Genomic DNA, 144,179 nt, shown 5'->3' on the forward strand with positions numbered 1-144,179 from the left:
CTTATTTAAAACTTCCTCTGCCAACCCTATGGGACTGAGGTCACCAGGCTGCGAGATAGAAGCCCCCACCATATGCTACCCTACCCTATCCATGCTCATCTTATGACAAGTGCCCGTGGGCATGCATACTCCCATCCCAACCCCAATGATCATAACTTCCAGAAGTACCATGGAAGATCGGGCCTCACAAGTCACCCAACAAATGTATGCGTACGTACTCGTGTGTGGCACACCACCATCATGAAGATCAAAACACAAGGACATGATGAGAACACAATACAAAACAAAACACCCAATTGAAAGCAACTCAAGAGGATGAATTCTACGCGAATCCCAAAACCGATAAAACCATACAGCATAAAATCACTCAACTGGCCTCAATCCAAGAGTATGGATTCTACACGAATCCTAATGATGCAACAAGACCAAACATCATGAACTCACTCAACCAGCCTCAATCCGGGAGTATGGATTCTACATGAATCCTAGTGCTCATGAAAAAAAAAGCAAAGGTCTAAAAGAAACAATAACACCAGGTATAAAATCACTCAACTGAACACAACGTTGGGAGTACAGATGCAACAAGCATCCCAATGCAACATAAAAGTGCAATAGTGGTCTGACTGATATCCAAATGGATCATTAAGGTCCACGACCCACATTGTGCCAAGAAAATCTAAGAAAATAGGGTGGCACACAAAACAAGGTAAAAACTCCAAAATTTTGGAAAATTTCAAAATTAAAACCCATTTGACCTTTGGGCACAAAACCCCCAAAAATCCAAAAATAAATAGAATCGGACACCGTATGCAAAAATGGCCAGCATAATGGTGCAAAACTCCAAACCCTCATCCCGAAAAATAGGGAAATGTTCATACCCACCCAACCGGGTAGAACTAACATACAGAAATGGAGGGGAACACTAGTTCTCAAACTCCAAACAAACGATTGCCAAAAACAAAAACTGAAACAGAGCCGAAACAATAAAATAGGAAAGCCCTACCTCACAACCAAAAGGGCAAAATAGAAATCTGAACCAGAAAATAAAACACTCACAGAAGTGGCCGAAAATCGCGGCAATCCAGGGTTTCCCCAAGCTAGATCCAATGAGCTCAACCTCGCGGTGATCCCATGCCCGTAGCTCCCACAACGAACAAAACAATAAATCCTCATGAAAAGGATTTTGGGTTTTACTCTCCAACTTTCTAATTCAAAAGTGAGAAGTGAGGAATTAAATTCCTTTTTGGATACTTATTCACTTTTTGAGTGAATAATCGATTAGGGAAAATAACTAGCCAACCTAGTTAAACCCCAAATCAACCCAAACGAAAACAAGCTATTCCTATAAATAGGAATTCATCTATGGCAAAGCTACCAGAAATTAAAATAAATCAATTAAAAAGCTCGAAAACCCAAAAACACATAAAATTCCTTAACAACTTTCGCGACAATGCGAAACTATAAATGCACAGACACGTTCACTAGTCTAATCACATAATGCAAATGAGTTCAAATTTAATAATCATTGAAAGGTTTAAATTAAACATTTAATTAAGGATACGTTGACCATACTAGGATGACATTGGTAAAATATGAAAGGCTGAATCACTAACTCCATGTGCCACTGCTAGGGATATAAATCCTGCACACTAAACAACACAATCAAGTGCAATTGCATATAATAACATAGTCGAAGCAATAAATGCATTAAATCACCTAATTTAACCATTTATTAATTTATATTAAAAATAATCTATTTACATCACTCACGTTCGCATAAAGCATAACAATGCAGGAATGAAGTAAATAACCATAGCATTAAATCCACCACCTAACATAATCAGAGGTATGTCCAAATACTAGATAACCAAATATCATTAAAAAAAAACACTAACATCTCAAAATGGCATCGTCATGCAATATGATCAACGAAACAACATAGTAGTCTAAAATATATGATACTGAAATCAAGGTATAACATCTGACCCTCGGGTCATCTCAAATGTAAATCATCACAAAATAACACATAACTCTCAGATCAAAGTATCACAAGGTAAATGTCCACAACACAACCAAATAATCCAACATGAATAATCCATTTCTAATTACTTAAGCATTAAATAATGATTGTTTAAAGAATCAACAAAAGACACTTAAAACACATAAGCAAACACAGTCATAAACATGACTAATCACTGCTATAGGAACCTAGTCTAGTGTAACATAGTAAAAAGTACACTGTGCAATCTCTGCACACATCTCAAGGTTATCATGGAACAACCTCATGATACCACATCAATCTTGGTAACCATTGGAACAAACCTCAGTGAACTAAAAATCACATCATAATCTCATAGATCGGTCAAAAGCATAATCAAAACAACTGATACAGAAACATAAATCAAATCACCTCAATGGTGTAGACCACTCATGGTCACAATCATGACCCATCACAACAAAAGATCAACAAGGTTGCATCCATCAGGATGACTTACAAAAGTCAAATGGGAGAGGCACTACATGAGCATGGATACAATAGATGCCATTTAGATCATTGTGTTTATTTTAAGACGTTGGATGATGAAAGCTACATTATTTTATGTTTATATGTTGATGATAATGCTTGTAGTTGGGTCTAACATGGATCACATTAAGGGGTTAAAACAACAGTTAGCACATTCATTTTCTATGAAGGATTTGGGGGCAACAAAACAAATCCTTGGTATAAAAATTTGTAGAGATAGGAAGTACATAAAATTGACATTTTCTTAGATTGATTATATTGAGAAGGTGCTGCAATGTTTCTCTATGGCAACACACCTTTCCTGGTCATTTGAAATTAACTAAGGAAATATGTCCAAAGATATAAGATGAGGAGAATAAGATGTCCAAGGTACCTTATGCTTGAGCTTTAGGGAGTTTAATGTATACCATGGTATGTACTTGGGTAGATATTGCACATGCAGTGGGAATTGTTAGTAGGTATGTGAGTCATCCTGGAATTGAGCATTGGAATGTAGTCAAATGGACTCTCAGATATTTGAGAGGAACATCCAGTAAGTCTTTACATTTTGGGGATTCTACTACTAATTTACAGGGCTATGTTGACTCTAATTTGGTAGGGGATATTGATACCAGGCAGAGTACTATAGGTTATGTATTTACTATTGGTGGACAATCATGAGTTGGATTTCTCGATTGTAGAAGGTTAATTTGCTTTATCCACTACATAAGCAGAGTATGTTGCTACTACATAGGCAACCAAGGAGATGGTATGACTTCAATTCTTTATGAAAGGATTGGGACACCCATAAAGGGATAATTATTTGTTTACAAATAACTAAAGTGACATTTATCTTGCAAAGAATATGCTCCACATTCAAAGACAAATCACTTACAATTGTGATACCATTTAATCCAATTAGTTTTGGATGATGGACAATTAAAGCTAGAAAAGATACATACAGATGATAATCTGACATATATGTTTATAAAGGTAGTGACAAGGGAGAAGTTGAAATCCTCTTCATCTTCAGTTGGTCTTCTAGACTGAACAAAATAAAGAATAACTGAGTCTAGGGTGCTTTTACATTCTAGTGGGAGCTACATGTTTAGCAATTATATGATTAGTCTCCTAGAGGGAGGTTATTATTGTGGAGTCTGATTAGTCTCTAAGTGGGAGATTGTTGTGATGTGGAGCTTAATCAAACTCAGAGGTTAATTTTTCTCACTTTATTCGGTGTGGTTTCCCCCCAGATTATTACTACAAGGGTTTGGGGGTAGCGCCCCCCAATATGGGGTCAAGTGGTAGTGCCCCTTGTGGGGTTCTTGAGGGCATTGCCCCCAAAAGCTCAACTAGCTTTATTATTGTAAAAGGTGTCAGTTGTTATTTTTCTATTGGGTGACTTATTCTAGCCCTAATTTTGTAAGTGAAAAAAGGTTGTATAAAGCGGCTTAGGGTTAGGGATTTTATAATGTATGATGAGATTATAGCTTCTTGCGGTGGTATTGAGCTGTAAGGAACTAGCATTCAAGCAATCAAGCAAGTCCTCCATTGAAGATTGAGGATTCAAAAATTCAAGCAATTGAAGGAGTTTGTCTTCAAGTGTTAGGATTAATGCGATAGAAAATAGGAATATTAGACTTGCTGTTTGGTGGACATAGCCTAGGAAGTGGGTGAACCACATTAAATATCTATGTTTTGTGTTCTCTTCTGTGCAATTTATTATTTTTTGATATTGGTTATATTTGAATGTAATTGTTATTTTCTATCGCATTAATCCTAACACTTGAAGACAAACTCCTTCAATTGCTTGAATTTTTGAATCCTCAATCTTCAATGGAGGACTTGCTTGACTGCTTGAATGCTAGTGCATGTGAATGCTTGATAGTGGTATGAGATGAGATTGATGGATGAAGAATGGAGCAAACATACGGGTTTATAAAGGGCTCAAAATTAACTTCCTTCTTCAAGTTGAGTTACCTTGGATTCTACATCATGGATAAATACAGACTCGGGATGTGAGAAGGGGATCCAGGATAAGGCCCAAACAAGGACACACTATGTCTGTGATTGGCCTATCAGGGACACACTACGTCCTTGATAGGGGAGGGATACACTATGTCCCTGATAGGGAAACAACACACTATGTCCCTTCCAACTAGAGCCCAAAACACTAGGTACTCCTTTAGGGTCCCAAAATAGGTCTCGAATCCCAATAACTTAGGTATAGATTGTGAGATATGACAATTATAGTGTGAAAAATATATTCCAGGTGATTGGATGAAGGAAAGGGAAGACCTAGGTGATCATATCCTACCTTAAGCTTTACACCATGAAAATAGGAGCTTTAAAGAGGATCTATTAGGTCCTACACTAGTTTCACCTAAGAAAAATGAGAAGAAAATAGAAGAAAGGAGGAGAGATGCAAATGAATGATGACCTCAAATTGAATAGGTGCTAAACCACCATTAAATTGAAGTGCTTCCAATTTAAGACAATACATTATAGTAGTTTTTAGGATTCAAGATCTTTACTAGGTTAGCCATGTGTGGTAGATAAATAAGAACTTCTATAACTATTTTATTATGGTTAAGATTTTAATGGCACACACTGATAGCTTAGTTTATATTATTATTGTGCATTTCATGTATGAAGGTGTTAGCTCTAGATTACCTTTTTGTTGCTAACACCTAGTTTTTAGGTCCATGTTTTATGTATTAAGTAGTTAATGTTTTGCTAGTTTCTATGTTGTGTGTTGTTATTGTGTTGACAATGTTCTTTCTACTCTTAATCCCCTCTCAATGTTGTAACAAGGGGTGACCCCTCATTTTAAAAATACTTTTAACATTAAAAATAACACTTCAAATATTTCTTTTCGATAATCTCAATTTTAACCTTGCCCTCCTTCTATTAATTTAACCCTTTCCAATTTCCCATAGAAAACTATAATATGTAATGCAATAAATGCACTTTCCTAAACTAAACAAATCCACAAATATTTTTAACTCTCCCATTGTCTACCCCACCACTGCCCTTCTCAAAACAAACTTATTGATGATTTTTCGCATGTTGAAAATTACAAGCAAATACTAGTTCAATTGTAGAAAATTGAACTAGCTTTATTATTGTAAAAGGCATCGACTGTTATTTTTCTATTGGGTGACTTGTTCTAGCCCTAAATTTCTAAGCAACAAAAAGGTTGTATAAAATGGCTTAGGGTTAGGGATTTCATAATGTATGATGAGATTGTAGCTTCTTGTAGCAGCATTGAGTTGTAAGGGATTACAAATTGTAATCACTGGATAATAGGAATATCAGACTTGCAATTTGGTGGGCATAGCCTAGGGATTGGGTGAACCATGTTAAATCTCTATGTCTTGTGTTCTCTTCTGTGCGATTAATTATTTTTTGATATTGGCTATATTTGTGTGTAATTGTTATTTTCGGTTGCATTAATCTTAACACTTGAAGATAAACTCTCTCAATTGCTTGAATGCTTGAATCCTCAATCTTCAATGGAGGACTTGCTTGAATGCTTGGACTTGAATCTTGAAAAATTTAATGCTTGAATGCTAGTGCATGTGAATGCTTGACAGTGGGATGAGATGAGATTGATGGATGCAAAATGGAGCAAATTGATGGGTTTATAAAGGACTTGGAATTAACTTTCTCCTGTAAGAGTTACCTCAAATTCTGCACTATGGATAAAGACATACTTAGGATGTGAGAAGGGGATAAAAAAATAGGGCCCAGACAAGGACACACTATTTACATGATTGCCTATCAAAGACACTATGTCCTTGATAGGATAGGGACACATTATGTCCCTGATAGGACACCGACATACGACGTCCCTGCCAACTAGAGCCCAAAAACCTAGGGACTCCTCCAAGATCTTAAAATAGGTCCCGAATCACAAAAATTAGGTACAGATTACAAGATATGACAATTATAGTGTAGACAATAGATTCTAGGTGATTCGATGAAGGAAAGGGAAGACATAGGTGGTTAGATCCTACCTCAAGCTTTACGTCATGCAAATAAGAGCTTAAAAGAGGATGTATTAGGTCCTACACTTGTTTTGCCTGAGAGAAATGAGAAGAAAGGGGAAGAAAGGATGAGAGATGCAAATGAATGATGATCTCACATTAAATAGGTGCTAAAGCATCATTAAATTGAAGTGCTTCCAATCTAAGACAATAAACTATAGTAGTTTTTAGGATTCAAGATCTTTACTGGGTTAGCCATGTGTGGTAGATAAATAAGAACTTCTATAACTATTTTATTATGGTTAAGATTTTAATGGCACTCACAGATAACTTAGCTTATATTATTATTTTGCATTTTATGTCTAAAGGTGTTAGCTGTGGATTACTTTTTTGTTGCTAATACCTCTTTTGGGTCTATGTTTTATGTATTAAGTAGTTGTTGTTTTGCTAGTCTCTCTGTTGTGTGTTGTTATTGTGTTGACAGTGTTCTATCTACTCTGAATCACCTCTTAATGTTGTAACAAGGGACAACCCCTCAAATTTTTACTGCTTTTAATATAAAAAATAATACATCAAGTATTACTTTTCGATAATCTCAAATTTAACCTTGCCCTCCTTCTATTCTATTTAACCCTTTCTAATTTCCCTTAGAAAACCATAATATGTAATGCAATAACTATACTTGCCTAAACTAAACAAATCCACAAATATTTTAACTCTCCCATTGTCTACCCCACCACCGCCCTTGTCAAAACAAACTTATCGATGATTTATCGCATGTTGAAAATTATGAGCAAATATTAGTTCAACTATAGAAAATTTAAATTGAATACAATTTACAATCAACTTTACCATTAAAATCAATGTCTTTTGTGAATAGGTTTGTTGACACTCTTATCTTCTCACTCTTGTTGTATAACAAGACCAACCTCCTTATTTTACCAATTCCCTTATTATTAAAACATATTGCTTTCAAATAAATATGTACACACCCATTAATTGTTTCTTAAAAACTTTTTTTTAATTAGTCAAAAATGTCATATGAGATGGTCTCATAAGGACCTTATGAATATCTACTTTTATTCAATTCATATCAATCTTCCCAAAACATATATATATATATATATACAATTCTTATCCTGAGGATTTGTCTCACCTAGACAATTTGTTGAACCAAAACCATGTGCTGTAATTTCCTAGCGATTTCAGCTCTAAACATGTGGGCTTAGCAAATCTGCCCACTTCCACATGGTCACACATTGATTTCATAGGTGGGACCCTTTCACTTGTCCGACCCTTTGAACATTGGGAAATAGACAACATTCAAGAACGTGGCTTCTGTACACAACAAATATTACTCTCATAGCCTATGCCCATTATCTTTTTAAAGAAAAACAGTCCACATTAAAATTGTTGAAACCATCGCTGTCGGTACTCCAATTCCTATGACTCCGACATGTACCGAAACATTCACGAGATGTTAATGAATTATTTGTTTGCTTTCAAGAATAACTATATTAAAAAAATATATTTAATAATAATAGTTTGATCAGTAAAACAATAAATAATTTGTTTGCTTAGATATTGGTTTATGCTTGTTTTGGAAACGAATGTTAAATATTCTTGGTGAGAATGGTTTATAAGTTATAATGGTTTCTCGATTCTGATGGTAAAAGTTTTTAATCATCAATGTTTTGGATTACATTATGTGAATCGTCATCACGATGCATTTATCATCGATATTTTGGATTACATTATGTGAATTGTCATCACGATGCATTTGATGATTGATTTCCACCCACCAAAACAAATTTTAAAGGTGTATTCTTTTTAAATGTTTGTAAAGAAATTTTGATGGTCTCTAGGATTTTGCTAAAATTAATGATTGTGTTGATTTTAATGGCTAAAATTGGTGAAAGATTTTAAGTAAATTAAGAAATCTAGAATCACATTTTCAAAGTTGTCTTTGAATTCTAATTGATGTGAGATCTTTTATTATGGATCGATCAAAAAGCTTGTTGTTTTGTTAATCTTTATTGTTTCTAAAAGTCATGAATGTTGTCCATTTCTAAATTGTTTTCATATTTTGGATATTGGACCATATGTTGCATGATCTATGATAAAATGTCATTCCATCTCTACTATCCTTAATTACAAAACATGGTAGCGAGTTTTCTCTTCAAGAACTTGCTCAAGTATAGTGTATCTCTTATCTCACACATGATGCATTCTGATTCCTCAAATGTACAATTAGTAAAATTGTTATTCTTTAAATAATAATATCTTTAAATATGATTTTTAGTTGATCTCTTGTTGGGCTAATCATCATCATCACCTTTGGATTTAGGACATGGACTAAGCATCTTGTGTTGATTCGTTAATTGTGGGGTTCGTTTCGAGCATTAATAGGTCATTCTTTTGGCATAATGACAAACATGTTCTAACAATTGGTATCTAAGTTTTGTCATGGGTTCGAATCCCCTCAATTGACACTGGGGGGGATTGTTAGACTACTCACTAGTGTCCCCCTTTGAATTGAAGACATGGACTTACCACCTTCCCTTTATCCATGTAACTTTGGCATTTGTCTCAAGTAATAACAAATCAATCTTTTGGTGCAACAATAAATGTGTTCTTACATCTCTTTCATGCAGTAAGCACTCTTCTGTTCAATCTATTTTTTTCCCACAACAAGATGATGTTGTTTTGCAAAACAATCTTAAATACAATCATACAACTATCATGTTTACTATTATAACTATTTATCCCAACTTTTTACACAAATCTTCTTTAATTATAGTCCATCTCTCATCTAAAAAGACGAGATCAATCCTATCCTAATTATAAGACTAACATTTTCTTTTTGTTAAATAACCAGGGAAGACACCAATAGTATCTCGGGCTCCAATAACTTCACTTATTGTCATATTGATCCCCATATAACCTCCCACTTAAATAATCTCACATTTACCAACAATGGATAATTTATGTATTAGTAGTTTAATAAACGTAGATATACCACTACTAGAACATTTGTGCACCACTACTAGCTAATTTGTCCACAAGTGTTGGAGATTTTGAGTGAACAATTATTGATACAATAGGGGTCATGTATCGGTCGACAATTGAAAATAACTGGTTCTTAACCCTTTTGCACATAACAATTCACATAACAACTCCTTTATAGTGAGTGTGTCACTGAAACCAGACGCTGAAACCTTCTTAGCTTTTAAAGAGTTAAGTTGTATACAAAAACAACAAATAAATGTCAAAATCCAAAATATAAGCACACAAAATTAGATATAACCACTACAAATGCATTTCCCATGTTTCATCTTACTTTCAAATTGAATTGAATTTTCCTTATCCACAACACTATCAAATCTTAAATAGAGCCCTTCAACCATTCAATAGGGGAAAAATAAATAAATAAAAATCTTAAATAGGGTCATATAACCATTCACTAGAAAAATTAATAAATATCAAATTTTAAATACGGTCATACAACCATCAACTTTATATACCATTACAACTGCTCCTCTGAACTTTTTGCATGCTTCTGCTCACCATTTAAAGCTGCGCAAATGTAATATTTAATAATTTTTGGAGTACTTTATTATTTCAGTCTGCAAACTGTATTTACAGTTACGGTCTGAGAGTTATGGGACCATTCCATATGGGAAGCAGTCAACATCACAGGAAGAATGTGTTGGGGAATGTGCAATGTATTTCAATGAACTTATCTGCTCCATTTTGCCCATTATTTGTTCCCTTTTATTTATTCATTCTTCTTGCTCTGCCATGGATATTTCAGAGCTCAGCGATGGAGTGGCTCATTCGCTTTAGGTCACTTTGCACTGTAAATGATTAATTTTGTCTCGGCTTCTTTTATGTGATCTGGAAAGCTCTTGGACATTGGTGTTTCTGAACATGGATCCGGAAGCTGGAATTGATCGGCTTAAGGAAAATAAGGTTAGTTAAATTTTCCCTTTTACTTTCCATGCCCGTTTGATCAAGTTCATTTTTCCTCTTTTGCAAAGGATCTTGTATATATTTAGCCAGGCTTCTGCATTATACAGCATTAAAATAGTAGTACACTGTAAACAAGGGGAAACATCGTAGGGTTCGAGTAAAAGAACTCAAATTCATTATGATTTGCCGAATCATAATGAATTTTATGGAGTTCATTTTCTCTCTTTTGCAAAGGATCTCGTATATATTGTCAGGCTCTTACATTGTATACCTTGAGTATTTTACCACGCTGGAAAATTGTGAAAATATAGTAGGGTTCGACTGAAGGAACTGAAATTCATTATGATTTGCTAGCTCTCTGTGTGGTGCTCTGCAATTTTGAAATTGATCCTGATTTTAGAACAGTATGCTCGTAACTATTGTGGAATTTTTATCTTACAGTAGAATTTGGAACTTTCTTTATGTGGACCATTTTGGATGGCTGGTAGGATAGGGCTAGGTATAGCTATAATGGAGTGGGGTTATTATTGATTAAGAAGTTTTCCATGGGATAAGGAGCCCGTTTATTGTAAAACTTGCTTTCCCTCTTTTTAACTATTTACACTTCATCAAAACGCCTTTGTATTTCTCAGCGCAAAGAGCAAGAGGGCAGATTATGATATGAAGTTTGACTTGTGAGATTTCTATCTCACAGAGACTCCCTAATATTTGATTTCACCCATACAAATACATTCTGTATTCTTCCAATAAATATCTCTTTCCTTATTAATGCACAAAAAATCTTGGGGAAGCCCTTATGTTTCATTAGGCCCTACATACGTAAAGGCCTACATTACTATTGGTCTTTGAGGAGTAGGTCTCCTAGCATCTTACTTCTCTTTAAGATATTTCTTATATGAGGATCACAGAAGATTTGTTCACAGCAGTTTACCTGATACAGCTCTTCTCCATGACACTACAGGGAGGTGCTGGGAAAACAAAATTAGATCTCCTTAACAGTCACTTTGCTATAGTTAGTTTCTCCTCAGCAGGGTTGTAATTTCTTTGGAAAGTTTGACTTGATGGCCCAGAACAAACTACATTATTATAATTGTTTCTCAGTTTTGGATTTCTATATAAAAATCCTAGCCTACGCTAACAGGGAACATTTATTTACTAAAATTATGAAAATTATGACACCTATTCTGAGCAGTTGAGATTTTGTTTGGCTGTGATATCTGTTTTAAGTAGGAAGAAAATCTGTGGTCCCATAATCTATACCAAAACTTACATATAAAATTTTTATTTTTAATTTGTAAGTTGGCGAGGCCTAAAGCCCACAGTACCCTATGTTTGGATTTGAGAAAAACATTTACTAACTGGTAACTTATAATTCCTCTTCCCCCTCACTCATATTGAAATAATTTGTACATATAAAAACCAATAATCTCAATCCCCTGCTGGGGAATTTAGCCTACCTAATTGATTATTATCTCAAATTTAAAATACTTAACTTCTCAAAGCTAAACTATCCCTCTGATTAAAAGAGAAGTGGAACTCTTTACATATCCTCGGTAGGAAAGGAATGGAATCATTTGCAAGTGGATAAAGTCTATGAGTTTTGTCTTTGAATACAGGGGACATGGGTGAGATCATTTGCAAGAGGATGAAGTTTGTGATCTGTCTTTGACTTGTATGAATTAGGCCACACATACACTGGAAGTAAGTTTGACAAGATTGAAAACTGCATAAATGTTACAATGGCAACAACTCCAACTGAGCACCAGTTGCTAACTTGCTAGCAGGATCAAGTTTCCTTCAAATTTTTAAAGGCTATTAGGCATGGGCTTGAATTCGATTTTCTAAGTTCTTCTGTTGTCAAGTATTCTGTTAGTCTTTATGTCATACTTTTAAAGCTTTGAAAAGCTGTTGGAAGTGCAGAAGGATGATGCAAAATCATCTGGGTTTCAAAGAAACCCTTCATCACGTCTGTCCTGCAATGAGTTGATTTTATATATTTACAAACGTCGTGTCATCTCTTACATTCTAATAACATAGACAAAGAAAAAGATTACACTTCCATTATATTTGCTCTGTTCAAATGCCACATCACAAGTTCATGTCTGCAACTGCACAAATTTTGTCAGTTACAATACATGATTATCTGTTATAGCGTTTATTGTTTAAATTTGCAGGTTCAGCTGCAAACTGAATTTATTAGATATAAATAGGCAGGAAACTATTATTATTTGTAACGTATCAAGTATGAGTACATAAATGAACAGAGGGCACTCACACATTTGGTCAGTTAAAATCTTAAAAAGTTAATGCTAGTAGTTAGCAATTAATATTTTAACTAATCAAAATATTCTCTCCTAATTATGTCGAGAAACGTTGTGTCATGATTGTAATTTTTTAATATTTACTAAATTTATTTATTAACAATGATATTTAATAATAGTATAATACAGTTATAATCATTTAAATTTGATAATTATGTTAAGAATTTGATTTTTTTCAAATTATAATTATGTTTAATAAAGTTTTATATTTTAATATATTTGATTAATAATAAAATATTATGTTATGTTTTATTATAATTAAGATAAAATTATAATTAGGATTAGAAAAATAATTACATTACAATTATATTAAATTTTATTTATAAAAAGATGTTATATAATTATAAATTAGTTTATTCAATCTCTTAAATTTAACTTGTTCATCATTTAACTTTAATAAATATAAAGTTAAAATTTTAAAAAACTTTATATATAGATTATATATATGCTAATAAAAATAGTGAGAAAAATCATGAGTATCATGATTATATATATATGTTAGGAAAAATAGTAAGATAATTTTTATTAAATTTATTAATATTTAATAATTTTTTTATATTAAGGATGGTATTAATAATAGTACTATACAACTATAATCATATTAAATAAAGTTTTATATTATATTACTAATAAAATATTATGTTTATTTTTGTTATGATTAGGATAAAATTATGATTAAGATTAGAATTAAGTAACTATTAAGAAATAATTACATTATATTGAATTTTATTTAATAAAACAATATATACTAAAATTAAACTTTATATATACATTATAAGTATGCTAGTAAAAATAATAAGAGAAACAGTGGATACCATTATTAGGAATTAAATATTGTTTAAACTTTAAATTCAATAATTTTTTACATGATAAATTAATAATATTTAACAAAAAAATTTGCTAACAATGTCATTTAATAATAAAATGTTGCTTATAAGAAATATAAAGTAAAAACATATGTATTTTTAATTAAAAAGTATTAACCTAAATAAATAATATGATTTATTTTTATTGGTTTTGTAAGATAAATAGAATAAATTTGTAAATTTTTTTATAGATCTAAAAATGTGTTATCAATAATTTAATGTATCATGGTTAATTAATTTGAATCTTGTTTTGACCATAACATGTGAAATGTACATTAGAAAATTGAATCTTGTTTTGATCATAAGAGGTGAAATGCACCTTAGAATTGTTTATGATTGAATGCATTACAAGTTGAATGATGAAACATGAAATAGTCATTCTCATAATTTGTGTAAAATTGAGGTTACAAACTTGCGAGCTCGATTTTTGACAAATTAGGGTACTAGTACTTATAGCAAATTTATGATTGTAAGTAAAAGATGGGGCGTGGAGAAGCATTGTGGAAATTATTGAGGGTATGGAATTGTATTAAGGGTCCTTCATGCTTTGGTTAGTCCTCATGATTGTGTAATGGTGAGTAAAAGAGATAATGGGGTTGGATGATAAGTGTGGATGTAGCTTGAGGAGGCCATTTAGAACTTGCAATAATGCAAGAGATCAATAACTAGATATGTTGTTGTGGAGAGGGGCATTTGCCACCTTTGAGATTGATGAAATCTCAAGGGATGAATCAACCCAACACTACCTCACTTTAGTAGTGCTTTGGTGAGTAGGGTAATTAAAATATAATTAAGCTTAATTTGAATGCAAACTACTTGAAATAGAAACAACTTTACACTAATGAAAGATAAGAATATTTAGTCTATTGGAAACAAAAGGGCAATTGATCAAGACCAATTTGTGGGCTTTGGTAGCTCACTGTCTTGGAAGCTTGTGCAAGTGTAGGACTACAATGCAAATTTAGGACACAAATGTGGAGAGCGTGCACATCCTATGCGGATAAGGTACAGAGACTAAAACTGGAGAGTACAACATTAATAGCTACACTAACATAACTAAAAATGGAATGATTATAAACAACAACTAGCAATCTATAAGGTAAAAACAACTACTTTATAGTAAAGAGAGGAGGTAAGAGATCCAACAATTCGAAGGTAGAAGAATCCCAAGAAGAGCTACACTATTCTCACCCTTGAACTTGCACACACAAAGTGATAAGAAAACTTTTGGGTGGTTTATTCAAGAGGCATGTAAAAGTTAGACCCTCATTTTGGTGCTTTCACCACCTCGAATAGTTATATAGGTAGTTATGATAACGAATAAACCAATACACAATAAACGATGATGGATAAATCTAAAGAGAATTCTCAAGATATTAAGATATGAGAATCAAATAAGAGTAAATGGATGTGAGATAATTCCCCTTCGAACCTAAGAAGTTGAAGCTTGGTGGATTGAAGGCGAAAGAAAGCATGTGTGATGGAAGTGATGTAAAGTGACCAACGAGTTGCAAAGAGGTTGTGACAATTATTCGAGTAGTGTAGAAGTTGCAGAGGCAACTTGAGAAACCACACACGAGTGACTAAGAAGTGATTCAACTTAAGAGAGGGAAAATGAGGGAAAAGGGAGAGTAAACCAAGAAGTATTCTAACATTTTTGACATGTCAAGGGAGACATTACACTACTAGAAACAATAAGTGTTTGTCCCAATGGCCACCTTATGTCTGCAAACTTAGTAGAATGAATGCACGTTGCACAGACATCTACATGTTACACATGCATATTAAACCAAATAAGCCATGTGGTTAAGGTTCCAATCTAAAGGGGATGATAAGGCAAGCGTGATGAGATGAAATCTTAGGTGGAAGTTTTATTTCAGCTAAAGCAAAAGCATTACACAATGAAGATGCACACAAGGTGTAATTTATAATATTATAGTTACCCTTAATGTGTTGCAATCTGATGTGAGATCTGAAATGACCTAAATTGTCTAGCCACATAACTTGAGGCATTTTAGGACATCTCTTCTAGAATGGAAACATGTGTGCACATTACCCAATTTTAGAACTTTTGTAAAATCATAAACATGTGTCAAAAATTGTTCAAAGTAATACAAAAATGTGTTTAAATATGCACATTTGACTATTTCGAAAAGAAAAGATTCAACAAGTTTCATTTGAATTAAGTGCTTCTTTTGGTTATAGTTCATTTCATTGAAAGAGACATATGATAAGTATCCACTCCAACTATGCATTTTAATAGTTACTCAAGTGGCTTGGTTATTATATGGGCCCTAGAAACCTACAAGTACATTAGAGGATGCATAACAAACTAAATGTCATAATCTTAATTTGTGAGGTGGAATGTGATTGTGTTGGGTTTTTTTAATGTTGAAATTTTAAGTTATTTTGATTAACTTGAATTTCTCTATTTTTCTTGATCTTAAATTCATTTTTAAGAATTTATATTTATTTGTTTTCTTCTTTCTCAGTGCTTGTGTTGTGTTTGCCAACTTCAAACAAAATTGTATTTTTTCTATTAAAATGTCAAAGTAAAGTCTTACATTGACTTAAATGATAGTTGGTCTATTCAAGATTGCTTCTTTGAAGATAATTAAAATAATACATGAATGAAAATTTATTTTAAAACACTAAATGACAAACAAAGATCTTTTCGATGACACATTAACTAGATCGGGAATATTTTATTAGTTCTTGTCATAAGACAAGGTAGTCTTGGTTCAACATTTATTAAATAAGAATTAAATATTGTATTGTGCAACTAATCATGTTGTTTGATTTTCTTATAAGTTAATATTTCATTTAACAACACATGTAAAATTTTAACATAAAATAAAAGAAATTAAAGCACATATAGGTTTTTATTGGCTATAGAGTGGGTTTCTTATTCACACCTTAATGTATTCTAAGAGACATTTAATGCCATTAGTAAACCATTACTTTAAAGGGTCCCACAACCACTAGTTTCATTTGGGTTAATAAAAGTGTGTAGATTATGCATTAGATTATGACTTGTGTTTTCTTTAATTAACATTTCCCATTTCCAAGAAAATGGAGCTCCCATACAAGGCACACTTTGTGGTGTAATATCCAATCAACACTGTTATTACCCTTATTTCCTTCATTCTAGATCAATACAAGAACCTACTGTGCATAGTCATCTAGAATTGGGAGCATTCATAACGCGAGGTAAAAAAAATCCTTTTTAATCTTGTTTCATTTAGAATAAGACCCACACTAAGCTTCATCAACTACTCTAATTTTCATTCTACAGGTAATACAGTCTCATCTTAGTGTTTCTACTCTATAGCATAGTTGGTAGGCTCCCTACATTTTGTTTTGGTAATGTGTTTAAAGGGCTTTTCTACCATTACCAAGTTAATTCAAAGTTGTAAGGCAATTAATAACTAGTATAGGCATAATTTGGTTTGAAATTACGACATAGACATCCTCACTTAATTGCTCTCCACGTCATGTAATCAACACACTGATATTCCATCTCTATATCCAAAAAATTCCTACAATGAGCTAACTTGACATCTTCCCATTGGTTTCGATCAAATAGGGATGATTGCTGATGACAATATAACTAATTGTCTTCTATAATGAGCTTTACCCTTTGAGTCCTTAGAGCAATTTTTTTGTATTTGAGCCATCCAACATGTCACTCATGGAATCAACTATATTCTTCAACACTTATCATATAAATGGAGCTCTATTTGCAATTGATATTGTATATATAATTTACTAGACATCGTAAATGTATAAGCCACTTTTTACATCACATAACCAATAAACCAATGCCATGTAGATAGGATCCTCAAACTTTTATAATAATTTCTTTAATAAACTCTATAAAATAAATGAGTAAACAAACATGTTTGTAATGGGAAAATAACCACTTAAATAATCTTAGGGAAATTAGTTAGATTATATTAATAATTACATTTAACCTAGGTTAATGAGCTACAAGAAGAAAATGGTTGAATGTTGAAAAACTATATACATAATTTTTTTTTAAAAATTGGGTCTTAAGAGTGGGAGGGTAAAGATGGAAACAACTAGAATTGATTCACTACATAGTGAATACATGGATGACTTCCTTACACAAACTAATTAAGTTTTACCCTATTTTACTAATATGTGTGTAACCCTATATACATAAAACTTAACATTATAGTCTACACAGTACAACCAAACTTAGAATGTTTGCACATGCTTTCCAAATCAGATTTTTCAATATATTACGCTAGGATTAATCTAATGTTTAAGTTCAAGGTGTTTTTCTATTATTTTCAAGAGCAAATATTCAAATTATCATAGGAATTTGTTTGAAACAATAAAAATGAATTTTGCTATGCAAACACGAAAGAGTTGAAATAGATTTTTTTGTATATCTCTAAAAAAGAGAAAAAAAAAAGGAAAAAAAGAAAAAAGAAAATCTTAAAACAAAATAGTCAATAAAATAGAACGTGGAGCTAAGTGCTAAAGTTATTTGGTTAAGACATGAGTCCAACATGCAAACATTTATGCAATGTGTTGTCTTTTGTATGATTGTCGCAAGTTTGTACATCAAGAAGACTATATTCTCCTTGACTTTTATGCCCAGATAGACACAAAATAAAAAGAGATAATATAAGAAGCTCTATGTATGATGACAATAAAGTGAAATAAATATATTATAAACATTTAAATAAATAAAAAATGAAAAGAGGAGACTAAGAGAGTGCAAAACCTTATTTCAAGAAATGCTCTAAGAAAACCTTGTAATTTGAGAATAGAGGAAGTCTTAGGTTGTTAAGATAAGATCAAAGTATATTTTATCTAGTTTTTGAAATAACTTAATTTTTTTTTTCCATATGCTTAAGAGCGATAAGGCTCATGCTTTGGGTGACTTTCAAAATTTCAACAACTTTTTCACATTTGGGGAGTGACTTCATTATAGTGGGGATGAGTCCACATCAAGGGTTGATGGTTGAGCGACTTGAAAGGTTGTACATTTGTGGAGGAAACAAAAATTTCAAATTTCAAAATTGAGTTTGTATTTTGTGTTTCAAATAATTACATTTTCTTTTTGCTTTTTCCCCTTTGTTTTCACGCTGCCACCCAAAAAATTTAATCATTATAGAGGAAGCACTATTCATCTTCCAAATTTGTAATTTGTAATCTTTTGAAAGACACAATTTTTTGGTAAGGGCCCGTTTGGTTGCAAGCGTAGGAATTGAGAATTAGAATAGAAAATTTGAATGAGAATGGAAACTGAAGAATAGGAATGGAAAAATGCAATCCAATCTTGTTTATCCCTTGTTTGGTTATGCAAGCTTAAATTGGAATAGGGTTAACTTGCAATCGGCGCCGTTTGAAAATATTTTGAAGATGCAATCGACACCATTGGAAAATCGCTGAAATATTTGAAAATATTGAAAACAAAGTTCCCACGCTCACCCCAGGTCAAAGCGGATTTGAAAATTTAATCAAATTTGAGAAAGCGAAAATGAATGCAAGAATAACAATTCCAATTACAGGTATTTTTTGGAATGGACAAAAGCTCATTTTGGAGCTAAAATGAGAATACGTATTCCTATTCCCTATTCCTATTCCACGCACCAAACAAAGAATACAAATCATATTCTAATTTCCTATTCCTATTCCGGTTGTATTCCAGCAACCAAACGGGCCCTAATGGAACATTAGGCATAGAAGCAAAAGGGTGGGTCCCAACATAGAACCCCAGTAACCCCAAGTACTATGCCTTAGCAATGAAGTACCATATAACAAGTAGGAGGAAACCCTATGGGAAATATCTCTCCCCTAAACAAGTAAAATTTTGTTCTCTAGTGTATAAGAAGCACAAAACCCCATGTGACGAAAAAAAAAGCTTTCCATAGAGAGGAGAAGAAGTGAAAGCATGCAAGCCCACTTCTATGTAGAACATCACGATGCAGTGATGGTAGATGCTTGATGATGAATGCTAGAGATGATCCAAGCCCATTAAACCTAATTCCTATCTTTAGCAAGAAATAAAACCATGGAAGTACGCAAGTTATCTTCCCATTCTTGCAACGAATGTGAGGAAATACAACTTAATATGTATGATGCCTCCTTGAAATGCTAGATACAAGGATTCTTAAGCCAATGCCTAATTGTGATAAATGTTGATATGACGATTTAAGTATGAAAAAATATAATTGGACTTAATTTGGTGCTACCATGATAGAAGAAAATGTAGGCAAAGAAATAACATTAGGGTTTAAATGTGCCCTCAAATCATTAGAGTAATAATCATAAGCTTCAAGAAGCTATCATGAAAGAAGAGATCAATACTCTCAATGCTATCCTAAAGGTCTACCATGTGGGAATTCGCAAGCAAAGATGCCATGTCAGTGTAGAAATATGTCTTGATGAGCTATGTCTAGAAGACTGATGTGAATTTGATGCATTGAATCACTGAATTCCAATGACGAATTGATAGGAAATGAATGAGTGTGTTGAATTGTAGATGCAATAGTTTATTGATGAGATTAAGTATCCTCAACTATAGATAAAATAGTATGAGAAAGAGGTGAAATATACTCAAAAATAGATGAATGAGATGTGTCCACCCAAGTTATGGTAACAAGAGTCTCAACATTAGCTAAGGGAACATGACAATTCAATAAAGATTCAATGTCTGCATAGTTGATGATCCAAGTAGTAAAAGGGAACTCTATGTGTTCTATCTAATGAAAAATACTTTATAAAATAATACCCATTAGTCCATAGATTTCAACGGTTTTGTTAAGCCATTTAAAAATATGTCCTTATTTTTCAAGCTTGAATGAGTCCAAGGAGATAAGGGGGTAGACCACATGCACAAAATTAGTTATTTATAACTTAACTTTCCAAATTTAGTTGAAAATGCATTAGAAAATGTTGATTAGAGATGCTTTTTGAGAAAAATAGTGTCACCAAGTGTACTTAAAAATTGATGGCAAACACATGCCATAGGTAAATTCAAGGCAAACAAATCAAACATATTTCAAATTTTGAAGTTTGATATGCTTCCCAAAATGAAATAAAAAATGAGTTGATTCTAAAGCCTAGGAAATATGCCAAAAGCCAGGCAAACTTCAAATTTGATTTACCATTGAAACCTGAAAGAAATTTGGTGAGCATGGATGCCAAAATAGAGGGCTTTGAATCAAAATGAGTTACTTTCCATTTGGATTTAGATTTCAAAACACTTGTAGTTGAAGACTTTGATTTTTTTCTTGCTTATGCTATTTCTACTGGTTGAGTTTGAGGTATTTCCCTTCCAGATCCCACTTCACAGTTGGTAAATGGCCATTTTGCTAATGATTCTTTCCTCACATTCATTGAGGATAGAAAAAATACTCATAATGCACTCCAATGATTGTATACTTTTTGTTGGGCTTTTGGTTCTTCCATCCAAACACAAGACCCTTTGTTATTGTCAATCATTCCAATGGATTCTTTAGTATAACTAGAAGTGGATTCAACATGGCCGAATTTTCCATTTTTTGCGAATACCATTTGCCTTTCATGGTTCCGTGCTAGAGCTTTGGAATGCAATACTATCAAAGATTGAGACCAAATTGGCTTATTGGTTAACCAAGCCACTTTCAATTGCTGGGAAGTTTCAAATTTGCTCTAAAGTGCTTGCTGTAACACATGTTCATTATTCTTCTTGTTGGGCACCATCCAAATCCTCATACAACAAGTTTGAGAAATTTCTATGTGATTTTCTATGGGCCCCATACGGAAATTCATGGTTTTCACATAGTTGCTTAGGATTATTGTTGCTTCCCCAAGGACTTTGCCTCCCCAAAGACTTTATCGATCTTGGTCTCATTTATACCTAAAAACAAAGTCAAGCGTGTTGTGTCAAATGGGTTGTTCGTTACATTTCAAGAAATTAAACTTGGAGAACTCTTCTTCGATGCATCTCCTATGGGTTTTCCTTGCACCACCCAACTTAGAAAGGGATTGGTTTTCAAACCCTATTGTTCATGCTAGAACTAGTGCAAATTAGGGATAATTTGTTGTAAAAGCATTGGAGAGCTCAACATGATAACAACAAACCATGGCTTTGTTGGGATGGAGTTGGATTTTGAGGTGGACTATCTTTTAGTTAGCACAATCTCTAGTGGTTGTCTTTAATCTAGATTCAATGCACTTGCTCATCTCTCAAGTATTCACAAGAAATTTTGCACATGCCACAATTGATACCACTGTCTCTGCTTTTGCTAAAGCTTGCATATGTAATAATGTGATGTTATAGATACAAGTACAAACTGACAAGGTGACTCTTGAGGTGGCCCACTTGTAGGAGCTTTTGCAACATTAGGGTAACAAACCTTGTACTGTTGTGAAGGTTCCACTAGATCCTTCTATTTTCGGTGGTCACTCTACTCATGGTTGTTTTTGTGGTTGTAGTTCCTCTGGTGAGCATTCACAAACACCCCATTCTTAGGCTCTCTGATGTCATTCACTTGATCACAAGATTTACCCACATAGATAGTCTTTCTCCCCTTTTCATTGTGGGTCCTCGTTTGGGTGGCCTCTTGTTGGTGGCATTTCTCCTACTCCTTTAGGTTGGCCCAACTTGAGGCTAAATAAGCCTTCCTCTTCTAAATGCTTTACCAAATTAGCCTTGGCAATCTCTCTGCATCAGGAGGAAAAAGAGGTTGAGGGAGACAATGCAGACATAAGGACACTTCTTGAACCTAGGCCAAATCCCATAGAAGGCTAGGGAAAGAAGGATGATCCAATCCCTCCACCTCCTGTTAATGCTTTGGCTACATAGAGTGCTTTGTCTTTTTGCTATGCCTATTTGTTTATTTGGTTGTTTCTAGGTTTGGGCATTGCCCTTAAGTTTATTTGGTTTTAGTACACTAGGCAAGGCTTGCTTGACTCTCGAGTAGTGAGTTAAATTTCTCCCATACTTGTTCTTTTGTTAGTCCTCTATACCAATGCTAATAATTTAATATGAATGGTTAGGCTATTATATTAAATACACTTGCCGATGAGAAAATTGTTGTTCAAATTCAAAGGCAAGAAACATATTTGTTGTGTTATACTCCACTTGATCAATTACACTAATTTAGAGCAAGTAATGTGCATTTTGTTTGAAAGATGTGAGACAAGCATTGGTGCAATATGTCATTTCTTCCATATGCGACATGAACATAGTATGCAATAGTATTAATTCATCATTGACCTATTTTGTTGAAGATATTTATATTCTATTTTAATAAGTATCATGACAAGATTTGTTTTAAAGTTTAGCTTATAAAAATACAATGTCACTAAACCACATAAACAAGTTTAACATTTATATTTGAAAGTTATAACACAATATTTTGTCTTTTTAATTTAAACAAATATTATAACACTTTTAACTTAGAGCTAAGAACTTAAGGAGGTCATAGATAGGGGATGAATAAAACATTCAATCATAGCAACCCATTAGAATATGAATCTTGATAGAAAGAATAACACCAAAACTTAACCATCACACCATACCAATATAAATGAATAAACAAATATAATATTAAAAAAAAAAAAAACATATTACTAAAAATATAAATTAATTAATAATATTTAAATATTAAAAAATACAATAAAATAATATGACCATACTTTAGTAAAATAAATATAAATAAACTATAAAAAAAAACAAAGTGAAAACAATCCTTACTACAAGTTCTAACCATTGATAGAAAAATTGGGTATCTAAGTAAATGCCAAACCATCTAAATCAAACAAAAGAAAATTATATAAAAAAATATTATTCTATTTCAATTCTTAAAATATAGAGTGAAATGAAATGAAGGGCAATTTTAATTCTTGAAAAATAGACTGCATTGTGTGTGATTAAAATGTGAGCATACTTCTATGAGTCATTATATCCAAGATTGCTCAAGAATGAAGTCTTGAATGAGGGCTCATAGCTCTCTATTCATGGAGTGCAAGGGTTTGTGATGGAGGCCCTTTGTTTTGACCTAGTTTGTGCCCATGCAAGTACACCATAAAATGAGAGATTCAAAGCTCTAATATGCATGCAAATGGAGATGAAAGCTAATTTATATGATAATAATGCAAAACAATGCAAGATTTAATCTATCAATGCAAAATCTAATCTATGAAAGCAAATATAACTCTGGGCTAATATGAAAATGCAAGGATGGATCATAATGATGGAAGCCATGGATGCATGAGAGAAGAAGACAAGAAGATAGAAGTTCTCCACAAAAAACTTTAGTATTCAAACTCCTTCAAACATCGCTCTCCAAATCTGCAACATAACAATAGCATAGAGTGTGTGTATGTAAAATGAGGAGAGGAGTCTCTCTTATAAAGAAGATTGGATGATCAAGATTAAGAGGCAAAAAAGATTTAATTAAGGGTGGAGAAAGAATGATCCCTCTGAAATAAAAATCCAACAATGAGAAATTAGGAAAAGAATTAAATAGAATCCCACTTAGAAATATGTGCATTTAAGTGTAGAGGAATTTTTAATTTTAATTTATTTTATTTCCTCTTTAAGTGGAGATTTATTTAATTAAAAGGGAGCAAGTTCTTTTAATTAAATAGGAAATATTTAATTAAATTAAAATAAAGACTTTTCTCTTAATTAATTAAATGTGGATGAATCATTTAATTAAAATAGAGGATCTATTTTAATTAAATGGGGATATCTTATTTAATTAAAAGAGAGTTTTTCTTTTAATTAAATAGAAAATATTTAATTAAATTAAAAGAGGAGTTTTTCTCTTTATTAATTAAATGTGGATGAATTGTTTAATTAAAAGCGAGGTTTTCTTCTAATTAAATGAGGACTTATCTTATTTAATTAAAAGATAGATTTCTTTTAATTAAATAAGGCTTAAGATCAAATAATCAACCTTAGCAAATATTGAAATAATCGAATTTGATCAAGGAAATTGATTTAATAAAATATTGTAAACCATTGATTTGGGAAATTGATAAATTGATAAATTGAATAATGGAGGCCCATAGTCTAGGTGACCATTTTAAGGTGCATATGTTTGCCCCTCTTTGACTAATGTGTGGTCGACTCAGGAACACATTTAGTCAAAGAAAGAAATTGAAGTGTGAATCTATGAAAGCATGTAAAAACACTCAAGCCAAAACACATGAGATGTTCATTTTAGTTTCAAATCCAACTGTTATAAAGATTTAACAAAATATCTGATAATCTTTACAACACCTCTTTTATTTGTTGTACCTTTTGCTTACACTTGAACACTTGCTCGCAATGAACAAAGCAACAAGCAAACACAAGATATGCAATATATATCCAATTTATGGAAAATTACGGTTAGATTTGAAAATATGATTTTTAAGAGTGATATTAATCAACATATAACTTAAATGAAACTTCACGTCATGTATTGATCTATTGTGAAAATTAAATACAAACTTTTCATTAAATGCCTTTTTTTAATATTGATTTTTGACTTAGTCATCAAGATTGGACCTATATGATATGAATTCAGATCCAAAACCCTAAATGCAGAAAAGAGACCCCTGTCATAAATCAAAGAGCTTTCCAAAAATGTCAAAATTTTGAAAATATCTTTTCATTTGTGCCCTAAGGAGCCATTTTGTCAAAATAAACTATTTTTTGCAAATCGAATTATTGAGCCTTAATATGATCTTTAAAATCAAAACACAAAGGACCAACCCTATTTAGAATTTAGAGACCTTTCAGAAAATGTAATTTTTTTTCGAAAAATGTGCTAATTTGCGCCCTAAAATGATTTTTCATGAAAAATAAAAAAAATTACCAAAAAAAAAAACTTCGGAAAAATCAAAAAATTTCATTGAAGCTTCTTTGATGTGTTGCCAATCTGCAAAAAAAATTCAGACTAAAACACCAAGCCGTTTGGGAGATATGATCAAATTTTTAAGATCTAGGGTTTTTCGTCTCCAAACAAATTTGTACAAGGGGGTTAGCTCTAAAAATGTCCAAAACCAGCAAGTAAAGGTGGGTTGCCCCACGATGGACACCAAAAATGTGTGATTAAAATGTGAGCATATTTCTATGAGTCATTATATCCAAGATTGCTAAAGAATAAGGTCTTGAATGACAGCTCATAGCTCTCTATTCATTGAGTGCAAGGGTTTGTGATGGAGGCCCTCAGTTTTGACCTAGTTTGTGCCCATGCAAGTACACCGTAAAATGAGATATTCAAAGATCTAATATGCATGCAAATGGAGATAAAAGTTAATCTATATGATAACAATGCAAAACAATGCAAGATCTAATCTATCAATGCAAGATTTAATCTATAAAATCAAATATGGATTTAAGCTAATATGAAAATGCAAGGATGGATCATGATGATGGAAGCCATAGATGCATGAGAGAAGAAGATAAGAAGATAAAAGTTTTCCACAAAAAGCTTTAGTATTCAAACTCTTTCAAAAATCGCTCTCCAAACCTGCAACATGACAATAGCATAGAGTGTGTGTATGTAAAATGAGGAGAGGGCTCTCCCTTATAAAGAAGATTGGACAATCAAAGATTAAGAGGCAAAAAGATTTAATCAAGGGTGGAGAAAGAATGATCCGTGTGAAATAAAAATCCACCAATAAGAAAAAATGAAAATAATTAAATAGAATCCCACTTAAAAATATGTGCATTTAAGTGTAGAGGAATTTTTAATTTTAATTTATTTTATTTCCTCTTTAAGTGGGGATTTATTTAATTAAAAGAACTAACTTAATTAAATAAGAAATATTCAATTAAATTAAAACAAGGTTTTTTTCTTAATTAATTAAATGTGAATGAATTAATTTAATTAAAAGAGGTTTTCTTTTAATTAAATGAGAACTTATCTTATTTTAATTAGAAGATAGATTTTTTTAAAAATAAAATACGAAATATTTAATTAAATTAAAAAAGGGGTTTTTTCTTAATTAATTAAATGTGGATGAATTATTTAATTAAAAAGAGGTTTTCTTTTAATTAAATGGGGACTTATCTTATTTAATTAAAAAAAAAGATTTTCTTTCAATTAAATAAGGCTTAGGATAAAATGATCAACATTAAAAAATATTGAAATAATCAAATTTGATCAAATAAATTGATTTGAATTGATTTAATAAAATATTGAAAATCAACATTAGAAAATATTGAAATAATCAAATTTGATCAAATATATTGATTTGAATTGATTTAATAAAATATTGCAAACCATTAATTCAAAAAATTGATAAATTGAATAATAAAAGCTATAATATATAATCACTTTTTAGTACATACACATTGACCCTTTGATAAATTGAATAATGGAGGCTATAATAGATAACATTTTTAGGTGAATACACATTGACCCTTTTACAATGTATTTTATGGTAGGTCCTCCTTTGCTCTCTTTTTTCCCGTATTTATTCAGGGATCAAACATTAATAACAGCACATTCCCAATCAAATGTAATGAAGCTGAAGATAGCGTGGCCAAGGTGCTTGTTCCGTAAGTTTGATGAAGACTAATGGACCCAGATGATTCAAAAACCAATTAAAGAAATTAAGAATTTTCACAAATTTGCCGGCCACCTCCTAAAATTTCTCATTTGACATAAATTTATGGTCGGCGGTCATGATTATAATTAAGGATAAGGCGTTAATCCTTAAAATAATCTTGACGATATGCTCATGTTAGTTGAGACGTCGTGTGCACAGCGAAAAATAAAATAAACCTCTGGTCAAGAAAGGGAAATCCATTGATTGAATGTCATTTCATACAACTATTTACGGGAAGTCAATTTCTTTGGACGTTTGTTTGTGGAGGCAGACTGCTTTAAACAGAATGGACGCTTACCCACTCGAAAAGAATCTTTGATACCCATCCATCGCGGGTAGAGTATAACGTGGCATTTGTGGTGGGAGTCCATCCAATGGCAGAGTAGGTAAATGGTGAAATCGGGGCAGAGAATGTTGTCTACCCCCTTAACATCACTTCACGTTCATAGGAAATTAATGCACAGCTTTTGTAACTACCTTGTGGGCAAATGAGAATTTTTAGAGTACGAAACGCCGCCTTATGGAAGTCCCACTCCGCTGCCTTGTAATCACCGTTTTCTGTTGGGGAACGAGCCCGTTTGGGAATCAGTTTGATTTTGAGAACTTCTCTGGTGTTGTTTCTATGGCTGCTCTGGGTATCTTCCTACAGTGCGAATGTGTCACAGTGGTTGATAATTGAGCTTCTAGTGGCTGGCAACATGGATCCTGAAGCAGGAATTGATAAGTTGAAGAACACTGAGGTCAGTCGGAGTTCTGCTTTCTGTTATTGGTATTTTTGAATCTAGGCATCCACATTGTGTCTGCAGTTGACTGAAAACTATGGTTAGGGAGTCGGATTTAATTAGGAATAGACCCATGAAAGCGATTCAGTAATGGTAGTTTTTTTATTTAGTTGTTGCAACGCTTGTAGCAGTTTTTTCTTACCTCCCAGACGAGCTCTATGTATCGATGATGAGACACTATATAGAAGACGGGGTGAATTACATCATCGCTCAGTTCCGGGTAATAACAAATACAATAACATGGTTTTTTTATTGTTTATTTATTTTATTTGTTTTTGGGGGGGGAGGGGGGGCGGGGGCGATATGATTGGTATTAGTGTGAAGGATACCAAGTATGCTTCAATTCAGTTTCCTTTCAAAACAAAGTTGTACCTATCAGACCCTGATACGCGTTTAAAGCAGTTTGTTATTGACTAGTATACTTTCTGTTGCGATTTCATTTAAAAATTACGATTAGCATGATTGTATGAGTCGATTTAGTTGACTGAATTCGGTATGGGTTCCCTGTCGATTTTTGCTTGAGAGACAGTATGGTTGTATGATTTTATATTTAGCTTTTTGGCTTCTGGAAATACAATGCTATAGTTGTATTCTCCTTTCTGCCGAGCACCAACCTGGAAAATGCATCCATGAGTTAAAAATCTAGGCAATACATTTAGAGATCTTTTCTTTCTGGTAAAAATTTAACCAACGCGCGTCTGCTCATTCTGTATTCACAAATCTTGATCATGTTTCATTTAATCTTTGAGACTATCGAGCAAAACTTAACTTCCATAGCTATGTCTGTGTGGAGATAAACAGAGTTTGTTGTATTGTTCAAGGTTTCTGTCTAGACTTTCTTATGTCTATTGATTGTCGGTAGTTACTGGCAAGAGGAGATCTCTGTTGTCTTGCATCTCAGGTGCAGGTTGCACATTTTGATGGCTGTCAAGCGGTTAATCGTATTGTGCTCTGTTGAAGCTGGAAACTATTGTACTGAAGTATTCAAGTATAAAATTTAAAAGAAATTCAATGCTACCCTCAACATAATCGCCATTCATGGTCCTCCTGTACTCGCACAGTCCGATAGTTGTGACTTAGAGTACCCTGTTTACAGATATCCCAACCTGAGAATTCGTTATTCTTGCATGCATTGGATACCTGTGCTACTACTCCCCTAGGTGTAAAGATGCTCGGTTTTAGGCTTTCAACTTCGAATATCCTGTTTACAGATATCCCAACCTGAGAACTCGTTATTCTTGCATGCATTGGATACCTGTGCTACTATAAGTATTTATCTACTTCCCTAGGTGTAAAGATGCTTGGTTTTAGGCTTTCAACTGATATGCTAGAATACTGGGAAGGACAAAACTTCTCCCACCGGCCCGGATGCCTGACCCTTAAGTTTTAATAAGGAGATCATCTCATATCCTGGATGGGTTCGGAGCTTCATACCGCCCTTAACTTCGCTGGGAGCATATTAATACGGTTTTGACAAGGAAAAATGTTCAAAATTGCATAAACAGGGGTCAGAGTTAAATGAGTTGCAGGTTCTTTTAATTTGTTTTTCCCATAAATTTTGATTGTGTAATTTCGTATTAACTTTTCTATATCCATTGCTAATAACTGAACTCTTTTTACCATCATAAAGCTGTATCCCATATACACTCGTCCCTTCTCTCAATTCTGACAAACTTTGTCCTTTTTGGGTCCACCTTGAATTCTTTTTGGGTAGCTCTGTGTCTTGGAGAATTTTGACAGCCACAGCTGGTAGGATAAGATAGTTTTACTTATTGAACTTTGCTTTCTTACAATCTTGTTCACTTCATTGTGGCTGCTTCTTGTATTTAATCTTTGGTTAATACAAAATTCTGGATGCCACCCTGCAACGACAGTAAATATTCCAATACAGATGGCGAGACTAGTGCGAACTTTGAAGTCCTAAGTTCTTCCTTCTCTGCCACCTAAATATACACACAACTTGCATACAATCATCTGTATTTGGTTTGTATTTGTATTTTTGTTGGCAATTATATCTGTATATTCTTTTTTAGTAATAAGGATGTATGGTTTGAACTAGTTTAGTGGTGGAGAATTTGTATTCTTAAAAGAAAGGTCATAGTTCAATTTTTAACAGGGAGAGAATGTATGTCTCGTTAGTAGTCTAGTTAGGTGCCTCCCAAATAGGTATTGATCACTGTTAGTATATGTCAACCTAAAAAACTATGACTTATATTGTGGACTGTAAAAGGCACTTAACTTATGAATGAAGTTAAGAAGCCAATATTCTTTACAAATTTCTCTTTGCAAAAAATTAATCAGTTGAAAAATTAGATTAAAAAGTTGTTATAATTTTTTTGATTACCTTAACAAATATTATATATTATTAAATATAAATATTTAAAAAATTAGATAAGAAAAATTGTTATAATTTTTTATTTTATTTTAACAATATTATATATGTTATTAAATATAAATATTTTAACATATAAATGACTTGTCAAATTTAAGGAAAAATAGAATTTTTGTTATTGTAAAATGTCTCTATATTTACCCCAATAAATCATATTATATCAAATGTAAAAACTAGAATAATATTCATATTCTGATTGTCACTTAGAAAATCATAACAATAAGTAGGACAATCAAATGTAGAGAAAATGATGTCTGCGGAGAAATCTAGAACATGTAACTTCACATTAAAAACAGAAACTTGAACAGATGGCAGAGTAATTTGAATAGGCCAAGCAACGAAGAATGGTAAACGGAGTGTGGTGCACAGCGAAGAGAGCTAATTGCTGTTCATAACATCGTCCACACGCATGCGGAGGTATCTGGATGAAAAAGCCCTGACATCTCTTTTTAAGCTTTGAATTTTTTGTCTCATTGAATGCTCGGATATCACGGTCATCACCATATTCTTGTGTACTATTTGAGACGCCAAAAGGAGAGCTTTTGAAGTTTAACCTCGAATGACGCGGTTGATCTTTTCCACAAAGACCGATGATAGCGGCATTAATTGTGGGAAGCCCAAAAAAAAAAAAAAATCCAAAAGCTGTGCATAATGATCTATTCACAAAGGTCAAAAAAAAAATGGGTCTTTGGTCTACTGGTGAAGTTGAATGGCTCACAAAGAGCCTACCAGGAATCAAGTGTTGCTGAGTGCAAGGTCCGAAGACATCATAAGGGATGAGGCTGGGATTGTGCTCTAGGCAAATTTGGCAGCGTGGATGCTTTTTTGTCCTTGGCTCTTAGTGGAAGAGTTTTTAGGACGTGCACGCATGGACCTGTATCAGATATGTAAAACTTGTTTATGAATGATCTCCATAAAAAAAATTCAACCGTCTTCTGATATCAATTCGGTTCATTCCATGCTATCTCCATCACAAACAATTTTACAATGAAAGTCATCTATATTTGTCGTTTGGATTATAACAGCATCCTCGCAATACATATTACATATGCTAATCCAAAAAATTGACGCTTCACCCACAATGAAACTCGAGAAATTGACGCATACTCAAAATTAAATTAAAATACCGCTTAGAAATTGCCGCTTGCTCAAAAAAATACAAACCCTAGAAACTGACGTTTACCCCAAAATAATTAAAAACCCTAGGAATTGACGCTCCTCAAACATAAAACTCTATACTATTAATATAAACATTTGTGCGGTCTGCGTGTGCTACACAGCTGCTCACACGCAATCCAATTGAATAGTCCGCCATATCAAAGAGCCAAAACAGCGAACGGAATCCAATGCAAATGCTGTCTGTAGACTACTGGGACGAATGTGCAACGCACACAGAAATCTGCCACATTACACAAAAATGACCTCATACCATGGCCCCCGTCACATCACACTAAAAATGATCTCATACAATTCACTCCGTACGACGAACACCGCCGGCTTTCGATATATGTTTTAGGCGTGGGTTACGAAGGAGTTACAACAGAGCGCTTAAAAACAAATGGGCAGTAACTGATTCCCGCGATTTGATTTGTTCCATCGTTGATCAATATTTATGTTGGATTTTAAACCGTCCATTTCTTTCCTAGGCATTTGGTAGTTAACATTTTCGTCCGTTTTCCTGGAGTTTATGTTTTCTGGATGCTTCAAAACATTGTAAATTTGATCCGAACGGATTAATATTTAACTTCTAGATTGTCGGTTTCTTTCCACCTGTCTATGAGTGTTGAATTTTTCCAAGGTGAATGTCTATCGACGATTCAAACAATTAAATTAAAAAACATTTTATGTTGCACTCGACAAATTAATAATTATTTTAATAAAAAGTGCATGTTCGGTAAACACAATTCAAAAAGAACTTTTGAAATTTTCCGCTAAACATTTTTTATGAATTTGATTGCGGAATCTTTGAAAGAGCATATGCTTTTTTATATTTCATCTAGAAACAAGAGACACAATGTAGAGGTGTAGATGAGTGAGAATCTAAATTAACATTATGAATGTATTAATTTTTACGTAGAAATGCACTTGTGATCTCATACGAGTGCTCATATTTTATAGTCAAAATAAAATCATGGTTATAATATATTTCAATTAATGAAACTAAGAATTTAATTTTTATATTAAAACTCACATTTCTATAAGAAAAAATGAAATGTATTGAAATATAAAAATATTTAATAAGTAAAACTAATTGTTTAATTTTACACAATTAGAAAAGATTTACTATTTAATATTTTGTATTTCCAATTTTTTCATAAAATTAAGTAATTTTTAATTATGAAATAATATCTATATAATTTAATATGTACATTTGTAAATAATAAATAGATGTAATATATATAAATTTGATGTTGATGAATAAATATGATGTAATAAATAAAAAATAAAATATAACTATTTAGTTTTAATACATAGTTTATAAAAACCTAATAATAATTTATATATCTTTTAAAATTAAATTATTTCTATTTTGTGATTATTTCTTTAGTATGTTTTTTGATATAAAATATAATTATTAATTTAATATTAAAATATATATTTAAGTTTTAAATGTATTTAAACTAAATGATAATTTTTTTAAATAAAAAATATTAATAGTAATAAATAATATAATTTAAAAATTGTAACACTTATCAATTATACATATTACAAACACTATTATAAAATATAATTAAAAAATAATATTGTTTGATTTATTTTTATAAAAGTAAAATAATAGTAATAATTTAAGTACTTTTATTAAAAAAGCAAAGTTTAAAAAAAATTAGAAATTCAAATACAAAGATATAACATATTGAAATTATATTAAAAAAAATAAAAAAAAAAATATATATATATATATATATATATATATATATAAGTATAATTTGAACTTATATATTATATGAAGTTATATCAAATAGTCAAAAATAAACATCAATGTAAAACTAATAATAAATATATTTAAAATAAGAAATTAAAAATATTTAATAGATTGTGATAATTAATATTGATTAGACATATTGTGTGAGGTGGAAGATAAAATGATTGAAAAAATAAAATCTTATCAACTTGTTACAAATGTGGAAAAGATAAAGTTATAATTAATACATTCATTAATGTAAGATGAAGTTTTTAGAAAATATTTGTATTTTTAGTTGAAGAAAATTAATTTTCTCCCCTACCAAAAATAGTATGGACCAATAGAATGGATGAAAAATCTGGTTTATAAAATAATAAAAAATTAGAAAAAGATATAAACATTTGAAATCTCATATAATCTTTTAAATTCTTGGATTTGATTGGTTAGTGTTAATGTCATATTTGAATTGACATGAATGCATAAGTATTCTTGCCTTGGCAGGAACTAAAAAGAGATCTATATGTATGGGGTTACGTTCATTACTGTTAGCAATGGTTTCAGAAAGGTTGTGGCACTTATTCATCAAGGATTTGGTTATAATAACTTTTCATATTTTGTTAATTTAATTTTTAATTATTGATTTTAAAAAATAAAAAATAAATTAAAGTCTATTAAGATATTTCACATGTATCGTTTCAGTAGTTTGAAAGTTTAATAAATTGGAAGGACTGTGCACTTATATTAATATTTATAGTATATATGCTTATTAGATATTTGTGTGTAAGTATTGATAATAAATTAATTATAATAGTTATTGGAGAAAATTTTGAGATGGTTGTGTGTATGATTACTAGTTCATTATTTTTTGAACTTTGTACATACAGATTATTCAATGTTCTTTGTAGCTACTTCTACAATTCATATCAATGCATATTTTTTCTAAGTTGCCAAATTGTGAAACTTTTCTGGGCATTTCTGGATATGAAATGTACCGGAATATGATTCTGAAATGAATCACCCATAGCTACATACTTGGAATATGTGTATTTAAATGCTGATATGTATAGTGATTGATGATTGATCATTTAGATATTTTTAGGACCTATGTTGATTATGTTTTCAAATTTGAAATTTGTAATGGTTTTGTTTAGGTATATGAACTAAACTCTATTTTTAAGTTGTATGTCTCTCTCTATATATATACACACACATATATAAATTTGTATAAACGTACCAAAAATGTACCCAACCTCCTACAAAAATTTATTTCGTATCCACATACTAGTGTACATTCTCATTTCCCATTTGACAACTTAGTATTTTACTTTCTGCGATCAATTGTGCAACAATTTTTTAGCATCAACATTTTGGATCATGTAGTATGGTTTGAAATGTTGGTGCTAAAACATTGTCACACTATCGATCCCAGGAAGGAAAATACACAAACATCATTTTGTTGAAATTCAGTGTACTATTTAGTCCACAAAGTTATTTATAATGGCTATTAATTCCCCTACATATGAATCGTGGTTTGCAATCTTCCCTTTCTAGGTTAATTCTCTAGAAATTATTCTTGGAAATTATAGTATTTATTAACATTCATCAAACAAAGTATTTTAAGTTATGCTTTTGTATTGTTTGGGGGGTCAAATGTACATGAGAGGTCAAGCTTGTGTGTTGAGCTAAATTGACACAATGGATACCCTTCATTCTTGGCTCTTAGTTGAAGACATTTTAGTCTAAAGAATTGTGCTTCTTATGAAGTTGGTAAACCATCTTTGTGGATAATACATGCTTGATAAGAAAAAAGTACGGTCCACCATTTATTCATATATTCGTTTTAATATGTAAGAGATGTTATAAATGTGGTATTGCAAGAGAGATGTATTGTTGTCATCTAAAAATGACTCTTCAATGAAGAAATTGAAGAGCTATATAAGGAATATTGAATATTGATTGTAATTTTTATTTTATAAGTAAATCAATTAGTATTCTCTTTTGTTGAAATTTATAAGGCAGTCAAACACTTTATTTTTTAATTAAGCAGTCTTTGATCTACTAGTGAAGTTGAGTGGTATGAAAAATGTGAAGGAGATGAAATTCGTTACTGTAAAGATTTGATGTGTAAAGAGATGAAACTAAACTCGTATCTAATAAAAAATTAATTAGATTAGATATACTTAAATTTTGACTCATAGTCAACGAAGCTCTATTAGAATAGACGGTAATTTATATATCTAATAGCAAAAAAAAATGATTTATGCACTCAGTACCACAATATGATAATCCAAATATAAAGCAAATTGACAACTTTAAATTTAATCTTTAATAAAAAAATATTTTTATATTCATTATCTTTCTTAATACATCTACATATTTTTAATGTAATAATAATGGTCACCAAGATTCATATTGTCCGAAATTGCAATTATAAAGTTCAATTTTACTAGGTGCAATTATTTTATTATATTTTACTATTACCAACTTTTAATTTAAATAAATATACATTTCCATATAATATTGCAATCTAATATGTAAAAAGACAAAGATACCGATTCTCATATAATTCAACTTGTTTATATTAAGAAAAAAGGAAAGATAAAAGGAAACAGATTTGAAACCAGAGTATCTGGTCAAAGATTTTGCTCACGGGTATTGGAAGAGATGCGAAGTTGCATTTGTAACTGTTTAATATTTAATCTTATAAAAACAATTGCTGTAAGAAAAAATAGCTTTCTGCAACCCTGAAACTAGTGCCCTGACGTCGATCAAAATGAACTTCAAGAAATAATGCAACATTATAAAACTGTTTCAAACTTAAAAAATAATGCTTCGTAGTTTTAAATAAATATCCCGTAACAGCCTTACCAACAATTAACATATTCCGGCACGGAAAATGCTCACACCATTTACTCTATGCAATTTCTTGTGCTCCTGCTGGTCACACCAAAAGGGAAAAAATTGGTCAGTCCAAACTTAGCACAATAATTTAATGGCTGCTTCCCCCGTGTTTTGTATCCTGCACATTCTGTTGTGGTCTGGGTTTTTTCATATACTGCTGTCATTCACCCTGTAATTCCTTGCCCAACCTGTTGATTCTATAAAATTGTATACCCTTCTTCCTACAGATTTGGCACTTATAATGTCTACCAGCCTAATTTTCATATCAATGTATATGGGCTGCTGCTAGTGAAAGTTTTGATATTTTTCCATTGCTGGCAACATGAATCTGGAGGCTGGAGACGATCAGGTCAAGGATACCAAGGTTAGTAAGCATTACAATTCTGTAGAATATAATGCCTCTTTAATCAATCTTAGTTATGAGATCATTCTTTTGGCAAGTTTGATGACATGGTTTGCACATATATCTTTGTGAAATCTGTGAAAAATTGGTGAGATTTGAGTTGGCCATCTTGTTATTTTCTGAGTGAAACTTTTTATGTGCTGCCTAGAGTAGCTTAGCCCACCCTTGAGATAATGCACCAATGGTACAAAATTCCAGTTTCACCGTACTTTTGGAGTAGGTTTGGAGGATTTAGAATGGTGGGTAAGAGGATAAATTAGTCTCTGCTCTGGTAACCAGGCAAGATGTGAAACTTCAGGTATTTTCAACAGGGATTTTGTTTGCTCAAGTCAATAAAGAAGATGTTTAACTGAGAATTCGTTAGTCTTATATCAGTATCTGCTCTGGCCACCAGAAACCCTACGTATGTATAAACGGATTTCGCTGGATTAAATTAGAAAAGAAGATGTATAACTTTAATTTTTGGATTATAAATTATAGCCTCTGCTCTGGTTACCAGGCGAGGCGTGGAACTCTGGGTGTCAGAAACATGAATGTTGTTTGTTTCCGTTAGGATAGAAAATGTTTTAGCTAAATCCGTTGGATTTTCAAAAGGGTTCGTTTGGTTGTTGGAATAGGAATAGAAAATTCGGTATTTTTTTTGTTTGGTTCATCAATTGGAATAGGGAATAGGAATGCATATTTTCATTTTGTCTCTAAAATGAGAATACATTTTGTATTTTCTATTTGGTTCGTCAATTAGAATAAGGAATAGGAATATTCTCATTTTGCCTCTAAAATGAACTTATACCTATTTTAGAAAATAATTGTTATTAAAATAGCCATTCCTATTCCCAATATTGCATCTGATACAGACTAGACAATTTAAATGCATCTGATCTCATTAAATTCTATAATTACAACACATCGACCAGGCAGCTAATTTTTTCCTGAGCCTTATTATCCTCTTGTAGTGTTTCGACTTCACATATTTCAAGGTTTCCAGTGGCAGAGCTTGCAATTCCATGAACACCTTCCCGAGTATTTATACCAAAACCTTAAGTCCCTTAACGTTGGAGCCCATAAAAAATTCATTCGTTTCCTGCTGTTGGCCTTAGCAATTTGATCGTTCCGGTAACCATCCATAAAGCAACACCTTTTAAAGCTGTTCAAATGTAGCAGCCGTAATCAAAGGAGATGTAATGGTGAGAAAAGCAAGGTATCAAAGCTAATTTAATCGCGATTACTTATACCAAATCTTCAGTGGAGTCTTAACCTAACCACAAATTTCAGCCGTGAATATGAATAGGGAGGTTCCACAAATGACTCGTCCAACGACCGACTTCATGGTATATAAGTACCAGGAAAAAAGGCATGCCTCTGATTAACCATGCTTTTTAGTTTGTTGTTTAGGTGTTTTTCAAATTATTTTAAATTATTTTAAAGTTTGCTGATGCCCTATACTATAAAGGGGCTAGGGAATCGATTGGCTTCTGGGCCATAGTTCCTATACCAAATCCACATGAATTATATAGCTTAATACCTGGAAAGTATCTTGAAGGGTGTTATACCTATAGATATATGATATACCTATAGATATATGATATAGCAATGTTCTTTCGAATCAATTCAATGGATCCACACTTTTTGTTGCGTTACTATCTAGTTTCTTAGGTAGCCTTCCAACCATCACAAGCATAGTTTGATCGTCTGCCTGATGGTGATAGCTCATACTTGGTTACAACTTTGTGCCTGCTACCTGAAAAAGTTACATCCAAAAGGTGTTGGGAAAAGTATGTTTGATTTTTTTTGTTAACAAGTGGCGCACTTCTTGACATATTGTAACATGTCATCTGTGTGAGGCTTTTCCAAGTGAACCTCTCACAAATATGTCAAGTTGCGAAGTATCAAGGGTGTGCTACCAAGGGTGATTCATGAACCTCCCTCAAGATCTTCCCCTTCATCTTTGATTCTGACACCAAATAGATTGTATCCTTGTAATAGATGACACCACCCACTGCCTGATATCTACCAACCTATATATGATCGTCGATCGACTAGAAAGCAAATGAGTTCTTAGGAAACTCAATAAAAAAATGAGTGTTCCAGTAAGGTGAAATATGTGATAGCGAACATATGACAAGTCTCTTGGACAATGCATCAACCACCACAATCGTTTTCCCCTTCACATGCTAAATGTCAAAATCATATGCTTGGATTTTTCTCACTCATTTCTATTGCCTTCCATTCAAACCTTTCTACTTCAAGGATTAAAATATTTTTCAAACTATTATGTAATGCCCCGCCCGAAGATCCTTGGAAACAAGGATTCAAATCAAGCCAAGATATATATATATTTTTTACGAGTATGAATGCACAAGACAACATCATACAGGGATCACAAAGATCACAACAGAAGACTTCACAATCTCGGCAACCAACGAATCTTCGAACGCCATTACCCAATTGTCACACCCAAACAAAAGGCAACAACCACCACAACAAGATGAGGGCACAAGAAATGACCACTCACCAACAAAACACCAAGCTGGGGTAAAATGCAGAATCCCGAAATTTGGCTAAGCTTGAAATCCTGAAGCCCTGAAAATTGACTAAGTCTGGATTTCTGAAGCCCTGAAATTTCCTAGAATCCATAACTTATCTCTGAGAGGTCTGAAACCTATCTCAAACGATTTGTCGCATATATTAAAATATATCTTAAGTATAAGGACCTTATACTTAAACGATATATTTTAAACCCTGAAGGACTACAACAGAAACCCAAAAACTGAATTTCAAAAGAAACCTCTTAAATTCAAAATACAACAACATAGGCTCGAAGAACGCCCAAAAGGGTATCCAAAACCACTCTAAAAAAGATCAGATCACGAAGAAAAACGCCCGCTGATGGCACGCGCAGGTTTTTCACAAAAATCGTGCGACACTTTTTACTAAGGGAGGGCGACACTTCTCCCTTACTGTGTGCGACACTTCTCAAGAAGGCGTGCGATACTGGAAAAGTATCGCACGACATTTCTCATAAAGCCGTGCGACACTCTTCTAGTTTCGTACGACACTTCTCTAGTAATGCGTGCGACACTTTATAGTATCGTACGACATTCTTTCTATGGGCGTGCGATACTTTAGCAGTGTCGCACAATGCTGAACAAATGTCGCCCATAGAAAGTAAAAACACTTCCAGAACTCAAAAATGGGGAAAAACCAACAAAAGAACCTCCACACTGGGGAGTACCGGATCCACAAAGGCTCGAGGAATGAACACTCGAGTGCAAGAACAACACGGAATGAAGAACATCAAACCATCTAAACTATAGCAGCATAGAACACACTGAAAATAAACATCGCAGAGAACAAAAGCAACATCGCAATGAACATAAATACATCTCAGGAACAAAACAACCAAACTAAGTACGCGATTCCTCCCAACCATCAATAGCATCATAAGACCATCGTGGGTCCTAGCCATCCCCCGCGCGTAACATCCCAAGCCACCGACCAAATCGTCGGCACTGTCGTAATAGGGACGTCACTACTAAAACATGCAACAATATAAGCACAAGGAAATCTAACATGCTAGTGATAATCGCATAAGATAATCCTATAGTAGATAACATCACCTATCACATGCTAAACAACAGTAAGCAATAGATATACTACTAAATCAAATAACATCATCTAATCATATGCTAAACATCATGATAAGGGAATGCGCCAAGTAAAATAACATCATCTAAACATGATATACAAGCATCCCAATGAAAGCATAAATCACAAGAAAGCATACTCCGATACCCGAAGTACCGAGTGAAGACATCCAGCAATGGTCGCACTAGGACAAAAGATCGTCTCTGTACACCGATCCTTAGCAGTAGTAAAGTAGCTACGCCTCCCAACCACGTGGCACCCGTAGGTCCACACCCGCCGTGCTGATGGAGATAATGATCCGACCACAAACACACATAAAACACAACATCCATGGCTAACACTCACGCCAGACAGTATGATGGCTGCAACCAAGAACCTAAGACAATGCAAGGAGTAAAGGTCCTGGTCAGACACTCAATAGGCTACTATGTAGGGGCTGACATCCTGGAGAGTCGCTTGGCATCAAAAAGCCCAAGCTTGGATTGTGTGTCCTCAAACTTAAACGGGTGCTCACACATTGTGTCCTCGAACTTAATCGGGTGCTCACACATTTTACTTATCTTAAGTTTTATTAACAATCACACATTTATTTAATTATCACTTATATAAAGCTTCCTTTGCCAACCCATGACGCCATGATCGTCGGGCTGCGAGATAGAAGCCCCTTCCAGATGCTACCCTACCCTACCCATGCTCAGCCTACGACAAGTGCCTGTGGGCATGCATACTCCCATCCCAACCCCAATGATCATAACTTCCAACAAATCCACGGAAGATTGGGCCTCGCAAGTCACTCAACAAATGTACGCGCACGTACTCGTGTGGGGCGCACCACCATCACGAAGATCATAACACAAGGACAGGAATGAGAACATAATGCAAAGAAAACACCCCACTGAAAGCAACACGGGAAGGACAGATTCTACACGAATCCCAAAGCCAATAAAATCATACATCATGAAATCACTCAACCAGCCTCAATCTGAGAGTAGGGATTCTACACGAATCCTGGCGTTCAGGAAACAAAAGCAAAGGTCCAACAAAAACATAACAAATATAAAATCACTCAACCGAACACGTCGGGAGTACGGATGCAACACGCATCCCAATGCAACATAAAAGTACAAAAGTGGTCTGACTGATATCCAAACGGATCATCAAGGTCCACGACCCACATTGTGCCAAGAAAATTCGAGAAAACAGGGTGGCACGCAAAACGAGGTAAAAACTCCAAAAATTTGGAAAACTACAAAATTAAAACCCATTTGGCCTTTGGGTTCAAAAACCCCAAAAGTCCAAAAATAAATGGAATCGGACACCGTATGCAAAAACGGCCAGCATAACGGCGTAAAAACCCAAACCCTCATCCCAAAAAACAGGTAAATGTTCATACCTGCCCAACCGGGTAGAACTAACATACAGAAACGGAGGGGAACACTAGTTCTCAGCCTCCAAACAAACGGCTACCAAAAACAGAAGCAGAAACAATAAAACAGGAAAGCCCTACCTCACAGCCAAAAGGGCAAAACGAGAATCTGAACCATAAAATAAATATCCCGCAGAAGTAGCTGAAAATCGCGGCAATCCAAGGTTTCCCGGAGTTGGATCCAACAAGCCCAACCTCGCAGCGATCCCTCGCCCGTAGTTCCAATTTGAGAATGAGAAGTGAGGAATTAAATTCCTCAATGGATACTTAATTCACTTTTCGGGTGAATAATCGATTAGGGCATTTAACCAGCCAATCTAGTTAAACCCCGAATCGACCCAAACGAAAACAGGCTATTCTTATAAATAGGAATTCATCTATGGCAAAGCTGCCAGAAATTAAAATAAACAATTAAAAAGCCCGAAAACCCAAAAACACATAAATCTCCTTAAACAACTTTCGCGACAATGCGAACCTCTAAATGCACAAACACGCTTACTGGTCTAATCACATAATCCAAATGAGTTCGGATTTAATAATCACCAAAAGGTTTAATTTAAACATTTTAATAAAGGATACGTTGACCATACAAGGACGACATTGGTAAAATATGAAAGACTGAATCACTAACTCCATGTGCCACTGCCAGGGATATAATCCTGCACACTAAACAACACGATCAAGTGCAATTGCATATAATAACATAGCCGAAGCAATAATGCGTTAAATCACCTAATTTAACCATTTATTTAATTATATTAAAATAATCTATTTACATCACTCACGTTCGCATAAAGCATAACAACGCAGGAATGAAGTAAATAACCATAGCATTAAATCCATCACACAACATAATAAGAGATATGTCCAAATACCAGATAACATCATAAAACACACTGTCATCTCAAAATGGCATCATCATGCAATATGATTAACTGAACAACATAGTAGTCTAAAATCCATGATACTGGAATCAAAGCGTAGCATCTGACCCTCGGGTCCTCTCAGATGTAAACATAACACGAGTAACAAATATCTCTCTAATCAGAAATATAACAAGGTAAATGCCTCAGCACATAACCCAATAAATCAACATGGACAATCCATTTCTAATCATTAATGCATTTAATAAAGATTGATTACTTTGCATTAAAAAGGCATTTAAAACACATAAGCAAACACAGTCATAAACATGACTTACTACTGCTACAGGAACCTAGTCCAGTGCAGCATGGTAAAAGAACATAGTGCAATCTTTGCACACATCTCAAGGTAATCACAGAACAACCTCATGATATCACATTGATCCTAGTAACCACTGGCACAAACCCCAGTGAACCAAAAATCACATCATAATCTCAAAGATCAGTCAAAAGCATAATCAACGTAACTGATAAAGAAGCATAAATCCAAACACCTCAACGGTGTAGACCACTCAGGGTCACAATCATGATCCCATCACAACAAAAGATCATCAAGGTTGCATCCATCAGGACGACTTACTAAAGTCAAATGGGAGAGGCACTACATATTATGATTGATCCTCACTACTAGTCTTGTCATAACTAGCACATGCATAATAACATACATCTTCTTATCATAGACTGAGTACAACAATTCGGTTCTTGACTCTCAAAAGCAATATGATGCTAGTCTTGCATTAAGATTGTGCTAGAGCCATTTCCTAATACATCGTACTTAAGGACAAAGGGTTTAGTGAAGTCTAGTAGTGCCCATGACACGTACTCGTGACTCCTTTTAGTCTCTCAAAAGCTCTTTTGGCTCCTCATCCCAATGAAATGCTCCCTTTTTTGTGAGATTTGGCAATGGTCCAAATGATATGATCAATAATTCATAAGGAAAATGAATGTAGTGACAAATAAATGTTGTCTTCTATTGATCTTGCTCTTTATGCACATATGGTCAACTCAAAACAATGATCAATCGTGAAGATGTAAACAACTCTGTGTAGCTCATCTAACAACTCATTAATCCTTGGGATGGGTTACCTTTTCTTGATTGTCTTCTTGTTTTGTGCTCAGGAATCTACCCACATCTTGAGAGTTCCATCCTTCACCAAAACCACCAAAGATGTTAAGGGACTAGAACGAGGTATGATCTAACCTCTGTTGAGAAGCTCTTAGAATGTCTATGACGATAGGGAGTAGTGATAACTGTCTTGGATCCCTCCTCTAATTGGATTGTGTTCTCAAAACCTCTATGTGGGGGCATGCCTTGTGAAATGTTTGTGAAGACAAGGCTATGCTTTCCCAATGTTGCTTGAAGCTCAACATCATGGTAGTATGTTCGGTTGAAACCAAACATTGTGCTTTCCCAGGTGACTTCAAGTTAGAAAATTCCATACATCTGCTTCATTGAGATCTCCCTCGGTCCCCTGTTGGACATTCCTCTCAATACCACTTTCTTGACATCCACCTTGAATTAGATCGCCATCTTTTTGAAACTTTGTGTACATGGGTCAAGAGTTTCCGTCCATTGAATGCTTAATATGACATCCATATCATCTAAATCTACCACAAAGAAACCATCTATCACTTTGTAATTCCCCATGGTAATGCTTAACTATGGAACAAATGAGTACATGGCAATAGATTTCCTTCTGCCCCCTTGACTTGAAGCCTTCATGATGTGTTGTATACAAACCCTTCTTGGTGGTGAGTGCTGAAGTAATGAAATTGAGTGTGGTTTCTCTATTGAACGTGAATGCCACTCGTTGCCTATGGAGTGTACCTTGGACTCAAAATACACTGTGGGTTCTTAGTCTTGGATAGTGTAAAAATGGCCCCTCCCTTCTGACAAGTGTGGCAATCCTCTTTGTGTGATTAATTTCTTCTTTAGTTGATGCATGAGCATCCTAGGGTAGTCAACAATGTTGTATGTAGAGACTTTGTGCTCAGATTTTTAGAGATATGCTTTGTGCAGTTGAGGATGTGTTCAAGGCATATTGGGAAACCTTGTCCTAAGTGCACTTAATGATTGGAGTAATCGTCTTGAAGTTAGAGCCTTTTTTGGTGGTTGTTAGTAACATGTTTTTGATTTACTGGTAGACTTTGGAGATTGTATTTGCAAGCTTTGATCCGAGGGAGTTGATGTGTGTGCTCTTGGATTTGGGTAGCTGGATGGCATGTGGACCTATGCCTAAGAGCGTGTATTCTTATTTGGTCTTATGAGTTAGTTATGTGTTGTAAACTTGGGCCTTGTTTTAAGTATTTCGTTATTTCATATATTTAATGTTTGTTGCCAAGACGACTTGTGGCTTGAGAGTGTATTTAATATGAGAGTGTTTGTTTTATGGAACTTGCTAGGCCGACCTATGGCTTGGTTTAGTATAAGAAGGGGGTCTTGTCTTCTCTAGAGTAATTGATGGAGTAGCTAAGAGGAGCAAAGTTTGGCAGAGCTAGTAGCTGAGTGTGGGCTTGGGAAACAAGGAGGTTGCTTGGTGTGGCTTGCAAGCACAATTTAGATTCTTCTTGGGGTTCCTACTAGATTGTGGTATAGGCTAGCTAGAGTTTGGATCTTGTGAGGTTTTGCAGAATTGTTATGGTAATTGCTTTGTAATTGACCAAAACACGAAAGGTCGTCCAACCGAGCATATTGAACGTAAATCTTATGATTCTATTACAAGAATTGACATTATTTGGATTTGAATATCTATGTTATTGTTTGTATTCGTTGTGTAGTTATTTGGTGGGGGTTAGGACATCTCCTTTGGGGATTATCCTGCCTTGCACTACAACATTAGTCTTTTCTTGTACACTGAATTCTTTTCCTTTTTTTTTCTCGAATACCACCTTAATGTAATGGATCTTTCCCTTACCTTTATCTTCAACAATCTAATTCCCAAGGCTCCTAAAAGTGAAAGAAAGATTCCTTCTCCTAAGCTCTTGTATTATGGCCTTGTCTTGTAATGCCTTCTTCAAGAAAGACTTCTTGCCCTATTCCTTATTCATGAGTTGTGGTTTGACATGTGTGTAAATCTTGGAAGAAGAATATGAGGTTGCATGTTGGGTTTCTTCTTGATCACTATCATGAGTGTGTTAGGGTTGAAACCTTTGACCCAACTTTTGAGGGGTTCCATCTATTCATCCATGAATAATACTATTAGTCTTGTCTCGGAAATGTCGGTAACTAACACTGACAATCTTTGAAGTTTTGAGATGTAATTGTCCACGAATTAGGCATGTCTCAATTTTAACTCCTTGAAGTTGATTTTTTTATCCTTACCATCAGAGTGATCAATGAGTCTCTGTATGAAATCCACATATGATGTGATTTGATTGTGATTGAGGGTGACCACCTCAAGGTGTCACCGTTCGTGAACAATTCCTTCCAAGTGTAGAGTTGCAAATTTGATTACTTCATGTTTAGGCATCAGATTGAGTTGGAAATAGGTTCCACTTTTTGTGTACATGTGCTCTTCTTGATGTCTTTTTGGACCCATCAAAATTAGATAGGCCCATCCTGTTGATGTTCTACTTGATGCCATTATTATGATGGCCATGGTACACAAATATCTCACCCACAATTTTGCATCATCCTTGAAGGACAGTCTACTCTAGTTTGATGTCAAACCAATCTTTCCTCAACTGAGCTTGCATCTCCAAGAAGATGTGCTCTTTTTGTTTTCATTATTCGGTCCCTCGAGGAAACATTGACATAAATGTGTGTAGATATGTCATGTATAGGGCCTCTTATTGAAAAAATTATTGTTGGGTCCATTATGGTTTGCATTTGTCCTTCCATCAAAAGTTGAAGTGTTTCCCCAATTTCTTATTATCCTTTTGTAGAAGTTTCATTGAGTACTGATAATGGGTGTGCAAAATCCAGGCATATGATTTTGGCATGACTAAGTAAAGGGGTAGAAAAATGTGGTGGTTGGCACATTAACCAGGAGACCTGCCATATGTTCACTATCATACATTTTAGTTGATTGGAAGGCTCATTTATTGGTCGACTACTCTAAGAGCATGTTTTCTTGCTAGTTGATGGAATATAGGATGATAGGTTAAGGTGGTGGGTGATGCCATCTCCTGCAAGGATAAGATCTATTTGGTGCTAGAATCAAAAGATTAAGAGGACGATCTCAAGGGAGTCTCATGAATCAACCTTGGCAGGATAACAAATCCGAGCATACATTTTGAACAAGGTTACTTCAGCCTTTGGGGGGGGGGGGGAAGAGGTGGGGATCCTAACGAACTTCACCACTAGACTTTCTAGCATACATAAAAAAGGATTGTATTTATGTTTTGGTAGATTGGTTGATCAAATATGCAACATTTCTGGTAGTTTGAGTGGCGAGTTGTTATTTTGAGAGGTGTTATGCTTGCATGGCCTTTTGTGGTACATGGTCCAAAATAGAGATAGTTGTTTCCTCAACACCTTCTAGACAAAACTTCTTTGTTTGGCAAGTACAGAGTTGGAACTTGGTACGAGCTACCATCCTCAAATAAGTGGTCAAAAAATGTCAATAAGTGTTTGGAGGGCTACCTGAGGAATAATGCCACAACACAACAAAAGACATGGATTTGTTGGCTTCATTTGAGAGAGTAGTGCTACAATAGTACCCACCACATGTCAATAGGTATGTCACCCTTCAAGGCACTTACAAATATGAAGTTTATCATATGTCGATCTTCTAGGCGACTATTACACATTGAGGGCCAAGATTTGGTTGTAGGAGAGTTTGGATATCCTTCTCTCTAGGATAACCTACAATTGGCTCAAAACCAACAAAAGGTGCATGTTGATAGGCACAAGATTGAGCGAAGTTTTGAAGTACAAGATCTAGTATATGTCTGATTACAATCATATAAGAAGTGGCTCCAAGAAGCCAAAGTCTCACTTCTTTGGTCCATGCAAAATGGTACAAAATATGTGAGAAGTTACTACGAGTTGGAGCTTCTAGAAGGTTGTCAGATTCACAACATGTTTCATGTTTTCATGACTCAAGAAGGTGGCTGATCAACATGTCACGGTTCCAAGGAAATTTCACCTATTGATGAAGAGGAAAACTTGCATTAGATCCTGTAGAGATCATTGATGTAAGAGAGAGAAAGTCGGGGTCACACATCATTAAGAAGCACTTAATTCACTAAAGCATTCGTCAATTGAAGATAACACATGCAAGAGCAAATAGATCTTGGGAGTATTCAAGTTTTCAATTTCTTAAGGGCATAATTTGTTTGGGATGGGAGGATTTAATGTCGCTGAAATATTTAAGTGACTTAATTGAATTAATTAATTAAGTGTTCTTGAATTTAAATAGATCTTATAGGCCTCGTTGATTATTTAGTTTAATTATAACATAAAAGTAGTCAAATATGTCAACCTATTTATAACCTTTCAAAAAACTTCTTGAAGATCTTTATAAGGTTGTGGTTGGTATTGTAGGAAATCATTATGGAGTTTATGTTCTTATGTGTTTGTAATTCCAGTTGATATTGAGAGTTTGATGTAGCATTTCAAATGTGCAGGGCCTTCCCTAATTTGGTGATTGTAGTTTTAGTGGAAGTATTTCCTCACCTTATTTCAGTTGAACTCATTTGATGTAATTTGAGAAATATTTTCATAATATGAGAACAAAAATATTTTGTTCTTGGCGATTCAATCCAACATCAAAGTATATTAATTTCTTGCATGTTGTAACATAATATTTATCTAACTATTTAGAAACATTGATAAACTACAACAATTTACATTATCTTGCCCCTTAGCCTAAAAATGATATAGATATAACGAGTGTTAGGATTAACCATATACATAAATAATAATTACATGCAAATATAACCAATGTTGGAAAAAATAAATCACACAACACAAGACACAAGGATTTAATGTGGTTCACCCAATCCTTGGGCTACATCCACAAACAACAAGTCTAATATTATTATTATCTAGTGATTACAATTTGCAATCCCTTACAACTCAATACTGCCGCAAGAAGCTACAATATCACCATACATTATGAAATCCCTAACCCTAATCCATTTTATACAAACTTTTGTCACTTATAAAATTAGGTTATAATAAGTCGTCCAATAGAAAAAATAATAGCGGACGCCTTTTACAACAGTGAGTCATTTTTGGCTTTGGAGGAGTTGCCCCCCAAAAACTCTTAGGGGTGTTACCCTTTAACCCCACCTTGTACTACGACAGGGAGCGCTGTCCCCAAACCCCCATAGAAATAATTTGGGGGAAACTAGCTGAATAAACCTCTGAGTTTGATTAGGTTCCACATCACAACAATCTCCCACTTGATACTGATTAGACTCCACAACAATAACGACGACTACTTTTTATAATCAATTGGAAGAGTTCAACAAAGTTATAACATAAATAACTATTTTCTATCTAAGTAGAAAGGAAATAATTGAATTAACTATTTTAGGGAAACAAAATAATTGAATTAACTGCAAATACGCAAAGTACATAAAAAGTAAAATGCTTGCTATAGGAAGATTGAATTTATGCAATACTAAATGAATTTGTCCAAGCCTTGGCATCTAGTGGAGAGGAGAAGCATTGTTAGGGGCTTAACCTCCCAATTGTAGATCCTTAGTATCCCCACACAATCTTTACTAAGAAAGGCCCTCCCTACCCAGGAGTAGGCACGAGACACCATGTCCTTCCACTGAGCATCTTAGTGTTAGAGTGTCACCTGGGCCCTGGATACCTTTCGCTAACCCATCTGCCCATTGCTAGCAAGATGACCTTTGTTGATCACAACAACAAGCAATTACCCTGGTCGGGGATTTATATGGACACAGTGTGCCTAATCACTCACCACTCGATTGCTTAAGCTTATTATTTATATATTTGGCTCTAATGTTGTTCTCTTATCTTATAGGTATAAGCCAAATTTGGGCTTATAACAATCATTCATAAGTAAATCTTTAAGTTCTTAAAACAATTGCTTGACTCATATAAAAGTGCCTTCACTTATCTCGAAGGCATACCGAATAATGACTTGAATAGTAATGTATAATCCTTTCAATCAAAACAACAAAGTTTTGAAACAAAATACATTCTCGCAGAGGTAGCGAATAATACAAACTTCTTTTGGTGCCATGCTCTAATTATATTTTCAAGGAAAATTCCATGAACCTTCAACCAAGATTTTAGAGCTTATCATATAGAAATCCGAAACTAGCAATGTGGAAGAATGTACGACCTGGGGGAAAATTATCTCCTTTATGTTACGTTATGACTCCTTACTAGAGATTGAACAATCAAATAACAATGGGCTCATGACAATCACCGAGCATGAAGTATGTAATGCACAAGCTTCAAGTATAATGTTTCATGGTACTGTATATTACAGCTAGTTATGATGAATCCAATGCTTCTTCACGACACTATAGAAACAACGATAGCTAATGGAAAGAAATCTTGATGAAAAGGTGTGCAACTCAATGCTGTTATTGATGGTAAAAATGTAGAGAGTATCCAAAGATATATCGAGAGAAGAACTCACAGGTAAGAAGAGTCTGCTTGAAATACAACCATCGCATGATAAGCCTATCTATTGCAAAATGCAAGAAGAAAAGGTGGCATCAAAAAATATGATACACTTAAGAACCAGACAAGGTCATCGATAAAGTAATGGATCCAAAAGTAAAATCTAGGTCGTTGTCATTGACACAAGTTGAAAACAAGCGTGCCTTTAATGTTTTAATATAGTAGTATCATCTACACCCACCCATACTTGCATATGTAAGTACATGTATATGTATGCATGTACATAATATTCCAAGTATACGCATATTATGTATAAGACATATACATCCTATTAGTGTAAATAATTAATTATTATTACATGTTACTTAAGTTTACTTAGGAATATGCATAGACATATGAGTTGTCTTGTTGACAACATAAGAGTCAGCAACTTATTAGAGCACATGGTGTCTACAACATCTCTTTATGAGATACACCTATGTAAACTTATCCTCTCATCATCGCACAAACTCCTGTGCTCAATGGAGGATAATCCACCTTTGGTGGACATGTGCTGAGTTGTAATCCTTATCTTTTTGCCGACTCCTAGTCATTCTAGTTGCCTTTATATACAAGGCACTTCTAGTGTGTATTCATCTCATATCCAATCATTTGATATCCATTCTCATTTGATCATCATTGGTCTCTCTTGTGCTATCTATTGAGCTTCTTGATCTTGGTGTTGAATTATTGCCTTAGGCAAATTCTTACATGGTATCAGAGCTATACCAAATTCTTACACATCCATATAAATCATAAGGAATATACACGTGTATGTGTATATGTATGTACATGTACATGCAGGTGTAGGTACCATGATAGAATTACATTAAAACATACCTTGCCTTTGTCACGTCTGCAAAAAGAAATCTTCAAGGTAATAATGTATTTCCAAATTGTTCAATTAAAATCAATCAAGTATTCATATTAGATAGCCACTTCTTGTTGATATAACATCATAATGGAAATCGCTACTCAATTTCTCAAAGACATAACAATTAACCAACATTTCAATTTCATAAGAACCATAACAAACAACCATAACAAACAACCAATCATTTCTACAAAGCAAGCCATTTCATCTTCTAGTTTGTTCGAGTGTAGAAGAAAATGGGGGTACATATTTCTATTCTCTATTTGGTTCACCCAGAATTTGATGGGGAATTCACGGACCCAAAAATTTATGTTTTCTAAAATCAATAAAACTGGGATAGGAATATGTATTCCAATTCCACCTATTTAGGTGGAATTGCAAAACCTCATTTTTAGGCCAAAATTGGTATATGCATTCCTATTTTATTTTGTATTTCGATTCCGATTTGGTGCATCCAAATGAAGAATTCAAAATTTTAAGAATCTACATATGCCTATTCCGCTTGTATTCCCGTTGGCAAACGGGCCCTAAGTGGTGACATGAAGACCAAGTTTTACTGTACAGGTGCACGGTTTTGACTTTTTGTTGTATGGGTGAATATTTCTCATAAGAGACAAAGAAGGGTTGTGTGGGCACAATAGCTATACAAAGAGCCATCCTATGTCAATACATTACATATAATGTCCTTCAAAATGAGGAGTCAAAGATCTTTTTTCATTTTATGTAATAGATTGATCAAGACCAAACTTCTTTTTCTTTGTATTTAATAGAACTTATATTTGTTAATTAGAGAGCACTATTTTAATAGATCACAAATTTATATTTATATATTATTCAAAACCATTCTATTGATATATTATTGTTTTCTTAAAAAGGGAAGAATAGGAGCAAAGGTTATTTGTTTGAAGTAAATATTACAAATAAAAGGGATAAGAGGCATATTATTATATTTGATACCAATAACTATTTTTAGTAAATGATGAACTTTTTGAAGGATTGTACTTTTGACATGTTTGTTTTTTTGGTGCCTAGTTTTGTGTGAGAATTTGTATGGTTGTAGTGGTGCGTGGGTTTGTCCAACTATGTTCATAGGATTAAAAAAAAATTAGTGGGAAAATGGTGCCTTGTGTACTTTTGGAACTAATTTTAATCACATGATCAAAATAAATTTGAGCAAGATCGATTTTGTTTCCTTAGAAAATATGTTGAATGCACATTCTAACTAGGTTGATGTGTTGATTTTGTCACAACCAAATTCTTGTATTGATTGCGGCAAGTATCTTGTACTTCATTCTATACTTCTAAAATGTGTTTCTCTTTAATTTCTAGTTTCAACGAAAGCTATATTACTCACATGACAAGAAAATAAGAAAAAGAAAATTAAAGCTCAAACGGAAAAATACTTCCATCATAAACTACTTAAGATAATAAAAAAAATCTAAATTAAATATATTAGATTTATTATAAATTTAGAGATTAATATTTAATATCAAATATTAACACTAGGATTTTAAATGAGTTGCTTTTGAAAAACAATAGAAGACATAATACAACTATATCATTGTTTCAAATAGATTTTATTTTATTTTATTTATCTAAACATATGTATATATCTTTAAAATTTTGAAAATATAATTTAGAATTATTATTTTTAATTACATGAACTCATAATTTTTTAAAGAATCCTTATACTTAATTGTTTTATTTAATATAAATTATTACTTTTTTATATAGAATTAATTTTTGAAAAATAGTAATTCATTATATAAATATATGATATTTATTAATTATATTGTCAATGTATATAATGTCATTGAAATTGATAAATAATATCTTTTATCTTAAAGACAAGAGCCTACAGCACAGTAGTAAATTGTGAGACTCTTATGTAGAAGGTCTAGATTAAAAATTTACTAGGAAAATAACATGAAAAAATAGTAAAGATGAAAATAAGAGTAAAAGAAAAATTAATATAATTATATAAAGTTTAAAAGTTGAAAACTAAACTAATTTTAAAAAACTAAAAACTAAATCAATCTGAAATTTGAATTTTCTAAAAGAAAACATTTATTAACTTATTATTTCATAGAACACAATTAACATAAAGATAAGTTGAGCCAAGGTCTTGGGTTTGAGTCTATTAGAACATAACAAGTAATAATAATAATTAATTTCAACTTTAATATATTATAATAAAAAATTGTATTAATAAAATATTAACATTATTATTTTTAACCTAATTATAATATATTAAATAATTAGATTAAGTTTTTTATTTTTTTAAATTTAAATAATTTAATTAAGTTTACCTAACACATTAATTTAATTCATCCAATGAAATTATAGATTATGATTTTTTAAAAAATAATTTAACGTGATTTTAAAAAAATTAGATTGATTAAATTGAGTTATTTCATTAGATTAAATTTTAATCTAATGCAATTACAATAATTTTAATTAGACTGAATTTATTTAATTTCAATAATTTATTCAATACAATTTTAATAAATTAATTCATTAATTAATCATATTAATTATTTTTCAGATTAACTTACTAAAGTAATTTAATATAGTATAATCATTTAATCTGATCATAATAAATCAAGAGAGACATTCTAAAGAGAGAAAATTTCAAGAAGGAAAAAGTTGAGCATCCTAATTTTGTATCTTTCACAGACTATGTGATTTTCATATTCATCTTATTTTGTTATAATAATTTACTTGACAAATCCTTGCTTATAACTAAGATTTTAATATCATTTCACTTCAATATGTTTTTATTGAGATGTTCAAATTAATTGAAAAAAATTTCGATCAACAATTGTGCTATAAATTATATTTATTAATTTATTATTAAAAAACTGAACATTAAATTGATAAATGATATTACAAAAGTTGTAATAATAACAATTGGAATATGCCCAACTACTCCATCCTCTTTCCTAATATCATTTGAAATGACTTTTTAATTTTGTTTTATTTGAATAAATAAACATAACTTTTATTCTGGAATTAAGTCCTTGGAGAAGAATGATGTAAAAGACTACTTCAAATTGTACAATTAGGGATCAGCTCTTATTATCTAAGATTTAGATGGACATGGGTAAATGAACAGTCTGTAAGAAAAGGTGAGACTAGTTTATATATATTTATTCAGATAATATCTATATTAAACGATATCTTTCCGAGGTGCCTATATTTCGATTGGTGTATTTAATATAGATATTATCTGAATAAATATATATATAAGCTAGTATTTATCAAATCAAAGCAAAAGTCAAACTGCAGTTGTCATCGGCAAGTTATCGCTGAATAACCATTGTATTTATTGCGTATAGATGAAAAGTTAAACTGCGTCAAACTGCAGTTGTCATCAGCAAGTATTTATGACTGAATAACCGTGGACACGATTTTTTTGATGACCATTCTTCCATTGTAAGATGCCTATTGACATAATGAATGAACTTGTCTTTTCTACAATCAAGACTAGAAATGATCTGGTTGAAAGTGAATAACATTTTACCCATGAATGTATAGTATATAATAATAGAAACAATTGAAAGAGAAGCAGTTCAAAAAATTTCAAACTCACAAATATCTTAATTCAAATCCACCAGAAAAAACTAGCAATAAAAATATATTTAAATGATTAACAATCTCATAAACTGATTTCATGAACACTATTAAAATTCATTCATTATAAGCAATCACACTTTTACCCCTAGGGATTTGTAGTGACCACCTTAATACGATCCATTCTTTGCCGGCACTCCCACCAAAATTGTACAGGAGGAATGAAAGTCATGATACACCAAATTATAAAAGGCTAAAAGTTGTTCAACTGCCGGCTTGACCTTTGACAGTTGTCTAAGCCTTTTTTTCGCCATTCCCCTGATCAAAGCAATCATCCGGTCCGTTTCAGTGCTCAAAAGGGGAACTCCCGACTGAGAAATCATATAGAAAATTAAAGACATTTCCTAACCACCCTACCAATGGCCAAAATTTTCTATGCACGGCAAACGCTAATACAATTTACTTGTGCTGGTTCGCTAACGAAGTAAAGAATTCTTAATGGCCAGCTTAAGTGCAGGACTAATTGAATATGACCAGTCCTTTATAAGTTTTTCTTTGATTGACGAAAGCAAGTATTACAATATGGCCAGTCCTTTATAAGTTGATCTAGCAAGCTGGGTATAATTTTTTAAGGCGAGTACGTCACCTTGTTATCTCCAGTATAAATACGTTGATTGCTCAATAATTTTCGATTGAGAAACGTATTCATATTTTCATTAGATAGCTTTAGTGGCTGCGAGCTTCTATCATTCTATGCAGTCTAAATATACATTACCACTTTTCTATATTCAGCTCTGTCCTTGGGGAATATGAATTCTGACGTTGAGGTCGGTTTGCACAAAGGCGCTAATGAGGTCAGTGGAGGTTTCGCTTCTTTAGTGTTCATGCCAATTTAATGTTTTACTGTTCGCAGCCTGTCAGAAATAAGTCATAACTTTCTGCTAAATAGATGCAAATCAATGGCAGATATGGTTTTGTTGGCTTTATTAAACTCAAGAATGATTTAATTACAATAAAAAATCAACAACTACAACATTAAACTTGGTTTTTCATTTCTTTCATACCGACCTCTCAGTTTTCTCATATTTTTCCCAAACCAATTCAACTTCTCTGCCCTCAACGCCGCATTACGAAGGTTCTTATTAGTGTTGTATGATACATGATATTGCTGTTCAAATAACCCAAGAGGTGAGGGGCTGGCGTATACACCACTTATTCTCCTCAACAAACACACTTCCTTTAATTTCCCATGCCGCCACCTATTTTCCAATCTGCAATACCAAGAAGCTGCTGATTTAAAAAATCCACAAAATGGACGCCTGACCCATTTCCGACGCCACCTCACTCTCCTTTTCTTCCTCCTATGCCTCCTTCCATTACCTTGAAAATCACAAATTTACTTTATTTAGAGGATGTTAACCTCACAAAGAGGGTGTCCAAATGCAATACAAAACCTCCCAAATATGGAAAAACAGTTGGAAACATTTAAATTAATAATCTCTCTTTTAAAGGCGACTTGACTGTAAATATGGTTTTCGAACAGTCAGGACTTCGCGACCATTTTGTTTCAGCTCTGAAAATTTCGAAAAAGGATATTTTTTATAAACTGCCAGTAAAAACAGAGATGAACAGATGAAGAAACTTTTGATTCAAAATGAGCAGAGAAAATATAATAAAGACAACTAAAGTAAAATATAAAACTAAACCAGAAAATTAATCAAATATGGTTTTCGAACAGTCAGGACTTCGCGACCATTTTGTTTCAGCTCTGAAAATTTCGAAAAAGGATATTTTTTATAAACTGCCAGTAAAAACAGAGATGAACAGATGAAGAAACTTTTGATTCAAAATGAGCAGAGAAAATATAATAAAAACAACTAAAGTAAAATATAAAACTAAACCAGAAAATTAATCAAAGACCCAAGCCACAAATAGTTATAGTGGTTCACCACAATTTGTGGCTACCTCCACTCTCAACAGGGAACTTTCTATTATTATTCACCAATCAATGTCTAATACAGGACTATGCACATGTATGTATACAATCATGTTCAGCTAGAAGACGAAAAGAAGGGAATGTGAAAGGTCATGTGACAGTTGGGCTTCACATTCCTAACAATCTCCCTCTTGAAGTCCAACCAGCATAGCCATGTACTCTAAATTCCTTGTGTTCCACTTCTAAATTCACATTAGAACCATGCCCATCAAAAACTTGAGAATTGCCAAACTTTGTTCACGGACACTACGAATTAGTCTTTGCCAAAACATGCCTGAGTCAAAAAAAACTCATCGTCTAATAATTTACTTGCATCATTCGCATTCATTAAACTGTATTCATGAACAAAACTTCCAACATGTGTGAAATGCACTCCTTCATGTAAGCTTGTTTCTGGGCTCCCCTTAACAAGGTATCACAAAACAAATCATGATCCTTATACACCACAAGATTCATCTCCACTACTAAGGCCACGTGGAGCTCTATCACTTAACTCCTCCACCAACTGCACCATATCATTAGAGACCCAAATAATTAAAAGCATATAAGAATTTGGGGGGCCACACTTGAAACATTACTGTTACTAACCCCAACAACCTCCACCATAAGTGCAACATTATTTATGTGGGCAATATCCATTGTAGCTCTCATACCTACTACCATATTATGCTCTGCCGCAGTTCTGGCTGCATGCTGACAAGTAATGGTGCCTATATATACTATATCAACATGCCAGTTACACTACTGTTGGCATTGAATGATGATAATTCTATATCTTTTCTGCTATTTTTGTGAACCGGTGAAGTGTTGAGTTATCTTTTAATATATTAGTTCCCTCTACTCTTTTCAATTTCATAGCCAAACAGACAATAATGCTCTTGTCAAAGTCGTCTCCTGCTAGATGAGTATTACCTGATGTGGAGAGCACCTCAAAACTTCCATTCGCCAATGAAGCAATACTTGGTTCATTCACAATCCTCAAAACTTCTAACCCAACAATTTGATCAGCGTCCACACATTTTCTCAAAACTGGTGCAAAAAACTTTTTAGTGGGAAACTGCTTCCCAATTGGAAAATCCAATTTGACAATCCTATTTCTTGTATAAGCGACCACATAAGGTATTGTTCTCTTCCCCTCCACGTTTGTAACAAGGGTAGACTTCCCTTCTTCAAAGGCTGTCGCAACCAAATTTGTTTGTTCCCGTTCTCTCCAGTATTACTCTATCACTGATTTGTCCATTCTCATGATTCATCTCTGCTTTATCTAAATTATTTATTTGCTCAAACTCATCTCATTTGATAAACCCCCTCACATTCTTTTCATCCATCAGGCACTCTGTTGTCCATCGTGGGACAATGTTTGTCTGTTGCCTTCTGTATGCAACCTACACAGGGAATTAGCTAGGTTAGAACAATTGCCTCCAAACATGGTTCACATATGCCCAATTTTTTTGCTCCCGGGAACTAGTCTTGGAGCATTCATTGTTTTCTTTTCAAATTCCTCAAAGACGCCCACCTCTCCATTTCCTTTTATTTTTTTGTCAAATTCACCATCATCCATATCTAAAGACGAATCTAGCTTCTCACATACCAATTGCTTGTTAGATCTCACACTTTGGCTTCTTCTATCTGCAAAATGCGCCTCATTATTTCCAGGATAATCAATAGTTTGGGCATCTCGACTTTCTTCGATTGCTGTCAATGCATTCCACTTGACTTCTACCTTTCTAATCAGTAACAATAAATCATCAGAGTCTTTATTCTTAGACATGCTGAAGGGTTCTGGTTCATGCGTATCTCTGAGCCAGGGTCTCTCTCCAGCCTCCTTGAGCTCTGTAATCCCTGTGCTCAGATTTTCAGTTGCCATGAAGTCTTCTTGTGATTTCTTTCCACCAAGTGGAAACTTCTCTATCGAAGATGTACATTTTTGGCAGGAAAGAGTCTTCTGACAAGACCTGATAACCCTTCCCATCATTTTCCTCTTCCCGACACAGTTTGTTCAGAAAACTTACACTCTTTCTCAAAGTTATCTTTTACAACATTCATTATAGGACACAAAACGTCCAACTTCTGGTCAATACAAAACAATTGGTTTGTGAGTAGGAAATTCTCTTCCGTAACCTCACAATTTTTTTCTTTTCGTAATCCTCTTCAATCTTAGCCTCTACTTCTTCAACATAATCCTTGTTTCAGCATTCCCCTCTCTAGCCAAATCCAAATTCTAAATAACAAAATCAACTTCATCATCTTCTTCCTGCATCTCTGCTCTAGCCAAACTGGCTCTGATACCAATTGTTGATTCAAAATGGGTAGAGAAAATATAATAAAAGCAGCTAAACTTAAACATAAAAATAAACCAGAAAATTAATCAAAAAGACCTAAGACACAAATAGTTATAGTAGTTGACCATAACTTGTGGCTACGTCCACTCTCAATAGGGAACTCTCTTTTGTTATTCACCAACCAATGTCTAATACATGACTATGCACACGTATATATACAATCATGCTCAACTGCCAGACGAAAATAAGGGAATTTGAAAGGTCATGCGATAGTTGGGCTTCACATTCCCAATAGAATCTGCCACAAAATTTGTTAAATTTGACAAAATGTAATAACGAACATCCATGTAAAGGATCTTGCTATAGCCCTTGTGAATTTTCATTGACAATTAGCCATGTCCACTCTCAATAGGGAACTCTCTTTTATTATTCACCAACCAGTGTCTAATACATGACTATGCACATTCATATATACAATCATGCTCAACTATCAGACAAAAATAAGGGAATTTGAAAGGCCACGCCACAGTTGGGCTTCACATTCCCAATAGAATCTGTCACAAAATTTGTCACACTTGACAAAATGTAATAACAACATCCATGTAAAGGATCTAGCTATAGCCCTCATGAATTTTCATCAACAATTATTTTGTGAAACTGCAAGTTAGACTGCTTAACCCCAATCAAATAGATTCTTCAATCTTATAAGTTTGACTCAATTTAATATTTCTTGATGTGGTGAGATGAGATCAGAAAAACAAACCTGGGTGGTGTTGGATTGCCCATAGACTCACATGCTTTTGCACCAATTGAAGTGCAATTCAAATTCCACCATTTTAGTTATAGCTACAGGGCTGAAAGGAAGCTATAGTGCGGAAATACTTCAAATTCTAAATCTAAAAGTAAAGAGAGTGCATGAATTTATCGAGCTATTGCAAACTAGATAAACACATAGGGGAAAACAGATTTAAACAAATATGCACATAACTTTGGATATATGTGCAAAAATCCTATCGGAAAAGAAACCCACCACTCCAAAGCCATATCCAATTGTATTATCAGTAACAATTAGTTACACAATCTCAAGAGCCTAATCTCTCCAAGAGTAATTGGTTGTGATATTTAAATCCAGAATAATTCCAGCAGTGTAACAAAGCTCTTCAAATACTTCTTTCTTCAACAACACATTGTACTTTTAGAGTTTTCGTGCAAAAGGAAATTGTTTCTAAAGCATCTAGATTTAATGTATTTACAACTTATATCTAGAAACTTCCTTAAACAAATCCAAGAAATTATGCCAAAAAGATGAACTCTCTAATTTTTTTTCAAGTCTATCCTTGTAGAAGATTTGGTTGCATTTAGCATCTGTTTAAAAATGCATAAATAATTAACCAATAAAATATACTAAGGTTGGGTCACCTTATCCAACCAGGGGCATGACTTTGGCCCCAGGCAGCAGATGCATCGTTATACATAAAGTAGCAATGGTTTTGTTTGGTTAAGGTCAGACAATTACAGGGAATTTATGTGATTCAAACAAAAGGATCAGTGGTACCCACAATTAATATACTTTCCTCTCAATAAGGTATAGTATGTGATCCACATTGACTCTCTAAGGGTAGTTTTGTTACTCAGTTAATATAAGTATTTACTAGAAGTGTGAAGAGCTGTCATAAAAACACCCGTTCATATAAGACGTAACTTGGCTGCACTTTCTATCATTTCCCATTCTCCATGGATTGTGCTGAAACAACACTCTAGTTCTTTCGCTTTTTAAATTTTCTTTATGGCTGGTAAAATTAGAGAAAGGGCACCCTGCATTAATATAAGATATTGAATGTCCATGCCATCAAAATACATCCAATTCGTTTTGTTTGACTTTTGTTTCATTTCTACGAATCTGGACACACTATTCTTTCCCATACTATTTAGCATAACTAATTTTTAGTCATCTTATTTGTGCAAAATGGTGCTAACCCAATTTTTTGTGCATTTGTAAGGAAATTTCTCTAGATACCGATTTGTCCTGGGAGGTAGAGGCTTCTGCATCGGAGGCGGACGAATGCGGGATGAGTCTAGAAGCCTTGTGGATGCTGGCCAGAAGCCAGCCGCAAGGCTCTTGGATGCTTGGCTTCTAGACACATCCAGAAGCCTGCGGCTGGCTTCTGGCCAGCATCAGTAGGGCTTCCAGACGCATCCAAGAGCATGCGCAGGCCGAACAAGCATTAAAGTAAAAAAAAATATTAAAAACATTTTCAATGACTTAAGTTGCTAGTTAAACATCTGTAATTGCTTTTTTAGGTTTTTTTTTTGGCAATGAAACCCTAAAACGATCGTAAAGGTGAATATTGAAGCATTCACAACTCATTTTGGAACTTTGTTTGCACCTACAACCACTTCTCATTTGGCCTCTAGTTTTCATTGTCATTGTGAAGCCAAGTTCAGCATTTTTGAAGAGGATTGATCGAAGAGGGAGAGATAGCTTTCTCAAAGGAGTTTAAACCATTCAAGGTAAGTGATCAATCCTATTCTTGAGTATTTTGATGATTTTTTAAGATTTTTAGATGATTTTTTTCAAGTTCTTGAAGATTTTAAAGTATTTTTTTTGAAAGATACATAGAAGCAACTTTGAGCATCTATTTTAGTAGTTTTTTCTCACTTCTTTCCACTTGTATGCATGATGTTCATAGTTGTTTTAGGACCTAATTAAAATTTATTTATTTTCTTATAGAATAGGTTGCAAAAAACTAGGCAAGAATGGATACCGGTGGTAGTGCTAGTCAAAGTTCAGTGGGGGGCCAAGGATGGGACGGGACTAATAATTTCAAAAATTGATATAGGTTCTCCTTTGTGGAGACATACAACACGGATATCACAGGTTTCAGGAGGTGGCTTATACTATTGGGAGTGCAATTATTGTCAAAGTAACAAAGGAAAACCTTTCAATAGCTCATATTCCCGAGTGAAGCTCCATTTTATGGGCCCTGTTGGCAAAGGATTTGGAATGTGCAAAGGCAAAAATGGTATTGGGATGACTAGTGTAGAAATACTTTCATTTGTAAGAGAACAAGAAGTTGTCGATGCATTGATTAATAGATAAAAAAGAAGCTACTATCAAGGTCCTTCCTCTAAGAGCAAACCGCATGCACCCACTGAACCCATTGCATCCTCCCAACACCCATTCTTGGAAGTACCTGTGCCAGGAGAGGATGAGGAAGAAGTGGGAATTTCAACCCGCAAAAGAGGCCCATTGCACACCGCATTTAAATTGGAGGCAAGAGACCGTGCTGATGAAGCTGTTGCATGTTGCCTCTATGCAAATGGGCTTCCTTTCAACTTGGCGAGATCACCATATTGGAAGGAAATGGTGGCAACAATCAAAGAATCACCAGCTGACTACACAAGTCCAGGGTACGAAAAGGTGTGTACGACTCTATTGCAACAAGAGAAGGCACATATAGAGAAAGACCTTCAACCAATCAAAAAATCTTGGAAAACTTTGGGTCTAACTATTGTGTCAGATGGTTGGAAGGATACAAGAAACCGGCCATCGATTAATGTGATTGCAGTTTCCCCCAAAGGGATAATGTTTTTGAAGGCTATTGATTGTGAGGGGCAAGTGAAGGATTCCAAATTCATTTTTAGAATTCTCATCAAGGCCATCGAGATGGTGGGTAGTGAGAATGTGGTATAGTTGGTCATAGATAATGCCAAAAATTGCAGGGGTGTGAGTGCTTTAGTTGAGAGTCAGTATAAGTATATTTTATGGACCCCATGCACTGTTCACTCCCTAATTTGATCATGCAGAGGATTGGCACTAAAGTAGAGTGGGTGATGAAAATATATGAAGAGGGGGGGGACATACAGATTGTAGTGCCTACACCTAGTTCGCATTTTGTTGTCGTTGCTGAACTCTTTTAGAGCTAGTTTTATGTTGTTGGTTAGCAGCATTCTTTTGAGATTAATAGATACTGTGCTATGGATTCAGTTTATTATGTGATGAGATTACTTAGACTTTATATTTCATGTATGCATGATGATTATTTTCAGTGTTTGTAGTTATTAATGATGATTAGTAAGATGGTTTATTATCATATGTGTTTTATTATGGATACTTACCCCATACTTGCATGTGTATGGTGTGCGTGTTTTCTTTGCGTGTTTGCTTTTGTATGGCGTGTCTGATGTGGTTAAGGAAGGGAGTTGTAGTCACCTGCTAGTCGGGATCTACACGATGCACCACTTCCTGCCATTGCCTGTTTAGTTTAGTATATATTGTGCTTGTACATGTGTGGATTTTATGCAGGTTGCAGGTACCGGGTATCAACTTCCCTGAATTGTCAGGATGAGCATACCCTATCACACTATTTCAATGATAAGAGAGGGGAGATAAATTCTCAAGTCCAAATCCCAACCCTTTAAGCCATTTGTTCTAATTGAAAAATTAGGACAAGTATCTGAGTTGAGTACCCTCCGAATATGTCGGATGACATAATTCGTGATATTAACCCTTGGTTTGATTTTGTATGTATTTTGGCTATGATGGATTTTCATATTTTTACCTTGTGAGTCTTTGATGTATTTTCTATTAATTAAGCCTAATTAAAAGATTTAATTAATGGTTTAATTAAATGGAAAATTAATATGATATTTTAATATTTATTTTATTTAATTAATTGGAAAATTAATTAAATAAAATAATTAAATTTGAAAATAAAAAGTTAAAAGTTTAAATTTGGAATGTGACAATATTTATTTTAATAATAATATATTTGGAGTTCATTTTTAAATAAATGACTAAATAATATTATTATTAAAGCTAATAAGTATTTTAACAATTAAGTTTTGGAAAAAGAAATTCAAAAGTGGAAAATATATTTTAAATTAATAAAAGATTCTAAATCTCATGTGATTAAAATATAAATATATTAAGATTGCAAAGTGGAATTATAAAAGTTAGTGCATGAGATTTAATAAATAAATAAATAAAATTGGAAAGAGTAAATCAATTATTATATTAATTAATGTGTATTATTTTAATATTTGCTCACATAGGAGTTGGCAAATTCTCGGGAGTTGTCATGTAGACAACACTGGAGTTTGCACTCTAAGAATGCACAAGTTGTCTACACTTAAGAGTTAGCATTTTTATTTGAGCACATGGTGTCTACAACCTTAAGACTCATCTAGAAGGTTGGAGAAGGCCCATGCTTGGTTGTCATGCTTATCTTCTATTTGTTTCTAGAGACACTCTAGATGCATCTTAGAGGCCTTTAAATAGAGGTTCCCCTAGTGTGTTTGTACAAGCGGAATGGAAGCTACGAGCTACAAGCTTAAATGGAAGCTACAAGCCACAAGCTAAAATAGAAGCTTCAAAGCTTACATGTATTGAAGAAGCTCATATGCTCATATGTTCCTACATGCTACTATGCTCCTTCTAGCATTTATAGTCACTTGGAGGATTCGATTGGCTTGGATCTTGGAGGGATTGCAAATGATGGAGAAGGAAAGGATTTTCTATGGACTTTTGAGGCATAGCGGATTAGCATCAGTGTCCAGGTGCACTCGTGATATTCGCACATTCTCTTTACACTATTTCTCTTCCTATCTTCATCATGTCTGTTAGATGTGTCTGAATACTCTTGTGATTGAATCTATATTTGAAATTGGAATCTAGATATGCTATTTGGTTGAGAAGAAAACATTAGAAAACCTTAGATCCAATTAAGGAAGGAATTAGATCTAAACGGGTTTGGGTTCGAATTAGAATCAAATTGAAATAGATTTGAAAATAGTTTCAAGATTTATGGCCAAATCCATTAGTGAAATTATTGGATAAATTTAGAGAACAATTACCTTTAAGAGAAAATTTTTAATTCATCACAAATTGTCTAGTCGCTGCCCTTTGGATAGACCCGAACTCAGTCATTCATAACTTTTTATCGGGATCGAATTTATTCGATCGCTCTGGTCAGAATTGGCACAACTTGGCCCTCTCCAACATATTTAAATTTCAGCCCGATCCAACGATTCATTAGGGAGATATGGCCGTCGTACTGGGACTGTTTTATTCAGAGACGGATATTTCTTCATTTCCCATAACCAAGAGTTCTTTATGCTTAAACTTCACAAAAATGATATATCAAAGTAATATAATTATAATTTAATAATTATTTAATTAGTCTAAAGACTAATAAGAATGTTCTAAATAAATTAATAGAGATTTTTAATGGAAAGTTTGTGGATAGAGCTCATGGATAGAGATATTGAATTCAATAGAGAATGTATGACTTTTAATATTAATTATTTAATGTATATTAAATACTATTTAATATATAGTTAAAAGGTGGTAATTTATAAAAGTGTTTAATGATGATTATTAAGAGACTCAAATTTTAATGATATTGGATTTAGATTTAAATAAGAATTATTATATTGACAAGGAGTCATAGTTACATTATAACATTGTTATAACATAGCTACGTTTTGAATTATTATATTGGTTATAAATTATTGATATGCCTTAAAGGTTAGTTAAATATTAACTAATGGGGCTTATGGAAATATAGTTTGATGAGTTTATTATTGATGTTTGTAAGGACTATCAAACTATTAATAAATAATAATATAAATGGTTTAATTAGTTATCAACTAATCCGATTAGAGTTAATCTAGTGGAGATTATTTAATGATTAAAGTTTTGTAAAAAGATATTAGTTTTTGGGATTTGAAGTATAATTGATCAATTGATATTCATTGAGCTGATATCATAACCATGATATTAATAATTAAGTTGTGTGATAGAGAGTTATTTGAAAAGAATGACGAATGTGGTCATTATAGGATTATTAATATAATCATTTGAGTATTGAATTATAGTTGACTTTTAACGTACAAGTTATAGTTAGTTATTAGTCAACTGATATTAATTGGAACGTTGCCTTGGATATGTAATTATTAATTAAATTAATTAGAGTTAATTAGATTTAGTTAATAATTATGTTATGTAATAGAGATTTAATTGATATAATTCTTTTAATGAGATTGCAAAAGTATTGATATCAAGTTGATAGGTCTTATTCTTATGACTTGAATTATGACCTTAGATATTATATGGTTGTCAACGATGATAACGATTAAATTAAAAGACTTAAACTTTAATAACACTTAATTAAGTTTCTAATTGAAGACTATTAGAATGTTAATAGGTCATGGATGGTATACCTATGTTAATTGATTGATCAAGTTGATCATTTTAATTAAGTTATAATTCTTTTTATTCGAGGATTGATAATTGGTTATTTTATAAAAGAATAATGATCCTTTGATAATGTTGAAATGTAGAAATAACATTTAGGAAGAGTTGTTCAATTAGTAATATGGATCTTGGTCAAATAAAGAGAACAATTGAATTAAAGGTCAATGATGATCAGTTTAGTGAATACTTATCCTTAAGTTATTCTTAGAATGTAATTCTTAATAAATAATGCTATCGGGGAACAAATGGGTTGACTTGTAGGTCAAATGATGAAACTTAGACACTTGAAGTATACTTGCAAATAAAAAACTAAAACCCCTACACTTGAATAATGGAAAATGAAACTCCACACATTATTCAACTATGTGAATTTAGTAAACCAAAACATGTGTTTGCATTGTGTATTCTATATGCTTCTTGTTTTGGGTTTTGGGTTGACTAGTGTTGACCAGTCCTAGGTTGTTACCAGAGGCTCGGGGATTATGAGATGTGATGGCATGTTGATTTTTATTGGTCTCGATCTTTATAAGCCCAACCATGGTAATGTGATCGTATGCTCTATGAATTGTTTGTTATTGTTCATCAGTCTTCGTGTGTGAAGCTGAGATGTAAATGTATCTGAGACACTTGAGCTAATCATTTTTGAGTCATCGATCAGTTATCCTTGGATTACTTTCTAGTCGCCATGATGGGACTGAAATGTTGATTTATTTCTTGATGATGTCATGTTGTGACATGTTTGACTCAACCATTTTGGAGTCTTCGATCAGTATGATTTTGAGATATTCTTGGTTGCTTGTTGAGAACCAATGGATGTGATGATATATTTTGGTTGTTGAGAACCAATGGATACTTATGATTATTAGTGATGCCTTCAGTTGCTAATAAAGAACTGTTGTGGTCATGATTTTCTATGGATTCTTTTCGGATGCTCATGGAGATTTGATGATTCTTATCTTGGTGATTTGATGATTCTTATTATGGATATTTGATGCTTTTATCATAGATATTTGATGATTCTTTTTATGGATTATCTTTTGGATTTTCTTTACAGTCGCTTGTACAGGACTGTGGTGATTTATGATTCCATGAGCATTAGGGTAGGTAATCTACTTGTAGTGTCGGGAAGTGGCTTGCAATGGGGGCCGGGGCCCTAAGTGGCTGCCAAGGTAACTCATTGTAAGTTTGGTTAATAAGTGATAACATTTACACACTAAATGGGGATTACATGAACCTAAAAAGATAATTGTTTTGGTTCTTGCCCATGCCTTGAGCGCTTGTACAGGCTAGGATGGGAGTAGTGAGACGCATGGTTGCGACCTTGCATTCCATAGTATGCCTCGTCAGTATGAGAGGATACTAGTGGCCGCATGAGATCTGTATGGACCCGTGGAGTTTAGCTAATTGCCAGGGTAATTTGTACGAGATAAATGCGATGACACTTTCCCTCTTGCAGAGTAGGTTTCCTACATGTCATTGTGTGCCTCTGGGAAGTAGATGTCTGTTGTGTGATTGGAACCTTTGAGTTAGTATACTTTTAGGATTCCTGGACTTTAGAGACTTGTGCTATGTGATTTTAATAGTTCGTTTGGGACTTGAGATTATCTCTTCAGCACGGTGGGAGTGGACCACTTAGGTACCACGAGGTCGGGTGGTAGTGTTTTATCACTCTTATCATTTGAGATCCATCTGAGACACCGTGGCTGGAGTATTCTTGGTTGGTATTTATCTTCATTATGTTCTTGGATCATTATGATAGATGTTATACCTTATGGTAGCTGTATTTATTGGTATGGTTCTTATATTGATGATTTGCATGTGTTAGATGATGGTATCCTATGCTTTACTTTGCATGTTAGTAGGATGTTTTAGGAGTGACATTCCTACTATGATAATACCGATGATCTCTTCGGTGCTTTGGAATGTTACGCACGGAGGGATGGCTAGGATCCATGATGGTCTAATGATGCTATTTACGGTTGGGAGGAACCGTGCACTTAGTTAGTTATGTTTGTGATATATGGTTATCTTTTATGATAGATGTTTATATCTTTATGATGATGACGTATCATGTATGGTTTATGGTTTCATTATGATATTGCATCATGGATTAATATTGGATGATGATGTACCTTATTTACATGGATGTTTATTCTTTTAAGCTTTTTATACCCTGTGACATGTACAGTGGATGATTGAGCAATTCTAAAATGTAATTACTAAAAGGACACTTGTATATGGTTTAAGAATGTTGGATGTATCATTGTTATTTCATGAGAATGTAATGTTAGATGAATAAGTTATGATTAGAAGTAATTCAACGTTAAGGGATCTTTAAAGAATGTAATCTGTTATGTTATGTTATTTTCAGTTGGATGATACTATTGCTTCCGCAAGTGTTGTGTATGGTTTTACTTTCATGTTTTAAAAAAAAAGATTGTTTGACAAACTTAGTGAAATTCTTTGAATCCCTTGGCGGGGCATTACACAGATGTTTGTGACCAACCACATGTCACAATCCATTTTTAGGACATACTCCAAATTGGAGTTGTTGAAGCTAAATTAATTTTTTTAAATTACTAAGTTTCATGGTTTTGTAATTTAGTTAAAAATTAAAAATTATAATTATATTGTCAATTGACATATTGTTAACTTGCTTAGGTTGTTGAGACCCGTTTTGCATCTCATACAATTGTTATGAGATGACTCCTCAAGGTAAAAGCTACATTAAGTCAAATGGTCATCGGTAATCAATGGGGTGTATGGAAGATCTCAAATTCAGAAAAAGCGCAAAGGATCAGGGATTTGATCTTGAACGAGAGTTGCTGGGCTCATGTGGCATATGTATTGGATTTCACCGAGCCCATCATGACTATGCTCCGTTTTGCTGATACAGATACACCTTGCTTGGGGGATGTGTATGATGGCTTGGACACCATGGTTGAGAAGGTAAAACATTCTATACAAGCACATGAGAGTGACCCCACACAATGCGAAGCCTTATGCAAACAAGTGCAAGCAATTATCAACTAGTGCTGGACTAAGATGACTACTTCATTGCACCTCCTTGTATATGCCGTATCTCCTAGGTACTATAGTGCGGAGGTAGTTGGTATGCCGGGTAGAGTTTCGCCATTTGCGGATGAGGAGGTTGTTGAGGGGTGCCACAAAGCTCTTGCAAGACTCTTCCCACTGGAAGAAATGCATGAAAAAGTGAGGGAAGAATTTAGGTTGTTTGCTTTGCGGTTAAGGCATTCTCCATTTGCACTAAAGGACCAACATAGAATGGGAGCTATCACATGGTGGTACATGTATGGTCAACCTTTTAAGCATCTTCAACCTCTTGCAATCAAGGTCCTATCATAAGTAAGTTTTTTATTTTGTTTTGTAAATTTGTTTTAAGCTCTTATGTTTACACTGGCATTCTAGAATTTAATGTTTCACACATTCTTTAAAATTAATTAGCTTTTCATTTGTATGTTTTGTGACAATTATCTAGGTTCTAGTTCTTTTGTTGAAAGGAACTGGAGTACATACTCCTTTATCCATTCAGTGAAGCGCAACCGGTTGGGCTCCAAGAAAGCTGAGGACTTGGTCTTTGTCCACACCAACTTGCGTCTTTTGTCACGTAAGAATGATCATTACAAGGAAGGGGCAACAAAGCTTTGGGATGTAGCCTCTGAGTGTGCAGATTTGGATGCAACACTTCATGATCTTATTATAGTTGGAGATGGTGATGATGATAGCGTGGCACGTGGTGCATCTAGCATATGTGGAACCATGCTTGGTTCAAATGATCTTTTAGCAATTGAAGATGATGATGAGAATGTGGATTTTCTTGTGAATCCCTATAATTCAGAGTCAGACTCTGATTGATTGAATCTTCAAACTTCAATCATTAACTATGTTTTTATAATTTATTTTGTTGGAATCTTGAACATGACCTATTTGAACTTATTGTTTAAGACTAAACGCTAATATTGGACAAGCAAGCACATATTGATATTGATATATCATATGAATTTTGAAATATCTTGAATTTTGATAAAAGGGTTATCATAGATTCAGTCATATTGTCAAATGATTCGTTTTTGTATATTTCTTGCATTTCTTTGCATATATTATATAATATATCCACACACACACACACACACACACACACGTTTCCTCCTGCATTCGCATCCAAAAAATAAAATCCCTGCATCCTATATCCGCTTTGGAATCTGCATCTGAATCAGTAACTTAGAAATTTCTTATAAGCTAAGTAGTTAGTCTTGGTTCTGGTTTGGACTCAGATTAGGGTTCAGTATTCCACTGATTTTTTTGAGCAGGATCCCAGTTCCGTGGGCATATATATATAGACATTTTTTATGTTTGTATTTATGTATGTATATTCATAGATTCCATATACATGAAACATGTCAATGCTCATTCATCATTAGTTCAAAACTTCAAAGTTCAAACATGTAATGATAATAATTTGGATGTGTGATTCTCATTAAATAATAAATCCATATTTGTCAATATATGATTATATATCATATTCATACTTTGGAAACTCTCAAAATGTCATTACATGCTGAAAAATTAAATCACAAGCCAGATTTCAATGTTTCATATTTAAAAATTATATCACTTAATATCCAATTCCATATTCTTCTTCATCATCTTCATTGAAATCAAGATGAATGTTTGGTTGATCTTCAACTTCATTCAAACCAACCAACAGCTGTGGCACTCGCCATGTGATGCACATGAGATAGTTACCCCTTTTTCCTTGCCTAGACATCCAGATTCCCATAGATCCTTCCAGATCAGGGCAGGATTCTGGAATGGAGTCCAGATTCTCTATGGATTTCTCAGTGAGAGATCTACAGAGAATCGGGATTCCATTGCAGAATCCTGCCAGGACACAAGCAGAATCTGAAAGTTATCCAGATCCTCATGGCACCTGAACCAGGATATTGGGCTTTTCAGAGGGATCCGGTGTCTCAGTTTATAAGTATTCTAGGATCTAACTTCCTATGCTTTTTGGTTTGCCAGTGGGTGCTGGAAAAATCAATGTTGTCTTTTGCCCCATAAAAGACAATGTAAAATCATGTGGATGCTGTTTTATCTTTTATCTAGTGACAATTGTAGCCCACATAACATCAGAACACCTCTATTTCATGCAATGCTAATAGCTTTCGTGTCCTTTTGCACCAAATTAGCCTTGTCCTTAAGAGGTTTTATGAACTTATTTTGTCTCAGGCTTTTTACTTTGATCCAAAACAGTCTTACTGTGCTCTGTTTAAGCTAAAAATGACTCTGCATCAGTGCAGAATTAAACATTTTGTATGTCATTCACTTCCAAACTAAGTATATTTAAGACTAGTGGAATCATATGGAAAAGAATTCATTTCTGGTAATGCTTATGATCCTTCTGTACTATGAAATATTAAAATCCATAGTCGTTGACTTGAAGAAAAATGGTTAAACTTAATTCAACGTGTTCAATGGTATTGCTCCTAATTCCATTGTGCATTTAATCTGTTTACTGCTGTGAGTATTTGTAATCTCATGATTCAAATTTATCAAGTCTTAGGTGTATTGTGTTCTGTTCAATTTTAACAAGGTTGCAATCTAGTACCCCAGTATTTTGTAGATATCTAGCTAGTAAGTAGACTGCAGATGCTCTAATTTTGGTCTGCAAATTAGCAAAACATGAATCTGTTATTTTGCCTGCTTTGGCAGTCTAAATTTATTGTGGTGTGTTTGATGAAGTAGAACCACTCCAAATCTGTTTTAGGTAGTGTTGATGGCTTTGTTATATAACATTCTTTGAATCTTATGACTTGGTAGGATGATAAAATATTTGTTTTTATCTTTTTATCTCAAGTAGGATGTAAAAATAGAAGCAGGAATTCTTATTCTCATTCTACAAGGGAAGTTATTTGAAAGGGTAAGTCTTTCAAGGGATGAGACATGGCTGCTGCATTATGTTGTTGGTTTGAGGATATGAAGGGTGAATTGCAAAACTGTTCCTTATTGGAAGGTCAATACTAACAGTCACATATTTTTATGTATCTGTGTTCTGCAGAAGCAATCTTGGAAGACTGTTTTGTTCCTAGCTTATCAAAGCCTTGGTGTTGTCTATGGTGATTTGAGTATCTCTCCTCTATATGTTTACAAGAGCACCTTTGCAGAAGATATTCAGCATTCGCAGTCCAATGAGGAGATTTTTGGCGTTTTATCCTTTGTCTTTTGGACCCTGACTTTGGTTCCATTGTTCAAGTATGTCTTTATAGTTCTGAGAGCTGATGATAATGGTGAAGGTACTGTACTCTCTTTGATGCCTAACACTGATTAACTTCAATTTGAATTATTTGTGCTCAAAAGAAATTTATTTTGCAAATCAGATTGCACGCTTCTTTTGAATGGCAGAAACCCTCTGAGCTCTTCTGTGTTACGTCAAGGAAATGAACTATACCAATCTCTCTGATTTTGAATGGTGGTGTAGGTGGGACTTTTGCCTTATATTCTCTATTATGCAGACATGCAAATGTTAGTCTTTTGCCAAACCGTCAGATTGTTGATGAGGACGTCTCAACATACAAATTGGAATATCCTCCAGAGACAAAGAATTCGTCAAGGGTAAAAAGGATTCTTGAAAAGCACAAAAATTTGCACACGGCATTGCTGATGGTGGTTCTCCTTGGTACTTGCATGGTGATTGGAGATGGCATACTAACCCCAGCGATTTCAGGTCGGTAATGTCTCAGGAATGCTTTATGTATTTGTACAGCCAATTTTTTTAGAAAACAATGTTGAACTGATTTTTTATTTTTTGTAGTTCATATTGTTTTTTATTTAATATACTTTGCTGATCCATTTTATTATATGGTTGCAGTTTTCTCTGCAGTATCAGGGCTTGAACTTGCCATGACAAAAGACCATCACGAATGTAAGTTATATTCATAGTCATGTTGTTTCCACAAGAAATAGATGCTGTAACAGCAGCACATTCAGTGTGTTGTCATGCTTACCGCAAATAAGATGAACTTTCACGAGGGTTTCCTAAAATCGACTAATCTATAAAATTCCTTATCATGTTTTTTCTCTTTTCCTTTGGGTGACCATCAGTGGTCTCTTCTGTCAAACATCTTAGGACTTGCACATCATTTCATTTATTACTTATTAGGGTATATGGTTATTTCATTCAATTTCAATGCTTGATTGACACATCCTAGGATCTGATATGGAAGCCCTGATTCTTTGACTACAGAAGGTCACCTTATTTGACAAGTAGTGATCTGTTTTGACAGTAAATAGTCAAGTTACTGAATCAGAGTCAGGTACAGGTATGGGGAAAACACATGGTAAGGTACGATGGCAAATACTTTTGAAGGCCTGGGTATGTCTGCAAATAAACATATAAAATTAATAGCTACTAGAAACTCGACTATACTCAACTCATTTTCCTCTTTTTGTTAGTTAGCTCAAGTTTTAGATTTTCTTATTATTATCAGTCACAATTGCATTTTTTATGTTTATGGCCTTGTATTTGGGTTGACAAGCTCAAGGATATCAATGACTAAGAAAAGGTACAAAAGGATGACAATGACAGTACTTGTACATGATTTATTTTTAAAGGCCAAGGAATGTATATGATCATTTTTGAAGGCCAGGGAAAAGTTCCAATGTTTAGCTTAAATTTATGCGTTTTATTTTTTGTATTTATTATTGTGGGGACAATTGTGCTGATAGTAGTTCTCTGGATTAAGAAATGCATTATCCTTCATGAGTCATTAGATCTAATCTTGCATGAGATAACCAAATATGAAGAGTTTGGTTTGAGCAGTGAGAGGTAGAAATTTGTCAACTGGCAGAAAACACAAAAGGAAAGACATAAAAATGGTGGGAGTATATGTCTACGTGTAGAAAAAAAACTGTAGCTAAATTTTATCATGATCTAACTTCAACATATGCAGATACAAGTATATTATCTATAGCAAGATGTAGTCTACAAATTTATTATATTGTAAAATGAAAAGACTGTGGAAATTGGTTACCTGGAAACTTGTAGTTATACTTCTCGTAATAGGTGTCAAGGGGCTAGAGTTCTAGCTCCATGAGGCACTAGCTTTTCAATACAAAGCCCCCTAGTGTGGACTGAGTTTTCTCAAAACCTGAACTATGCTTCTACTCACAGTCTAATATGTTTTTTATGGAACCAGGCTGCCCCACTATCTTGAGTCTATTGGCCTTTTTCATGTCAACCTTATAGGCCTTATGGACTTTCCTGGAGGTGTTAGAGTTCCTCCTTCCCTTGAACTTGGTACAAGTTGGGTGGTAGCTATGAACCCCAATCTTTGGTAGCTTCTTGGCATGTGCAAAGCATGAGCCTTGATCTCTAACCTTTGACAATTCCTTGTGCATGTGTTGAGCAATGTTTTCAATCCTCAACCTCTAATAAGTCATTGGAATGTGTTTGGTAGCAACCTTGGTCCTCAAACCTCAAATTCCTTGGCATACGTTGAGAAGCAATTGTTATCATTGACCTCCAATAGGTTCCTGGGATGGGTAAGACAGCAGCTCCGATCCTTGAATTCCAACAACTTCTTGAACAAATAGTGTTTCATCTGATTTTGAAAAAGGAACCGGAAAAGTCCACCATTCCCAAGATTTCTTGATCATTCCCTGTCATCCCAAAATTTGTGTTCTTAATTCCCATGTCCCCAAATCCTGTACTCCCATCTCCGTGTTCCAAAATTTGCGGAACATTATCCTTTTCAAGTTTTCATCGAACCCATTTGAAGCTATCTTTCTTGTCACCCACAAAAGACCTGAAAATTTTGAAGTTTCTATCCACTCAGAAATTTCAATTTGTTACAGTGTAACTAATCATCTAAGTTGCTGGTTCGGGTTCGAAATTCGTTCAATTTTTTTGGGTTGGGTTTGGATTCGTTAGGCTTCGTCTGTACAAGAATATATAGCACCAAATAAGTTCATACACCACTATGCTAATATTAAAGCAACATAGCAAAATACACCATCATATCAATGTTTCAGTTCAAAAACAATAATGTCTACATTAATAGTCAGCCATCATGATCAAATATCATCAAAAACTTTCAAGCAAATCATCATCACTCTGCTGTTGCAAATTAGAAGCACAAAAAGTAATGTTGTAGGCCTGTTTAAAGCCAAGGTTGTGATTCTTGCCATATTATAAGCTTCACGCATTTATTATCATATTGGACAATTCAAATAAAGCAACTTTGGATCATATTGGATGAAGCCAAGAAAGCAGGCTTTGGATCCAGATTTAACTACAGCAAAGATCGCTTTAGATTTTGTTCAATCCATAGTTTTCTATTCATGTTGGCCTATATGTACGAATTATGGTGTATTACCTTTTATACATCTTGACTCTTGTCAAGTAGTATTTTTCCAATTAAATATGATTAATTATTGAGTCTAATCATATGCTTCAATCTAATTCTGGTTGTAATTTGGCATTAAAAACTTTTTGAAAAAGTAAATAAAAAGGTGTTTTCCCAACCAAATTCTATGAAATTTTGTCTAGGTTCCTATGATGGAAACCAAAGTCGCCCAAAAGTCGTCGGAATTTTGCCAGGGGAGAGAATTCCCAGTGAAATTCGGTCTTTGTGGCAGACTTTTGGCAGAATCTAACAAGGACCAAACTTTTGAGAGAATTGAACCAGGAATTCCCAGGTCCAAGAGAGAATCTGTTAACTCAGCTTATCATCTATATGGCCTTAAAAATTGCATTTTGAAGCCTTCTTGCAAGTGTCAACATCCATTTCTCTTTCTAACACAGTCATTTGACTCATTTTTAATCAGTTCTGAGTCAGTTGAAAACATTAATGGATATTGTAAATCATCATCTCCAAATATTTCTTTTTTTTTCGTAGTCTTGGATTTCCTTTCATAGCTCCATCTTAATGAGCTTAACCCAATTTTTAGGTTTGTTATCAAATTGGGCTTTTGTAACGTCTCCTTTTCAATCAGATTGTGTTTGTGAGTGTTACATCCCAATTTTTGACCTAATTTGAAATATAGCCATAGGTTCACATAAAGTAAGTTGACAGTTAAATTCGTTATAATCCTGTGAAATGAAAAGATGGTTAGTCGTTATAATTTCATGCGAAGATAACATGCTAGTTGATTATTTATCATGAATTCATGGAATTGAAAAGGCAGCTAGCTGTTATGATTATTTATAACTTGTTATGATAATATGATTTAACTGCGGAGAATTTCCTTGTAGGAATCACATCGAAGGGGTGGAAGCATTGTCAGAAAAGAATTAGACACAGGAGCATCACCATCACTGGGCAAATGGATTGAGGACCTAGTGACTAGAAAGAGGATACATGTGTGGGACCCACATGAGCTATTTAAATAAATAATTTGAGAAAAATAATTTAGTTAAAATATAAAACGTACCTCGAAGGATTTTTAATGATCTTTTACCATATTATTATAATAGATATATTTATATACGTACATATAGATATAAAAATGAAATGGCACCATTATATTATAATAATTTAATAAAGTGATATATTTATATGTACATATATAATATAAAATTATCATAATATTCAGATATAATAACATTCAAATTATAATCTTCCAACTCTATTCTTTCCATTTTAATACTCTTTGCTCTTAACCGATTAACACTTGGTATGAAAATCAATTTAATATTTGGCAATTCAAATTGTCTTATAATCTTTAACCGGCAGAAGCCAAGAAGTCACGACTTCTTCCTTTATATGGAAGCCGTGAGAGGAATCAGACACATGAGCATTCCATATGTTTTCCACATTTCCGAATTTCCTTCTGCTTTTTCCAATCTCTTTAACACCCGACTTCATCTCAGTATTCAGTAATTTACTCCTATTGATACCCTACACTTATCGATTAATAACTTTGATCAAACAAAATAATATCTTCCCTTTGTCGTGCAAGTAATCCAGCTAAGAATTAGTAATTGTATGCAATGAAGTTTACGTCTCAGGCAATTGGAGGGAACCGATCAGATTCCAAGATCATCAAAGCATTACCAAATTCTTATTAGGTCATGAGTTACTATTCCAATATGTTTAATTTCTATAGTAGCCGGCTAGGCACACAAACCTCTTATCTTTTGTTTATGATCACATTTTTAACTTACTGTATAATCAAAGCATTGCCGACTCCTTAACAGGTCATGAGGTTACCATTACAATATGTCCATTTCTATAGCAGCTGGCTAGGCACGGAAATCTCTTAACTTTTGCTTGTGATCATGCTATTTCTTTTACTAGCTGAGTAATCCTTGTAAATTATGATGAACTTTCTTCTTAACTCTCATGGTTTCCAGAATCATAATAAAGAGTGTTGAATAGTATCTCTTAAATAAGGGTTTCCTAAGTGTAATAAAACTTGAAATAAAAAGTACAATAACATCGAATTTCATAGCAGCTAGTTTCAGCATTTATCATGATGATATCTTCTTTGATATCTTGTTTAAATTTATAGATTGAACATCTTTTAATATAGCCTTGTTCATGGCAAGTGATAACCAAGTATCCATAGTATGGTTCCATAAATCATTATGCCAATGGATACTAGAATTAAACAATCAATTGTGCAGTCTTTAAAGAATATAATCTCTCAAATCACAGATTGCGATAAGCTGGAATATATGTTAATTATGAAATAGTTGAGAATCAACAGAAAGAATCGGTTGTTCTGAGAATTCTGAACACCTGGGATTCACCGAGTTGTGTAGCCAAGGAAAAGGGTGAAGAGGTGAGAGAAAAGAATCTGCAATAACATGAAAAGAATCAGATATAACATAACAATGCTTATCATTTTTTTAAAATATGAATTATTTAATAGCTCATGCATGATCATGTTATTATCTCTTGCTGTCAAGTTGAATGGTGTGTTTAAATATGAGGATGCTCAGTAGATGACAGATGTTCCAAGTCCAATTCCGAGTAGGGAGGGCCTTTCTCATTAGAGATTGTGCGGGGATAAGTCATGGTCCGAGGTTGGGTGGTTAAGCCCTTGACAATGTTTCACCTCTCCCCAAGTTGTCGGACGTACAACAAACAAAGATAAGCTATACATTCAATTGGTTACCGGAAATAGGTATTTTACTTTTGTGATGTATATGCAAGACTAAGGTAAGATTAATTGAGTTTTATCATTATTACAGTTATTTTACATTTAGTTGCGAGAAAAAATTATCTGATGGATTGTTATATCAATCCTTCATTTATATGAATAATAAATATGAGCATATCTTCTAATCTTATGTTATTGCCACAGTTAAGCAATCGGAAGGAAAGGAATGATACAGTGGTATCTGGAGCCCTAATTGATTCAGTGGTATCTGAAGCCCTAAATGATACAGTGGTATCAAAAGCCCGAATTGATATAGTGGTATTCGATGCCCTAAATGATCCAGTGGTAATTGAAGCCCTAAGTGATGTAGGGGTATCTGAAGCCCGAAATGATCCAATGGTAATCGATGCCCTAATTGATACAGTGGTATGTGATTCCCTAATTTTTATATAGTGGCATTTAATGGTAATTGTCATATGATTTTGATATAAGCGGTATTGGATGGTAGTCGTCATTTGATATTGCTATAGTGGTATTTGATGCAGCGCAAGGCTGAAGTATCCTGAAAGGAGATGTCCTAGCCCCCAACTATATAACCACACAACAGAAACACAACAACAAGAAGCAATAAAGCAATATCAGATACCAAACTACAACCCTTTATTCATAAAATATAACTGTTACATGCAATGTGTCGAGTTGTAAGGTCTTCCTGGTTACGGCCAAATACAATAGCAATTACAATAACAGTTTTACAAGATCCCTCAAGATCCAACTTACAAAACCAATCCCACTTAGCCCAAATTTGTAACATAACAACAATCTAGAAGAAACCACCAAAGAAATCTCAACTTGTGCTCGCAAGCCCACCAAACAATCTCCTTGTTTTCCAGCCGCGACCCTAGCTCTGCTCCAACTTATTCAAGATTCAAGTGTAAATTGCCTCACATTTGACCCTCTATCCACACACTCACAACTTCATCACAATCCTGTTGTAAACTGCCTCACATTTGGCCCTCTGTCCACAAACTCAGGAAAACTCACCTTTCAGCTGCTCCCACACTCACTCCTCTTCTGAATGAATGAATCATCCCCTCGTGAATGACTAAAGACTTTACCACAACCCCTACTTATACCAATCTAAGCCACAAGTCGGCCTGCAACAACAATTAAATGTCCAGAATTCGATATCCGAGCAAAATCGTGATATCTCCTAGCTCGAATTGAATTAGAACTCGTACTTCAAACTGAAGGTAGAACTTTAGGTCCTTTACAACCCCTTAAATGAGCAAAGGTTGATTCACCAAGGATAAGTGCACATCCATCCCGAAAGTCAAGCATAGAAAACTATCGCACAAAATTGCTAGAAATCAATACTCCGGGTGGATTACCATATCTTCCAACTTATGAAGAATTAGAACTTGTGCCTTGGACCATAGATAGTACTCTAGGCCCTCTTCAATCCTTGAAAAGCGCATCCTCTCATCCATTGTGCAAAATTAGTTACATGCCCTGCAACAGAAACCTAAAAGCCAGAAAACAAAGTTCTAGAAGCAAGGAACAAACAGCTCAAACTTCAACTCAATTCATCCAATCGCTATGCAATTGTGAGGAAAGGTTTTCCAATGTGTCTCCAACACATCCCTAACCATGAAAAGCATCACACCACCAAAATCCAATCTCAATGCTCTTGCATCAGACTCCCCAGGTAAATAGAAAAGTGTGTCCCACACTTTGATGCCCAAAGAAAGTTCTGCAACCAACTTCATCTTTACCAAAGGCTTCCACTTCATCAAAGTCAATAGAACAAATCTGAAAATCAACCATCTATGTTTCATCCACTGAAACATCAGAATCAAATACATATCGACAACCCAATCAACATGCTCACACCCAAGAACAAACTGAACATAATGCTTCATTAGCAAATCCTCATCCACATCAGCAACTAGTGAATCCATATCAACAACAACAACAAACTCCATATCAGCAACAATATGTACCTCCTTAGCAACATATGCCAAACTCTCAACAGCAACCATCTCATTGCTCACAACAAGATGCTCTGCAACACACAACTCATTACCAACAACTAGATCATCCATGACCAAGTGCTCTACAATTTCCACGTTAGATCCAACCAACTGATCATGAAAACCAATTTTTATCCCAGCATCAACAAGGTTAGGAATATCTTCAACAACAAACTCTAGTTGCTCTTCAAGTTCTGTATCAGACTTCACAAACTGATCAGCAAAACCAACCTCTTCCACCTTGACCTTCTCATGCCATCTTCTCTCACGAACAAGTCTCTTAACCGGCCAAACAACTCTCTTCCGAATCGGTAGACTCCAGCTCCACAAACATCTACGAAATGCCTTCCTCATTCTATCCTTATCTCAATTAGTCAAACTAGTTTCAAACTGAGCAACCACCTTCTTAGTTCTATCAGCCAAACTAGCTTCAAACTGAGCAGACATCTTAGAAAAATTTCTCCCCACCACATCACGGAGATTTGCAATCATCTCAGGGTCCACTCCTCTTGGAGCCATCTCCCAAGATCTTCATAAACCTCTGCAACAAATCCTTCCTACGCTCCTTGTGACAAAACTGAATTGTTTGCAAGTTAGATCGCAACTTGCCACCTCACATGAACAATCAAGAACCAAATCACAAGTCCAGGATCATGGATCTGCAATCCACAAACTCTCTACGATCATGCCTCAACAAGATCAATCTTCCATCTTTGCATCCATCGATCCATCTGTAAGCCCTTTGCAATTGCAAGTCAGAATCACGATCTGCCACCTCACAGCCAACAAATTGAGGACTCTAGAAAGAAAATCCACCACTAGATCAAGATCAACTCAAATTTACTTCTCCAACTCAAGTCCTAGTGCAAATTGCCTTAGCTTTGGCGATCTATCTACACACTTAGGAACAACCTTTGTTTAGATACCACCTGATGCAGCGCAAGGCCGGAGTATCCCCAAAGGAGATGTCCTAGCCCCCAGCTATATAACCACACAATTGAAACACAACAAGAAGAAGCAATAAATCAAGATCTGATACCAAATTACAACTCTTTATTCATAAAATATAACTATTACATGCAATGTGCCGAGTTGTAAGGCCTTCCTAGTTACACCAAATACAATAGCAATTACAATAATAGTTCTACAAGATCCCTCAAGATCCAACTTACAAAACTAATACCAACTGGCCTAGATCTGTAACATAACAACAATCTGGAAGAAACCACCAAGGAAATCTCAACTTGTGCTTGCAAGCCCACCAAACAATCTCCCTGTTTTCCAGCCGCAGCCCTAGCTCTGCTCCAACTTATCCAAGATGCAAGTGTAAACTGCCTCACATTTAGCGCTCTGTCCACAGACTAAGGAAAACTTGCCCTTCAGCCAAGGTTGCATGGACACGGATACGGTATCGGATAAGAGTACGACTATTTTTTGGGACCTCTCATTTGGGAACGACAGGATACAACATTCATAAAACACTTTTATATATATATATATATATATATATATATAAAACAAATTTTCTGAGTCATTAAAGAAGATTTTCATTATAATCAAAGCATTATGAACACATAATTGCAACATATTCCAAAATATTGTAGTTAGATATAGTTTTATTATTAAAACGAGATTCAAATACATAAATACTAATAGTTTGGTAGAATCACATGCTATCAAAAATATCATCACTGTTCTGTTCTCTTGAAACTCGAGATCTAGATCATCAAGATTATCTAAAGAGCTAGGATAGTTGGATCGTGTGCGACCACCACCTAGATTCTCAGAACCCGTTGACGATTCACCTAAGGAGCCTCCGACTTTGTCAAAATTCTCAAAATTGAGGTTGAGATGTGTCAATGCATTTATGGATACATCAATCTCACTTATCTCTGGTTCTACATCCCAAAGTTTATTGGGTCCTTTGATGTAGTCTGTGGAGGAATGTGTCAATAGACGAAGATTGGAATGCACATAGACAAGGTCCTCTGCTTTGCTGGCTGCCAACCTATTTCGTTTCACAGAATGGATAAAGCCATATGTACTCCAATTCCTCTTAGATGTAGAAGAACTAGAAACCTGCAATAAAAGTGTTTATATTATAAGTTACAAAGATACAAACAATCAAATAAAATTGAGGTAAGAAATGATTCTTATTAGAATAATTAATATAAAATCAGCCCTGTGATAGAAGTTTGATGGCTAGCTTTTGCAAATGTGTAGTCAAGGCACCATGGAAATTCCACCACTTTATAGGATCCATTTCTTTTTTGTCTGCCATTGCATCAACATCTACATAAGTTCCATCAGAGGAAGCAAATGTCCCAAACTCATCTCAAATCTCTGCAGCAACTCTAGGATCTGTAAACATTTTCTCGAAAGCTTGTTTATATCCTTCAACAACCTCAACATCCCTATTTGGTGCTGTCCTATTTGGCAATGCTAACATATCAGCATGATGGTACTTAGGGTTTAAAGCATATGCCAAAAGTTGCAAAGGAGTTGTCATTTTATCCCATCTCTTTTTTATTACCTCATATATTTGCTATAAAAAAAATTCAGAGGGATCTTGCTCGTTTGCTATAATAATATCTCTAACTTTCTCCACCATTGTATCTATGCAATCATAGATGTCACCTAATATTGGCTTATCAGTATCACACCGACAAATGAGGGCGTATATTGGCTTAGTGAAAGATAGTAAATAATCTATTTGAGCCCACCAATCCTCATCAAGAATTAATGTCCTTACATTATTTGCTCTATCTATTTGTGATTGTCTCCATACTGCCCAATGTCACTAATCACCATACTTTTCAACGCTTGTTTGACATCAACAAGCCTTTTGAGAACAATTTAGTGTGTGGCAAAGCGTGTTTCAACCACCTTCAATCAAAAAATAATTATTTTTAAAAACATATAGATCATAAATGCATTTGAATTAAAAAACATTTGAATATTTTTAATTTTTAAGACAAGAAATTTACCTTTAATAACTCCAGTTTGGCAAATTATCTATAAATGGCTTGTGACATGTGATGATTACAAATAAACATCTGAATTTCTTTGGCTTCTTCATAAATCTTTTGTATCCATTGAATTTTGCCAATTTTTTGTAGCATCAAATTCAAAGAATGAACTACACATGGAGTCCACCAAATTTTTGGATATCTTGCTTCCACGACCGACCCGGCTGCTCTACATACTTTTGCATTATCTGTGATCACTTGAACAACACTTTTTGGCCCCACAAATTCAATTGCTTCAATTAGAATGTTGGTAATAAACTGTGTATCTTTCTCTTCAGCCTTGCATTCCACTGCTCTCAAAAACATCGCCCCCTTTGGGCTCATTGCAACCACATTGATTAGTGGCCTGTTTCTAGCATCCTTCCATCCATCACAAATGATGGAATCTCGGATCACTTGGAATTGCCTATCAATAATATTTTTTTCTTTAATCAAAAGAGCAGTACGGACCTTCTCGTACCCTTGGCTTTTGTATCCTTTTGGAGCTTCATTAATAGACCTAACCATCTCTTGCCAATATGGGGAGCAAACCACATTAAATGAAATTCCATTCGCATATAAACAATGTGCAATACTCTGATCTGTATCCTCTCGACTTTGCAAATTAAATGCCTTTTCAAGAGGTCCTAAATTGCGCCTCTTGTCACCAGTAGATTTTCCTGAAGTTGGATGCAAAGGAGGTCTATTGAGACTTGACCTTTGTGTTGACTTTTGAACTTGACTATTAGCTTCATCCTCTTTTTTTTGATACTTAGCAATCTTCTCACGTGACAATCTCTTCCCTGGTTGACCATCAACCTTTGGACCAAGGCACACTTCACATCCTGTACCTTTTATGTGACAAAGGTGTCCACGAACCCTCGTATAAGAACTATTATAATCAATTAGACACTCATGACACCTCCATTTAAAACCTCCGCCACCTTGAAATTTTTCAATGATGGTTACATGTTTCCATAATGGATATTTAGCATTTGGTTTGACCCACTTGTCATTTTCTGATGCTCTGACATCCCCTAACGATGGTGCCATGATTACGGTCCTGAAAAAAAATAAATAGTAAAATTATGAAATAAAAACAAATTTATATTGATTTTATAAAGTACAAATTTAAAATTATAATTTATAAAATAATTAGCTTAAATGTAAGTCAAATAATTCTTATTTCAAATTTAATTTTACAAGAATATAACTTTAAAACTTGAATCTAAATTATTTTATAACTTAATAATAATTAAATATACTTATAATATTAACTAATTTTGTCAAAATATCTATATAATTATTAATGTTTTTTAATGATTTTTATAAAGTTTAAATAATTAAATTTTAACAAAATAAAATAAAAATATAAAGATAAATTTAATTTAAAATTTAGTAATTGTAAAATTCTAATTTTAATTTTAAATTTAACTTAATTTAAAAACTAAATAATATTAAAATTAAACTATTATACTTTATATTTATTTATTCACTTTTCTAAACTACATATTAATATAATAATTTCATTGATTAATTATCAACATTATTATAAGAAATTAAATTTGAACTATATGAAATTGAATCGTATTGAATTATAACTTGTCCCTTGGTTACTTTACTCTCTTGTATTGTTTTTTATATTCAAATATTGAAGTTAAAAATAACAATATTCGTTTATAGAATCTTTGTTAGAATCTGATAAGATTAATAACCCAAAAAACTAGTGCAAAGAGTAAATATCTAAACTATGAATGCAGATGATGCAAAATCAAAATAGCATCATAGAGTTAGTCTCCAAGAGAGTAATGCAAATGCTGGAAGCAAAATAGCATTAAGAGGAAGCAAAAATAAGAGATACAAATACAAGCTAGGTAGCATGCTTATATAGGCTAGGAAGAGGGAGGAGGTGGCAACACCAACCAATGAGGAGCAACCATCTCTCGGACTAAAGCTAGCAAAGTATCTTCCCAAGATAGCTAATGGATGCTCACATGTAGGAAGGTGACACCTCACAACCATTCACCTAATAAGACATGTTTTATTAACCTAAGCGAGATTATTAAAAGTGTAGGAAAAACCTAGCAAAATAGGAAAAATAAAAAAACTACACTAACACCCCCCCATAAGCGAAGCTTAGGTGGATGTAGAAATGGGTCCCGGCAAGTCAAGCCTGATGAGGTACCCATGTACATAAAATTCACCCAAAAGAGAGAGAAAAGAGACTCCCCAAAGAAAATTAGGACTCCAAGTGAGAGGAAGAGGCCCCCCCAAAAGATGAAGCATCCCACACCCCCAGCAAAGCTTGCAAATTTTGTCCGGTAGATCCACTTACATCGAACAAGTTTTCTTCCCTTAGGAAAATGGACAAGATCCCAAGTGTGGTTCCTCATCAAGGAACTATACTCTTCCTGCATAGCTATATCCCACTCAAAAATACCAGAGTCCTCATGAAAGGACTGTGGATTTGAGGCAGTAGCAATGAAGATATGTAGAGCATCCTTGAATTGTGAACGAGTCTGCTTGGTGTCTGATGGATCCCCAACCAAATCACCTGCAAACTGCAAGGTCTGTCTAGCCCAAAGTGGACCAGAAGATGGAGAATCTAGAGGAGAATCATCAACTTGTAAATGATGACTAGGAGAGGAAGGAGGTGAGTCCTCTGAATCACTCTTTGCATCAAAAGTGGAGGTAGAAGACTGCTCAAGTGAATCTGACCCATTAGAAGATTTATCATGTATTCCAAGTGACTCCAATGTCAAAGTAGAAGGCAACCCTATGACCATGCTCTGCTGGTTAAGCTGATGCAAGTAGTGGAAGTTAAGATGGCCAAACCTCTCATGCCATAATCTACTTACATCATTAGAGTGAATGAGTGAAACAGTCAAAGGAGGATCAGGAACAAAGTGAGAAAACATATAGAGTCGTGACTGATGATCTGCTCTCCCAACTGCAACTGTAGAATCATTGTGCAACTCACATATCTCCACTGAATCAGGAGTGAACTCAACCCGCTTGCCTAAACCTGTGTGAGTGATCTGGTATACCGATAGGAGATTAGTTGACAATGAGGGTACACAAGGAACATCATGGAATGTGCCAACCCCCACATCAATAGACCCTCTCCCACACACCTCAACAGGAGTGTTATCACCCATCAAAATAGAAGGCATAGTACACGGCTCCAAGGATGCAAGTTCTTCCTTAGATGAAGCCATGTGGTGTGAAGCACCCGAATCAGGAACCCAAGTGGATGGTGAGGAAGCAACTGCAAAAAGGGCCTTGCCCTTTCCTTTCCCCTTGCTGTTTTCTTTTTCTTTGTTAGACCCTTCATTAGAACTTTGTTTGATAGACTCAGGAACACTGATATTATTCTTCTCAAGAATGTATGTCAAGTGATCAAGTTGTTTCTGCAAACATTTATGTTCATCATGACAAGGTCTTTTACAATAGGCACATTTGACCTTTTCTTTCTTAGGCTTATCGCCCTTGGAAGATGGTGTATCAATAGTTGCTTTTGAAGAAATCGATATCTGATCCTTCTTCTCCTCGCTATTCTTTTGTTTCTTATCCTTACTATTGTTGTTACTACTTTGTCCTTGTTGTTCTTTTGTGCCTTGGTTGGCAGCCAAGGCATGTGAGTTAGAGGACTTAAGAGTGCCCATCTGGATTAGCTTGTCCTGTTCTCGAGTGAGATTGACAGCAAAATCATCTAAAGATGGCATGGTGAATTGAGTACCAAGTGCACCCTTAGTAGCATAGAAGGTAGAGACAAACACAGAATATTCTGAACTTAGCTTAGAGAGAATACTAAGAATCAGTTGTTCATCTTTCTTTTCAATTCCACATTGTTTTAACTGCAGCCTTAGTGATTTCAATTTGGTGAAGAAATCTTGGACTGTGTTGAAATTGCTTGGACTCAAACTAATTAATTCATTTTCCAACATATGACCCCTCATTGAATCTTGTGTGCCAAATAGTGTTTCTAGCTTTGTCCATACTTCATTTGGTGTATCCAAAGACTCAATGTGAAATAGCAAGTCAGGAGAAACAGACAAACACAATGTTCCAAATGCTTCATCACATTTGTTAAACCACTTAGGCTTATCTTCATCTTTAGTAGGTTCAGTTTCAAGTCCCATAGTTATCCTATTTAATTCAGCTTTCCTTAAGTGAATTGTCATGCGTGATTTCCACTCAAAGTAATTGTATGGAGTTAGGATGGGCATATTTGTTTGATCCATGATGAAGAAATGCAGAGAAGAAATGCTAGAAAAAAGAGAACCCAGCCATGACAATGCCGCCCCCTCTTTACTTAATCAAAGAACCCCCCCAAAGAAATATGATTTGGCACTTTATTTTAGTGCGTTTACAACTACCACTAGAAAGAAATACTTAGTGGTCTTGATTTCAATGCATTACAAACCCTCATGAAGAGCATATGCTAAAAGTGAAACTTGGGCACAATAATCAAAGAAACAAATAGCACCACTGTGATCTACTCGAAAAATTATGCACTTTCAAAAAAAGAATCACCTCGATACGAGGTCGTATGAGAAAGTTATGATCCTCCGAAGTTTCTAAAACGAGAACTGTGCACAATCACGGCTGAGAATCTGCAATTTCTGAAGAATTCATGCATGAAAATCAAAAAACAACTCCACTAGTGGATAGAGCACAAAAAAATAGCCAAGTTCATAACAAGAATCATCAAAATCGGAGTCCGTATGAGCAAGAACAAGACATTTGAAAACTGCATTCAAATCTGCGACTGCCAACGGAGAGGGGTATTGCTGTAGCTTTCCGCGCCAGATCTTGCAAAATATATAGATTGCATGAAAAATCTAAAAGATACCTAGATGGTTTTTCGGCGCTGCGACCAAAACCCAGAAAGCGTTTTCCTTGCTGATGTACAGAAGATGTTGCTGTAGTGTAAATCAAACGCCTTTAACAGTAAAAAACGGCTCCAAAAATCAAGAAACGACCCCAGCAACCAAAATATGACATGCAAATGCTGGATCAGCTTCCTAAGTCCATCAATGGCATGCTGAATCCTGCAAAACTGATTGAAAACTCCAAATATGCAAGTTGGTTGTCAGATTTGAGATTGAAACCCTAGAGAAAAATCGTTTTTGTCAAAACTTTTCTGATTCTCAGGATCATCCAAAGATGCAAGAGAAGAGCATACTTCGTTTTTCAAAAAACTTCAATAAAGTTTATTTGCCCCCCCCCGAATCTCTCAAATAAGGAAACTAAAATCTACTCTTGCACATAAAAAAACTCTGATACCATGTTAGAATCTGATAAAATTAATAACCCAGAAAACTAGTGCAAAGAGTAAATATCTAAACTATGAATGCAGATGATACAAATCAAAATAGCATCATAGAGTTAGTCTCCAAGAGAGTAATGCAAATGCTGGAAGCAAAATAGCATTAAGAGGATGCAAAAATAAGAGATACAAATACAAGCTAGGTAGCATGCTTATATAGGCTAGGAAGAGGGAGGAGGTGGCAACACCAACCAATGAGGAGCAACCATCTATCGGACTAAAGATAGCAAAGTATCTTCCCAAGATAGCTAATGGATGCTCACATGTAGGAAGGTGACACCTCACAACCATTCACCTAATAAGACATGTTTTATTAACCTAAGCGAGATTATTAAAAGTGTAGAAAAAACCTAGCAAAATAGGAAAAATAAAAAACTACACTAACAATCTTTAACCAAATTAGGCATTTGATATGAAGTTAGAACTCTAACATAAGGGCGGATTTCAAGATCAAATAATGAAATAATAATATTAATAATACAAATGGATAACCTAATAACAAAGTTCAGCTAACGAATGATTTCCAACCTAAAAAGATTCATCTCTCAATCAAAGACCATCGCATTCTTTTTCCGTTGACACATTCTATTAAAAAATTGAAAGTAATTTATTAAACTTTGACAAACATTAGTGAAACGAAAAATCAAACCAAATTTAAAAATAACATTACCTGTGACCTGTGAGCTAGACGACGGAAAACAACGAACGCACGCAGATGAAAAACTCAATAGAGAAATCAGACGCACAGGAACAATTGATGCAGATACAAATCACTAGAGCAAACGAGAAATCGATGCAGAACAGAACAGGAACAATCGCAATGCATTATTCAATCGCATGAAGCATTTATTAATAACATTAAATCTGTAGTTAACTGAAAGTTCTAATCATTTTTTTTTAGAATTTGTATTTGTTGTTTCCAAATACGACATTTATTCTCTTTGAAAAACGGCAGTTCTTTTGTTTGCAAAGTTATTGCCATTTAAAACTATAGGTAGCTCGTTTTTTTCCCTAAATTCGGCTTTAATTTTTTAGCAAGTTGCAGTCAATGTTTCAGGCACGGGTTTGAAAAAGACGACTTTATAAAAAAAGGTGGAAACGAATTTCTTGCGTATTTGTGCCGTTTCGTATCCGTATCCGTATTAGATACGACAATACATGTGTCTAGGGTTGGGGGATGGCGTTTTCGATAACCTTGCCTTCAGCTGCTCCCACACTCACTCCTCTTATGAACGAATGAATCATCCCCTCATGAATGACTAAAGACTTCACCACAACCCCTACTTATACCAACCTAAGCCACAAGTCGGCCCAGAATGCCAAAAATTAACATTAAATACTTGAAGAGCCACAAGTCGGCTTGCAACAACAATTAAATGTCTGGAAATTGATATCCGAGCAAAATCGCAATATCTCCTAGCTCTGATTGAATTAGAACTCGTGCTTCGAACCAAAGGTAGAACTTTAGGTCCTCTACAACCCCTTAAATGTGCAAAGGCTGATTCACCAAGGATAAGTGCGCATCCATCCTGAAATTCAAGCATAGAAAACTGTTGGGCAAAACTACCAAAAACCAATTCTCCGAGAGAATTACCATATCTCTCAACTTATGAAGAATTAGAACTTGCGCCTTGGACCATAGATAGTACTCTAGGCCCTTTTTTCAATCCTTGAAAAGTGCATCCTCTCATTCATTGTGCAAAATTAGTTACACGCCCTGCAACAGGCACCCAGAAGCCAGAAAACACAATTGCAACTGTTTGCAGCAAGGTACAAACAGCTCAAACTTCAACTCAATCCATCCAATCTCTATGCAATCATGAGGAAAGGTTCTCCAATGTGTCTCCAAGACATCCCTAACCATGAAAAGCATCACACCACCAAAATCCAATCTCGATGCTCTTGCATTAGTATTCGAGGACTAACCTGGGTGGTTGCGGAAACAACCCTACAATGATGTCTTGGTTCAAATTCCATGGTATGTGGATTTTAAATTCTATAGGTAATTCCTTGATGGTGTTTTAAATTCTTAGTTAAGAAAATTTGTTTAACTGATTTTAATTGTCAATCCCTTTCATATGAACGAAACTGATTTAACTATCTTCCTATGAAAAAGAAGTAATGATTGTATTTTTTTGAGTATGTTAATTGTTAATTAAGACCTGGAAAAACCAGTTGTTATAGTGCAACAAGAGACAAATTCTTATTTCAAGTGTCTCCCTTGGTCAGCTTTTACGTATATGCACTTCCTTTACATTACCCATATACCTATCAAATGTCCCAAAATGTTCTATGAAGTTTTGTTAAATTCCTGAAGCTTACACAAAATGTTGAAGCATTAGAGTTAGCCATTTTAATATGCCTTATCATGGCCAAACCTCACCATTTATTTATTCCATCAGAATCCAAACTTATCATCCTGGCATGTATGTCTCTTACCCAAACCCCAATCCTTGATCAATAGTGAGTCATGAAATATCTTGGATCCAAGACTTAAACATTCTTGCATTTTTTGTTGTCATATCCTACTACCCCCTGCATGGCTAAGATCACCATTACCATCCTAATGGGATCACACGACTTCTTTAGAAGAGATTCTCTTTCCAAAAAAGCATTGTTCAACTTCAAATGAAAGGTGCAGATTTGTGTACTTGTAGCTTGAAGGATAATAAGTCATATCTCATTAATGTGGTAGTTGAAGTTGGTTGCTGTTTCAAGAGGATTATGCTTTTTTCTCCAACCGAAACTCTGGCCGAGAGTGTTCATAAAATATCTTTTTTTCCTAAATTCTAGAAAAAACAGAAAAAAAATCCACCAACTTGAAAATTGTCCAAGAAACTTCACCAATTTCTGTTGAATGCTTGCTTGTGGTATGGGGTGTGGGGGGCTAATGAAGTTCTATAGAGGATTTTGAGTCAAAATCATATCATGACCTAGCATAGAGGTTTTCATGCAAAATTTTCTGAGTTTCAGCAGGTACCTGTAGAAAAAATCAGGACAAAACCTAGCAAGTTCATTTTATGAGTACTCATAGGCTGAAAAACCTCACATACTCAGTGAGTTGCTGAGTACTTAACAAGGTTGCAAACAATGCATTGGACACGTAAATACAAAGCAAGCTTATTTTATGAGTACTCATAGGTTCAAAAACCTCACATACTCACTGAGTTGCTGAGTTCTTGACAAGGTTGCAAACAATGCATTGGACATGTAAATACAAAGCTCTCAATTTTTGGTCCATTTTTTGGAAGTGTGCAAATATATAGATGTCTAGAAATAAAATACTGACTCCACACCATGTTGATAAGAGCACAACCAAATGGACATTGCATTTTGAAGATAATGTTCAGGGTAATGATGCCATTTTGTCAATGTTGGTACATTGTTTAACCACATCTATCGAGATTGGTTTCAATCTTTAAGGTAAGCATTTAAGATCTGTTCTCTTAGGACTGTATATTAGGACCAATGCTTTATTTTGCAAGAAAGACATGCATTGGATGAACAAAGTTTATTGATATCTCGTTTCCATAATCTTATGGATAATTGGAGTCTTAAATAAATATTTTTTATACTTAGCTAACATGCATCTTTGTCTATGAAGCTACATTTTTACATGATATATAGCTGAAATATGAAGAAAAAAGATGCCAACTTCAAGAATATCTGTTACAATTTACGTTGATATTAATTCAAGCCTTTCTCATATTGTGGAGTCTAAGACAATGAACCTCTTGATTGTACAAGACTGTTTTAAATTTTTTTTATTTTTATAATTCAATCTTGCATGTCCATTAAGGGGCTGCAACCTAGAAAATAGAAGGATTACGTACCATAAACTTGTTTGCAGTGACTGGCTAAATCAATTCTGTTATGAGGTCAATACCATGCCTAACAAATCAAGCCAAACTATTTTTGGCTCTTTTCTGGTAATATTTAAGAAATTTACACCCTAAAATTGTATCTACCTTTTTATTGTTTACTTCTGCTCACTGTATAGTGCCATCTTCTTCCCCATATTCCAAAGAAATCAGAGGAGCAGCCAAAAGTGACCGATTCATAGTATCTAACAGAGAGACTGGAATGCTGACTTCAATGGTTAAGAAGGCATTACCAGCTCTAAGAGGGGAAGGAATGATAAGTGAGGGGGCAGCAGATTTGGAACCTCCATCTGGAGAAGCAAAGGTCTAGCTGAAGAGGAACCACCATCATTAGCATTCTCCACTTGATCACCCTTTGTAGCCAATTGCACAGCCACCACTACTGAAGACTGAACATCAGCACACTGTGGAACGAAGGGAAGTGATACACCATTCCACTGCTTCTGTATTGTTGCCCAAACTCGGAATCAGCAAGGCAGTCGCGACTCGTGAATTGACTATGACTCGGCTGCAACTCGACAGAATGAAAAACCCTTGAAATTTATAGATTTTAATGATTTAAAACTTATTTCATTCACCCGTTATTGAATATAACTTTAAAACACTAACATCATCAAATAGAAGCTAACATACATAAACAAGAAACATAAATCATAAATCCATCACATACGTAAAATGTAAATTGTAGCTGAAGCAAATGGAGAACTTAGGAACATATGAAATCTCACATAGATATATAGAATTATAATGTTGTCAAATCATAAATGTATGTAAGATCCATGACGATGAAGGTGAATTAGTAACACTGTAAACGAAAAACAAGTCTATCTGGTCAAGCACTAGCTCAAGCCTCATCCTCAAGTTTGGCTGCAGCCTCATCCTCAGCTTCTGAGTATCATTTATGCATCCTAGAGGCCCGAGTAGCCATGCTCCCTCCCCCATGCAAACTTGTGGCCTCCCCAAATTGATCTGTGATCTCCTTGATGCTTGTCTTCTTTGCTGGTTGCAAACCTATGGTTTCTCTTTTCTCTTCCTCTCTCTCTCTCTCACTTTTCCTCTCTTACTAAACAACTAGAAGGCCTTTTAGGGTTGTAAGGAAAATGAATGTTAAAAAAAAAATTAGAAAAAAGCATGCGATTTTTTGTTTGTAACTTGCCCAATAAGCCTGCCACACAGTCTTCATTGCTGAGATGTTTCAACATGTTAGAAAACTCAGCTTGGCTTGTTCATATCGCTGAATCACAGCGATTTTGGGAACTCTGGTTTTTTAAATAAAAGACATAGCTTCATACAATTTGCATTGCAAAAAAAAATTAAAAAACCATTGAGCGAAAGGATAGAATTCAATGAAAATCTTAAAGTTGGGGTGCCATTATTTATATATTCATGCATGCAAATCAGCTAAAAATAACTGAGCTAACAAATCAAACCCAACATGGTATACTTCTGGTATAGTCCTGTTCCTAATTGAGGATCTCTTGCCTAATTAATATGACTGGTTGAAAACATGAATAGAGGACAATGTCCAGCCATCTCATATGCCTTGTACTCCTTGTTAGGTGATGTGCTACTTGATAGGTGATTGGAGGGCCTCTTCATTGGCCAAAAGAGCCCTGGAGCTTGTAGCACAAGCATCATTATCAGGAGCACCACCCAAACAATCCTACTAACTACCATTAGGACCCTTTTCATTGCATGTGACAAGGATTCACCTGCCCTGGAAACCTATTTAAGGGATGAGCCACAGAGAAATGAACTTGATGCATTTACTCCAGGAGAAGAGAAGAAAAAAGGAAACACACCTGCATCACTGGCCAAGATGAGTATAGTGGAGTCCCTATTAAGTATTAAGCATTTGCAAAGATTGCTATATTACGATTTACAGAAGAAGGGATGAGAAGCACCATTCTAAAGATGTCTTCTATGTTACCAGATATGCACCCTGGACCCTCGAACAAGGTCCGGATTCACGGACCAATCTGTGCTGGATTTGTCCAGCGTCTATGTTTGAACCTGTGGGTCTGTCTGGATCCACACCACCACGGATCCAGATGGATCTACAATCTGAACTCAGACCCTGGGCGAATCCAGCACAAATGCAAGAACCTGGGGGGATTGCGTGCAGACCTGAGGGAATCCTGCACAGATCTGTGCGAACCCCTAGGGACTCACAGCTGAAGGAGAAGCAATTTACAGTATTCTTCATTTTTTGTTTTAGTATATGGAGTACGTGAAAAAGTGCCAAGCTGAACAGTCTAGTAATACTTGTTCAGGAAAAGAGAATGTAGCTGGAAAGATAGAGATTCGTCTTCCATTTTTTTGTCAATATCAATGGATCTTTCATCATATATATTGCTCTTATATTTTTCAGAATGCTGGCATTTTTGCCTTTCAAGTTCATCAACATAATTTGCTTCTACTAGCAGAATATGCTTGCTTCAAAATGCAATTTGGACTAGTAGATTTTCCTTTTTGTAACCATTAATTTTTAGGATGTTGATATTGTTTTGAAATTCTGTTTGCATCTTCACTCAGCTATTGACAAAATAATCCATTTGATGATTGATAAATGATGAACAGTTTCATGATTCATGAACATTGAATCATGTTTCAAACTTTAATGAACAATATTTTGAATTTTCATTTTGTATTTCAGTAAATTCAATATGATGATTTTTTTTAGAATAATGAGCATAGGTCAATGATCAAGCATTATCGAATTACACTATGAAATGATTTAGTTTTGCAGTTATTTCTACACATACACACATGAACCCATGTGAACCATAATGGAAAAAAAAGTTCTATTCGAGTCTGGAACCCGAACCGGTAACTTGGGATATCTTTGTTCAAAACCTATAGGTAATTATTACAATGGTACAAGATTGTTGGTGACACTAAAGTTTGGAAGACAGTTTTTCGTAGTTATCCTAAAATTGCTGCTGAAAAACATTGATTTTCATGTTTATTAGGTAATCCCCACATAATCTCTCTTCTGTATTAGGAAGCATATTTATCAGAGGTTCTGTAAAAGGCACACTACGCTAAGTATAATGGGAAATCAATTGCAAAATTAATTTTGTCAATAAGGCTAGCTATGTTCTTTCTCAATTGTGTATTGAAAAGAATAGTGCACTAAAAAAAAAAAGGTTTTTTAACTTTGTTGTGCTCTGTCTTGGTTGTTTTGGAAACCGCAGTGTAAAATTAATTTTCTTAAATAAGGTTAGTTGTTTTCTTTCTTAGTTGTATTGGAAACCACAGCCTTTGTTTTAATAGAGTTCACAGTATATCACAATTACTGCAAAATGAGCTCAGAGTATCAAGATAAGATTTTGTAAGCTTGCGGCAGAATGTTACACAAGAATGAGATCATTTCAAAATAATAAATTTGTAATGATTTGTTTAAAGAATGCAATCACGATACCATATCTCGTTCTCCTCAATTTACAATGGCATGTTTCTATTTATTTATGTAGGGACCACATGTTGGGTGAAAGCAGACAGCTCTGTTGAACACCAATATTGCTCTATACATCACTTCTAAATAAAGGAGTAATGAGTTTTTTTTGTCATTACCTATGTTTTGTTTTCTAAGAATTTGAACTTCGTTTTGCAGATGCAGTTGTTCCTATCACTTGCATTATATTGGTTTGTCTATTTGCCTTGCAACATTATGGGACACACAGGGTGGGAATGATTTTTGCTCCGATTATTGTGACTTGGCTTGTGTGCATTAGTGCACTTGGTCTGTACAACATTTTTCACTGGAACCCGCAAGTTTATAAGGCACTTTCACCATACTATATGTACACATTTTTAAGAAAAACAAGAAAGTCAGGATGGATGTCATTGGGAGGCATTCTGTTGTGTGTGACAGGTAAATCATGTTCGGACTAGAAATGCTGCTGTTTAACACAATTAGTATGTAAAATAGTGTCAACATCTTGTCCTAGAAGTTGACTGAGCAACTTTTCTGTGCAGGTTCAGAGGCAATGTTTGCAGATCTGGGGCATTTCTCACATTTAGCCATTAAGGTATTGCAAGTCATAATTTCTTTGAACTATATTAAAAATTACGACTGCAAATTATCTATGTATTGTAAAGGAACAATCAAAGCATCATTGTATAATGAGATATTATTTGACTGCAGATTGCTTTCACTTCTGTAGTTTATCCTGCTCTAATCCTAGCATATATGGGTCAAGCAGCCTATCTTTCAAAACACCATCATATAGACAGTACCTATCAGATTGGATTCTACGTATATGTGCCAGGTAGATTACTTACGTATGTGTTGAATAAACCTACATATTTTGGGCAGCTTTTCTTCTTTTTGTATAAATTAATGAAATAATGGACTTGTTGATGATACCTTGGCAGAACCTGTACGGTGGCCAGTTTTAGCAATTGCCATACTTGCATCTGTTGTTGGAAGTCAGGCTATCATCAGCGGGACATTTTCAATTATCAATCAGAGCTTGGCACTACGTTGCTTTCCTAGGGTGAAAGTAGTGCATACATCTGATAAAATACATGGACAAATATACATTCCAGAAATCAACTGGATTTTGATGATTCTTTGTCTTGCTGTTACTATTGGTTTCCGAGATACGAAACACATGGGAAATGCATCAGGTATCCTGCTGCTTTAATGTTTTTGATATTCAAGTCAGGTGTGATCAGTTTTGCAGAGATGGAAGGATACTTTTTTATTTTAACTGGAAATTTGATAGTTTGATGCATGTCTAATTATTTCTATTACAGGGCTAGCTGTCATCACGGTTATGCTGGTCACTACCTGTCTTACATCATTGGTCATTATTTTATGTTGGCACAAGAATTTTCTGCTAGCACTCTGCTTTCTTCTTTTCTTTGGATCTATAGAAGCCCTCTACTTCTCTGCATCCCTTATTAAGTTTCTGGAAGGAGCTTGGGTGCCTATTTGTTTTGCTTTCATATTCATGACAATCATGTATGTGTGGCATTATGGAACAATAAAGAAGTATGAATTTGACCTGCAAAACAAAGTGTCCATAAAATGGCTCCTTGGACTTGGTCCTAGTTTGGGGATTGCACGTGTTCCTGGTATTGGACTCGTATATACAGAACTTGTCACTGGGATACCTGCAAATTTTACACACTTTGTGACAAATCTTCCGGCATTTCACAAGGTGCTTGTCTTTATATGCATTAAATCAGTACCAGTACCATATGTGCCATCTGAGGAGCGCTTTCTTATTGGACGTGTAGGACCTAAAGAATACAGATTATACAGATGCATTGTCAGATATGGTTATAGGGATGTCCACAGAGTTGATGACCAGTTTGAGAATCAGCTTATCTTCAACCTTGGAGAGTTTATAATATCTGAGGAAAGAAACTCTTGTTCAAGTGGCAATTACTCTGCAGATGGGAAGATGGCTGTGATTGGAACTCCTCCTGTGCAGTCTGGGATGGAGAGGAATCTGAGCTATGAAACACAAGAGAGCATACAGTCTGCAACTGTATCTTATGTTAGGTCACCCACCATTCAAAGCATACAAGACCTTATAGAAATTGACTCTCCCCATTTAGCACGGAGAAAAAAGGTGCGGTTCATGGTTCCTAACAGTCCTGAAATGAATCCTGATGTAAGGGACGAGCTGCAAGAGCTTTATGAGGCAACCGAAGCTGGAGCTGCCTTCATATTAGGGCACTCTTATGTGAAAGCTAAGAGAGATTCATCGTTTTTGAAAAGGCTAGCTATTGATGCGGGATACAACTTTTTGAGAAAGAACTGCAGGGGTCCTTCTGTGACATTGGGCATCCCTCACATCTCTCTTTTAGAGGTTGGTATGGTCTACCTGGTTTGAAATTTTGAAGCAGGGTCTAATTACAAGATGTAATTACCAGTGCGTGTCAGCTAGGTTCCTGTTATTTATTGGGGAGCTTGCCACGGTTCTTGTTGAACCATTATCGCATTGTTGGGCAGTATGCTGCTCAATGATGTATTACAAATATTCTGCAAAAAACTGTTGCAGATGTAAAACCACTGAGTGCTGGTTTGAGACATTGAACATTCAGGAGACTACATATTTTCGACTATCCAGCATTTAAATTGTACACATTGGGTTACTTATATTTAGAAATGTAACATCTCTGTACATTTCATGCAGAAGTTTTAATTCCGTGGACATCAAATAAGAAAAACAGTCCATTAAATAAGTACAGTAAATACATGAATATATAAATTTATAACCATAATAAAACAAACAATTCTTGGACAAAATATAAAAAGCATTTACTAAAATAAAATTTTTAACAACCCTTTTTATGATTTTAGAAAATAAGAAATAACTGTAATGGATGCAACGCTTTCAAGGTCCATGTTAAGCTACATTTGAGTTGTAATTTCGTGTAATTATTAGTTAGCACAACGAAGCATTTGTCATATACTCAGGTCCTTGTGGTGACTGATGCAATGAATCTAAAGACATGCACTCAATTTTCTACTAAATCTTTTTAAGCCAAGCTCCAATTTACGTTGATAGACAAATCAATCTAGAGAAGTATCATATCCCAAAAGATTTGATTAAGTCGAGGGCTCTTTTGTTTTTGGTTCATCCGGACGTCCAGATGGATCACAGCTTCTTATCAAGCTCCTGTAGTGGGGCAGATCTTGGAAGGTATAATGCAGCTATGATTGGCTTGGGATATCTCTTTGATTCATCTTGCCCATTTCTCTGCAGAATAGTTGCGCCCTTCTCTTGTTTACATTGTTCCCCTATCATGGTTTGTGGACAAGATGTGATTGGTAATGATTTTTTCTAACGCTTGTTGATGTAAATTTGTTCCGGTCTTCTCTTTCACAGTCGCAGAAGTGGATTATGGAGCCTTGGATGCTTGCCACTTAAGACGCAGTCGAGCAGTTTCCTTGTGTTAGGGTCTCCTAAGTTCTCATAGTAGCACTTGCACCAAAAGGATAGGTCTTTGACATAAAAGTATAAACTAGCACTTGCACCTGAAGGAGCAAGAGGTCCGCTGACAGTGGTAAAAGGTGGAAATCTATAAAAGATGGTTATCCAAATAAATATAGTAATTGGTAAATAGTAAGATTTTAAAATGTTTCTAACAATTATTAAGTTTTTCTATTTTATGATGTTTCTAATATTTTAGTTTTTGTTTCCAAGATATAATTAGTTAAAGTATAATCATTAATATTTGTATATTTAATTAGAAAAAACTACTTTTTATGTTTGAAAAATTCATATTTTAAAATATCAATGTAGTATTGAAACCATATTTTCTAATTTCTTATGCATGAATTAGATCAAATTATTACTTTGACATTTTGCAAGATTTAACAAGAGTCATTGTAGTAATTTATTTGAAGTAATTTTTAGTTAACATTTAAATTTAAATTTAATTTTTAAATGTAAGTGTAATTGTATAAATAATTTTGACATTTTCGTACTTAAAAGTAATAACTCTAATTTTAGTTATAGCCATCATTGTTATTGAATTAAAAAAAAAACTTATGTATTATTTTTGCATACAATATACATTGAAGTTTTATATCTTATTGGAAATGAACTCCTTCAAACCAAATTAATCATAAAAAAAAGTAACTAAAAACTCTATAAATGATAATGACACCTCCTATATATTATTCAAAAACAAGAGAATACATTTGATTATTTGATAAGTAGATCATTATTTAGGATTGAATAGACCACATATGATCTATATCTAATATGGAAGTATCACACTATATATCTATTATGGAAGTATCATACTACACTGGTTTACAATTCAAATAATAACAATCTTAACCACCATTCTAATATGATTTTAACTAATTAATTAAGATAATAACTTTTGTATTAGACAACTATAGTTTTTTCTTAACTTCAAAATGATTTCAAATCAAAATCAAGACATAAGTCTAAGAATTATAATTCTTAAAATAACATAGCTAGTAAAACTAAATGGATTCACTAAAAGCTTAATACAACTTTGATTATTACAGTGAAGAAAAATAAGATTCAAGAGCTCATCAAATAATCCTTGAGCAATTTATAGACCCATATTGCATCTCTTGCTCTCATAGTGGTTGCAATTTACTCGGCTTCAATAGAGCTTTATGCAACTGACGATTTTTTTTGGTTGATCCATAAGATCATTGTTAATCTCAAATTGAAACAAGATCATGTTGTGTTTTCCAATTAATTTGCTTCCAACCCAATCTAAATCAAAGTATCCATGTAGATCTAGGTCTATTATTTTGTATTCAAGACCTGTTGCCTCACTTTTCACCATGTACCAATTTTGCAAAGTGGAGATTAGCTTGTATTGTTTTTAGTTTAGTCGAGTCAGTTGCCCCTTTTCCTTCCTCAAGTAATAACTATCTCCATCGGGTTTTCATCTTTCCCTTCTCTCGCATTGTATGGCCGAGTGGGTTTTGTTTATCATCATGAGTCTTTGGGGTAGTTTAGGACCTTGCTCGATGGAGATTCTTAAATTATTTTACTTCAGATGAACTTACAAGTCATTTTGTTCCGAACTTATAGAAAGTTGGACTGGCAGAAAATCCAGTTTCATCTTCTCCTTGGCGGGTTTCGCACCTTGAAGGTGAAACCCCGCCGAGATTCCCAAATGCGATTCCCGAGCTTAAATGAAGAGAAGCAAATTATGTTATGGATAGATCATTCAAGTGTTGCCATGTTTTTACTATGAGAACCTTTCAAAACTCACTAAGATGATTAAAAAGGGCAACGACGGAAAACTTAGAAACAATTTCTCCTTGGTGGGTTTCGACCCAAGAAGTCAGTTTTTCGAAAAGGTGTTTGTAAAAGAATAAAGTGAGCTAGTGGGTCCCACCTTTCACTTGCGAAGTTTGTTTTATATTTTCCGAAGGCTTAAAGTAAAGTGATTAGGATAGAGAAGGTAAAACAAAGGGCATCGGCGAAAAACTCAGAAACAACTTCTCCTTGGTGGGTTTCGAGCCAGGAAGGCAGTTTTTCGCATCCAGTAGAAGATCACTCTTGCAAGCATGGTTATTTGACGAATCGATTACAAGAGGCTAAAAAAAAGGTAAGGGAAGCATGTTGATCACTTTGAGGGAGGTATTCTGTTCAAATTCTGGTCGAGCGGAATTTTACTCATAGAGTACTCCATTCTTAATTCTCCGCAGCTTGGTGGAAAACGGGAAAGTAAGCCGTAATAAAGGAAAATAACTGTTGGGCCAACGAAAATAGTGAAAAGACAAGAAAGAATCCGTTGTAACCTCCACATTTACTAATCTAATGGATTTATCATTTAAGTCATTTGTGTGGTGCGGATTTTAAAGATTAACGGGTGGATTGGAGTTTATATATAGAGATGAACATAATGGATTTTCAAACTACTGCTTACTCATTTGAACTGTTATGCTGTTAAGTTGATTATTGATTCCGAAATCCCCATAGTTACAAAGTTCTACTCTCTATCTTATTTTGAGTTTTAAGATTTCCAAATTATCTCTACCTCAATCGAAATGGCAACAAGATTTGTTGGATTTGATGGATTGGGCGGAATCAAGTCTACATGGCAGAATATCACAGACACTTCACTTCGTTTCTTTGACATGCAATATTTTCAAAGAAGGTTGAGGGCAGAACTAGTCCATCCCATAACGGAGAAACTCCGAAGAAGTGGGCTGGTAGAAGCAGAAGGATTTCCCGTAGCAATGCAAGCCCCAGAGCTAATTATTGAATGTATCAATCACTATAACCCAGATACGAAGCAAATCTTATTGCCTGATCAAACAGTGTTAATCTCAATTGATACGCAAGCAGTAGTCAATTGCCTACAAATTCTAGAAGGAGAGGAGTTCTCTGAATTAGCAATTGGAGGAGCTATGTCCGAATTCTCTTTGAAGAAGATGGTGTGGAGAAAGGAGATCATGAGTTCTTGGTTCCAAAAGCCAAGAGGAGCTAAAAGTAAAGTTCCTAAAACCCTTTTTGGCACTGATCTCAAGCCCGAGATCGTGGACATTCTAGTTCTTTTGCATCGATTGAAAGGTGAGGTCGAAGTCCTTAACTTTATAGAACAATACTTCTTTTTAGTGCAAATTATCTGCTCGGATACACAATATGTTGATTGGGCGTATGAGGTAAGTGAGCATCTGTCTAGGGCTCTCAGTGCAGCCAAGTTTTACAATTCATTTTATATGTCTTCTTTCTTGATATATATGTTGGCTTCCCTACAATTATGGCCGAGCCTTTCCAGAATAGAGAATTTTGCAGATGATGTAAAGAGTTATGAGTTTTACCCGTGCTTGCAGTTACATAATAGTTATGCAGAGTATATCAGAGTTAATGATGCATTTACAATGAGGCTTTGTAGGGAACTCCAAGGGTGTCTGGAGAGGAGATTCAACCCAGAAGTGATGGCGGCCATCAGTCAGTTGGGTAGTTATTTCATCCAATTCTCATCTTTTTCATATTTGCGTCTTGCAACTTTCGATGGATTTCCCCTGAAGCTGACTAGATATCTGGATGACATGATCGTGCTCATTGAGATCGTGAGACAAGCAATCTAGGTGAATGTGCTGAGCGCCAGTTTGAAGAAAAAGGGATACAATTTTCCCATAAAAGTTGGGGCATACAGTTGTGAGTCCCGATCAGATGCCAAAAACATGCTCAAGGCATTCGAGAACAAGTTCAAATTAGAAGAATATGAAGTGTTGAGGCCTATGTTTGACCCAAATGGGTATGCCAGAGATGTGCTTCAAATTGGAAGCGTGATTAAGCATGTTACTATTGTGGAAGATTATTGGGCGGACTGTAAAAATGAGTTGGAAAGTCGAGATCGAGCTTTTGCAAGATTGACAATAGAACAAATAAAGACATATGGCATTAACTTAGAGGTGGAAGGGCTAGAGGATGATGGGAAAAATATGTATAGTAATACATATTTGACCAAATTGAGAAATACTCCAATCAGTTTTGAGCCATATGTTGATGTGGAGGAAGACCTTGATGGTCGAGTGGATAGCAAAAAAGGGCCGAAGTAGGAGCAAGACTACTCAAGCTTCTCCAGCCGCTACTACTCCCACTTCTTCTCAAAGTACCACACCTAGTGTTACAACTTCGACTGCTCAAGGACCTGCTCAATTTGCAGGAGGAGGTGATCAACCCCTGGAGAAGAACATCTCAATAGCTCCAACTTGCCAAGGGGGTCCTCTACCAGTTATTGGAGCCCAAGCCAACACTGAAGAAAAGAGGACCGAAGAGCCGAAAGATGGTGTTGCTGCTCCAGTTTCACCTCCTCATGTTGTTGCTCTAGTTTCACCTTCTCATATTGCTGCTTCAGTTTCACCTCCTCATGTGATTGCTACTCCATCTCCTCATCATAGCTCTGGTCCATCTACAAGCGCTCCCCTTTTGAAGCTGACTAGTTCCCCCATTCAGATACTAGAGATCGAGGATGAACAGAGTGACCTCCTCCAATTCTAAAGTTAGATCTCTCTTACTTCAGAAATTAGGTGACCTCCTCCAATCAATAGATCATCAACATATAGAATAAGTATTAATGTATAACCATTTATTACCTTAAAGTATAGGTTTGGATATGCATCATTCTTGGAAAACCCTAGTCCCACAAGATAGTGATCAATCCTCTCATACCAAGCTCTGGGGGCCTATTTCAGTCCATAAAAATCCTTCTTTTATTTGCATACATGAGATTCAACATTATGTAACACAAGTTGGCTTTGATTTGATATCTCACTCATAAAGGCAATGAATAACAAATTAGGCAAGAAACAACCTTGGTTTAGCATCTTCAATCACTACCTTTATTGGATAACTTAAAGAAGGATTTAATGACTACCAACTTCCACTCAATTATGTTTTACTAGAGGCATCCTAGGAGGTATTGGACTTTTTTGAAAAGTTTGCTTGATTTGACTTTGTGGATTGTCTTCTTACTTATATTGAAAGTGTCCTTGACCACCAAATCCTCTAGGTTGAGAGTTATTTTGATACCATCTAAAAATATTGTTGGGTCTAAGGCTTTACGTAACACTATTAGTGGTTGAGTGAATCCTTCTACAAAGAGTACTATTAGCCTCCTATTTGGCATATCGAGCACATATTACTGCAATTTTATAAAATGTTGATACATAATCTTGCACTCTGCCTTCTTACTTTAAATAGTACTAAGTTACAAAAATGAACTTTAGGGTAGTATCTATCAAACCTTTCAATAAGTCTTTGACTAAAATCTTCTATGGTGGAGATTGAATGTTGTCCTTGAGTTACAAGTACATGGTAACATCACTCATGCGCTACTCCTTCCAAGTGTAAAGTGGAAAATTTGATGGTCCCATCTTCCTCGTTCAATTTAATGAGTATTCAACTTATATAACCATAACTGATGTTGCTTGTTTCATCAAAATTAGGTTAAGTAATTTTACCCAAGCCACATTGAATGCCTCTTTTCTTTCCTTGTACTCCTCCCTCCTCTATATACTTTTGGATTTTAGTCCATAGTACTCAAGTAAGGACATGTTACTCTTAATTGCCTCATTCAACATATTATATTCCACTAAAAGGCAGTCTGTTTCATCAGACTGAACAAGTTATTCAATTCTGAGCACTTTGTTTGACAAAACATTGCCCTAAACACTATAAATGAGTTCCTTTCACCACCATGGACTTATTTTACTTCATTGACAATGCTTTGTTCACCCTAATTTTTAGACTTTCCTCTATTAGCAACACTTCATCACTCTCATTGACAAACTTTCCACCATCCTGGTTCAACTTAAGCCATCTAAGCAATTGGGCAACTTCCTGTAATGTCTCAGATGAGTTGAGTTGCCTTCAGAGCATTTAACGAAGGCCTTTGCTTTTTCATTATTGTTGCCCAAAAAAAAAGTAGTCTTAAATATATACCCACTTGGAGTAGTATATTAATTTGTAGTGCAAGGCAAGTCAACAATTTAATTGCATTCGGTGAAAAGTTGTCAGTCTATAAAAAGCTAAGTAACCCAGGAACACATTTTTGGCCCTAAGCCCCAAGTTTCATAAACCATACCCATTTCATAGACTTGGGGATAGCTAGAGATGTTTCCAAGCGGTCCCCACCTAGGCAAGAAAAATGGATACATCCCCAAAACTTAGCAAATGGTCTGTACATCCTAGGGACTGCAAAAAGTTTTTGATTTTAAAATAAATAATTAAACCACAAAAAACATTTAAAATTTGTTTTTTCCCCACATGGCCCATACGTTGGAACACAAGAAAACATTAATAATAGAAGAGCTCAAGTTGCAGGGTTTTGCTATTTTGTAGGGTGCAAATTTTTTTCAACAATAGGGATAACGTTATTTGAACTGCAAGGGCAACATTAGGGTTATTTAACAGGTGGAGTTGGAAACATGGACATAGGCAAATATTAGACTTGGACATAGGTTGTAGATTCAAGGTAAGTGTTTAAAAAAATGAAATTTAAAAAATAAAATAAAATAAAAGACATGCCCAAAATTTAATAATTATTCTAAATGTTTCCAAGTCTATTTTTTCCATAGTTTACTTAGTACTCAATAGTCATGCTGTTAGTTGATAGACTTTAAATGATACTTTTAAAGTTTTAACTTTTTTCAATGTTCTCATTTTGTTGAAAGTATGAAACTTTAAACTTGAAAATTGCAATCTTGTGATATGAATCTATGATGTTTTTCGTTCTCTCATTTGATTCCTTTGATCATGATGTCATCCTATGTTCTTATTCTTAGACTTGAGTATTCTTAGATGATGATGCAAATTGTTATGTTTTATGATAATTTGATAAATGGAATTGACAATTTTTAGTTATGATGCTATGATGAATGTGAAATTCATGAATATATTTGAAAATTTTGATATATGTGTGTGTAGTGATTTCCTGCTCTGACCTGAACAAATTGTCCCACAAACCCATTTCCCTATCCCCCCTTCCCCATCTCAGAAACTTGGATGGTAACATAGGTAAAGAGGCAAACCACAGTTTGCAGAGAGTGAGCTAAACTTGGTAGAAGCTTCCAATTTGCAATAAGTGTCAGAGAGTTGGCAAATAGTTGCCAAAGAGAAACAAATTTAATTTTCCTCTCAAATCTGAATTGGCCCCTTCAAGAAGTTGGTTCTCACTAGAAGACAAATAACAAAAAATGTTTTTTTTTATGAGAATTCATAGTGGGTAGCCAACACTACTGTCCAGGCCAGATGGCTCCATTGTTGTCCAAGCTAGATAGAGTGAGTATATAATTATATATGGTTGAACTAAAATTTCAAATTCTTGTTACTTAACCTTAAAAGTATATAATTGAAGAAACTCTAGTGTTTTGAGATCAAAAACTACAAATTACATTATATGAAAGTACAAAACAAAGTTAGGTTCTTTAAGTTTTTTTTTCAAATAATTATAGAATCAACTACATAGATATATTTGTCGACCTGTATATGATATCTAATTTGAAAATAGAGGCTATTAGATATTTCCTGGGAGAAGAATAAATCACAAGGGAATTTCAACCTTTGGGAATATCAAAGGACCCTAAAAAATCGAAGGCAATCAATAATATCATAACAATGTTTCCCACTATCATAATAGATTTTTCCAGCTATGAAGGAATCATAGTTGTTACGGTCATAGTAGGCTGATTTTTTCTACAGATCAAAGTGGAAAGTTATGACCATGTTATATCCTTTATCCATGTGAACAATTGTCACATGTCCCCTTCACTCTCAACGAGTCATTTTGCCCAATATCATTAGATAACATCTCTAAAATCAAAGTCTAAAGCTACAGGCAGCCACTTTATTATATTCAAAGAAAAATCATGCCATGTACAAAAAAATCATAGTTACCTTGTACTTAGGGTTATCCTTTTTCTTCAAGAATTTCATTCCACAAGCTTAAATTGGAGAACACAAAGAACAATCAATTTTCTAACTATTAGTGTATAAATTAGAACAAGAATTTAATATATCATTTGCTTATTAACTCTAAAAAATAGTGTTTACAAAGTACATTGAAAAAATAATTGATTGCTGAAGTTAACACTATTATTTAGAATGTGAAATGAGTAAATAATATTTATTAACTTAAAAAACAACTACTGTGAAACCAATTTAGCTAAGTGGCTCTTGTCAATTTTCAGTTTGTAAAGGAGCTATTAAAAGGAAAAAAAATTAAAACGCTACCTTCCCAAGCACGTATACATTTGAGAAGGTTGAACCTTGGCGCTTTACTCATTTTACTCCATTGTTTTTGGTGGACAGTGGGAATATGAAGAAGGGATATTCCTTCCCTTTTCTTTCCTTTCATTCAACGCACGTAAACGTTGGCCATATGAATAGTAATAGGAATTGAATATGTGCCTCCTCTGGCCGACTGGCTACCCCCATCACTAAAAAACAAGTGTACCAGCAAAACATTACCCCCACATACTAACAAATAAACAATGAATTAGTAAATGAAATACTTTTCTGAGAGCGCATTAACTATGGATTTAGGGATGGTGAATTATAGTTTACAGGCGAGTGAGGAAGACGAGGTGAGCGGATCCAAATGCGTCGACTTCATATTCCTATTTTAGACCTGAGCAACTTGTCCATGGTGATCTGCAGTGGATTGTAATTTTGGAAAGTGTTTTTAGTCACTGTAGACGAGTTGCAATGTCACACCGTTATTTTGTGGCCGAAGTCTCCATGATGCCCTTATTAAGATGTCAGCAGCGGAAATGAAACCAGTTGACGAGCCCATCTGCTCCATAGGTAAGGCTTTCGTAGGCTTTTGGTTTTGGAATTCAATTAGCCTATGATGGATGCAATTTGAATCTTTTGTCAACTATTTTACTGTGAATCTTGATTAAGTAGAAATGAAAGACTTTGCCTCCTCAAACAACTAATTCAACAAAAACAATCAGCATTTTAGAGTCCAGTGTGAATGAATTTAACAAAAAGGCCTCGTGCTGGAACAAGTGCATATGGATAATGCAAGCCTTATTTCTTATAAGAATTTTATTTTAAATTTGTTTACTAGTAAGGAAAAATATTAAAAGGAGAAATGATCTAATCAGCATCAAACATTTCTTATCGTACTTTCTAATTTATCATTAGAACAAAATGATGCAAAAGAAAGAGAAAAACAATATGGAATTAGATAATAGTTATGTAATTCAGTTGTGAAACAATTTGTATAAATTCTCATTTATCATCAATGATCATCTATAAACTAATTATTCTCTTTTATATTTTGAACTCCTTCAATTTCTTGGTACTAAAAGCTTGAAATGTTTAAAGTGAATATTTCTTCTAAATATGATTCTTTGGAACATTACAGATCTTCAGTTTTATGAATATTCTCTTTTCTATTTGAATCTTTCAATTTCTTCGTACTAAAACTTTGAAATGTTTAACGTGAATATTTCTTCTAAATATAATTCTTTGGAATATTATATCTCTTTAATTTTATGACTGTAAAATACTAGTTTGAAAACAGAAAGAAAAAGTTCTGATTAGCTCTCTCTTCCTCATAATGAATCACATAATATGATTTCATATATTGATGAATAAAGAAACGTACAAGCATTTAAAAAATAAGATATATAAGAGTAAAAATTGAAATTGTTTTTTTTGAAAAATCCATTTCAACTATAGTAATCATAGTCATGTACTGACTCTCACAGAGATGAGACAACAAAACACATTACCGAGTAGAGCATAAAGCAGACACAATACAAGCCCAGACTAGATCAAGACCAACAAAGCAGCCACTGGTCTCCCAAAAACTTCAGGTCAAATAAGGACTCTGAGGTTTACTCGAAGGACAGCTCTTTAGAAACCTTGCTTTCTCCATAAGTGAAGTAGATTGAATTTGTTTCAGATCATGCATACTGTTTACGCCGTTGGCGGAGGTTGTTTATAGAAGGCCGGTAGTTGGAAATATGAAATCAATATAATGATCTCACGTATTATAAAAAGATCTGTTGAGAAATATAAAGATCTAGCATCTGAGATATGTAATAAATATGGTCAGTGAAGAAGATTGATCTAAGATTTACATTGATTGCATTGAGCAGTTTTTAACTTGGAAAACAACCAATGGTATCAGGTTTGTCTGAATGGACAGGTTTTGGTGAAATGCTGACCTATAATAGCCTATCAGCTAATAAAGATTTAAATAATAAGGGCAAGTATTTATAAAAGTTATGGGACACACCTCTAGGAGAAAATTCTATAATTGATAAGGAGTTAAAAAAAAATTATTGGAAAAAGAAAATGAATAATTCTGGAAAGTAGGTGTACAGGTGACTTTACATGCTCAGACTTTGTGAGATCATTTGCAATATTTATGAGATGTGCTATCTTTGCATTTTTATTTGTTGTGAGCACCATGTAGAAATTTTTGTTACATGGTGAAAATTAAAAAATTCTTAAAACAAAGAGCTTTAGAATTTGATCTGTAAACCATTCATATAGAAGCAAAGAGTTTCTAAAAAGTGCACACAAAACCTTGAGATAAATGAATGCTTAATGAGGTCAAAGGTCTTAATGAAAATATTAATAAGATGGAGGAAAAGATGGATAATGTTGTCAAAAATGTTAAATTGAAGAAGTTTGAATGCTTTTAAAATAATATTGTATGGAAATACTTATAATGTTTTATAACAAATTCCTTACACAAGTAGACATACAGTAAGAGATACCTTATGATAGTTGTAAGAACATTTGTTAGGCTATTTTTGGGGATGGATGTGAGGTTTTCCATATGATTTTATTATATTTTGTTTTGATGATACCATAATAGTGTTCATCCTTACAAATTCCTATAAATTGTAACTTTGAGCTAAATTTATTCATTCGGGCTTGTTTAGTTTCCAGGGTAAAAATAGGTTCGACTTCAAATTTTTACATGGGTCTAAAGATTAATAATATATTGTTCGAAAGGGGTTCTCTATGGACATCTGGTGTTTTATGTGCAATGACTTTCTAGTGCTTGTTTGAATGCACAACCATTTTATTAAGGGTTAATATTTAGTTTTGATTTTTTTAAAATAATTAGTTTAAGTTCTTATTGCAAGGTATCTTCACCTTGTTTGACAAGAGTGATGAATTTTTAAAGGTATTTAGTTATATGTTGACCAACAATACACATTTTCCAAAACTTGATTCTATGTGCTAATATGTAAAGGTATTCATTAGAATTCATTTTTCACATTCATGATTAAAATGCTCTTTCCTTTTAGAACATATTTGTGAAAATTTTGAATTCAGCGTACCAATATAAGTAAGAAATTTACATATTGCATTTTGTGTACCTTATACATTATACTTGAGCTCTATAAGTATTTTACATAATTTTTCATTGTGAAAATTTATTTGAGTTTGGTGTATTGGAAATTTACATGCCCCATTTTGTGGACCTTATGTATTGTACTTGAGTTCTTTTAGATATTTTAGGCATTTCATTTTAGTGATAAATGAAACCTTTCTAGATATTTATCGATATAGCCATTGATAGTACACACTTTCCAAAATTTAATGATATACGCTAATATTTAAAGCATTCATTAAAATTTATTTTTGCACATATAAGATTCACATCTTCCCCTTTTGTACAATATTAGGATAGTCCACTAAAAGATGAAACATTTGAATTTTGTGTACTAAATAAGTCAAAAATCTATATACCTTATTTCGTAGACCTTTTGCATTGTAGTTGAGCTCTTTCAAATATTTTTGAAGATTTGATATTGTAATTTTTTTGCTCTTGTGATATATAAAATGTCTTTTTAGATATTTGCAAATATAATAAATACTATTGTATATTTTCAAAAACATGATGCTATGTGCCAATGTCAAAAGACATTTAAATTATAATTTATTTCCCATTTCCATGACAGATCCCTTTGTTCTTGAAAATTATTAAAAAATGAACTTTATTCAAAACATTATTTCTTGGTGTAGTGAAACAAGTCAAAAAATCTACATACCTCATTATGTAGACAATATGTATTTAAGTTCTTCCATATATATTTTCAGGTTTACATTACTGATTTTTCATTTATGTGATATAATGAAATATACAAAATGAATATAGTTATTACTCAAATATTAAAAATATAAAACTTAAAAATATATTGAAATAGACAACACATTAGTTCTTATATACATATAAAATTATATCTAAATTCAAAAGATGAATCAATACATGTAAACTTTTCCTAATTTCCATGAACTTTGAGACAATGAAATGGACATTAGAAAGCTTATTTTTTAAAAATAAATAATAATTAAATCTTGATTTTTTAAAAGAAAACCCACATTCATTAATAAAAAACTAAATAACATAATCCATTGTACTTACTCCCCTAGAATAAGATCTAATTTCCCATTGCTAAACATCATTTATTTCTTTCCCGTATCCAAAACTAGCTAAACAACATCTGCTACGAATAAATATTTGCCACTATGGTAAAAGAGCTCAATGTTATCTCTATATTTTTGCCATTTGTTGGTTACTCGAAAGAGGTGGAAATTATGAAGTGGTGTGTGTGGCTTCTACAAGCTGATTCACGTAGCCCAAAATATTGCATGATTCCCTTCTTGCATGGAAATTTTACACAAAGCTCATACTTCCACCATTTCCTTCCACTCTCATACATTTCTACTTCATACTCCCACGTACAATTTATGTATGCCATTCATTTTCATCTTGTAAATATTAGGGTTTAATCTAACGTGGTGGAGATACAATGGCAACAGAGGAGGGATGAAAGAACAATGTGGATACACACCATATGAAGCCAGAAGATGTGGAGAAGATTGGGGCTCAGAAGTCCAAGAGGACCCTAGGGCAGCATCCAAACAACATCCTCTATTAATGTGGACAACTAGGATTAAAAAAGTATGGAGCTCTCACAATGGTTGTTGTAGGTATTGCTATTGTTGGTGCTATAGGATGAGCCTCTCTTTTAGTTCTCAAGAAGCCTGAGAAGCCTCCTTCTAAAGTTATTAAATCCATATAAGTGTTTCTGATTCTTAGTGAGCTTAAGGATCTTTGCCCAATGAATGCTCAGTTGTGGCTTGATTTCATGTGTTATTTATGGTTCCAATGAGGCTTTACACACTTTTGAAATATTTCGAAATGACCTATCTTGATAAGGTTGTGGAAGATTTTGAATGACAGTAATAGATGAAAAAAAATAGTTTGATATGTTTTCTTGATTTATTCATTAAAGCAGTGTCAACAAGGAGACATGCCAACTGTATGTTTATTCATCATTCAAACAATAAAAAAATTAAATATACACAAATCAGGGATATATAGGCAATATATGAACCAAGAAGAAATCAGTCTGTGGCTTTTTGTAAAAATTTGGATCCTTGACCTTCTTCTCCTTCTTCGACTTTTTCTTCTTCCCAGTTGATGTCTTGCTCTTTGACCTCTTCCTACAAATACAAAATTCATAGGTTTTTTTTTCTTCAGATACACTGAGATCATTTATTTTAATGTTGTCATCATATCTTGGAATAGAATGTATTTTATTCATAGCAACTGAAATTGACACCACCAATTTGGTAAGAGCTACTCATATTGGTTGTGTTTCATTGGGTACTTGATTCAGAGTTAGTTGCTTGTTGGGGATGGGTCAAGGTTGTATGTTTCTAGATTGAGCTTTCATAGAGCTTTAATAAATTTGTGCATGCTTGGGCTCTTGTGGTGCTTTTTGGGCTTCTACACCAACATATGTCACAAATCAAAACCCTCATTACTTGCATGTAACACACTGGAAGTCAATATAAACAAAAGCCTAAAAGGGAATAAATATGGTATGCAAGCATTCCAAAAACAAAAAAAACAAAAAATAATCCAAAATTTTCCATACTTCTGGAAATCATACATATTAGTAGTTGCTCAAATCTTTTGGCAGATGGTGAATCTTTCTACATCTGGTGAGATCTATCTCTTTCAGTTTGGATAATGAAAAAATCTTCTCAAGAAGAGTCTTCAATGTCTTGAACTCTACCAATTTCAAGATATATGTAGGGTATATGGATGTAAGGATTCCACAGCTTGAGATCATGTCTTTAACCATTTCATATTGAGTAGTGAGGAGAAGTCTGAGCTTTTTGCAGACTTGGGTACAAGCTTCTCAAGATATTTATTCTTCAATATGCAATTATTGATGTAAATGAATGTTTTCTTATTTTTCAAACATGTCTCCTTGTCCGTCCTGATTGTTTATCATGCTGTGCAATGTTATAATTGTAAAATAGTTCCCTCCTCATAAATCTGGTGAGGTAACAACTGCATCTACCATGGTTGTTTTCCCCAAGCCACCAAACCCCTACAAAACAACTGCTACCACTATATTTGTTTCATTCTCCCATTCAAGAAGTCAAATTACATGATCCATTTGATCATCTATCCCAATTGATGAAATTCATATATTAGCTTTTTATTACATGCAAATCGATGACTAGATAAGATAAATAAACTAAGATAGCACAAAAAAGTGATGAGAATTTGATAGACCTACCTACATGGTAAAGAAAAGAAGGGTCCAAAGAGAGAGGCACTGATTTCTAGGATAGAGACAGAGTCATTGATTTGGGGGATGAAATTTAATGAACGTCTAAATCAGAAGAAGAATAATGTGAGAAAATTTATGGTGGATAGTATAGTAGCGCATGATGGCAGAGTGCACACCATGGGATGGTGGCTGAAAGTAATGTGTTCCAACAAGATTGACTATATTGTGTTCAACCCAACTATCTCAGATGTTGTAAACAAAAAGGCCAAAATCAGAGTAAAAAAATTCTCATCATAAATTATAATATATATTTGATGGTATTGAAAATTGGAAGCGTTTTTATACAACTAAATGAAAAAAATACATTTCTAAAAGATTGCTAAGGAGATTGACAACAAAGAAGATGTGTTTGATAGGAAAGTAGGAGGATTTGACACCGGAATAAAAGTAATGGACATGTGGACTAACATAGACAGGTAATTGGAGCTAAGATACATATGTAAAGATACTCATTTGATCAAACATGAACACTATGACAAAATTACAATGCAACTAAAGTCTTCCTGCCAAGAGTAAATCACTGTCGTGGTGCATTATTTTGACCTAAGAAGAAAGGAGTTGATTAGTTGCAATGGAGTTTTGTTACACTAGAGTAATTTCTCCACTAAACTTTTGCAATAAATTGAGTTGAGATTTAGCACGTTTCCTAAATTTTGTGTTTCATTATACTCCACGTTCCTTCATTTGATTTCCACATCTTCTTCAATCTTTTGTCCACATTTAATTGATTCTATTATTCTTTCCACAAAGATTCATAAATACATCTATTTAACCTAAAATAGATAATAAAAACAATAATAAAATAAAAAATACAAAACAGACTATATCTTTCTTCCTTAAGTACCTATATTACCTTCCCGAGATAAAAATGTAAATCGCTATATACAAACCACCAGGTCACAATGATGCTTTTGACTTAAATCCAAAAATAATTCTATGTTGAATAATATGTTTAATGGAAATAACAAAATGCAAAAAAGAAACAAAGAGCCCTATGATTTAAAAAACATTTATTAAAATTTGAAGAAACCATTGAACATAGTTGAATTTATAACAAATAAACAAAATTAAATCTTAAAAATGTTTTAAAATTGGACAAAACAATTAAAAGACTCAAATTTCTCTTTACTATATCTTGATTTGATCATGCAGAAATTTAATCAGACTTTAATTGATATATCATTGCAAAAAGCCAAAGGTTATGATAACTCCGAACTCTACTCCACAAATAAACAAAATCAAACCCTAAAATAGCTTTCAAATTTGACGAAATAGATGAACATAGTAAAAATTTGTATGCATTTATGATAATTATAGACTTTGCTTCACAAATAAACAAAATGAAACACTAAAACTGCTTTAAAATTTGATGAAACAATTGAATGGAGTTGAATTTGTAGGTATTAATGACGAATCTAGATTCTGCTCCACAAATAAATAAATAAAATCCCTACAAAACTTCTTTAAAACTTGATGAAACAATTGAACAAAATTCAATTTATGATAACTGTCGGCTCTATTCCACCTCTTAAAAAATATTTATTAAGCCGTGAGACAGGTGACTGGGTGTGAGACAAAAATTAATCTATTTTGGAGTGTTTGCCCCATAGGAGAAGCCTATTAGTTTAATTATGAAGGATAGGAAGTTGGCGCTTGATGTTCGATTGGGTGTGGGGTGAGCATTCCCCTCATTCAATTTATATTTCATTATTTTAGCTCCAAGATATAATCTCTCAATATCATGTCAATTTAGGTGAGGTTATCTAATCTTCCTCACTAATTTTGGAAATAGTATTGCTTGAGTGTTGCTATTTTATGAAGGTAGATTCAACCATGTCCGAAGCACTAATTTAATCCTTTATAGGTTGACACTGATATTTTCAAGGCTTTTCATAGGATGTTGTCACAATGGTAATTTAGTTGCCTAATTTTTATAGTCTTCTATTTCAATGTGTTGATTTAGTTGCAAGATTTTGAGAGCCTTATTTCAACAAAGATGGTGATTTCTTACTAGACGTCTTATTAGTCCATGCATTTTAAAAGGTAGAGACTAATGTTTTCATATGAATTATAAACGATTAATCCTCCTTCCAAACTTTGAATAGAATAATATATCTATGGTTGACAGTGTTTGATATTTCCATTTTTTACGTCAATATGAATTTCTCTCTTTTCCTATTGGTGCATTCTATTTTGCCAATGCTTTAATTAGTTTTCTGGGAAAGAAAAATCTAAAAATCAAAAGCAAGAACTTTTCGAGAAAAATGTGCGAGAGGATAGTTGTTGGTCGCACGATTCAATATTAATTTTGTTCGTATCAGTATTGATTGCTACATTCAAATTTGCAGCTGGCTTCGCTGGACGCAGAGTTCAGGATTAAATGCTACCTATGTTCCACGGAGTTTCCGGGATGGGGACGTTTTTTCGGTACGGGTACGGGTCGAAGCCAAAATTTAGGGGACGGGACATCAGGGGACGACGATTAAAAACATAGGGGATTTTTTTAACATAGAGACAAAATTCAAATATGTATATCATAACATTGATAAACCATTCACCATAGACATTTTAGAAGATAAATACATGGAATATTATCAAATGGCAAATACTAAGTGCTTCCATTATAACAATATCACATACATATATAGCAAAAATTAAAATGCCTAAAGGCTTCAAGTATCATGCTGAAATCAGAATGAAATAAAGAGAAGTCCAACTAAAATAGTTAGTAAATAGTAAATACCGAACACAATCTTTGCTCATTGCTGCTACTGCTCTTATTTTTTTTCCTTCCTCTTAGCAAGTATGTTAAATCGAAAAATGAGTAGAAGAGTTAGTGTTTTAATGGACCAAATATGGGTTGCATATTGTTATTATGTCTTTAAGATGACTAGGGGCCACACAAACAACAAAAATTAGAAAAAATGTTTTTTTGGGGATGGTTTGCCTTTACCAGATTGACTGAAAAAAGGGGACGGCCAGCAGTTTCGGGGACGGATAGGGGACGGAAAAATCGTCTCCGATACTGCTGGCCATCCCCAAGTTTCCTGCCAAAAAAAATTGGCCGTTTCGGGGACGTTTCTGAATTTTTCAAAAAGGGGATGACTCAAGGGACGGCCAAAATTCGTCCCCGTTTCGTCCCCAGTACGGGTACGAGGGTAAAACCCCAAAAAATGCGTCCCCGATACGGGTACGAGGGTAAAACCCCAGGAAACGTGTCCCTATGGAGCATAGAATGCTACAAGTAGATTTAGTTGCCCTTTGCAGGTTCCAGAGGACAATGTGGAGATTTCTCAATTTGGTAGTTTTTGCTGTTGTCTGGTTCTATCAAACTTAGTCATTTGTATTTCTGGGGGTGGGAAGCTTAGAAACTAGTTGGTAGGGTGATTTTATGCTCATACTCGAGACATTTTGAAATGAATTTTCCCGTCTATGCTTTTTAAGGGTTTTTGTTGATATACTTTTACATCTTTCATTGAATTTGGGGTTTTTGTGTTTGGCAGAATATGAGAGGATTTTTATTTAGGGTTGGTTTTCAAGTCTGAAATGCCTTTCGGTGGTGAGATCTTTGGATAAGTTTTTTGTAAAGGTAACTTTTAATTCGACTTTTTTAATGCACAGTTAAAATGAATGGAAATTTGTTTCAAATCATTTTCTTTTGGTTTCCTTTATCTTGTAACTGTGGTTGCAACGACGAGGTCTCTAAATTCATTTAAGCTTCGACATTTAGATTTTAAAGTTTTCTTGAATTTGAATGTTTTTTGTGACAAGACTGTTGCGAAGAGATTCTGATTGTTTCAATCTTGTCTGCCACACACAACGGGAAATTCATTCAATTTGTGCAGGGTAATCTTTATCGTTTCAGAATTCGTTTATAAATTTTTCTCTCAGTTGATGAATTGTTAGGAGGACACGATAGCAAACAATTGTTTGTGAAGGGTGTGATGGATTTTGGGCTCTTTCTGTTAATTTTAGTGGCAAGAAATCTTTCCAACAGATTTTCCCTTTGGTTGCATCCTAAATTTGGCCAAGTAGAAGATATCTTGTTTGGATTTGTAGTTAAATTCTTTAGCACCATCCACACGCGAGGAAGAGGAAAACTCACATTCTTTATTAAGAACAAGAGTTTTAGGTGTTTTGTAAAATACATATAAGGCGTAGATAGGGATTGGTAAAGTAAAAGAAAATATTCTATGTGAGGTTAGAATCTATGCAAATGCCAAATGGATTTATATCAATCTGCAAAAAATGATCACTTTGCTTCATATAACACCATTGTACACTTCATAAATTGTTCTGACTTGAATAATTCATCACTGACACTGAATCTTTTTTAACTTTTTAGTTTTGGCATATTCTGTGGATGCTTGCCAAATGTCTAATAAAATGTATAGCTGAGAATCCATCAAATTTTCAGGACTTGCTAGCATTCAGAGCTGATTATCGCGAATTTTGCTAAATGGGTAATTTTTAGAAAAAGATTTAACTCCTTGGGTTGCCTCTGGTTTAAGGTATTTTTTTTCTTTCATGGATCAATACTTGGACTTCTGCAGCATAAACATATTTTTTTTCTTATGCACATTTCAATTAAGACTGCATTTTGCCTTCAGTATTTATATTGCTGTTAATTCACAACGGGTTGTGATTCCATATCTCTATCTTCTTCCTCTTGCAGATGCATTTTCCTTTCTATATTCGTCGGTATTGAGAAGGCTTTTAAATGTGGTGATAAGGCACAACTTTCAGCTTGCTTTATTTTTATAAGTTATCAGACCTTAGAGAAATGATTCTATGTATGCCATTTGTCTTATGTTTTGTATCAAACCTGCATATGGTAGGATTCCATTTTCTATATGCTATCAATCAGTCCTCTGATTATTTGGATTGGGGTCGAGTGTTTTCATAAAGTATCTCCCTTCAACTGTGTTGTTGGGGGAATTGGATATGCTAGTAATGAATTACCAGGTATTTACCCTATTAGAATATTATTATTTTATTACTTGTTGGGGGAACTCGATATGCTAGTAAAGATTTACCAGGTAGTACAAATAGACTCAAAAAATTCATCAGAAAACTTCAGATGTAGCAACTGAGTCCAGTCTTTACACCATTTTCAAGAAACCGTAGAAAAGCGAGCTGCTTCTTTGAGGGGTAGTCTTGTTAAAATCTGAGAGTAGAACAGGTCATCTAGGAAATTCAATATTAACTTGATAACTTATTTGATATATTGAAGTTTGATTAATATGTTTCAATATTTGCTGATTTTATTTCTTTCTTGCCTTTGTATTTTGTATGAATACGTGTTTCCAAATGAATTAGAAGCCATAAGCAAGCTCAATTTTAGGATTATAGAGACTAAATTACCCAGCTTTTAAAGATGGAGTTATTTATTTATTTTTGAAAGATTGTCTTCCATTCTAAGGATACAACAATTTTTAAGACTTATATCAACACCAATTTTCTCAAACATAATACATAGATAGTTTATGAGGATATTTATTATTATGTATTGTATGACTTGTATATTTGAAATTCTTATGTGTGCATACAGGTTTCTGAACAAAGAAAATGTCACTTTTCTTTTTTTGGTTCAGTGCCTTTTCCCTTTAAGGTGAGTCCCATTTTGGATAGCATTCACTATGTCAATTCTCCTTCTATTTGTTGTCGATGTGTAGTAATCCTTCCTAGCCTATCACACCCATATTTTTTTGTTTATCTTGGCTAAAGTTAAAGAATCTTTCTCCTGGCTCCATGCTCATAGAAATCCTTTCATATGGAATTATGTCTTCCCTTTGATGATTGCTGAAATGTATTGGCCAGGCATTTTCATTTTCACTCCCTCCTGTATCTCATAAGCAATTTTAAAAATTTTTCCTTGACCCATTTACAACCTTTATGTTTTCTTTATTATTAGTTTGAATTCATTAAACTCCGTATAGCAAATCATTTGCATAAGATATGAGTTATAATAAGAAAACAATAAAAGAAGAATTTTATTGATTTTATTTTGCTTTATGATTAAGAAATTAAACTACACATGTTTTCATATGAATTATCACAGCTCAATTCTCACTTTATCTGTGATTAAACCTATAGGAGTTTCGAGGCATTTTGAAACTATCTAAATGGACCAGGTCCAATTTTACACTTATTAATTAATATCATTAACTTATCATTCAGAAGTCAAGATAAGAATAAGAAAAGTATTTTGTGGTTGGATAATTTCTCTAAATAATCTATCTCATGAATGCATTTTGTTTTACTCATATGTATGTTATTGGTTAGTCCAAATTATTGAACTATGAATAAACCAGTCATAAATATTTTACAAATACTAAATCCTCTTTTTTATAATAGGAACTCCTATTCAAATTGTATAAATATTAAATTATATAAATATATTTATTAATAGTATTTAAAGCTTATCAGAAAAAATAAATTCATATTTACAAATAGTTAGATAATTTAATGTTAAAAAGTATATTTATAGTGAAAAGTTGTAAATTATGATAGGATTTACATATTAATATAATGTTTATATTTGTCTTTTAATTAAATTAAATCTATTGATTCGTATATTATAACTATTAGAGGAAAAAAACATAGTTGAAAATGGCGAACAAAAGTAGACATGCGAACAAAAACATACATGCGAAAAATTTCAGAGCAAAAAATAAAAATAACTCGGCAAATACAAGTAAACGTGCGAAGAATACCAAATGGGCAAATGGAGACAACAAGTTTTTCAGAAGCCCTATGAAACTTCATTTCGAGGACTTTGCGAAAGCCTGCAATACATTCAACACTCATTATGCCCTAGAAACCTAAAACGATTTCTCCATTCTTACCGAATCAAACAATCATAGGGATTTGAATTATGACTTGTAGAATGATGGATTCGTCGAGACATCACAGGAGAAAGGGATTTTCCATACCAATAGCAAACCTCACAGTGTAGACCCTTTGGGTATGTATCGATCACATACAATTTTCATTGTAGAAAGTTTAAACCATCATATCAGGGTTTTTAATATGACTAAATATGCCTCCTCATACAACCACATTACATTACATTCTCCATCTAAAGTAGCTAGGGTTCCATTACAACCTTCATGTTGGGATAATGTTTCAGACGCACCCATTAACGTAACCCCTAAACCCTACATACCCCCATACTGAAGATTTGCTAAGAAAAGTGGCAAGAGTATGGCAAATCTCCCAAAGAATTCGCCCCATAATGTAGATCCAAAAAATACCATCATGATTCAAAGTGACAAATGTGCAGATGCGTGGATGGAATGCAAAAACCTTGGAATTTTTGCAATTTGGACCAGATCTAGAGAAGAAATGTTTTTCGTGTCCAACTGGCTGGAAGAAAATTGCTAGGGTCAGGTAAGTATATCTCTCTTTGGTGACAATGTTCTCTATGTGAACTGTTTTGATAAGTTAGTTAGAAATGATTTTATCAACGTTTCAGAATGTTTTTTCAATGACCATTTTGTCAAATTTATTGAATGGTCTCCAAATTTTAAACTAGTAGATGTAGATATTAAGTGTCCCATCTAGTTTAATATTCGATCCCTACCACCAGAATTAAATTAAATTGAAACACTTAAACTGATTGTGTCAACTTTAGGCGAATTTATAGGAATTGATGCATCATTTCAGTCTGATAGCAATGTGAAATTATTAATCAATACCAAATTAAATCAAGGATCTACAATACATAAAAATGTTAAAACAAACAGGGCATTCTATGAGTTAAATTTTCATAAATACAAAGGTGAAATCTCAGAGATCATCAAAATTGGGGATCATGATGGAATGGGACTCCAAAATCTTCCTCACTTTAGATTTTTGGACTATATTTCCAACAATCTTCAAACTGAGAAATAAGATGGGCATTAAATTTGCAAATTTAGAATCCTATTCTCAGCCTGAAGACAAAGATATGGTCCAGGTGGATATGCTGATCTTAGAAGCAGGAAATCAAGGAGAGGATAAAGGATTCACAACACTTAATGACAGGGTGAAATCCATCATTTTTTATAAAGATTCCCCATTATTATGCCAAGGGAAAGAGAGGCCGAAAAAGCATAAAGCTAAGAAAACAAAGAAATCACCCAAATCTTTGAAACAATGGACTGAGTCAGAAAAAAAGGAGGAGATGACTAACAAAGAGGAATGGGCATATGTAAAACAGAATAAGACAACAAGTAATACCAAGGGAGTTATAATAGCTTTTTTCTCAAATATGGCTCAAAAAGGAGATAAGGATCAAAATAGGGAAGAACAATGCAATACAAGAGAGGCAATTATAGGTGCAGTAGATTCAGGAAAGTTTCACATCAGGGGAGGTTTAGAGAAATTAGATTTAGTTGAGGCAGAAAATACATTACTTTTTTGCTTCACCAAAGGATTGGGATGAGGATAATGGATCAAAAAAGGATAGACAGGCTTCACAACAGCAAGTTCAAGACATTGATGTTGAGGTTGAGGTATCTACTCCTAGTAATAAAGGATTCAAATTTTCTTCTAAATTTTGGAAAACTCTAGATGATCACATAACTTCACCTTTTACTCTATAGATTAATCAGTCAGATATGATGAATAAGGGTAAAAAAAATAGAAGATTTGATTGTTATAGATGTCCAAAAAAATTTAAACAAAGAAGTGGACCCCGTTCTTGAGGTGGATACTCTAGAAGCAGATGACAAGGATTTAAATCAGCTTGCTGAGAAGCTTATTCAGGTTTTTAGTTTGGATAACATTAATAACAGTACAGCCTCCCACAAGGAGAATTTGATACAAAGAATCATCAAACTAGGAGGTAAAGACTACACAGCTAAGGATCTTAGAAGGGAACTTTTAAAGATTGAGATGGAGAATAATTTATTGAAACAGTATGAGAATTATGGGGACAAATCAAAAGTAAATCAAGAAATGAACAGAATAGGCATTTGTAATGTGACAGAGCTTAACCTTGTGGATTTGGATAAGGATGGTATCAGAAGTAAGGTTTTCAGTGAATTAGAGAAGGAGGAATTTGGTGAAATAGGGGGTATTAAGACTCCTTCAGTACATAGTCCGATTAATTATCAACAAGATCTCATAATACATATGAATTAGGAAGGATTGAGCTCTCTAATATATGACAGATCAAAAGGAAAAAGAAAGTAGGAAATCATTGAAGGAATTAAGATAAGCTATGGACTATGCAGAGAACAGATAAAAATTGATGACTTACTTAGTACTGGGAAGGGGAAGTGCTTTCCCAAGGCACCATGAGGATCACCACATGGAATGCTAGGGGCCTAAATGCCCCTAGCAAAAAAATGTTAATTAAACAATATCTAAAAAAAATTAATTCAGAGGTAATTTTAATACAGGAAACAAAATTAAACCAGTCAGAAGGTTTAAAACTAAATAAGATGGAATCGATCTTTCTAGAAGCTATAAGGGCATCGGGTGGTTTAGGTATAATTTGGAACTCTAAGAAAGTATATTTGCATTATTTAGAATGTAGCAGTAATTGGATGTGTGCTAGTGTGTAGAGTCTAAAATCTGACTTGAAATTTATTTTAATCAATGTTTATGGTCCAAACAGTTTCATAGGGAAGAAAGCTATTTGGGATGAATTAAGTTCAATTTTTCTTAATTACAATGATAATTCTATTGTAATTGGTGGTGACTTTAACACCATTTAAAGCTTGGATGAAAAAGTAGGAGGCACGCAACACCTAACTCTTTCATCTTTAGAATTTAAAGCATGGATTTATAAACATAGTATGATAGACATCCCTTTAAATAATGGCCCTTTCATGTGGAATAATAGAAGAAAGGATCATGCTTATATCGCGAAGAAGCTAGATAGGTTTTTTATTTTAGGAAAATTTACGGGCTACAATAAAAACTTCAGTCCTCCATCCTGCCATATGCAGGATCGAATCATTTCCCTATTTGCGTAGAGTTTTCTGAACCCTCTAAACCAATCAAAAACCCATTTAAGTGTGAAAAGATGTGGTTTCAAGATCCGAAATTTATTGAGCTCATTAGGACTTGGCGGACACAAGCGAGCTTTGAAGGCTCTTAAATGTTTATTTTTATTTCTAAGTTAAAATTATTAAAAGAAAATATCCTAAGGTGGAATAGAGAACATTTTAATAATATCTTTAGAGAAAAGCTTGAAATTGAAGAAAAGTTAAGGAGTCTAAATCATAATATTATAAAGCATGGCATGAACAATGAGAGTTATTTATTAGAAAAAGAGCTTCTTGCGAAACAAGAAGATATCCTTTCCAAAGAGGAAATATTTTGGAGGTAGAAATCTAGGGATAAATGGTTGGATGAGGGAGACCGTAACACAAAGTTTTTTCACAATTCAACCATCTATCATAGATCTCAAAATAAAATCACTAGTATCACTAATCATCTGGGTATTTGCACGAAGAATCCTCAAGAAATAGTAGATGCGTTAGTTTCTCACTTTCAGGGATTATTAAATAATTACAAAGAATCAAATAGGAAGGCTCAATCCAAAATGCTCAAATTTATCCCTAAATTAATTACGTCTGAAGATAACAAAAGTCTAAATAAACCAATTACTTCGGATGAGGTTTGATCTGCAGTCTTTAATATGAATCTCGACAAATCACCAGGACTCGATGGTTTTTAGGGCTTTTTCTTCCAAAAGTGTTGGGATATTTTGGGGGAAGACCTTTGGAAAGCAATTGAAGCTTCAAGGAATGGAGGATCCCTATTAGCTGAGATTAATTACTCTTTTTTTACTTTGATTCCTAATAAGAATGGGCTAGAACATCTTGGAGACTTCCGTCCTATCGCCTTGTGTAACACGATATACAAAATCTTTTCTAAAATTATGGCAAATAGGCTCAAGGGTCTTTTGCCAAAATTGATCTCTGAAGAACAGACATGTTTTGTTCCAAGAAGATCTATTTTGGATGGTATTCTCATGATCTAAGAAACTATCCACTCGACATCCAAAGAAAAAGAAGCATGTATGTTTATGAAGTTAGATATATAACAGGCTTATGATATGGTTGATTGGCATTTCCTCTGCAAGGTTGTCGAGGCTTTCGGTTTCTCTCATCAATGGATCAACCTAATTTTCAAATTTATTTCCACTCCTAAGATCTCTATTCTTATCAATGGGACGCCTAAAGGATTTTTTGAAATCTCTAGGGGTATTAGACAAGGAGATCCACTATCTCCTTCCCTCTTCATTATTATGGCAAAAGCTTTTGGCAGAGCAGTCTCAGATGAATATCTTAATCAGAACATTTTTGGTATAACTGTAACTAGAAATCTCCCTAATATTACCCACCAACAGTATGCAGATGACACAATTTACCTGGAAAAATTTCTATTCCCAAGGCTTTGGGTTTTAAAAATATCATACAGTCCTATATGGATGCCTCAGGACAGAAGGTTAATAAAGAAAAATCTGAAATATTCTTTTTGAATACTAATCCAGATATGGAAAACCAGATCTGCAGGATTATGGGTTACAAAAAGGGGCTATTTACATGCAAGTATTTAGGTATTTCCCTGGAAAAGGGTTTGAAATATAGTAAATTTTGGATGGACACGCTTGAGAAGGTGGATAAGAGGATAGGGAGTTGGAAAGATAAGCGGCTCACTAAGGCCGGTAAAATTACTAAGATTAGTTCGATCCTTTCAGCCATTCCAATCTTCCCTATGGCTTGTCTTCTCCTCTCTAATTGGATTTCGTCGAAATTTGAAACCAAACTTAGAAACTTCCTGTAGAAAGATAGGGAAGATGATAAGAAATTAGCCCTCATTAAATGGGATAATTTATGCTAATCTAAAGAGTTTGGGGGTTTAGGGATTAAGAAGCTATAGTGGCAAAATGAAGCTTTGGGTGAAAAACTTATATGGAGGCTATACACAAAATGCAATCACAAATGGGCCAAGATTATCTATAACAAATATCTTGATTTGACAGATCCTTTGTCACTTTTCAGGATGAAAAGTTTGCCAAAAGGATCGGAATGCTGGAACTTCATGTCTAATTGTCAGAAATTGATATGTAAATTTTTGACTTGGGATGTGGGTTTGGGGGATAAAGCCTTGTTCTGGGAGGACTCCTAGGACAGGTATCCTCGGATTCCTTCTTCCCCTTGTCATGATAATCTTAAATCTATGCTGACATCATTATGGGGTGATAAGGTCAAGGATTATAAAATTAAGTTTTTCTCTGATGGGGTCCAACAGTGGAGGTGGCGCTCGATTGATGAGTTAGGTTTAGATCCTGACTTAGTTAAGGCATATGAGAAGATTGTTTCAAAAAGTTTTATCAAACAATCTGATAGGTTTGACAATCTCATTTGGGCTGGTTCTAAGGATGGTAAATATAGTGTGAAACAAGGTTATAAGACTTTAGCCCACTCTCAGAGTTGAAAACTTGTTGAGATGCCGCTTAAACTTTGTTGGGATGTTGTTTGTCTTCCTAAGGCTAGGTTCTTTTTGTGGCTTGCCTTGCAAAAAAGAGGCTTGACCTCAAATAGACTTGCTAAATTCGGCATCATAGGCCCTTCTTGGTGTGTTTTATGTAAACAAAACAATGAAGATGTAGATCACCTATATTATAATTGTCCATTTGCACAAATTTTTTGGGAGTGGCTCAAGGCTCGGCTTATGTGGTCTACTCCTTTGTCAAACTCTTTTCAAGCCCTCCTCTTATCATGGCCTACAAACTTGGACCATGGAATTTATAATAAGCTTTGGAATATTTGTCCCTCAATTATTGTGTGGGAGTTGTGGAAGGAAAGAAATCGTCATATTTTTCGAGATAGAGAAATGAGTGTGGAAAGATTTCTTTTAAATATAGAAGCTTCCATTGTGGAGGTGTTGAATTCTCATCTTAGGAAATCATTTAAAGAAGAGGGCTCCTTCTCTTATTGGGATGGACTTATGAAAAAGAACTGGTCCAACCTCATTAATCCACCCCTAGTTTACTTGAAGAGAAATAAGGAGGCAAGGGCTAACTGCAAGTGGGCCCCTCCTCCTTGTGGATGGTTTAAACTTAATTTCGATGGCGTAGCCAAAGGTAACTTGGGGGTGGCTGGTATTGGTTGCATAGTTAATGATGATTCTGGCAAGTGGATAACAAAGCTAACATCACCCCTCCCTCCTACCTCTAATAACTTGGCATAATTAGAAGCGTTAGATAAAGGTTTACAACTTTGTATTAAGCTAGGATTATCTAAGGTAGTCATTGAGGCTAATTCTCAAATTATCCTAAATGCAGTTAGGAAGCGAGAGACGCCTAATTGGGTCCTAAATTCAAAACTAAAAGAAGTCCTTGTGTGCCTTGATCATTTCAAAGATTTCCAAATTGGTCATATATTTCGAGAAGGTAATAAAAAAGTGGATTGGATAGCTAACAAAGGAGATGATGGTGAATCAATATTAATTTGCAATATATGGTAGTACCTTTTGGTTACTCTTTACAGTGGTCTGATATAATAGGCTAGTGTTTGAGATATGTGAGAAATATCTATATGTATAGAAGGGTTAGATGAGATATGTTTAGGGTATTATTTTGTTTATCTTTATTTGGCTATTCGCTCTCAATTTTTCCCATTTTGATTTGGCTTTCCTTCGGTTTAGGTTGGCTTTTAACCTATCCTCATATCTCTGTTTAGATTCTTTATATAAGTTTACTTTTAGTTAGATGAATGGACCTTCTATCATTTGTGGAGGTTTTGGCGGGATTTCCTTTTTATGTTAGGCAGTATTATGGACCATTTACTTTTGCTATAGATTTTATATACAAAGTAAGTGTTGTTGAGCTCGCAATGTGTCATCACTAGTTGTCATGATTGATTTAGATTATTCTTGAATGATGGCATTCTTTGTTATTTAATTTCAGCTCATATCGGGGTTGGAGCATGATGAAAATAACTGGCGAATTAATTCCAAACTCATCGTAGGGTTTTTAAAATAGCCATCTTTAGATCTTATCCTAAAAATCTGTGTCACTTTCCTTCAATTTCGATGGAGACTAACATCCATGTCTTTCATATGATTGAGAATCAAACCATGGCTTTTTTGGGAAATGTTAAACTTGAGAGATGGAGCCGCCTTCTCAAACCTGTAGATAATATGATCTGCTTTGCTGTGAGTAGAGCCATAGGAGAAGGTACTTTCAACTACAGGGCTACTTGGAGGACCAACAGTAGCATCATTGGCTCGTTCATAGGCTGTTTAGTGAGGGTTAAAATTGGACGAGGGGACATTGTTAAGCTATGCTATGATAATTTTCATCCCAGTATGGCATAAAGGACTGGAAAAGGCAATATACAACATAGACGAGAAGTTCTAGATTCCCCTTCCTAAGAAGTATATGAGCCTCCCTCTAGGTGTGACTAATCTGGAAACCGCATCGCGTCAACAATCTCTCATTGGTAGGGAAAGTTTGACCTTTTACAAGGAATGGCCTTGTATGGAAGCGAGTATCCATTTCCTTCTCTGTTGGCGAAAGATCACAATGGATGAGAGTGAGGATTGGATCATTAATTACCTCAATATGTTCAACGCTTACATCCAATCGGGTGTGGTATTTGATGATCTTAATGCCCTGGAATTCTGCACTCTTAATTTTGAAAAGACAAGCAGGGCTAAGGTTAACTTCGAATTCCCTCCCAATTTCATTGTGGATAACTCCAATTACATTCCTGAGGTGATTATGGTTTCATGGAAGAAGTAGGTTAAGGTATGGGTCTGTAAAATTTTGAGGATTGTTGTAAGGATTGGTTATCTTTGTATTTAGGTTTTTAGGGTTGTACGTAGCAGGGTCATGTAGTATTGGCTTAGCTTTTGTTGTTATCGAAACGTGTTGGAGATTTTGATTAATCTATTGGCAGTTCCCTCTTAATGTAATATTTGACTCTCAAATATAATACTATATAGTGTTTATACTATTTGCATTTGTCGTATGGCATTCTTTTGGGTGTTTTCTATTTATGGTTTGAGATTAATCAATTGTATGGTATTTTGCATAGAACCCATAAAAGGAATGAGACTTTATAAGCTGCGAAGTGTTTCTATTTGTTTAGTTTTGGTTTGATTAACCTAGTTATGGTTGTAACTCTTCTATTAATGGTGGATAATTGGATACTCTGGCTCCTTGATTTTTTTTGGGCATTCTGTTGTTCTCATATTTTGCAACTCTGTATAGATTCGGATTGTTCTGTTTTCTTTGGGCGAAATGCCTGAAATCAGTGTCTATTATGGATTAGATGGTAGGGTTTTACAATATTTTGTTCTAACTAATGACTTTCTGATATATGGTTTTCATTTTGCAATATTACCATAAGGTAGTATGGCTATATGCTCCCAAATTTTAGAGATTGATCAAGGACAACTGTCTTCTGGGTTTTATAAGTTTTTCAATCACTATGCACCATTAATCTATGGTAAACTTAGCTCTAGCATTTTAGAGAGTGGATCTTTTGTATTTGGTACTCTACGATCTACAATGTTTTTGATAAAGGCAACTAGAATCTGTCTGAGTTGTTCTTAAGCTTTATCCTAGTTTCGAATCTAATGGAGGCTTATTCACTTTGTTGTCCATTTATGTAGTAGGGTTTAAAATATGCATTGTCAATATTTCACATTTTAATGTTCCTCTTGAGGTATCAATTTAGTTATGGTTTTATTAATTGGTATGATCAAGCGTTAATGTAGATTAAGTAATTTTCATCGGCTTCCCTCATGACTTTTTGGGATAGTGCATGAGAGGTTTAGTAAGGTTTTATCCTTTTAGATGGAATTAATGCAATAGACTTGATTTGATCTATGTGGTCTCTTTATCATTTATAGATTTTGTCTTAGGATGCTCTAACTATGTAAGTGTTTTAAGGTGTATTGGAGATAGACTATTTGAGACAAGTATATAAAGATCGATTCTGGATTCGACATTGGCTTCTTAGACTATGAAATGGTGATAGATCTATGTATTCAAAGCTTACACATCATGGGGAATGCCCTTGTATTTTTGTAAATTATTTTTCTATAATTCTGATTGGACTGGGGTATGCCCCTTTTAATTTGTAACAATATAGGATGTACGTCCCGAGCAAGATTAGAGGTTTTCTTCTCTGTTCTTTCCTACCAGTGCCCATTTGAATGGAGTAACGCTATGTAACTTAATTTTTTGATTTAATAAAATTATTCAAGGCCTTGGCTGTTTACTGATAAAAAAATAAAATAAAACTATTAGAGGAAAAAAAGAGGGTTAAGATTTTTCAACAATTGGAGACTTGTATGTGTACTAATCTAACTTCATAGAAATTAATGTAGAATTATTAATTATATTATGATTAATATAATTATTAAAATATCTTTTTTTTTCAAATATATAATTAATCTTTATCTATTTCATGATTATCAATGTGATAGTGTAAATTTTTTTAATACAAATCAAAAAAAGAAAAAAAAATGTATATAAATTGTATAAATATATTAACATTAATATAGTTAAAATATAAATAATAATTTCTAATCTTAAAATTAATTAAATAATAAAATATTAAATTAAGAGAAAAATTAGTGAAAATTTTATATTAATATTATTTTTATCATTAATTTATGATTATTAATTATAAATATATTTATAAATAGTATTAATCTCTATATTAATCAAAATGCATTTGTTAATAACGAAAATATTTAGATTTTCTATCAAATGTATTTTAAACAAAACAAAAAAACTTAATATGAAAATATTTTTTCTTTAAAATTTAAATATAAAATCTTTCTTATGAGCATTCACAACTTCTTTATGCACATGTTCTAAGAAGTAAAAATATTGACACTAAATACTTCCATATATGTTGTAGAAGATTTATACCATCAAATATAACATATAAGGATTTATTATTCATCCCCCTGCAACGTATCATTTTAACAGCTTCTGGAGGATCATTCAGGTGTGTCTAGGCTTTGTTCAAGAAGTTTATGTGTCATATTCTTCTTCCAACATAGTAAAGCATAAGTGTATGGCTTATTCCCTTTATTAATGAAACCACGATTAACATGATCTGTGTTTTTGGATTATGCCAAGTTCATCTTCAAACTATATAATTATTATTGGTTTAAATTATTAGAATACATTCAATTTAAAATATATATGTTTATTAGTATTCTTTCCCAAATGGAAATGTTTAACATCTATGTATTGAAAAAATTTGAGCTTGTCTTAGGCAGATCTAGTAAAAAATTAGTAGCAAATAAAAATACAGAACCTGTTAAACAATGGTCTACAATCTTCACAATGATTGCAGCAGACATAACTGTTACAACCATACTGATTCTAAATCGAACATTTTCTTGGTTGAATGTCTATATTCATTGATTACTTACTTATTGTTTGAATGTATTGATGGCCATGTTTTAAGCTTAATCTTTCTTAGCTAGTATAAAATCTGTTCTTGCACTGGTATAAGCCATGTCTATATGTGACCTATACCAAATCGCTCTTCCTCCTTGTTGGTCCAAATTAACAAGTAGCTGATGCTTTCTTTTGATTATGTTTATCAATGTGATAGTGTTAAATTTTTTTAATACAAATCGAAAAAAGAAAAAAATAAACGTATATAAATTGTATAAATATATTAACATTAGTATAGTTAAAACATAAATAATAATTTATAATCTTAAACTTTATTAAATAATAAAATATTAAATTAAGAGAAAAATTAGTGAAAAGTTTATATTAATATTATTTTGTATAATTAATTTATGATTATTAATTATAAATATATTTATAAATAGTATTAATCTATATATTAACCAAAATGCATTTGTTAATAACGAAAATATTTAGATTATCTATACAACATATTTTACATGAAAAAATAACTTAATAAGAAAAGATTTTTTCCTATAACATTTAAATATAAAATCTTTCTTATGAGCATCCACAACTTCTTCTTGCACATGTTTTAAGAAGTAAAAATATTGACACGAAATAGTTCCATATATGTTATAGAAGATTTATGCCATCAAATATAACATATAAGGATTTATTATTCATCCCCTTGCGACGTATCATTTTAACAACTTTTGGAGGATCATTTAGGTGAGTCTAGGCTTTGTTCAAGAAGTTTATGTGTCATATTCTTCTTCCAACATAGTAAAACATAAGTGTATGGCTTATTCCCTTTATTAATTAAAACATGATTAACATGATCTGTGTTTTTGGATTATGACAAGTTCATCTTCAAACTATATAATTATTATTGGTTTAAATTATTAGAATACATTCAATTTAAAAAATATATGTTTATTAGTATTCTTTCCCAAATGGAAATGTTTAACATCTATATACTGAAAAAAATTGAGCTTGTCTTAGGCAGATGCAGTAAAAAAATAGTAGCAAATAAAAATACAAAACTTGTTAAAAAGTGGTATGCAATCTTCACAATGATTGCAATAGACATAACTATTACAACCATAGTGATTCTAAATCAAACATTTTCTTGGTTGAATGTCTATATTTGTTGATTACTTACCTATTGTTTGAATGTATTGATGGCCATGTTTTAAGCTTCATCTTTCTAAGCTAGTATAAAATCTATTCTTGCACTGGTATAAGCCATGTCTATATGTGACTTGTACCCAATTTCTCTCCCTCCTTGCTGGTCCAAATTAACAAGTAGCTAATGCTTTCTTTTGATTTCATTGAAGTCTATATTTACAATGTTGGATAAACACAATAACAACTTGTAATATTCGTTGTTTGTTGACTGGAACTTATGCACAAAATAGGTTATTGATATTTCCACTTTGACATCAAGACATTGCTGATATGGTTCATCTTCTAGTCATTCTATGGAATGATAGAGATTTTCCTTGGCAGTGATATTAAACTATCACATTTGTTATGCAAGAAGGAAACATTGCATGGATGAAAAATTATGAATGTTGTGCTTATAAAATGAACGATCCATAAGGCACAATACTTATCAAGTATAGTAGGCTATGCATCTTTCAAAATGGAGTGTGATGATGTGTCCTCAATCTAGAATGGGATTGAGATGGGTGACACTGTAGAATGTTCTAGGGGTTCATACTTGTCAACATATTTTACATACATTAAATGTTGTGTACACCATTTGTATATTACTATAGATTGACAAAGGCTAACTAAGAACTATACTGGTAAATGTCATTGCTTCTATGTTTTGAAGTGGCATGCATATTAAAGGTAAAAACTTGGCCACATACAATTAATAACCACTAAATGACACATATTATGACCACCTAGTCATATGCAATTCAATTCGACTATATATCCTGGATATATTCCTGCATGACGAATGTCCATAAAAGTGGATAAATGTTGATTTCCATAACTGCTATAAAAATTGGTCGAAGGCTAGTATATTTTACACCTTCTGGTATGTTAATTCCTAATACATCATATTAATGTATCTTCTTCTACAACCAAAACACATTTGATCTTGTTACTTCTGTAGTTTGTTGCTGATCTTAAAATTGACTAAGAAGTCTGGAAAAATAACACCAAAATAGTCTAGATTTAAAGATGTGCTTTATATTCAGAATTTTACATTAAACAATATCTTTTGTTGATTGCTTGGCATTCTATCCTTCCATTCTTAGCATTCACAACCTCTTTTACTAACTATCTTGCAGGGGCTGCATTCAGAGGACTAAACCTAAGTAGTTTCTCATCATATTTTGATCTAGTTCTCAAATTTTGCTACTATCCTCGTTCAGGTACATTTTGCACATGCCAACTTGTTGTGACTTTAGTCAATTGCTGAAAAACACCCTCTACTTATCTTGAATAGACTACCAGTTCATTTTTCCCTTTCTCAATAAAATGATGGACACATTCATAGCCATATCACATACATCAGGGTAGTCATCAAAAAATCCAATAATAGCAGAGACATACAAATCAAATGACCTATTTCAAACTAGATCAATTGATGATGCTCTTGACAATGTCCATTGCTTTCAAATCAACTCTTTCAACTTCAGCATTCGTGATTGTTTGTTTGATACAATACAAGTGTTGCTTCATTCTCGTTATACATCTACTAAACTCCGTAATGGACTTGTTGCCTATTTATTGCACTCCCTCCATCATGGTTTTGATGTAGATTCAACTTCTTTCCAACATGAACTTCACCCTTCCTTGCTTTACGATTTGCATAAAGTCACCGACCAAGCCACATACTTGCGAAGAATGTGACTCTCCGCAACCGAAAACAACACACAAGGTGAAACAGGTCTTTGGGGTGACACATTTTGTATTCATTGGTTTTCTCTATGGCTAAACATACCCATATGTAATTGGTCATTCACGTGCAGAAAACCATACCTCCACTTCAACAAAGATGCAACCCATCCTACAATATCAATTCTTTTTCACAATGCTAACCCATTGGTTGGGCACTATGAACCTATTTTTTCAAGAATAAGTACCTACAATACGATGCAAACTATGGAACAATTAATGCCACATTTATCATCTCCTACAATAGATATTCTGCACATAGCTGAACAAGAATTCGCTTCTCTTGGTCTAAAACAGTTCCCTGTATTTACTTCTTCATAAAGTGAAAGCATGTTTGTAGTTATTGCCTCCTTGGTTAACGATCGATTTGATGCAATTGCCTTGGGATTGTTCATGGCCCAGTCATTGGCCAATGCATTAAAAGCAAACAACAAATTTGCACTGCATTGCTTCCATATGTACAAAGAATTTGCAATGTTAGATGATGAACTACTCTTACAAGCACATACACTAATTAGCAATATTGGAATACAATACACTAGTAGCCACTTGGAAGGCATTGCGTTTTTCCTCCTATGGCTTTCATACCTCTTCCATATAGCTATACACATTTGGCACCCCTATCCATTATCTAGAGTACACATCCATTGCAATTGCATTCAACCAAGAATAAGCATTACCTTTGTTTGTTACAAAGATGGCACAGGTTATTGCCACTATAGGCTGCTCCAACAAACGGAAAAAAATTTGATTCAACCCAAAATAAATGGACACAATTTGTTGTAAGATACAAAAAATTACAGCAACATCAAACAAAACAAGACCATCTATTGTAAAAATCTCAACCATTGCAGATATTGGAACTGCGCCTAGTCAAATTTTAAAGACTCGTTCTTCTTTAAGACACTTGAAAGCAATGATCCATAATAGGCAAAGAAACTCACCAAACATGCCCATCAATCAACCAATCAATGCTAGCAATATTTCCAAAGATGAAAACAAGTCTACATTTGATAGGAAAACATATGTCTTTCACAAGCCACGTACAATACAGTAGGTTACAAGTTATCCACATCAATCTGCACCAAACAAAATAGAACAAAAATCAATTAGGCTTTATCTACAAGAAATCAACGATACACCAACTAAAGCATATACACTTTGTGAAATGTTATGCTTCAAAAAACACATTTGCAAAGTTACTAGTGCATTTGTCAATGCTTTCTCTTTGCTCTCTATTCGAATGAGTGAAAAAATAATTGCATCAAACTAGATGGTTTGCAAACACTGTGTAGATGTTGTTGTCCATGGAAATCTCCCTGATTATGTTGCTCCATGGAATATAAGGCGAAATAAATGAATCCCTCTCGTTCAAACCTTGACTAGCCTAGAAGAAAGACTTGTCTCTTTGCATATTGCTTTTGCACAAATCAGTCAATTGGGATGCAAAAGAGCACAATATGGCTTGAATGGTACAATTACACCTGTCAAATTTGATAAAGTGCAACATGCATTGCCTAGAGACATACATGAGACAAACACTATTGCAGTTAGACTAAAATGGAAGCTACAATATGAAAATGCATATGCATAAGGAAATGTCAGGCTCGTCCATGTCATGAATGCTTTATCAATCTTTTCTAAGACATCATTGTATACAAAGGAAAGGGTCTCGATAAATGAAGAGTGGCAGTTACTATTTGCAAATAAAAGAGCACAAAACCAAACAGATAGCACCATAGATGCCACCATAGACACAAATGACATTGACAATGAAGATGAAGACAAACCTGAACATGAATCACTAATACATTGGTTTAACGAACCACATTCAGTCCATGACCTTTGTACATCAATTCTTGAAATTGCACCAGCTGAAGGCTTGAAACCTCTTGGCATTTTTCAAGATACTTATTTAGAAGAAATGAACTTCTCAACATTGTTCTTTGGATCCCCACAAACAGAAGACATCACAAAAAAATTTACATTCAAAAAAATTGTTAAGTGGGAGCTCATGCATAAAGACAACGACTTCTCAACACATACAACAAACATATTTTTTAAAGCCATTAAAATAATTATTCAACAAATATCGTCAATAGCATGGGTCTGTATAAGGAAAGTTGAACTAAAAGGTGCAAAAATATATGCTAAGGATGTGTGCAATCCTAGAAACCTTGAAAAAATATTGAAATCTCCAATAGGTTTTAGATCTCTCAAGAGTATTCGCACATCTCTTGATCATTTGTAGAACATGGGAAAAAAACATATTTGCAATGATTCATCAACTTGGTCCTCCAACTTTTTTTGTTATTCTAACAAGTGTTGAACACTTGTGGCAGCCATTATGCAATGCATTACAACATATTTCAAACATGCAACAACAAAGACAAAATGAAAGACTAGAGGATAAAGTCCTAGAATTTGAAATTAGGAAAAACCCAGTCCTTTACAGCTGCTATTTTAATCATAGGCTCAATACATTTAGGAAAATGATGCTAAAAAATGATGCCCACTTTGGCAAAGTAACTGATTATTTTTTTGTTACAAAATTTCAAAACCGAGGCAATGAACATGTCCACTTCATGCTATGGATCATGGATGCACCTGTCTTTGGACATTGCAAAAAAAGTGACACAGAGGCCTTCATTGACAAGTACATTTCATGTGACTTTGCACCATTAGATCAAAATCTTATCAAAATGCAAATACACCACCATACAAAAACATGCAAAAAGTATAAAACATCCAATTGTAGATTTAGTTTTCTGTTACCTCCCATGAGACAAACAACAATATTGGAGCCATTGATAAACACTGATCCTATAATCAAGAATAGAGCACAAGTTTTTTTCACACAATTGCAAGCCAAACTTACACAAAGGATGTTACATTTGACAATTTCTTGTATGAATTCCAATTGAAGAAGCTAATTATAATTCCATGTTGCAAGCGACATTGACTCGAAAAATTATCTTCCTAAAAGACATCCAGCTGACATATAGATAAATGCATTTGCTGAAAAAGTTTCTGCACTATGGTATGCAACTACAGATACACAATTTATCTTGGATGCATATGCTGATGCCTCGTACTGCAACTCATACATGAAAAAAGAAGATAGAACCTTGTCACATTCATTCAATGAAGTATGCAAACAATGCACTTATGCTTGCAATGAAAAGGCACATTTCATATGAAGACTAGGAAATGCATTGCTAAATTACCAACAAATGTCTTGTCGTCAAGTAGTTCATATTGCCTTGTCTCTTCCATTATGGAAAAGCTCAAGAAGCACCATCTTCATCAATACCTCGCCACCCGAAAGTAGGATTCTTATGCTAAAAAACCCTAAGCTATTAGAGAAAGAAAAAGATGACTCAGAGAATATCAAGTATGCATCAGCTATAGACAAGTATATCTAGGATGACTAGAACTCTTTGAGAAAATATCACTGGCAGAATATACATCTACCTACTCAAACAACTCATTGAAGGTTCAAAAAAGAACAAAAGCATGAATCATACGCTATGTTAGATATAATCCACATATTGATCATGAAAATTATTGTAGAGAACAACTCATGCTTTATGTACCTTTTAGAAATAATGAAAAATCATTAATGGTAGGGCATGAAACATGGAGTGCAACATTTCAAGCACACAAACTACAAATAACCCAAATTGAAAAAAAGTTCACCTCAAAAACAGATAGTAGATGGGGTGACATTGATAAAGCTACAACATAAACTATCAACAATAATCAACCAACAATAGACCTCGATACTGAACATGGCCATAGAAAAGAAGAGAATGAAATAAAAAAATATGACATTATAACTGACATCAAACATATAACAAACTCAAAAAACATACATGACCTACTATAGATCGTTACTCTTCTTAGAACTTGCCCACCCATTCCTTCTTACAAACCAGGAATACTTTAGTTTGCGATGACAACTAAATGAAGAACAACAATATTTAGTAAAAGATTTCCTCATAAAAAAGAGAGCTGCATTTGACAAACTCCTATACTTGTTCTTGACAAGAGGTGTTGGCACTGGCAAGACCTTTATTGCAAAAGTCTTATTCCAAGCTATGATTTGAATCTTTGATAGCCAACTAAACAGTGACCCATACAAGCCTAAAGGCATTATTGTCACTTCAACAGGAAAAGTTGCATTCAATGTAGGTAGCGTAACTGCACATTCTATTTTCCAATTGCCATGTAACCCTTCGAAGATGTTGCCATTGGACTCAAACACTCTTGACAATCTAAGCAAGAAAATGGATCAACTACAGGTCTTGCTTATTGATGAGGTCTCGTTAATACGTTCAAGAATGCTATATCACATTGACAGAAGGCTTCAACACATCAAACATACACCAACAAAACCATTTGACAATGTTGACATCATATTTTGTGGTGACTTATACCAAGCACAACCCATTTGTGATAATTGGATATTTGAAGAGCCAACAATAAATGGTAAAAAAATCTCGTACACATTTTGGCTAGAACATGTCTTATGTTTTTAATTGCACACTGTTGTTAGACAAACAAACAAAAGCTTCATTTCTATTCTAAACCATGCAAGAACTGGTCACCAGAATGATGAAGATCTTAGCTACTTGAACATAACATGTTACAGAACACCTCCTGCTGATCAAAAATTCTCGTACTTGTTTCATAGGAATTTAGTTGTTGCCGAGCACAATAAAAAAATGTTAGACTTGTTGCCTACTAAGCTTTATGTATTTCAAGCTCTCAATGAAGCAGATTCACACATTGACAATGTCTAGTACCAACAACAAAAATCATCATTGCCTATTGTACTATATCTAAAGCCAAGAATTCTAGTCAAACTAATAGCCAAAACCTTGACATGCAAGATGAACTAGTCAATGGTGTTGATGGAGTCTTCCAACTAGATACAACTCATGATGAAGACATTCTATGGATTCAATTCAATGACCCTACAATTGGCATTTCATGATGCACAAAAATGCAAAGCTTCTACACAAGTTCTATTCCACCTTCTTGGACCCCAATAATGAAAATAGCTAGGAAAATGAAAGCTACCACTAAATTTATTATGAAAAAAAAATTCTCTCTTCAACTAGCATCCTCAAGAACTATCCATAGAGCATAATGGATGGACTTGCTTTTGATCCTCATTCAATATACCAACATGGTCTTGCCTATACAACTCTATCTCATGTCAAAACCATTGAAACATTATATTTGATGCACACATCAAAATTTCACAGTCTCACATAAAGTGAACAAGGAAATGGATCAACTCCACAATAAAACATAATGGAGACTTCAACATAGCCTTTGTTTCCTATCAACAGTAGATCTTATTGTATGCTCTTTGAATACTTGCAGTCTTCCATTGCATGCAGAGGAAATTATCCATGACCATGACTTGTTCAAAGCAACTATACTATGCTTCCAAGAAATAAGAGACAAGACACATGTACATCTCCCATTGCTATGTGAAATATACAATTGCTATTCTTCACTTGCTATTCATGGTATATTAACTTGCTATTCCAAAACAAGTACAATATTCAATATGAACTCTTTTGCAACAAACTATCTAGAATCAACCACCATCATATATTGCATTTTGGTCATGCTCTACGCATCACTAATGTTTATATCACACCAAGGGCACCAGTCAATGACATTTCAAATCTAATACCAAGCCTCTTTACATCATTTCCAACAAATTGCAAAATCATAATTACTGGGGACTTCAACATTGACATGCTACATTCTAGTAAAAAACAAAGAATACTTGTAGAACTCATGCAACAATACAACTTTTCTTTAATAGTTGACAAAGCAACAACATTTGTAGGCACTTTATTAGATCGCTTCTGGATACACAATATTAATTGCCAATTTGCAAAATTCTTAATTTTAGATACATATTGGTCAGATCATTTGGTAATATCTCTACAGCTCCACTTCTAAATTCCATAGCCTTAGTTTGAGGGAAGGACAACATCTCACTAGGTTAGATTTTTAATTATGCATTTGGAAACTATTATGTTCCACAACTTTCTTCCATGCATTAGAAGTCTATTTCACACTATATCATGACACACACACGTATACGGTTTTGTAATTCTATGAATTTTTTTGGGTATTTTAAATTTGAAAAGAAGGGTGGACATTACTGCCAGCTGAATGGAAAGATACTAAGGTAAAATTCTTTTGGTATTGAAAATAGTTGCAACACTTTTATATTTCTATTTAATATTTAGATCAAATAACTCTACAATCTGCATTGATTACCTTCTCTATTTGAATTCTTCAACTAGAAATATTTTTGTTGATATAAATAAGACCTCTGGCTAGAAATTAGGCAATATGAAAGTTCATATAATGTTCAGATTTAAGTATTTTGAATATTAATAACAATATTGGACAAAAAACTAGAATGACACCTTAGATGATGACCATACTCACAAATTTTACACTGATATAATTCTATGATCCCTATTACACAATCTGCACTAGTATAAGCATGCAATTCCTATCACCCAATCTCAATCTGCACTTGCAAAATATGCACTAGGGTGCTTCTAGGAAAGCAATCCATGGTCAAGCACTATATGTTGTGATGACATTCACTATACACCTAAAATCAGCCCATGTTAGATCTTAATTGTGGTTTAACTTGTAGCATTGCCTCCTATATGAGGGTCATTAAAGTATAACGTCCAACAAGCCCAAACATGTCCCAAACTAGTGTATTGGCTATGGATATCGACTGCAGGATACCACTCAATGCTCAGACCTTGAGGCTGAAATAATGTTCTGAATGTTGTATGGAAGCTTGCAAAATGCTCTTTGGAATCCTTTATTCTGCTACACCCTCTTTATAATCTCAATTTCTCCTCTAATGATATGCAGAAGATAATAGACCTACAATTTGATGGTAGGCTGATGAGGTTCACAGATTTCACGTTTCAACAATTCATACATATACAAAAGCAACAAGCATAAATAATAATCCAATAGTGTGCACACCCTGAAATTTGTCAATAATGATATAGAATATTCTTTAATGGTGACACTCTAGTTTGAGAATTAATATTGGATACCGTTAATGACCACTAATCTATGATCTAATTGAAAATATCTCTCCAAATTTGATAAAATATGCACAAACTCCATATCAGCTCACCATGCAAACCTCATTGGAATTGCCAATGGTAGAGATGGGGGTTTCTATCCTCACTTCAAAGGTAGAAATCTAAGAGGGTTTTCATCATTACAAAGCTTAGAAAAATAGCCAATATTTTTTTGTCCTTGGATGCAAATTCAAACACAAGCTCACTATGAAAATCAATGTTATTAGATTGTGTAGTAATTTTTAGCATCAACGTTTTGGATCACACTACATGATCCATCACACTACTGGTGACAGATCATGTACTATGATCTGAAACGTTGATGCTAAAAATTACTACACAAGTTGGATCATGTGACGTGATCAGAAATTACTACACAATTGAGACTAGAAATTATAATGCATCACTATGAAAATTCCAAATGAGATCTTGGTAGTAAAATGAAGCTAGGCACCTCTCGAAATTGGGCTCATTGATTTAAACTACCCTCCAAGTATTTGAAAATACTTTTTAATTGAATACTTGTGTTAAAATACATGTCTTATTCTAATGTTAATAATATTAAACTTTCACTAAATTTAGAAATTGTTGCCCAACCTTAAATAATAAAATTAATAATTTTAAGCAAGTAAAAGTTTTTAAAGTGGGACAGCTCTTGGGAAACATTTTCCCTCATTTGTATCTATCACCATCTTGAGAGTACGAATCATTAATGCATGCCTAAAAAATATGTTAAGTCAGACTTTTCTGAGCTAAGTATTCATTCTATATGACATTTTTAATCTAACAAAACTGTGTGATAAAAATATGTTAAACTGTGCCTAAAAAATATGTTAAGTCAAACTTTTCTTAGCTAAGTATTCATTTTAATGACATTTTTAACCTAACGAGACTCTGTGATAAAAATATGTTAACTGGAAGCTTTCTTGATCTAAGTATTTGTAGTTTTCAATAATAACACTAACTTTTGAAGTAGACTTGAGTAAATTAGAACAACCTATATTTTCTAATATGCCAAAATAAAACTATTGTAAATAAGACTTTGTGATTGAAACATATTAAAGTGGGAGCTTTCTTGATCTAAGTATTTCTAATTTTCAATAATAATCCCAAATCTTGAAGAAGACACAAGCAAATTTGAACACTATATACTATCTAATATCTCCAAATAAAATAATTACAATTTTCAGCTTTTTTTTTTAAAATGAAAAAAGGTTAGATGACACACTAAAGTAGTTTGCAGTTAACATAGTGTAAAATGTCAATAAACTTACAAGATTTAAAATTGAAATGTTGCTAAGTAAATTTATTGCACTTTCTTAAGCTTTTATTGGAGCTTGGCCAATAAATAAATTGTATCTGTCCTCGTGGTAAATTACTTGAATTATGTTGTTTGTGTTCACTGATATTAATAAAATTTATAGGATTATCTTATGTTATATTGACTTTAATTTTAGTTTCAGACTATATACCTTAAGAAGCTATTTCATTTCATAATTCATAGTGCAGCTCAATGACAAATTCTTTCTCATATTTTTTGGGTGGTCCTATGAACTATATTCTTAGAGATTGAAAAAGAATAGAGAAAATTTCATCAATTAAGGAGGGGAATTTAATTGATATTTCGAGTTGGCATTTTTGTAGATTAAAAAATATGACTTGTACAAATTTTCAAAAATAGGGTAGTACTAGTGGCAATGTGGTTTATGGCTCAAGGGTGTCGTCTCTGACACCCAATCAAGGTGGAAATAGTTTGAGTTTGATTCATAATTGTTCTTTTATTTTATTTTTTTAATAATGTGATAAATGATTCATCTTATGCGTTCTTAAGATAAGGCTATGGTTTGAATGATCTAATTCAGAAAGAAGGCTATTGTTTGAATGATCTAATTGAGTTCTATAATGCTATAATGCTTCTATGATGCTATTAATTTGACCAATATAGTATTATAGACTATTAGGAATTTTAAACTACAAAACATAATATATAGTTGGCAATTCTTCTTATATTTTTAAACTTCAAAAAATGTTTTATTTTTTGTTGTAATTGTTTTTAGTCTTCTCAACTAGATTCTATCACTTTTCACTATCAGTTGACAAAATGTATTGTTGATTTTATAGTTCACCTATCAATGTGTGTTTAGAATTTCTTTATAGAAAATCATTAAAAAAAATATAACATGGAGTATCAAAAGAAATAGAATGAAGTTGAAAGCATTGCTGATACGAACTAGCTACAAATGTAGACTTCAACACCCACAAGAAGGTATTGCCACTATATAATTAATATTACATACTTTTCCATGCATCAATTTGCATTTTAACAACTTTGGTTACTTAGCTAATATTTTTTAAACACATTTTCTAGATCTATGTTCACATCCATGTCTCACCAGAAAAACGTTGCAGAGGATAGCACTAGCTCCCATGACAAACAACCAACAAAAAGGTATAAAATATTGTTCAATTCTTAGACTTTTCAATTCATTTCCATATCATTGCATAACCTTAAACAATATTTTATTTTCTTCACAGTCATATTATAGA

The 144,179-nt window shown here is 33.8% G+C and overlaps 1 protein-coding gene across 5 annotated transcripts; it reads left to right on the forward strand.

The window, feature by feature from the left end:
* The first annotated feature begins 10,073 nt into the window (after nucleotides 1-10,073).
* On the forward strand, nucleotides 10,074-98,714 carry LOC149566599 (putative potassium transporter 9). 5 transcript variants are annotated; one of them, XM_089819897.1, is made up of 10 exons: nucleotides 10,074-10,217; nucleotides 10,307-10,464; nucleotides 72,257-72,491; nucleotides 72,677-72,922; nucleotides 73,067-73,120; nucleotides 96,174-96,434; nucleotides 96,539-96,591; nucleotides 96,708-96,831; nucleotides 96,938-97,192; nucleotides 97,322-98,714. In XM_089819897.1, the coding sequence occupies exons 2-10, from the start codon at nucleotides 10,423-10,425 to the stop codon at nucleotides 98,407-98,409; spliced, it is 2,358 nt and encodes a 785-aa protein (XP_089676023.1). In that variant the 5' UTR covers nucleotides 10,074-10,217; nucleotides 10,307-10,422; the 3' UTR covers nucleotides 98,410-98,714. The 5 variants fall into 5 exon arrangements, with proteins under 5 accessions (XP_089676023.1, XP_089676022.1, XP_089676021.1 ...); XM_089819896.1 differs by lacking the exon at nucleotides 10,074-10,217 and having other exon boundaries at nucleotides 10,252-10,464; XM_089819895.1 differs by lacking the exons at nucleotides 10,074-10,217; nucleotides 10,307-10,464 and adding an exon at nucleotides 27,600-27,966.
* The last annotated feature ends 45,465 nt before the right edge of the window (nucleotides 98,715-144,179 follow it).

Source organism: Cupressus sempervirens, chromosome 3 (assembly GCF_028749045.1).
Source record: "Cupressus sempervirens isolate cs-2001-9-10 chromosome 3, ASM2874904v1, whole genome shotgun sequence".
NCBI lineage: Eukaryota > Viridiplantae > Streptophyta > Pinopsida > Cupressales > Cupressaceae > Cupressus > Cupressus sempervirens.

Bases quoted from the DNA above. Each gene is read 5' to 3' on its own strand.
- LOC149566599 (XM_089819894.1), top strand. From the start codon at position 55,451: ATGAATTCTGACGTTGAGGTCGGTTTGCACAAAGGCGCTAATGAG. The intron at 72,492-72,676 runs GTACTGTACTCT...ATGGTGGTGTAG, and splicing joins AGCTGATGATAATGGTGAAG to GTGGGACTTTTGCCTTATAT. The intron at 97,193-97,321 runs GTATCCTGCTGC...TTTCTATTACAG, and splicing joins ACACATGGGAAATGCATCAG to GGCTAGCTGTCATCACGGTT.